This window comes from Mercenaria mercenaria, chromosome 1, assembly GCF_021730395.1.
Source record: "Mercenaria mercenaria strain notata chromosome 1, MADL_Memer_1, whole genome shotgun sequence".
NCBI classification, from domain to species: Eukaryota; Metazoa; Mollusca; class Bivalvia; order Venerida; family Veneridae; genus Mercenaria; species Mercenaria mercenaria.
In genome coordinates this window covers 10,678,057-10,785,362 of record NC_069361.1, presented here as the reverse complement: position 1 = coordinate 10,785,362, position 107,306 = coordinate 10,678,057, and the positions used below count along the sequence as shown (strand labels likewise).

Here is a 107,306-nt window from a genome sequence, read left to right as displayed (position 1 = left end):
ATTTCTACCCGTTAAATAAGCAATCAAATGAAAACGATGGGTGCACCTGGAGCGCAAATGTATCTATGTTTTAGCACATGTGTCTATTTAGCTGAGATTTGTGCCGTTTATTCAAACACTTCTGTACAGTCCGACGGGGGAAGGAGATTTTTGACAATTTTTGAAAATATCGCCTCAAATATAGTGTTTATTGGGAGCAAGTAACTTTTTAAAACACTTTTTATGTAAAGGGCTATCTCTTAAAACAAAGCGTGTGTATTTTCAAAAGAATTATTCAGGGTTGTTTCTGAACAATCGGCCGAAAACCTAATGCAACGCCGTTTCGAGTGGGTCGCCATGCAACGAAATCAAGTGGAATACCGTTCTGTGTCTTACTTGATTAGTCTCGTCCGTCTTAAAAACAGTCATTAAAGCCTAACAATGAATAAATTTAGAGAGTTTTTTATCATTATAATGATCCCGCCATTTCTAATATCTTGTACTAAATATATATAATACATTTTATGCTCGCTTAACATTTAACATATTTTTGCGGACATTGTCAAACAAACATCAACACAAAAACATAAAGCAAGGACGACATCGAACAATAACATTAAGTAAATAATAGTAATAATTCGTAAAAACAAAAACCCAGTTCAAGGATATTTATCTCCTCCACGAATGGTACTGAACAGCATGCCAAAAGCGGGTTGACTCTTTAAATCAGTATAGTTACAGCGGGTTATTTTTTAGTCCCTTAAAACCAATACATTGCGATTTTATTACTGATTTGTTGTGCATTTAAGCTGTTCATACAAAATAAATAAAGTTTGGTTCATGATAAAAGTATTGATCAGTTGTTTGTACATATTTTCATTCATATTCCCGGTTGTAGCGTTCATTTATTTTCAGAGAGATAAATCACAGAGAACGTTAAAACTGGCCAGTGAAAAGACAAGATTTTATTTGTCCTCCATAAACAGAAACAACGTAATAAACCTCTATGGTCGCCTTTCAAAAACAAAAATACAAATTTAAATACAGACACCAATGAAAGGAGATAAACGGACTTGCAGTACTAAGAGGAGACGTGGCTTCATGGAGCGGAATTCAATATAAGTTTTAAGTAGCTGGTTTTCCAAACCATTCGATTAAAAATTCCTTTGTTTGTTTGTACTATCTTGATTGATGTATGTCTTTTTATCAAATTTTGTTAATTTAAATATAGTACTCATGTTTGTATATATAATTTGTGGAAATAGATATAGTTTAAACTTAGAGAGACGTGTTACAGTTGTACTATTTAACTGTCTCCAACAAAACGTTTTTTTTTTTCATTGATGTCTGTATTTCATTTGTATTTTCATTTTTAAACGGCGACCATAGAATTTTATTACATCGTTTCTGTTTTATGGAGGACAAATAAAATCATGCTTTTCCCTACCCAATTTTAACGGTCTCTGCGATTTATCTCTCTGAAAATAAATGGACGTTTCACAAGAAACATGAATGAAAATATATACAAACAACTGATCAATACTTTTATCATGGACCAAAATTTTATTTATTTTGTATGAACAGCTTAAATGCACAACAAATCTGTAATGAAATCGCAATGTATTGGTTTTAAGGGACTAAAAGTAACCAACTATAACTATCTGATTTAAAGAGTCAACCCGCTTTTTGGGATGCTGTTCAGTACCACTCGTGGGGGAGATTTAAAAATCCGTGAACTGGTTCTTGTTTTAACGAACTAATACTATTATTACTTAATGATATTGTTCGATGTTCATCCTTGCTTTCTGTTTTTGTGTTGATGATTTTTGACAATGTCCGCAAAAATCTGTTAAATGTTAAGCGAGCATGAAAATGTAAAAGTACAATTTATTAGAAATGGCGGGATAATTATGGTGATATAAAACTCTCCAAATTAATTTATTCATTGTTAGGCTTTGAAAATAATGACTGTTTTTAAGACGGATAAGACTTCGCAAGTAAGCCACAGAACGGTATTCACTTGATTGCGTTGCATAGCGACCCACTCGAAACGGCGTTGCATTAGGTTTTCGGCCGATTGTTCGGAAACAACCCTGAATAATTCTATGAAAATACACACGCTTTGTTTTAAGAGATAGCCCTTTACATAAAAAGTGTTTTAACAGTTACTTGCTCCCAATAAACACTATATTTGAGGCGATATTTTCAAAAATTGTCAAAAATCTCCTTCCCCCGTCGGACTGTACAGAAGTGTTTGAATAAACAGCACAAATCTCAGCTAAATAGACACATGTGCTAAAACATAGATACATTTGCGCTCCAGGTGCACCCATCGTTTTCATTTGATTGCTTGTTTAACGGGTAGAAATTCTTTTAAATCATACTTACAATACCGGAAATTTGTAGTATCGGCCATATTTCTCCATCTGATCGGCGTAAAATTCACCGCTCAAACAACGTTGGAACCACTTGATCTGATAAAGCTATGGCCAGTGTGAGAGTGTTAACAAACTTTTCCTTTGATTTGACTGGGTGACCTAGTTTTTGACCCCACATGACCCAGTTTGGAACTTGGCATAGGAATCATCAAGATAACATTCTGATCAAGTTTTATGAAGGTAGGGTCATAAATGTGGCCTCTAGTGATAACAAGCTTTTCCTTTGATTTGACCTGGTGACCTAGTTTTTGACTCCACATGACCCATTTTCGATCTTGACCTACAGATCATCAATACAAACATTCTATGAAAGTTTGTGTCAAATAAAAGCAAAAATGAAACCTCTATATGGCTGAAGGGTCAAAATAGAAAAATTTGCTCCTTTCAGGGGCAGTAACTCTAGAACCCGTGATGAAATCTAGCCGGTTTTCGAAAGGAATCGGGATGTTATGCCGATACAAGTTGTGTGCAAGTTTAATTAAAATCGATAGCAAAATGTGGTCTCTATCGTGTTCACAATCCTCAATAGCAAATTTTGGCCTTTTAAGGGGCCATAACTCTGGAACCCATGATGGGATGTGGGCCAGTTACATTATGTGGCAAGACCTGACCAAAGCTTACGGCTCTGTCGACCACCAACAGATGCACAAGGTCATTAAACCTAGTGTCTAGTTAGGACCTACTTCAGCAATATCAGACTGCTTCACTTGTTATGGCAGAGGTTAGAAAAGGGTATGTACAGTGTCTGTCATACTGTTCATTACGGGTATGAACCTCATCATTAAGGCAAAGGCCCAAAAGCCTATTCCAACATCCAACTCTCGACCAACAGAGGCTTCATGGATGACCTCACGATCACAACAGAAACACGTATCAAAGCATGGTGGTGCTGTCTGCACTGGAAGAAATGGTCACCTAGACCATGATGAAGTTCAGGCCAAAGAAGTCACAAGTGCTAATCACGAAGAATTGTCAAGTTTGTAACCAGTTCAAGCTGTAGGTGCAATTACAGCAAAAATTATTTAATTGAACAGGTTTACAATAATATGCACACCCCTGAAATATTTAAGAGGCTTGAATCAAGGAGAAAGCAGCATACTAGAAAGTTGATAATATCTTTTATTACATGACTGTATTCTATTGTTTCTCTGATTGGCTGAAAACAGTTCGAAAAGTAACGAGTACATATCATATCAACTTATCTTGGATTATAAATAGTACGAAAATAAAAATAGATAGAAGTAGGTGCTTGGAAAACCAATATCAACCTGATTTGGTCTAAATTTATTCCTTATTTCTTTATTAAAGATACAATTGTAATAACAAGACTGACTATACATAAAACAATTATTGACTTTTTCATAGGTTGATAAATCCTGATATTAACCTATGAAAAAGTCGATAATTGTATAATAATATATAGTATCAATTAACATAAAGATTTCATTTCGGTCCTGAATAATGCGCGGTTTTCTTATTCACCGGCTTGCTATTGTGCTGCTAGACATGTAATGGCTTATTCTGATAAAAGTTTAGGAAAAACTTTGAGTCAGCTAAATTATTGCTGATGTCTTTTCCCGCGTCATTCTTTGTATTTTCGTTCGCGAGGGCAAACGGAGCCTGCTTACAAGTTGCATTTGTAGCAGCAGCTTCATTGTTATAACTTTAAGGTTTTCTTTTATCACATAAATCTGATAGTGCTGATTCAAAGTATTCAATGAAATTATCTATCAACAACACTAAGTCCAGCGGAGCAAATTGTTACAGTTTACCACACCAACTTATCATCTATCACTTATTCACAAGTAACTTGTGAACGAATGCAAGAAAGATGATCATGATATAATACTATTGCATTAAATGAGTGTACTAGAATGTTAGACTAAAGTAACATAATACACAATTAAATACGAACTTAAAATAGTAAAAAGACTTAGTGTATCACTTTGTCCCGGTAAAATTTGCAATGTTAAGATATTTTAGCTTTGAAGTTTAAACAGCGCCTGGGCTGCTAACGCCAACGTCCTCAGCTGGGAACCATCTGTCAACGCTTGTTTCGGCCGTTTCATTCCAGGACAGCTTGAGTACATTACTATATCCACAAGAATTAAAGACACACACAAACACAAATGTTGTGACCGTCTTTTTAAGAGGTTTGAGGTTCGTTAGTTTGCAGGGAGTTTTTCTTTTTCACAGTCGAAAATAGTACTCTGTAGACCTATATATAGCTATATTTCTTCAGATTTGTTTCACCTGTGCTGTACATGTGTCGTTATGGTATTTCAAAGCAACTCAACAGTTTTAAAAGGTTTTCACTTCAAATGAGATGAAGGTAACAGATCCAAATGTCATCACCTATGTCAGACAGCTTTTGTATTGTGTAACCTACCCTATAGCCTCTAGAACTACCCCAGATTTCAAACTGTATCCAGGATATATACCTTCACTTATGTTTAAGTGGTAGAGGCTCGAACTAGGTCGAAAACCTTCCAAATATGGTCAAAATAGTGAATTATTCTAAGTTTGAATACTTACCGGTCACCTTCTGTGATCTCTCCTCAAATCTAGATCTATCCAGGTACCAAGGCTTGGTCAGACTCATTACCACACGTTCATGTATAGTATGTCTATATTTCCTTGCCATATGGGCTCAAGCTAGGTAGAAAACCTTCCAGACTTAAACATAGTTTAAATAGTGATATTTTTATTCTTAATCATATGACCCTGTAGGGCTACCCGATGGATACACCAGGTACCAAATCTTGGCCAGGACCTAAACACCAAGGTAAACGATTGTAGTTTCGAGATACGTAACTCGAAATTTCGACTTAGTTACTCGAAATTTTAAGTTAATAAATAACATGTAACTGGCACTAATGCTCTTCCGTACATTTGCCTAAAATTGATGAAAAATGTACAATGGGGCAGGGTAGCTAATTTCAAATATCTATTAAAGTAGATAAGGTTTGGTTCTGATCTTTTTTCTGACTGATATATATATATAATGACAAGCATTTTTGTGTGTCATTGATTAAAGCGGCAAAATATTTTTAAAATCTTAACAGCAGCTAGAAAATATTTGTAGATTAAAACATGTTTTCCTTTGAAAAGAAGTGGGTAATGTAATTATGCCAACATGTAAAAATGAAAGAGTTTTGTTAGTAACATTTATGCTTTTACCTTGTAAAATCTGAAAACCCTATAACATTAAGTGGAATTTCTATGTTTTATAAAGTACATCATTTTTTTTTCAATTTTACTTAATTTAAGAAATGCTTAAACAGTGGGTGTAGAAACTTCCCTATAAAATAAAAATGAGTGCGGTGATCTGTGCTTTTTTCTGCCCTTATTTATCATAGAAACTAATGTTCTTCAAGCTCACAGAGTACGAAACAATTTTAACTGTAGGAAAAATTTGATCCTAGGCCAGAGTTTTTTTATCTTTCGTTTTACGGGAGCGCCGGTCCTAAATATTGCAAAAGTGGAATAAAATTAAAATTCATTTTCCCGAGTTTTATTTTATTTTTTCCGCCGGTCGGTTGTTTACAGCCCCAAAGAAAATAAAATTAGTGTATTTTCACCTGGACGTAATTTCACAGGAAGGGAGTTTAACGCGTGCAAAATATCGTGTTTTGCCGTACATTTATCGGTATTAACAGGGTGTAAAATTCCACTCGCCTGCTCGCATTAGCGCGTTAAGTCTGAGTAGGACGAGTGGACCTCGCTGTGTACTCGACCGATCGGGCGAGTGTTTTTTTTATTACGTCCTTACTAATAAACTTTGATAATGTGGCAGTTGACCTAAATACAATCGACACTGTTTATTTTCCAATACAGGTAAATCCAATAATTGCTTTACAATAAATCTGTGACGGATTATCTTTGAAAACCCCTGGACTTATTAGACTCAACTGCCACATTATCAAAGCTTATTAGTACTTTACCAAAATTCAGAAATTACATCTACAAAACGTCAACAAACTTTGAGATGGTTCAGTCGCTACCTGGATTGACTGGAAACAGATAAAGATATCAAAACGTCATGCCGGTAATTTTCCATTCCACAAGCACGTGTGACCTATCGTAACATCTAATTTACATCGACACGTACACAAAAACCGTGCGTAGTGCATTCATTTTTAATATTTTCGCTTCAAGTTTTCAACACCCTTGAGAAATAATACTTTTTGAATTCTATAATGATTTTAATAAGATATCGACAGAAATGTAGGCAAAAATTCTATAAAAACGGTCGAATTTTCATATATTCATTTGTAAAAATTCAAACAGCGCGATCTTAGTTACTTATTTCTTTCTAAAAGTAAATAAATGATGAATACTATGGGCTTTAAAATTCAGACTTTTGACCAGAAAGTACAAAAAAACAGAATAAAAAAATCTTAAATAATGAAAAAGCGGCTGCGATTACAATACATGGAGTAAGACGATTTTTGGCAAACAGATTTCTGTTAGTGCGGCAGAATAGGTTACGTGACCTCGTGAACGTAAGTAGAAATGCGATTTTAAAATAAAGCAATGTGATGTCACTGCGGTTTTTAATAAGTTTTAAATGAATCTTTGTACATGTATTTTTTGACCAACAATTTAAAAGTTTTTCTTGTCAAACAATAATGTAAATTCCTTGAGGGCAAATAGGTCACAGAGGTAGGATATCCACTATAGTAACTATCGTTTGAGACATTTACCTTTTATACGGGATATAGCACATTCGCTTTTGATAACAAATTAAAGAAGAAATTTTTTATTGATTTCTATTTCTCAGCAATTTTAAGAACCGATGCGGTACGATCAGACAGTGATGTGTCACTTGGCGCGAAAACATGACGTAATGCCATGACAATCTCGAGCAAAAATACCGCTTTGATCTCCGCTTCAGATGTCAAGATACTGACACACTTCTTTAGCTCTTAGAGGGGGTGTAAATTGATCATGAAAACAAGGTCAACATTACTTCGTTTATCACTGAATAATTACCGATAATCTTTAACGTTGTTTTTTCTCTCTTTCTACACGGATGGATGGACGATGATTGTGTCCAAATTTTTTAGACACTTTTCAAAATATATATTTTTCGAGAAATAATACTATTGTACATAATACTCCTTTCATAAAAGTGACAGTATTAAAAGTATTAAATTGTCTAAAGATTGTCTTACTCACATTTTGTTTTCAATAGATTCAACTTACAAGTTTGCCATAGAAAGGTAATACAATATCAAAGGTGCTTTGACATTAATTTTATTCAAAACATCAGTTGTTTGCAGAACAAATAAATGTTTGTAACAGCAGATTGTTTTTACATTTTTATTTCAATGGTGACCCCTCACACTTTACACAGGCTTGGAACTGTCTGGCATTAAGCAGCTGGTAGTGTTGGCAAAATCTCAGACAGATGGTCCATTTCTTTTGTAACTTCTATAGAATTCATAAGTGTATAAAGAATAATAAAGAATACTTTTTATTGGAGACAATATTTTGACAAAAAGTGATGCAACTTCAGTACTTGAACTTAGTGTAGTATAAAAAGGTGCAAATTACAGAAGCAACTTCAGTACTTCACTAAGTGTATTATAAAAAGGTGCAAATCACAGAGTTAAATGAGGTAAATTTTCAGATTACTTTTTGCTAGATTATCTTTCGTTTTTCATCACTGAAAAAAAAAATCTTGCCCTCTGCACTGTGACTGTTATTCAAAGTTATTAAATACTTTATTTTGCTGATAAAATTCAGTATATTATGAGCTGGCATAAACTGTAAAGTTAGCGCATTAAAGATGATATTGGTGAAAGATACAATAAGTAAATATTATGTATAAAAAGCAGAGGTTACACAGCAGAAGATGCAAGCAAACCAAACCACCAAAACTACTACACTACTAATTAAGCCACTTTATACCAGACGTGTTTAGTTTCTACTTGCTGTCACTGAAATTTACTGTGGCTGTTGTAACAGATAAAATAATTTTTGTCTTCCACTTAAATTAAGTAAAACAAGCTTTCTGAATTTTAAAGACTTGCCAGTGTGAGTTACAGTGCCTGAAGCAGTTTATTCACAAGCATGCATGAAAATTTTATTCAATGTTCATCCTGTATAAATGGCTTTTATAGTCTTAAAACATAACAATACATCACAATATTAAATATTGGACACAAACGCAAGTAAACAAAACTTGAAACGAAAGTTCATCAAAATAAAAAAAATCTTAAAAAATTCTATTTTATTTTTATTTTTTTCCGAGATGCTCACTTTCAAGCTTTTTATTTTTATTTTTATTCTCTCCTCCCCCTGCTCATTTTTCAAAAATCTCCCGTAAAACGAAAGATAAAAAAACTCTGGCCCTACATCCTTAAATCAACTTATGTTTACATCTTTTTCATCATCAGCTTTATTTTTTATCGTTCTTTTTTTTCTTTTTTTTTTTTTAAATATTTTGTCGGAAAATAGCTCATGAGCTATATATAATCTTGTATTGTATATTTGCACCGATTAAGAAAAGGAAATGCTTTCCAAAGCCAGCTCCATTTATGAACAAATATTTAAAGCAAGTTATATACAAGAAAATGATGTTATATAATAAATTTTAACAACACCGCACATCAAAAAAATGGGAAAAGTTTCGAAAACAGAGAAATCAGGTTACAGATATAAAGAGGAAGTCAATGAATAGATATTTTATCGAAAGATGTGTAGGTGGCTCAAAATCTAAAACTTTCTGGCCGACTATTAAACCCTTTTTGACAAATAAGGGTTCTTTTTTCCAAAAAGATGTCATCTTATGTGAGAATGAAGTACTTCTGAATGATCAACAGGAAATTTGTAATACTTTTAATGACTTTTTTGTAAACGTAGCCAAAAACATTGGCACAGACACTATCCCTGTAAATGGAGATCACCCAAGTATAACTAAAAATGTAGAAAACAAGTCTAACTTTTCAGAACTAGTCTTCCAGCCTGTAAATGAAACTTTTATATGTAAGCAAATTGACAAATTATGTGCAAAAAAAGCAACTGGCTATGATGGAATATCACCAAAACTTGTTAAGCTAGCAAAACCATCTATTGTAAAACCAGTTACTGATTTGATTAACCAATCCTTCACTACATGCCAGTTCCCAGACAATCTTAAAATAGCAGAAGTTGCACCAATTCACAAGAAAAACAGCACTTTAGAAAAAGGCAACTATCGCCCAGTAAGTATCCTTCCAGTTATGTAAAAACTTTTTGAAAGGGCAATCAACACTCAGCTATCAGAATTTTTTAACCACCATTTTGATTCCTATTTATCTGCTTTTAGACCAAACTATGGATGCCAGAGTGCACTTTTAAAAGTAATAGAAGATTGGAAAATGGCGTTAGATCAAAACATGTTGCTGCCATTCTTATGGACTAATCTAAAGCCTTCGACTGTTTGCCTCATGAATTGCTACTACTTAAATTGAAATATTATGGTCTGTCTGATTCTGCTCTGGATTTGATAAAATGTTATTTAAGTAACAGAAAACAATGTGTAAAATTAGGATCTTTTTCTAGTAGTTTCCTTGATATTATTAAAGGTGTTCCCCAGGGTTCTATTCTAGGCCCTGTTCTTTTTACTATTTTTATTAATGATATTTTTCATTTTGTGGAGGAAAGTAGTCTATGTAACTATGCTGATGATAACACTCTTTCAAAATCAGATCATGATATAAAAAATGTTGTAAAATCTCTTGAAAATGATAGCATCTCTCTAATTAAATGGTTCTCAGACAATCAAATGAAGGCAAATCCAGAGAAGTTCCAGGCAATAGCCATTGGGAAAAGGACTAAAAATATCGTGTACTTTAGGTATGAAGGTATTAAATGCCTCCGCTACTATTTTCTATATAAAATTAACAACGTATAACATATTTTTATCAAGATTTCTAGCCTTTCACTTCTTGCGAGACTACCCTTGTCTTGAAGGTCTGTCTTTAGGCAATCAAAATATACCCAAAAAATATGGCGTTGACCATAATGCAGTGAAACCATGGTCACGTGACTGAGACACGTGATGAAAACGCTAATATTGCGTAGGTAGACATCAGGAAATACCTACTTTCACTTTCATTTTACAAGGCAGCTTCCAATCAACTTTTGAAGCATATAACGTAGCTTAAAATCATCTGCGGACATTCCTTTTTACAATCAAGCATCAATAAAACTTATATCTGGCATGAAAATGGCCTTTACTAGGCGGGAAAATTGTACTATATATTGATATGGACTACATTTAATGGTATTCAGCCTAAATATTATTTCGTGGTGTTCAACCTATAATTCCATTCATTCGCCTGCTTCACCTCGATTGTAATAAACCTGATTGGTATCCAGTCTGAAACCGGAAATAGCATGGATGACTTGAAAGTTTGTTTACGTTTGTTTAGATTGTAAAATAATTGACTTTCGCTATGTCTGTTATAAGCAAAGGCCACTATGATCTAATCGTAGATGATTACAGAGACCAAGGGGCCAAAATTACAATGAAGAAAAAGAAAAGCTTTGTGCACATTGTTCCCGTTTTAGTTTTTATAATCTCTGGTTTTGCAGCTTTTGAAATTGAAGACCATAATACATTTTCTGGACAGGAGGTTAGTCTAAACAATTAGAAAAAAGTTGTAATTTGACTTGCAACATTCATTCTTAGATGGTTTGATATGATTGCCAGTTTAACAAAAAAAAAAGTCAAGCTCTGTATATTCTGCGATATTTTAACAATGGTTGACACGCGGACTGTTAAGAGAGCATTATGACGTCAAATTGCCATATGATGTCCGGTTATTTACTACTCAAATAAATGAAGCCCAGCATAATTTTTACCAAAAAATTAAATGACCGTGTAAGAATGAACAGTCAAGGCCTTCTTGTTGTGTCATCTAATTTACCACGGTTCATTGTTCAGATGCTTAGATATTAAACCACTCGAGCAAACGCCAGCGTGGTTCAGTTGCTGTGCCTCTGAACTCTGAACCATGATAAATTAGATGACAAACCACTCGAAGGTCTTGATTATGTGTTAAATATGTAGAGGATATTTTGTTTGTGTCAGTGAAATATCAATTTTATTTCACAAGTGAACATTAAAAACTGATATTTTCACGAGTGGCATAGCCACGAGTGAAGATGACTTTTTTTTTGGTGCTCACGAGTTATATAAAATTGATATTTCACTGACACAAACAAATTTTCTTTTTATTTCATGTGTAAAACTACTTTTGTTGCGTAATTTATAAAATGTCGAAAATCCCGGGAAAGGTCAGCAGAAAGCATAACACAAATGACGTCATCGTCGTTATGGTCCCCGGTATTCATAACGCTCGGTATACAACAGGGTTCGAATTTAAGCTCGCATACTCGCGAAATGCGAGTGCAAATTTCAAACTGTGAGGTGAGATTTCAGACACCAGCATTTTTTTACGAGTGAAAATTTTTGGCTGAATAATGTGCATTTCTAACTGTCGTCTCGATCTTACACTGTTTTTTCTTTAACAACTCGCTGTCATTGCAGCGCATTGTCATTTGCAGAACGAATTTCGGAGCACTCTTTCATCTTTCGTCGTAAACGGAAGTTCACACTCGATACATGTCCCGTGCGCATGTCTTTTCAACTGCTGACAAGTACCTGCGCTAATTTTGATGACGATTACCGCATCAGGTGGGTTTTTTGGTAATCTATAATAAGTTACTATTTACATAGCGCAGATATGATTGGCTTGACTCGTCCCATGGATGTTTGTGTTAATGTTGTAATAAAGTGACAAGTCGCGGAAAATGCAAGTTGTTTTTTCATTTAGCAAGTTAAAAAAAATACCACTTGCGAAAAAATGCAAGTAGAAAATCTGGCTAAATTCGAACCCTGTACAATTTGACTTCAGTCCTACGGAGGACCGGAACTAGTTTGGCAAAAACAGTGAAAAATAAAATGATAATCTACTTTTCAAAACTGTGGATTATCACTTTTATTTCACTGAGAAAACTCTATAATTCACTAGAAAACATAAAATAAACTGATATTTTACATCTTTACTATCGAAGCTTTTATTGACATCTAAACGGATACTATCAAAAAAGTGCACCATATATTTGACTTATCAAACATTATAAAGGCTGTTAACTTTGTACCTAGATGATAAGAAATACCTTTGCCAGTATTCTGCGAAGTTAAAATGGTTTACAATCCATAAGGCAAGCTTTTCTAGAGAACTCTTCACATAAGAATCCACATAAACATCACTGTTAACACTTGCATTCAAATTGGCTAGTTCATTCAAATGATTCTTTGTTACATTGTTTATTGTGTCTGCATTTTCATGGGCCACCCTGTTAAATCCTAAGCTGAAGACATCTCCTGGAGACACCATTACTGTGGTCTAGGATCTTCTGTTTTCTTTGTGTAGTTCCATCCCAGTTAAGTCCCCAGTTTTCGGCTTCAGACAGCTGTTCAGAAATGAATGTTTTGGCCAGATAGTGACCTTCATCAACAATGGTTTGTACTGTCGTGCTTGAAGGCAAGTCTGTTTTATGTAGCTCCTTACCAAAGAGATGTTTAGAAACTGTCTTGATAACACTCTGGACTTTCCAACCGCAGCCTCAAGTCCACTAAGTTCAATTATGCATATAACATAATTATTTGAATGGATGAATATTCACAAATTAATTGGCAAAAATTTCACCATAAGTAAAAGATGTGTCAGGTGCAAGAGTCATAGCTCAAACATCAAGGTCATAGAGATCAAAGATTTTCTGTCATTTTTTTTGGTCCAATCTGTAATATTCATAGAAGGATATTTAGAATAACTTTGTATAAACAGTCAGCATAACAAGACAGTGTGTCATGTACAAGACCCTGGTCATATTCAAAAGTAAAATTTGTAACAAGGCAACATGTCCCTTACCAGACTTAGACCCCATGCTCAAAGGTCATGGTCACAATAACAGTCCAGTTTAAATGTTCTGTCGTCAAGGTGCGATATTTACTCAGAAGACACGCAGTTCTGTGCCCTAACATCATTTAGCAGTGGTTTCTTTGTCTGTGGACATATTTCTAGTTTGTTTTTGAACTGGTTTTATTATTCCTGCTGGTATAACAACAGGATTTTTTGTTGTGGTGGACGGATAGCTTAGTGGTTTGCACACTGGCCTTCCAATCCTGAGGTCGGGGGTTCGATCCCCGGCAGCTACTCGGGAATTTTCAGAAACGCTTTTCAGTGTTTCCCACCCAACAAGGTCAGGAACCCAGGCAATCCTAAATTGAATCCTTGCGTGTATCAGTGCTATACACTGTGCACGTTAAAGAACCAGGCTGTCTATTCGCAACGAGCTAGGCTAAGTTAGCCGGACAAGCCTGTATCTGATTTCTGATCTCTCTGTCGTGGGAGCTTTGTCTCACTCTGTCCCTCTGGTCAGATCGCTCTGTGTCTGTACCAGTAGAGGATGAATTATGCGCCCTGTGTGGCTGCATTTGAACTATGTAAAGCGCCTTTGAACGTAAAATTGATCATGAAAAGGGCTCTATATAAATCTGGTATACTAATAATAATAAAAACCGAAGCTTTCAAATCCAAATTCCAATGAAGGTTTTTTTTATTCCTTGCCTTTCTGTGCCTTGCAAGTACATTGTCAAGTTGAGAACCAGCTAAACCCAAAGAGAGTCTTTCTGTATGAATGTTGTTTCCTTTTTGCATACATCATTCAGTCTCAGTTTTGTTGAACATTAGCATTTATAACAAACAGGCTGCTGACAGAAAGCTAGTCTTCTGGAAGAATTACAACAAAAAATCTACGTGCCAGTTTACTTAAGTATAAGTGCTGTAAGAATGTGTAATATATTTATTGTTCCTGTATTTCCTAAACATTTTCTGTTTCAGTTATATTTTGGCATTGCCTTGGCTGTTGCAGTTCTGCTGTTCATCTTTTACCATGTCATAAGTATACATTCAGGTATGTACTTAGTCATTGTCATTCAATTAAAGGCATAAAAACCAAAATTTTATACTGGAAGATGTGAATGGTTAGTTCATGTAAATTAACAAGGTTATGTGTCTAAACAGTGCTATGCATTAGGTTTGAAAAACAAATGTATAAAAAACTAAATGCAGCTAAAACCTATAAATGTACACTACCACCAAAATGTGGAAGTTTTTTTTAACACACTCAGCTGGTACTGCATGAAATTTAATTATGAACGTAGGTCTACACGTACAGTTAGTTTATATATTCAGTAAAGTTAAGAATATTTAATGAGGATTTTCTACATTTGAAGTAAATATCTCTTAAAGATAAAAATATTTCAGTGAATGATGAGCGCTGGATATCTGTAACTCTTACCTAAGTCTCTAAAATGGAGTATTCTATCTTTCAATTTGGACATTACCATGCATTTATAGTTTATAGGGGTATTCACTAAAGATTCACTGACTGAAGAGCGAACAGTGCAGATCATGATCAGGCTGCATGGATGTGCAGGCTGTTCTTGATCTGCACTGGTCACAAAGGCAGATACACATGCCACTAGTATGCAAAGAGTTAAATTAATGGGTACTTATTATCTTAAGCCAGTTTCACAAAAACGCTTAATGTTTATCTTTGCATCATTGTCTGCAAAGTTTTGATGTGTATTCACTTTTTCTCTGTTGTTACTAGATCAATTTGTTTCAAAGTTATTATATTTGTTCCTTTTTATCACCTACATAAAATGACTTAAGGGTCATAACTCCTGCACAAATATTTCATGAATTATGCCCCATTTTAACTTAAATTTTTAGGTTTAAGTTTTGATACACACTTCCACTGTATCTCATTATACAAAATGGATTTGATTCAGCTGTAAACTAATTGTTCGATATCATCATGCACATCGTATGATAAATTTTATCATAAAAGGTCAATGACTCTGGCTTCAGTATATCAGGAATTTTACCCAATTTTTACTCAGAAGTTCAGGTTAAAGTGTTGATGCACTTTCGTTCTGTCTCAGTTAAAATGTAGTTGTCATATATGATCACCAACATGAACATCACATGACACAAGGTCCATAATTCTGGCTCAGATTTTTCATGAATTATATCCACTAGCTTTTACCTAGAATTTTTAAGTTATAGTTTTGGCATACTTTCTCTATGTCTTGTGTAGATAGTACATGTACTTGAAACAATTGTTTCACATCATCACACATATCATATGTCACAAGGTATATTGCTCTTGCAGAAGTATTCCATGCATTTTGTCCCTTAATACTTGACTCAAACAGTTGTCAGAAGTTATCATCCACATCAGTGGTATTATCCATTCTAGTGATAACTGTCGTTTGCTCAGATATAAGCCTTATTTCACTGTCAAGAAACAAAATAATTGAGTGTGCTGCCTCCGTGGACAGCTCTTGTTTCTCCCATTCTACATGATGTTACTTCAAATGCCATTCCATTATTTTATGTATTTCAGAATCTCTGCTAATACTAGCTTCAATAGGTATAACTGTTCAGCAGTCCAGTCTGCTTGGGACAAGTTCAAGATGTTATGGTTTACAAGAAATCCAAGATGTTGTGATTATAGAAGCAGTAACTATGGTATGAAAGAGTTAACATATTTGGTTTTAGTTGCTTTTTAATTAGAGTGTCATCATGTCTCCCACCACACAGTGGTGTGGGAGACATATTGATTTACTCCTGTCTATGTCAGTGTGTGTCTGTCTGTCACAAAGCTTGTCCGCACTCTAAGTCGAACATTTCTCATCCGATCTTCACCAAACTTGAACAAAATGTGTTTGCCAATAACTCCTCAGCCAAGTTTGATAACTAGCCAAATCGGCTCAGGCCTTCGGAATTAGGGCCCTTGAAACTTGTTTTTGATAATCAAAACACTCAAAGTCTGATAAGGCAGTTGAGGTCTTGATGCATGATTGACTCATATACTAATATTCAGATGATTAGGCAGTTGTGGGAGACATGCCCTCATTCTAGTTCTAAATTAGCGGGTTACTGCTATACAAAAAATGTATGTGTGCTTTTTCTAAATCAGAAGTGCATTGTTTTTAAAGATTTCATTGTAAAAAAACATTGGAACATTTTGATGGGGAGCTTTGTCAGTTAACAATCAGTTACAAAATAAGGTTTGTGGTAATTATGTCTCCCACCACACAGTGGTGTGGTAGACATATTGATTTACTCCAGTCTGTGTGTGTGTCTGTCTACATGTGTCTGTCACAAAGCTTGTCCGCACTCTAAGTCGAACATTTCTCATCCTGTTTTCACCAAACTTGAACAAAATGTGTTTGACCATAAAACCTTGGCCAAGTTCGATAACTAGCCAAATCGGTTCAGGCATCTTGGAGTTATGGCCCTTGAATTACCAAAAATCGGTCTTTTTACTCTTGTCCGCACTCTAATTCAAATATTTCTCATCCAATCTTCACAAAACTTAAACAAAATGTGTTTGACCATTAGACCTTGGCCAAGTTCGATAAATAGCCAAATCGGTCCAGGCATTTTGGAGTTACGGCCCTTGAATTATCAAAAAATTGGCCTTTTTACTCTTGTCCGCACTCTTAATCAAACATTTCTCATCCGATCTTCACCAAACTTGAACAAAATGTGTTTGACCATGAGACCTCGGCCAAGTTCGATAAGTAGCCAAATCGGTCCAGGCATTTTGGAGTTACGGCCCTTGAATTATCGGAAAATCAGCCTTTTTACTCTTGTCCGCCCAGGCACTTTTGATTTATCGCCCTTGAATTACTGATTGGGTCCACTCATCCAGACCATCTAATTGGATCCACTCATCTAAAACATCTAGAGAAACTAACATTTTTCATGGGGGCAGTTGTGGGAGACATGCACTTTTCTCAAAAGCATCTCTAGTTTTATTTTAATGACTTACTGTAAAATCATTGATATTGGTGAGGAACTTATCTTTATGGATTTTATGGTTATACCAACCTGCCAAAAAATTCCAATAACAGATAAGTTTCCGTTCTGTTTCGTCTTCATGAAATCATATTTGCACATTTAACAAGAGATAAATATATGTCTGTCGAGTGTCTTCAGGCCACGATAAGTGAATATAATGGCCAGATGACCATTGTGAAACTAGCTGTTTTATTCTGGCCAGAAGACTCGTCTTAGCCATTTATTGACCTTTTCATTCCCCCCTTTAAACAGAATTATGGTGTATCGTTTTGTTCATTCTTGGTCTGTCCATAGGTATAGGTACTCTATTTGGTTTCCGATAGATATTTAAAGAATGCTTAGGCCTACAATGGTAAGTCTGTAGGATGATTGTCTGTGGTCATTAAATGTCCCATAATGTTTTATAGGTCAGTAGGTCAAAGTTTTGGTATCAGGAGATCAAGGTCAATAACCTTGAGAATGAAAACCATTTCTGCTTAATAACTAAAGAATGCATTGGCGTTCATTTATCAGACTTCATAAATTAATTACCTGTGATTTTTGGGTATCAGTAGCTCAGAGGTCAAGAGCACAGTGACCTTGAAAATGGGTTCTCATCAATACCTGGAGAATGCCTGGGCCGTTTGCCTTAATACTGGATGATTGCTATGTCAGAAGATGATACCATTTGTTTTCAAGGTCGTTAGGCTAAATGTCGTAGTTGCCTCCAACAGGGGGAGCAAATGTATTTTACAAAGAGCTCCTTGCTATGATGACATTGATGTCAGAATGCACAGACATTACTCTTGGATTGGAAGTTTGCCAGTATCCAGTGGTATTTGTGTATTATTAACTTACTGTAATAGATTTATTACCATTTAAAGTTTCCAGTAAGGTATATAGTATATACATTATATTAATAGGTTTAACTAATAAATATATACTTTTTTCAGAGCAAGATTATTTTCCAGCTTGTATTATTACCAAAACAGAAAGATCACACATGTTTAATACCAGAGTCAGCACCATCAGATAGTTCATCAAAACAAAGGTTATATCCACTCTTCAAAGTAAGAATTATAATCTCATTGATTTCATTGATTAACTTCTTTACAGATTTTGAATACAATGTATTTTATCACAGACTTTGTGACCGCTCAGTGTCCGTCGTCCGCCATATGTCCGTCAACATTTTCTAAAAAAATCTTTTTCTTGAAAACCATTGGGCAGAATTACACCAAACTTCACAGGAGTGATCCTTGGGTGGCCTCCTTTCAAAATTATTCAATGAATTGAATTCCATGCAGAACTCGGGTTGCCACAGCAACTGAAAGGAAAACTTTAAAAACCTTCTTGTCCAAAACCACAAGGTGTAGAGCCTTGATATTTGGCATGTGACATCATCTGATGGTCCTCTATGAAAATTGTTCAAATTGTGCCCCTTTGGTGAAAAGAGGCCTCGCTCCATGGGTCACAAGTTTTACATAGACTTATATAGGAAAAACTTTAAAAATCTTCTTGCCCAAAACTGCAAGGAATAAAGCCTCAATACTTAGCATGTGGCATCATCTAATAGTCCTCTATGAAGATTGTTCAGATTATGCCCCTGGGGTGAAAAAAGGCCTCGCCTCTGGGGTCACAAATTTTACATAGACTTATATAGGAAAAAACTTTAAAAAATCTTCTTGTCTGAAACCACAAAACCTAGGCTTTTGATATTTGGTATGTTGCATTGCCTAGTGGTCCTCTACCAAAATTGTTCAAAATATTTCACATGGGGTGAAAAGAGGCCCTGTCCTGGGGGGCCCAAGTTTTACATAGACTTTCATGGGAAAAAAACTAAAAATCTTCTTGTCTGAAAGTTTAAGGCCTAGGCTTTTGATATTTGGTATGTAGCATTACCTAGTGGATCACTAACAAGATTGTTCAAATTATGCCCCTGGGGTAAAAAGAGGTCCCACCCTGGAGGTCACTTGTTTTATGAGTTATATAGGAATAAATATTTCAAAAATTATCAGATCATATTTCCTAGACTGTTTAATTATAATTACCTGATGACCCAAAGCGATTAGGGGTCACTTGACTGTGACCTTGACCTTCTGACCTACTTTTGGGGTTTTTTTTAAGATACAGTCTTGAAATTTTGATGACATGATTGTACAGTTTTGCGCATTGATCTTAAAACTGACTTTCAGTGACCATGAATGTGTCCTACTGACCTACTTTCTAATATTGAGTCGGCTAAACGATGAAATCGTTTTGACGAGTCCTTGCTATCCAGCGATTCTCTAAGTCTAAATGGACCAAATAACACAGTGAAGGGATGTAGTTCCATTAGATTTCTCAAACTTCAAACAGTTCACTGCATGAATGAAGTTAAGTTGTGTCAATTCCTTTGCTATGACCAATATACGATGTAATCTGTCATATTTATGACTTGTAATTGTGCAATACTCGAATGTAACTCATTAAGCATAAATGTGCATTTTAAGAATTGCGCAGGCTTACAAAGCTTGGGTAACATCCAGCGAAAGACAAAAAATAGTTCCACAGGGCTCCAGATAAGATGCGTATTAGCGTAAATTACGTATAGAAATAATGCAAATACGCATGTCTAATAATTTCTAAGCGTATAAAAACGTATATAAAATTACAGAAACGCACACAATGCTTTTTTAAAAATAAAATCTGGATCGTCTGGATGCGTTAGGTAACATAGCCGATCAGCCTTAATTCTCCCACATAGAACGTAAACACGCATCGTATGATTTCTATAAACTTTGCGTGGGTTGAATATTGCAGTCAGTAAACGGATAAATTATCGGATGAAGAAGCTCTTACTGATTTTAATTCTTACTTTTCGAGAAATAAACAAATCGGCGAAACATTAAATTGTATTTTCTTGTAGTTTTTGAAATCGAAAGTAGATCGTCTATGTTTGGCTGCTTTCAGGAAACGAAACAACTTTTTTATGAAAAGATTTAAATAAGAGGTAATTTAACCGTAAACTTCAATGTCAGATACTGCCAATTGCTGCTAAATGTCTTCGTATCATCACAATTTGTAAAATATATTGTTAAAACTGGAGAAAAGTGTAATCGTATCCGGATATAATATTTTGGGTAAATATCGAGCTGTGTTATGAAATTTTAAGAAAAAAACTAAAAACAAACTGAAACTGGTAGACTATACTGTCAGTACATCAATCATTAGCCGACTCAGGCCATTCAGGCCTTTGATTTTAGCATCAGTTTGCCATTTTAAACACATGGCTCATATTACTCAGGTGAGCAATGCAGTATCATCATGACCCTCTTGTTTCAAGAATTTTCTTTGAATTATTTCACAGCCTAAACTGTAGCAAGTTTATGAAGCTCATAGTTCTGGAATTATTTAATTATGAAAAAATATGAACACTACTCCAAAGAAAAAGGCTGTCATGCCTACTAAGCAGCATTATAATTCTTACTTTTCAGTGTTTTAGACCAAAGTTAAAGGATTTACAGATGATATACAGACATATCCAGGAAAAATTAATCCTTCCAAGCCAAGTAAATAGATGATACAGTGTTTTTACCCCACTGTTTGATCCACCTTTTCAGTTACGTAACGTAAAAGAAAATAAGATTTTTTAATTTTTTATTTTTTTTTCAAAAGACCTTGATTACCAGTAATTATGATTTTATCATCAAAGTTATTTTGAATATTTTACATTATAAACAGCCAGTTTGGACACCATTTTGCAGTTATTGTTGGTTGATTGTAATAAAACATTCAGGTAATCTTTCTAACAAAAAACAACACCGTATTTTTAGCTCACCTGTCACATAGTGACAAGGTGAGCTTTTGTGATCACGCAGCGTCCGTCGTCCGTCCGTCCGTGCGTGCGTCCGCGCGTCTGTAAACTTTTGCTTGTGACCACTCTAGAGGTCATATTTTTTGTGGGATCTTTATGAAAGTTGGTCAGAATGTTCATCTTGATGATATCTAGGTCAAGTTCGAAACTGGGTCACGTGCCTTCAAAAACTAGGTCAGTAGGTCTAAAAATAGAAAAACCTTGTGACCTCTCTAGAGGCCATATATTTCACAAGATCTTCATGAAAATTGGTCAGAATGTTCACCTTGATGATATCTAGGTCAGGTTCGAAACTGGGTCACGTGCCGTCAAAAACTAGGTCAGTAGGTCTAAAAATAGAAAAACCTTGTGACCTCTCTAGAGGCCATATATTTCACAAGATCTTCATGAAAATTGGTCAGAACGTTCACCTTGATGATATCTAGGTCAAGTTCGAAACTGGGTCACGTGCCGTCAAAAACTAGGTCAGTAGGTCAAATAATAGAAAAACCTTGTGACCTCTCTAAAGGCCATATTTTTCATGGGATCTGTATGAAAGTTGGTCTGAATGTTCATCTTGATGATATCTAGGTCAAGTTTGAAACTGGGTCAAGTGCGGTCAAAAACTAGGTCAGTACATCTAAAAATAGAAAAACCTTGTGACCTCTCTAGAGGCCATATATTTCATGAGATCTTCATGAAAATTGGTCAGAATGTTCACCTTGATGATATCTAGGTCAAGTTCGAAAGTGGGTCACGTGCCGTCAAAAACTAGGTCAGTAGGTCAAATAATAGAAAAACCTTGTGACCTCTCTAGAGGCCATTTTTTTCATTGGATCTGTATGAAAGTTGGTCTGAATGTTCATCTTGATGATATCTAGGTCAAGTTCGAAAGTGGGTCACGTGCGGTCAAAAACTAGGTCAGTAGGTCAAATAATAGAAAAACCTTGTGACCTCTCTAAAGGCCATATTTTTCATGGGATCTGTATGAAAGTTGGTCTGAATGTTCATCTTGATGATATCTAGGTCAGGTTCGAAACAGGGTCATGTACGATCAAAAACTAGGTCAGTAGGTCTAAAAATAGAAAAACCTTGTGACCTCTCTAGAGGCAATACTTGTGAATGGATCTCCATAAAAATTGGTCAGAATTTTCATCTTGATGATATCTAGGTCAAGTTCAAAAGTGGGTCACGTGCCTTCAAAAAGTAGGTCAGTAGGTCAAATAATGAAAAAACGTTGTGACCTCTCTAGAGGCCATATTTTTCATGGGATCTGTATGAAAGTTGGTCTGAATGTTCAAGTTGATGATATATAGGTCAAGTTTGAAACTGGGTCAACTGCGATCAAAAACTAGGTCAGTAGGTCTTGAAATAGAAAAACCTTGTTACCTCTCTAGAGGCCATACCCTTGAATGGATCTTCATGAAAATTGGTCAGAATGTTCACCTTGATGATATCTAGGTCAATTTTGAAACAGGGTTACGTGCCATAAAAAACTAGGTCAGTAGGTCAAATAATAAAAAAAACCTTGTGACCTCTCTAGAGGCCATACTTTTCATGGGATCTGTATGAAAGTTGGTCTGAATGTTCATCTTGATGATATCTAGATCAAGTTTGAAACTGGGTAAACTGCGGTCAAAAACTAGGTCAGTAGGTCTAAAATTATTAAAATCTTTTGACCTCTCTAGAGGATATATTTTTTAAATGGATCTTCATGAAAATTGATCTGAATGTTCACCTTGATGATATCTAGGTCAGTTCCGAAACTGGGTCACGTGCGGTCAAAAACTAGGCCAGTAGATATAAAAATAGAAAAACCTTGTGACCTCTCTAGAGGCCATATTTTTCATGAGATCTTCATGAAAATTAGTGAGAATGTTCACCTTGATGATATCTGGGTAAAATTCAAAACAGGGTCACGTACCTTCGAAAACTAGGTCAATAGGTCAAATAATAGAAAAACCTTGTGACCTCTCTAGAGACCAGATTTTTCAATGGATCTTCATGAAAATTGGTCAGAATTTTTATCTTGATAATATCTTGGTCAGGTTCAAAACTGGGTCACATGAGCTCAAAAACTAGCTCACTATGTCAAATAATAGAAAAAATGACGTCATACTCAAAACTGGGTCATGTGGGAAGAGGTGAGCGATTCAGGACCATCATGGTCCTCTTGTTTAAAGTTGTGGTTGTGCCCAGTTTTTGCTAAAGGAAAAATACTTTTTGGGTCCTAAAAATTGACTATGAAAGACGAAAATGAAATTTTCGTAAGATATTTCTACCACCCTCACAGACTGTTAGAATGAGGATTCTCTCTGGATCTTGTAGAATAAGCTGCAATATGTGAAGGACTTTATTATAGGTTAGGTGGATCAGATTCAAAAATCAAAATGTTAATTTGTACTCCTAGGATATTTTTGTGATGACATGATATTTTTTTTTTCATTTTTCTGTTGTTACATTACATGTGTAATTTTTTTTTAAAGCTGCTTGACATAAAATGTATTCCTGAGATTTAGATGTAAAACTTGTGTTGGATTTTTGGGCAGTGTTCACTATTTCAGCAACAGCTCACACAACACACTGTTTGCTTTGTAATTTACAGGTTAGTATTACAAACTTAGTTTTAACAGATTTTGAGAGGATATCATTTTGCCAAAGAAGGTATAACAAGTAGCTTTAAATTTAAAGGCATTCTGAAAGAAACTTCATCTTTTTGCAGCTTTTTGTACATTTTATGTATTTTTTATGAATTTTGTTGTCATGATTTTTTCATTGTTAAAAATCTAAATATTTAAAATTTTATTTGCACAGACTCCACAGGAATATTTTTATCTCCACAGGAATATTTTTTGTTGGTATCTGTTTTTTTTAAAAAAAAAATTCATTATATCTTATTATTACAGGACTCCTTAAATAAATTGTTGGTCCATAATAGTAAATGCTATGGAATGATCTATAGTTAAAGTTTGATGAGGTAAAGTCAAAAGGTGATTTTTTTATTTATCAGTCGCTTCGTAAGTTACAAAAGATGGGTTGCATAGAAGGCATTATAGCAACCAGATATATATATATAGAAGGCATTACAAAAAACTGATATATACATAGAAGGCACCATAGAAACCTGATATGTACACAGAAGACATTGTAAAGAAGACGTGATAAAAACCTGATATGAACCAAGGAGGCATTATAAGAACCCGAGATATGTTTATAGAAAGCTAAGAAAAAATGCATCTTATTTCGTTTTGTCTGTTTGGGTGCTCACATGTCTGTCCATCGTCAACTTCAGTCACAAATGGCTGATCCTGCAATAACTTAAAAAACAAAAATACAAGAGATTTAGTCATGAAACCAGATTAATTGTATTGGGGGAACTTTTAAATTATGCAGGGCCTTTTAGTTTTTTTTGCAATATCAAAACAATGCAGTCAAGTTTCACATTTTTGCTATATTAGATTCAAATTTCATATTTAGATACATGAAAAATTTCTTCATACATTTTAACATAAAATTAACAAGTTTATGTGTATTAACAGAAATGTACATTAGGTTTAAATAGAAAACATTGAACACATGTATAGATAAACACAGTATAAAACTGGCTGTTTTTTTAACACTCAGTTGTAATTACATGACATTTTTATTTTGAATTTCTGTTTTTGAAGATTTAGCAAAGAAATTTGAGCCACATGTATAATTTTTCATAAAGATTTCAATACTTGTCTTGAATAATCTGGTTAGAATTACACCAAACATGGTCAGTAGCAACCTGGCATGGATGTTTATCAAGTTTCTTCAAATGGTTTTCACATTTATTTTGTAGAAACTTTTAACTGTTCAAGCAAGCCACTAAACTCAGGTGAGCGATGTTATTTTGTAAATGCTGTATTTATATTTCTTCAATGTAAATTAGAATCACACTTGCAATGGTAGACTGAGGGAAATTGCACATGCTTGCAACATTTAAATGCAAAGACATGTTATCTAAAGTTGTTTTTGGCCAAGGTTCCAAGGTCAAGGTCACACTTAAGAGGTCAAAGGTTACCAGGGTCTGTTTTGTGTCCGGTTCATAACTCTGCCATCCATGAAGGGATTTTGAAATATCTTGGCATTAATGCTTACCATAATGAGACGATGTGTCATGCACAAGACCAAGAACCCTAGTTCCAGTTCAGGTTCACACTTAGAAGTCAAAGGTTAACAGGTGTCAAGTTCATAACTCTGCCATTTATCAAGGGATTTTGAAATTACTTGGTATAAATGTTCCCCTTAACGAGACAATGCGTCATGCGCAAGATCCAGACCCCTAGCTCGAAGGTCAAGGTCACACTTAGAGGTTAAAGGTTAACATGGTCTGTTTCTTGTCCGGTTCATAACTCTGCCATCCATGAAGGAATTTTAAAATTACTCGGCATAAATGTTACCTATGATGAGATGACTTGTCATGCGCAAGACCCAGACCCCTATCTCCAACGTCAAGGTCACACTTAGAAGTCAAAGGATAACATGAACATTTTTCTTGTCTGGTCCATCACTCTGCCATTTGTCAAGGGATTTGAAAATAATTTGACACAAGTGTTAACCTCATTGAGAAGATGTGTTGCGCTTATGACCCGTTCTCTCAGGTCTAGGTCACAAAATGATTCATACCTAAACTATTCTGGCATATTTTGTGCAGACAACTGTAGCATTCTTGGGCATGTTTCAGGGGCATTTGTCACCAATAGTGACAGCTGTTGTTTTACTTAAATACTGCTTGAAATTTTAATCAAAGAAGTACCTCATGCCAGACAGTTATAGTAATTCAGGGAAACATACATCATTTGAAAAGTGATTATGCACCAACATACTGAAGACATGTAATGCATTTTGCTGTTGCTAACTTTGCCACTTACCATAACAGTGTGTCGGACATTTAGAACTTTCAAGATTTGGAGGCTGTAACATATTTCCACATTTCAGCAACATTCCATGTTTTGTTACATGCATAGTAACATTGAAAGCGTATCTCTTTGTGCCATCAATTACTATTTTGCACTTTTTTATGCGCCAGAAAGTGGGCATATTAAAATCGCACTGTCCGTCCGTGTGTGTGTCTGTGCGTCCATCCGTGTAAATTCTTGTCCGGGCTGTAACTCTGCCATCCATAAAGGGATTTTAAAATAACTTGGCATAAATGTTTACCATGAGACGACATGTCATGCACAAGACCCAGATTCCTAGCTCCAAGGTCAAGGTCACACTTAGAAGTCATAGGTTAACAGGGTCTGTTTCATGTTCGGCCCATAACTCAGCCATTGATGAAGGGATTTTGAAATTATTTGGCATAAATGTTTCCCATAATGAGATGACATGTCATGCGCAAGATCAAGACCTCTAGCTCTAAGGTCAAGGTCACACTTAGAGGTTAAAGGTTAACATGGTCTGTTTCTTGTCCGGTCCATAACTATGCCATTGATGAAGGAATTTTAAAATTACTTGGCATAAATGTTCCCTATATTGAGATGACTTGTCATGTACAAGACATAGACCCCTAGCTCCAAGGTCAAGGTCACACTTAGAAGTCGAAGGTGTTTCTTGTCTGGTCAATAACCATTTATCAAGGGATTTGAAAATAATTTGACACGAATTTAAACATATTGAAAAGGTGTGCCACACATATGACCCGGGTCTTTTGGGTCAAGGTCACAAAATGGTGGGGGTTTTTTTTGCGCAGACAACTGTAGCATTCTTGGGCATGCTTCGGGGGCACTTGTCAAAAATAGTGACAGCTCTTGTTTTCAGACTGTCTTTCAGCTGCATTTTCAATATTTTCATCTGTTTTAATCTCTGGTAATGTTTCATATTCTTTTAAATGTTAACTGCTTTTGTTCTTACTATTGTATTTTGTTTTGTATTTGTTTGTATTCTATTGTTAAAAATTAAAAGTATTATAAAATTTATGACAAGTTAATGTTTTTATACCTTCCCCCAAGCCTCCTTTGTCTATCTATTCTTAGTTATAAACCTTTTCATTTCCATATAGTAGTTGCTGTCAGTATCTGGACAAAACGTTTCTAAAAAGTGACTGCTTTTAGCTCGACTATTGCACTTGCCCTGGCATCTGCGTTGGTTAAAGTGTTTGATAAAGCCAGATATATCTGTTACTATCAAAGCTATTGATTTGAAACTTAAAACATTAATTAACTATCAAAGTCTACACCAGGAGAAATAATCCCCATAATTCTGATTGGAATTTTGACAGAGTAATGCCCCTTTTTAACTTAGAATTTTTTGGTTAATGTTTTTGATCAAGTCAAATTTCTCTGTTACTATCTAAGCTTTTGACTTGAAACTTAAAATAGTCATTTACTGTCAAAGTCTACACAAGGATAAACAATCCCCAGAACTGTGATTTGAATTTTGACAACAAACTTGGTAGAGGACCTCTCCACAATGCTACATGCCAAATATCTAAGCTTATGGCCTTAAGTTATAGACAGGAAGATTTTAAAGGTTTTATTACAGAAGTCTATGTTAAACAAGTGACCCCCACTGATGGGGTTAATTATGACCCTATGGCAATGATCTGAAAAAAAACTTGGTTAAGGACCCCTACACAACGCTACATGTCAAATATCTTGGCTCAAGGGCGTGAGATTTTAGATAAGATTTTTAAAGTATTTCCTATACAAGTCTGTAGAAATCAAGTGAACCCCATGGTGGGGCCAGTTTTAACCCTAGGCGCATGATTTGAACAAAATTGATAGAGGCAACTATACAATGCTATATGCGAAATATCTAAGCTCAGGGTATTACAGCTTATAGACATTAAGATTTGAAAAAAAAAAATCATTATATAAGTCTGTAAAACAAATGAACCCCAGGGTAGGGCAAATTTTGACCCCAGAGGCATGATTTGAACAATCTTGGTAGAAAACAACTACAGAATGCTATATGCCAAATATCTAAACTCAGGGTTTTACCATTTTAGCAAGAATATTTTAAGTTTTTCCAATATAATCTATCTGCAACAAGTGAACTCAAGGGTAGGCCCAAATTAGAACCAAGGGGCATGGTTTGAATTGTAGAGAACCCCTAGAAAATGCCTAAGCTCTTGCCCTTGCAGCTTCGGAGTAAAATATCTTTTTAAGCCTTTCCTTTTGGTTGCCAAGGCAACCTGAATTCTAAAAATTCTTTGAAAAACTTTGGTAGAGGATCATCCAGGCCAAGTTTCATCAACTTCCACCAAATGGTTTCAGAGATGTTTGGAGAAAAGTGTAGACAGACGAGTGATCACAATAGCTCAACCAAAGCATTTAGTGCCCAACTGAGCTAAAAATACAAAACACTGCTCTTTCTCATTGGTCTCTGTCAAATTTCATCCGAACTCGTGTCATGCACATCTCAAAATGTAGTTGCCCTAGAGTCATTAAACTTCATAGGATTGTTATTAAGCATGCTAAGCTGTACTACAGAGTTTTTATTTGTTTGGGACTGCACTTGCTAAGACCAGAGTTACAGCCCTCGACTTAAATAAAATAAGGACCTAAAAGTTTGTGCTATGCATATCTTGTAGTCAGGAAACCTTATACCAGTAATCAGCATGTTAATTTGTCCATCCATTGTTTGAAAGTTACATCCCAACACTATTTTTTGGTACCCCCTCCAACCCCCAATTTGAGTGTGTGTTTTGGGGGAAGGGGGGAGGAAGCACTAAGAGCTGCCCTTGTTTGTCTGTCTGTCCAAATTCGTGTCATTCTTATCTCAGAAAGTATTTAACCCAGAATCCTCACAGGATTGTTATTCAGCGCTAGTTGTGCATCTGGAGTTTTAATTGGGATATCACACAGCTAGACTAGTTATTGGCCTCAATTTAGTGAAAAATACACATGAAATGTTTAAACGTGTGCGTTACGTAGTGAAAAATATTTCATGAAACCATGTATAGTGACAGGAAGTGGTGGCACCAGTGTGGTATGAATACACATCTAGTTTACTCTCGGAGTTTCTTTTATATTGCACTCCAACCCAAAGAAACGGGAGCAAGTTGGGTACCAGTGTCCAATAAACACACATGCAGTTTTTAGTCATTTTCAAGGATAAGCATCAAGTTCTGTTGCTTGCATCTTGGTTTTCAATAGCACTACATGTCTATAATTCAAACTTCATTTAGGTATCTTCGGCATTCAAAGACCATGAAAATATGTAGCCGTATTTTAAGTCTCATGACAGCTGTTGAACACTAGGTTGATCTAGGATGAATTTGGCTTAAGTTGATTATACCAGGTCACAATTAGTCCTTGCATGCCTCATTTGATCCTGGCACACTAGCAAAACACAGCACTTGATATCGAACTACTGTTTAATTACCCTATTATACAATATGAGAAACATTCAACCTGGCCACAAAGGCACATCTGAGGAATATATAGCTAACACTGTTCGTTTGGGCACTTGCTCGGTTAAATAACGACAAACCAAGAAGCTATTGACTGAAGCTGTATTTTTCTCATGATTCTGTAGCAGAAATAGTGGAGCAGATAGTGACAATACGGCACAAACCCTGTACATCTGTACACAAAAAATTCATCTTAATTATAACGTCATTGTTACAGACTGGTTTTAGTGTTAAAAATCTGTTCAATAAAACTATATACAAAATATGACCATAAGGTTGAAAAAAAAAAAACATCAATGATATATCAGTATTTTTCTGTTTCTTAAAATATTAAACTTGAGATTTTATTATTCTTCTGAAAAAACACAAGGTCATGTTGTTTTTATCGTGTAAGTGACAAGGTATGACGAAAATAACTTTTATGATGAAGAATATATACCAGCAATGAATGATGACCCCTTGAAAAAATATGATCCCCATATTTAAAAAAAAACAACACAATAAGATCAATATGTACAAAATGTCTGACGGCAGTGGAAAATGCACATGATGTCCCTGATGTGTCTCTAGGTTAACAATGTTCACAGAAAGTCGACATCTTCCGGTGCATCAAGATCTCTGTACTCTATAATTCTCCTCGGATCTGAACCACGGCTGAAATACACACCAATAACCAGTAATACAACTTGTAAGTTACTTCTTTCCAGGTTAAAAACAAATAAATCAAGCCGTAATATAATTAACAAAATAATAAACCTTTCTTATTTAACCTTTAAAACTGAGGCTTCCTATTAATGATCAACATCAAAATTACAGATAGCAACTGTTGTTAGATATCCAAAATAATAAACCAGTATTGTTCAAATAGATATTTTAATGTGTATAAAACAAAATACAGCTAAATTCACTATATCATATATCAAACAAAACTTTTTGAGTTTTCTACATATCTTGACTGAAAGAGCACTATTAAAGATGAAAAATTCCTTAAACACACAGAATCCAGCCTCTTCTTATTTAACAAAAAGTGTGTAGTTTTAAATACAAAAGAAAACCTACCCTTCCAATAAATAATAACTAACAAACACAAATAATACCGACTATGTTAAAACAAAGTTTCAGTTTATGGCTTTGTTTGGATAAACATAAGCATGCTTTTGAAATGCACAGGACAAGCGCGCATAACTCTTTGAAGGACCCATAAATCCTTCATCCTTTAAACAAAGAACTGCACATCATGGCACTGGTACCCCCAACACAGCACCAAAATTGTGGTTAATAGAAACATTATTAAACTCAAATATTAATGTCAGAAAATGTTATAACCTGAAGGGTCTAGAATATGAGTTTTGTCTCCTCGGCTGTTCCTCTCTCTCCCTATTGTTATACTGTTCTCTTGGTTCCCTGCGTGAATACGGTTGCTGGTAATAGTGATTACCTGAAATGTCAAACAGTTCCAGAGATCTGTAACTTTGATATAATATATCAATTAAGAGAAAGTTTGCAAATTAAATCTATTAAAGAGAAATTGTCAGCTTGAATATTTCAAAAATATTGCTGAATTTAAAATGAACTGCTATGCTGTTACAAAAACAAGCAAGAGTAAAGAGGAAAGTGTAAGCCTTCTAAGACAGCTAAGAGGTCTAAAGTCCTACTGAAAACCATTTTATAAAATCAGTTTATATAAATTTAAAAGGTAAACTGGCAAAAAAAACCCACACTAATTTATTACAGCATTGCAATGAACCTTATAATTCAAGTGTCCATAACTTCTTACAACATTAATATATGGTAATAGTTTTTTCATATATTGTAGTCAATTAGTTATTCATTTCGCATTCTTGGGGGGAAAATTGTTCAGAATTTTTATTCTTTATCATTAAAAAAAAAACATTCAGCAAGACTTTGAATTTATGATAGACAAATTAGATTGATATACTGAAAATAAAGTGTGTTAAATTTAAAAGGTTTGATACTGTAGTATTACTCTCTGCATAGTTGTAAGAAAATTTGGTACTGCATTTCATCATTACAAGAGGTGACCTACCTCCGTAACCTCCTCTCATCATATGCGGCCCACCTCCACCCCTGTGGGAGTTATAGCCCATGTGAGGGGGACCTCCGTAACCACCAGGGTTAGGATACTGCTGACCCTGTGGCCCTGGCGGAGGACCGCCAGCTGTCTTGTTACCAGGGTGTTCAGGAAGTGAAGGTCGCTTTGGATCCACGAGGTAGTTGTTGAAAAAGGCTACCTGTAATACAATGAATATGCAAAATATAGAAACTACACATCTGAAAACAGACATACAAGCATTAACATGAAATACAAATAACTGAAGAAAAAGTTTCCCAGATTTGCCACATGCATATTTAAATAATCTGGGAAATTTTTAAGCACATTATAAACAAATAACTCCAATTAATGAATCCCTCCAGAGCTTCTGTTAAACAAACATGTTTCAATCTCTGCTAAGACATTCCTTTAGACAAGTTACACTATAACAGCAGTCTGCAAAAGTTAATAGCTTCCAATATGATTTATATAAAGTTGCAATGACAGTTACTCGAGACTTGTGCCTCTTGATAGTGGAGACATACCTCTTGTTTGACTTCCTCCACCTTTTCACCATGCTTGTTGAAGATGTGCTTCCTCACAAATTCTGGACCCTTAAATTTCTTCCCAGACAAGGGACACAACCATTTATCCTTTGCTAACTCCTGTGTGTTGGCTGTCACAAATTTCTCCACTTCAGTACAGTATGTTAAGGGGTAAAATACATGTTCATTTAAATAATTACTGTGATTATGTATGTAGAGTCCTCAAGAAACTGAATTTAAACAAAAGCTGTCAGAGGATAACAATATTCCACTATTTAAAAACCTCTTCAGTAAAAAAAAAAGTTAAAAAATAAAAACACAAACATGAACAAGTACAGCACAGCTGTTTTGTATAATTGAACTTTTTGTCATATGATGCTTAATAGAAGCAGTATTTCAACACTAAAGATAATCTTGTAGATGTATTGCCCTATAAAATAAACAGCATCAAATCTCGAAACTGATCAAATACATGCACACAGTCATTGCTTGCATTGTGCAATGCAACGATTTACATCCAATATAAAAGGATATGCCTCTGGGTCTTTCTTGCCCATCTTCTTGGCTTGTTCACCATCTAATTTATCTTGCAAATCAACAAATGGCTTCACTTTAGTCTCAAAATTTTTGATCCAGTCATCCACTGTAAATATATAATATAGGTTAGTGAAACACAAATTGGCTAATAATAAATCATATAACTATAAAGAACAATCCTGCCTTTTATTTCTAAACTTTCTCCTCTCCAACAATGCATGTATGGAATGATATTTCCAGGAAACTGACACTTGCACATAGCACATGTATCAGCTTAAACAACTGACTTGACACCTGGAGTAACTGTTCTGTTGTAAACACATATATTTGTGTGATGACTGCTCCTACCATGTTTTAACATAAAGAAGGAAATATGCACAAGTACAAACATGTTTTGTTTTCTACTTCACATTAAACATTTGTTTATAGTGTTTCTTATAAAGTAAACAGCTGTAAAAACTCACAATCTTTCTTTGTAGTTTTGGTACTAGGTGGAGCCCCTCTAGCATGCATGATACCACACCTATGTGGCATCTCGTCCTCATTAGGATATTCATTAGCACTGTAATAATCTATGGAATGTACAATTCTCAAATACAGGATCATCGTATCTAACACCTGAAATAAACAAATTTCATTTTTGTTATTTGTATAATCAATGCTATCTCTGTTAGGGTCTATACCAATATGAAATCAGTTGCTAACCATTTATCAAAGAATTTCTATTCCTTTCTAAGTTATGAAAAAACTATCTTAGTTTGCACACAAAATGTCTCATTAGTGATCGTGGAACAGTTGCACAAAACCATCTTGAGAGGATAAATGGTTTTGAACAGATTTGCGCAATTCTAACTAGATTTACGTTTAGAGACAGCAACTCAGTCCCAACTTCATTTACAGTTTTTCCAGCAACTTTGATGCAGTACAAGCATTACAACCAAATACAAACAACAGAATCCTGTAGCTATTTCGTACCTTGAGGAGAGTTTCATCTCTTTCTATCTGAATCTCTGGTTCAGTTTCTGTTTCTCCTTCTTCTGCAGACATACCTGTACAATGGATGTTAAAATGTTTACAATATGCTTTAGATTGTTTATTGTTCACTTTACAATACAATGTTTACAAAATGACTCACACTATTAACAGATTATTTTACAATGTTTAAAGAATGTCTAACACTGTTTACAGAATGACATACACTGTTTACAGAATGCCTTACATTGTTTGCAGAATGCCTCACATTGTTTACAGAATGCCTTACAATGTTTACAGAATGCCTTGAATGCCTTACATTGTTTACAAAATGCCTTACAATGTTTACATAAAGCCTAGAATGCCTTCCAATGTTTACAGAATGCCTTAACATTGCTTACAACATTTAAAGAAATCATTTTTCTACTTAATAATTTACCAGTACAGTCACAAAATGTGTTGCCTAAAAACTTAAGTTCCTGTCAGGCATTACTGTTATCAGGAAAGGTGACCATTCAATAGCTATGCATTCTGACAAAGCAATATTTACCAAGCAATTCTTCCTCTTCAAAACTACCTTCATCCACCAGGTAATCTGTGATGTTCTTTAATACAGGATTCTTTACTGTCAAGGTAAACTGCAACAAAATTGAAACTTTCACTTCTAATCCACTAAATTCAGTCACCATTATTCAAAGGCAACGAAACATCCAATAAATTGACATGTCCATTTGGCCCTTTTCCCATTCATCAACAAAGAAAATCATTGCATTGACTTTCATTTTGAAACTAAAAACAACAATGATTAACAAACCTCTTTCTCACTATCTTTCTTCTCAGAGTCAGGGTCGTCCCAGATTCTCCATTTATCGTCAAAGTTCTGAATAATTTTGGCAGCCAGTTTGATATCTTGTTTCACTGGAATTTTATGGGCTGTAATTCCACTTACAGGCCTCACTCTCTGTTTCAGTTCACGGTTCAATGTAGCTCCTAAATCACAGTCTCGTAACTGTAATAGCAAAGTTACAAATTCAATTACATGTATATATACCGCTTTTAATTAATTAGTGATTTGACTCTTATTTTCAATTATGCCTGCACAAATTCTCAAACTATACAAGATATCGACCTTTTTTACACATTTAACCTTTTTTGCACTTAATAAGGCTAAAAATGTAAAATTCCTTATTTTTATCTACTTGTATAATAGAAATTTAAGGATAAAACAAGGAAAATCAAGCATTCAAAGAAGTAGGTTATTTCCTTGCTCCTGATATCATGACATTCAAATTACTTGCATGGCTTTTTAATGAACACATGCATATGTATAGCTTCAAATCTCTCTGTTTTACATAAAGGCTTCCAAAATTATCTATGTATTACAAGTTATACTATACCCGAATATTATTTAAGTTCCAACAAATCTCTTTTATGTTGACGTTTTTATCAAAAGTAACCCAGCCACGTCTCAAAAATCTTCTCTCTGGTTGTGGATCTTGTAACGCAACACGTATGAAACCTGGGTAGCGCTTACACACCTGCAGAACAAACACATCATCATGCTATAATACTAATAGCACTAAATATTGTATTAATGATTTTTTATCCTTTTAAACTGACATGAACTATTGCTGCTTTTAATCTGTACTGCAATGTTTATAAACTTCCACCTTCAAGTTAAACTACAGTGGAACAACCGGGCTGACTGCATGAGGTCACTATCTGGTTTCTTTGTACCTCCTGTGTTTGGATCGCTCAAAACCTTAAACATCAGCATTTAGCACTATGAACAATGTATTATTTTACTCTACATCAGTTTGATTAATAAGGTAGTTCTGCACATTTTTAAAAGCTGGAAGTGATGATGTATCATCAATTATCAAAACATAGAAATAAGCCCAGAAGTGGCATACAGAAATGAAACAAGAGGACCATGATGGTCCTGAATCGCTCACCTATCCCCACATGACCCAGTGTTAAACCGAGTATGACGTCGTTATTTCTATTATTTGACATAGTGACCTAGTTTTTGAGCACATGTGACCTAGATATCATCAAGATAAAAAATTCTGACCAATTTTCATGAAGATCCATTGAAAAATATGGCCTCTAGAGAGGTCACAAGGTTTTTCTATTATTTGACCTACTGACGTAGTTTTTGAAGGCACGTGACCCACTTTTAAACTTGACCTAGATATCATCAAGGTCAACATTCTCACCAATTTTCATGAAGATCTCGTGATAAATATGGCCTCTAGAGAGGTCACAAGGTTTTTTATTTTTCGACCTACTGACCTATTTTTTGACCGCACGTGACCCAGTTACGAACCTGACCTAGATATCATCAAGCTGAACATTCTCACCAATTTTCATGAAGATCCATTGAGAAATATGGCCTCTAGAGAGGTCACAAGGTTTTTCTATTTTTAGACCTACTGACCTAGTTTTTGACCCCACCTGACCCAGTTTCAAACTTGACCTAGATATCATCAAGGTGAACATTTTGACCAATATTCATGAAGATCTCATTAAAAATATGGCCTCTAGTGAGGTCACAAGGTTTTTCTATTTTTAGATCTTCTGACCTAGTTTTTAACCCCACGTGATCCAGTTTCGAACTTGACTTAGATATCATCAAGGTAAACATTCTGACTAATTTTCATGAAGATGCATTGAAAAATATGGCCTCTAGAGAGGTCACAAGGTTTTTCTATTTTTAGACCTACTGACCTAGTTTTTGACCGCACGTGACCCAGTTTCGAACTTTACCTAGATATCATCAAGGTGAACATTCTGACCAATTTTCATGAAGATCCATTGAGAAATATGGCCTCTATAGAGGTTCACAAGGTTTTTCTATTTTTAGACCTACTGACCTAGTTTTTGACCCCACATGACCCAGTTTCAAACTTAACCTAGATATCATCAAAAGGGGAAAAATTCTGACCAATATTCATGAAGATCTCATAAAAATATGGCCTCTAGAGAGGTCACAAGGTTTTCTATTTTTAGATCTATGACCTAGTTTTTTAAACCCCCCGTGACCCAGTTTCAAACTTGACCTAGATTCATCAAGGTGAACATTCTGACCAATTTTTATGAAAATCCATTGAGAAATATGGCCTCTAGAGAGGTCACAAGGTTTTCTATTTTTAGACCTAATGACCTAGTTTTTGACCCCATGTGACCCAGTTTCGAACTTGACCTAGATATCATCAAGGTGAACATTCTGGGCCAATTTTTCATGAAGATCCATTGAAAATTATGGCCTCTAGAGAGGTCACAAGGTTTTTTTATTTTAGACCTAATGACCTAGTTTTGACCGCACGTGACCCAGTTTCGAACTTGACCTAGATATCATCAAGGTGAACATTCTGACCAATTTTCATGAAGATCCATTGAAATTATGGCCTCTAGAGATGTCACAAGGGTTTTTTTATTTTTAGACCTACTGACCTAGTTTTTGACGGCACGTGACCCAGTTTCGAACTTGACCTAGAAATTTTCCAAGATGAACATTCTGACCCATTTTCATAAAGATCCCATGAAAAATGTGACCTCTAGAGATGTCACATGGAAAAGTTTACGGACGCACGCACGGAGGCACGGACGACGGACACCGCGCGATCACAAAAGCTCACCTTGTCACTTTGTGACAGGTGAGCTAAAAATCAAAACATAAATAGCAACCTTTGTGCTAAAGTTATACAACTGGCAATAACATATCAGGTGTGATTATCAACTTTGTGGGATTTCGCTACACAACTTCTGACAGAGCAGTATAAATATTCATAGCTTACATGTCTTTAAACACAAGCTGAAGAGCTAAAATAATCCCTATATGAACTTTAAAATATACCACATTATCATTAAAACATAGTACTTACAGCTTCAACCTCTTGTTTAGTGATAGATGGTGCTAGATTTCTGAGAAATATAGAACAAGTTTTATGTAACATTCTCCTCCTATGTTCTCTTGGTGGAGATTCACGATCTCTTTCTTCATCCTTCTTTCTTTCCTTAGTATCTTCATCCTTCTCTTCATCTGGAATGAACAAGTTCTCAATACAGACTTTTTCTGTAAGGTTTTCTCACCATTTTTTTTAAAAGTTTATGTTATAAGGTATATCTGGTAAGAATGTACATAAAAGTATATATTTTTATTATTGTTGTTACAAATACCTTTTAACTTCCTACCATTTTTTCTCTTAGTTTCTTCTTTCTTGTCAGATTCCTTTTCTTCATCTATACCAGGAGGTGGGGGCTCATCCTCCATTCCTGTAAGATAGTTCAGAACAATTTACAATGACACTGGCAGTATCAAGGAAATTCATAAAATCCAATTAAATATTGAGTGCGTGTTTGGTTTTAGCACCTTTTTCAACCATTCTTCAGTCATATGAACAGCTGTGTCTATTTGTATGACTGAAAAATTATTGAAACATTTACAGTTCTTTCATTCAATAAACAGTTAATCATTCTGCATCAACTGTACAAAGTATAATAAGAGTTATTACTGAACATGTTTAAATCCTATCTATAGTGACTTCAACCATGACCTCTGCATGTATACATTCCTTGTAAGTTACCTGGAGGTGCAGGTTCGGGCTCGCTGTCAGAACTACTGCCAGAACTACTTTCAGACTCTGATCCACTCTCGTAGCTGTACTCCTGCTTGTCCCTGTGCCTTTTCTTCTTTTTAGGTTTCTGCTCCTCTTTAGGCTGTAATCAGACACATTTGTGACAAATTCCTTACAATGAATCAGTCCTATGACAAACTTTCACATGTAGATAATACTGGCAAGTACATTATCTGAATGACTTGTACAATTTTTCTTGTGTTGTCAAGGGCTATTACAGTTTAGAAATACTCTAGAATGTAAATCAGGCAAATGAAAAAGCTTATCTCTTTCTCACGGTCATTATGAAAGCGTATGTATAGCTGCATTATTAGTTTGTATTTAATGGTCTTTTATTAAACAAATATTTCGTAACAGAGCCAAAAAATCTGTTAGATGTTTAGCTGAGGATTCTCTCATTTTAGTACAAGACTGGAAACGACAACAAATCACCACAATTTAAAAGCAAACACAATTCCCTCAAAAACACCTTAGAAAACTAGTTTGAGTTAAAATATTTAGTTATAGATGTTAACAAAATGCTTCAGGTAAATTTTGCAGTTCTTCAAAAAAGAAAATTGACCAAACAAAAACAGAAAGTAATTTCTACCACAAAACAGAATATCATTAAAAAGTGGCTGCCAGAACAAAGAAGAAATGTACCTCATCTTCACTGCCATTCTGAGCCTCTTGTTGCTTCTTGGAAAATTCTTGAGCTTTCTTAGCAAGTTCTTTTTGTTCAGCGCTGATGGTGATTTCTAATGGTTTCTGTAAACAAATTTTCTTAAAATACTTGTTTTTTCCCTAAATACTGTTAACAACCTAGAGCTTTCACTAAATGTAATAAATACAGATACTGCTTTGAAAGTAAACTAATATGATCATGACCTTTGACCTTCAAGTTTGACCATAGCCATAAACCTAGTGACCTGGGTTGTGCACTCTGCTGGTCACCTTTATGATATCAACAACTGCTACAAGGATTATGATATCCTTCCAGTGGTTAAGATGGTATGGAGATGACAAAATTTTAAGCTAATCGTGATACTGACCTTGGACTTATTGACCTGGGTTGTGCACTTGGCCTGTCATTTTGGGGGTTTACAAATGATGCTAATATTATGAAATTCATTCTAGTGGTTTAGAAGACATGCAGTGGACGTGAATATAAGCTATTTGATCTTTAACCTTAGTCTGACCCCCACTTTGAACTTCATACCCAGGCCATATGTTCTGCACATGGTCTTGATGTGGTATGAAGTTGATGCTAGTTTTAGGAAAATCTTTCAAGTGGGTTAGATGACCATTAGCAAACCTGACATTACGCTGACATTTGACCTCCATAAGTCACCTTGACATTGGATCTAGTGCTGTTGATATGTTCTGCTTATCACCTGATGAGGTAAGTTAGTGCTGCTAGTTTAGTAAAAAGCATCCCATTATTTAAAAAATATGGAAAAGGCATGAATTTAAGCTTTTTGACATCTGATCTGTGTGGCCTTCACCTTGGACCTAGTAACCTAGATTTTACGCTCTGCATGTTACTTGATGAGGCACAAAACTGATCCTAGTCTTATGAAAATCTTCCCAGTGGTGTAGACAACTGAAGTAAAGTTGTGCTTCACATGTGACCTCAGTGTGACCCTGACCTTGGACCTAATGATCTGGTTGTGCCTCCTGCACATCGTCTTATAAGGTTAACAGTTGATGCTGGTTTTAAGGAAATCTTACCAACATTTATGAAGATACGGACTCATAATAGAGCAGACACATTCATTTGACTGCCAACCTCCGAAGTGACCTTGGGCTTGGACCTCTTGCCTTTGGTTTGGCCCTCTGCATGTAGCCTTGCCAAGGTTAATAATGTCAATTTCATAAAAGGCTTCTAAGCTGTTTTGAGCATATTGAGCAGACACAAAAATCAACTGTTTGCCCTTTGATATAAAGTGTGCCCTTGATCTTAGACCATATCAGCCTCACCTGACAAAACTGATACTAAAAGACAGTAAATCTGTTGTTCTCTATATCTCATACTATGCTTTTAATTTAAATTTAATTTAATTTAAATACTAGACTTGCTATTTTTTGGTGTGGTGCTAAGCCATATACAAAAATTTTAGAGACCTATGAAACAACTTTACTTACATCAGGCGGTGTCTCTTTGCCATCCTTAGAAGACTCTTTCTTCTTCTCTGGACTAGACCTGAAATACAGCAATATGTAAATAAGTCTGTTTTTGCTAATAGTAAGTCTCCCAACATTGTTAGAGGATAACACTTCAGGAATGTGTAACTACAATTAGTTCCGATTCTTCCTATAAAATTAAAACTCCAATCAAAATCTTCAGAAGTCTGCATAAACTGTTGTAACTGACCAAGAGAAAGCGTTGGTAACAAGCAATTAGTTACAATCATGCTAATTATGATAAATATTTTCTCATTAAAATCTACTAAAGCTGCTTCTAAGTATACACAAGAGGGCCATGATGGCCCTATATCGCTCACCTGTTATCATTGCACTTGAGGACAAGAAGGTCCTCAGAAAAAATATCTAATTCCAAAGGACAGGAACAACAAAGCAAAGAAAAATTTTACCAAAAGAAAAAAAATTTCTTACAAGGTATAGATATGGGCAAAATACACCTAAAAATTGGAGGTACCATCCATGTTGTTTCCACAGAAAAGTGGTCTCAGTTTTTCCCTACGGCCAATAAAAAAAAAAGTTACTAAAAATAAGCTATTTATATAACGTAAAAAGGGAAGTAATTAAAACAAGGCTGTCTGATGACAGCGCGCTCGACTATTCAAAGAGTTGATTGAAGAATGGGGTCAAAATATTTCCACAGATATTCAGACAAAAGAAATAAATAGATTAGACAAACAATGTTCTTGTATTTCTTTGATTTCGATAAGTCTTGCACTAAATGGCAATATTATGAACCAATTTCAAAGTCAAAAAAGCGCCATAATTCAGTCAAATAGTTATGTACTCTTGCCTACAGATGGAAATCATAATGATAAACAAGTGGTCAAAGTTTAAAAAGCCATATGTCCCAAAAAGTTTGACAAAGGTGGACTTGTATGAAAACAGAACCAATTTCGAAGTCCAGAAAGGGCCATAATTCAGCCAAAATAGATGACAGAGTTATGTACTCTTTCCTACAGATAGAGACTATTATACTAAACAAGTGATAAAAGTTTTCAAAGCCATATGTCAAACACTTTACAAAAAATATGAACTGGTACGGAAAACTTAACCAAGATTTCTAAGTCAAAAGGGGCCATAATTCAGCCAAAATCCTTGATGGAGTTATGTACTCTTGCGTATAACTGGATATGGGATGGTAAAAAAGGTGTTGAAAGTTTCAAAGCTTTATCTCAAAAGACTTTGTCAAAACATGAACTGGTACGAAATATAACCCAGATTTCAAAGTCAAAAAGGGCCATAATTCAGCCAAAATCCTTGATGGAGTTATGTACCCTTGCCTATAACTGGATATGGTGATGGTAAACAGGTGTTGAAAGTTTCAAAGCTTTATCTCAAAAGACTTTGTCAAAACATGAATGGTACGAAATATTAACCAGATTTCAAGTCAAAAAGGGCCATAATTCCGCAAAATCCTTGATGGAGTTATGTGCTCTTGCCTATAACTGGACATGGTGTTTGGGAAACAAGTGTTGAAAGTTTCAAGCTTTTATCTCAAAAGACTTTGTCAAAATATGAACTGGTACGAAAAACTTAACCAAGATTTCCAAGTCGAAAGGGCCATAAATTTAGCCAAACTACTTGATGGAGTTAGTTTCTCTTTTCCTATAACTGGCCATGGTGATGGTAAACAAGTGTTGAAAGTTTCAAAGCTTTATCTTAAAAGACTTTGTCAAAATATGAACTGGTACGAAAAACTTAACCATGATTTCTAAGTCAAAAGGGGCCATAATTTAGCCAAAATCCTTTATGGAGTTTTTGTACTCTTGCCTATAACTGGCCATGGGGATGGTAAATAAGTGTTGAAAGTTTCAAAGCTTTATCTCAAAAGACTTGTCAAAATGGGACTGGTACGAAAAAACTTAACCAGGTGTGACGCCGACGCCGACGCCGACACCGACGCCGACGCCGTGGTGAGTAGGATAGCTCTACTTATTCTTCGAATAGTCGAGCTAAAAATAAAAATTGTAAGTGAACAAAAGAAGGATCGCCAAAAAAAATCTGTTGACATAAATGAAATTTCAGATCAGTATCTTCATTAGTTATGGAGATATACCCATTTTAATTTGAAATAAAGGGGGGTAATTTGACATAAAATCAGTTCACAGTCATCTACCCTGATTGTCTCAGTCCAAATAATAACAATAATGAGATTTCAAATAGTCCTTAGGTACTAACTGATATAAATCCATTTTCATTACAATCAGGGAGGTAATCAAGATTATAAAAAAACTCTGGAACCTATGATTGGATCTGATTTGTCACGGAATCCAAGACTTATTGTTGTTGAAGATATTTCAAAAATTTGTATCAAATAAACCATAAATGAAGTCTCTATATGGCTGCAAAAGCCAAAATAGCCAATTTGGACCTTTCAGGGGCCAAAAACTCTGGAACCCATGATAGAATCTGGCCAGTTTAAAAAAAGGAAGCAAGATCTTGTGGTGTACAAATTGTGTGCAACTTTGGTTAAATCAATCATAAACAAAGCGCTATTGTGCAGACAAGGTCAAAATAGCTAATTTTGGCCCTTTTAGGGCATAACTCTGGAACCCATTATGAGATCTGGCCGGGTTCAAGAAAACAACCGAGATCTTATGGTGACACAAGTTTTTTTGCAAGTTTGGGTTAAATTCAAATCATAAATGAAGCTGCTATTGTGCAGACAAGGTCAAAAAAAGCTAATTCTGGCCTTTCAGGGGCCATAACTCTAGAACACATAACGGAATCTGGCCAGTTCAAAAAGGAACCAAGATCTTATGGTGATACAAGTTGTGTGCCAGTTTGGTAAAAATCAAATCATAAATAAAGCTGCTATTGTGCAGACAAGGTCAAAATAGCTAATTTTGGCCCTTTCAGGGGCCATAACTCTGGAACCCATGATGGGATCTGGCCAGTTCAAGAAAGGAACCGTGATCTTATGGTGATACAAGTTGTGTGCAAGTTTGGTTAAAATAAAATCATAAATGAAACCACTATCGTGCAGACAAGAAATTGTTGAACGGACGGACGGACGCACGGACGGACTGACGACGGACGACGGACGAAGGGTGATCACAAAAGCTCACCTTGTCACTATGTGACAGGTGAGCTAAAAAACAAAGATTTACCAATACAGAACCTACCAATATGTAAGAAAGTTCTATAGTTATCTAACACAGACATAACTTACGTTTTATCAACACTCTCTGAGTTGTTGCGGCTCCTGCTGGCGTCCATTTCATCATCAGATTCTTCCAGAACCTTCATGTCTTCTTCATCTCCTCCTTCCATCAGTATCACAGCTGTAAGAATATGTACACTGTATCTTTATGTCAAACACTTATTCCTCAATTAACCTTTCAATGAAGATTCTCCCTTTGCAAAGCATCCAAGAGCAATGTGCGCAACTATTTGAGATTTATCCACAAAATAACAGCACATATACAGGAGCATTAACAAAAATTGCAAAGCTGAAAAAGGGGCATAACTTTGTTAACTATTGGTCTGAGGTGTGAAACCTGATTCAGAAGCGTCATATTATGATGCCAAATTCTTGTGATGTGTTTGAAAAAATTTAGTAATTTCAGAATCATTAGGTTAATAAAAAGTGACATAAATTTGACAAAAAAAGCTAGTGTTACTTAATTTGTGCTGTGAGGTCACCTCATGATGCATAAGACAATGTAAAGTATGAAAGCATATGGCCTAGTAGTTTTCTAGGAAGAAGTATTGTGATGTGGAAAAATATCCCTATGAAAGGTTGACAACAGAAGCTTGGTTATTTGGAAATATTCAAATACTAGGGCCAAAAACTGATTAAACCAGTTTAAAGGCATTATTATTTTTCTAATTACTTTTGTCCTTTAAAACGAATTTATATCTGAAATGGTCTTACAAAATTCAAGCTTCCTCGTATAACAGTTACAGAATTATTCTAAGAAGTACTGTCCCCTTACTTGCTCAAGAAAGTCAGTACCATACCTGCATCTAGCAGTTTTACAATAACATCATGATTCTCAGTATCGCATGTAACACAATCCATGTAGCCTTTCTTCATCAACTCAAAGAACACGTCACACCTTCGCTTCAATGCATGTCGTACCTCATCTTGCCTTCTCTCAAACTCTTCAGGGTGATATTTAGACTTGAACCTGGAGTATCATCAAGTTACAGTAAAGTTAAAATTACTGATTCTGGGTGAAATCAATAAAATTTGAAGGAAATAATAAGACAGAAACACACTTAAAAATGCACTTAAAACTTCTTTTCTAAAATACTCGAGTAAACATTTGTTTGGGTTTAGTTCAGTTTTCCAACAGCATTTCAGTGATGAAATGCCATTTAAGCTAACCAGTGTTCCTGGATTTTCTACCAGTACTAACCTGTTCTCTGCAAGTAACTGACAACTTCTCCATTTGAATAAATGTTGAATGACAAATGATTTTAGACACAATGTCTTTATCAAATCACCATAAAGAAAATGTTTCTCGTCCAATGAACAAACTCTCAACAGCATGTTCCTTAGACCTGTGCTCTACCTTCTGAGCTAAGTGGCCAGACTTTTAGTAAACACAGCAACAACCATAGCCTACATACTGATGGAATTATCACATATTTTGTTTTTCAATCACAAACATATTTATCAAGACTGAAATTTCATTTTTTCAATAATCATTCAACATGTTAATGCACTAAAAAGAGGTAGTGAAATTACAGCTATGAATTATCTGGCTGCTGAACTTCACTTTAAACTCCACACAGAAAACAAAGTCTTCTATTTACTGTCAGACTTGAAACGTAAATATGTAACTAACATTTCAATCAAAAAGAATTCAACAGAAAACAACCTGAACCTGTTACCTGTTTCTAACCTCGTTGTTTTTATCCTGCATTTATTTCTCCTCTGATCGCGATATTAATTTTTATTATGACCTAACATGAACCTAAACTTCTATAATGTATAAAACTGCATTGTGCGCAGTTTGCCTTAAATGATAAAACGCGATAAATTCCTGGTGCGACGAGAGATATCCAGTCATAGAGAAGATCTCCCACTTCTGTGGTGTCTCTACAGGGGGAAAACAATTAATCATATCAACAACAAATCGAGTCTATTTTGGCATTTAAAAATATATCATAAAACAGATAAAAAGAAAGAAAACACCCCATAAAGTGAGCTGCTAACATTTTCAGACAGGTTCAAATTAATGCCCTTTCCATATTTCATTTTCAGGCACTTGAAATTTCAGAATAATTAAGTTTTTCTTGTGTTAAAAAGTTGCCAAAATAGACTTGCAAAATCACATTTTAAACACAAAGTAACATTCATTTATACCAAGCGCCTATCTATAGAAAGCAAACAATATTCTCAAACTCTTTTCTTCCGGACAAAATTCTACTGTGTTTGTGAAGTAGCTGCTGTGTGACCACAGCTACATGTATGTCATTTTATCCATTTAATTGTCCATCTAACTTCTTTGCTCAGAATTAAACCTAACCACTGATAAACAGAAATATATGAATACCATTTTCCAAAGCACACGGTTGAAGTGGGTATTTCAAAGTCTTTGAGCAAAATCTGTTCAATAACAATTTAGTAACTGTTGTCCAAATTTTGTTCCAGGTCAAACAGTGTGTGGTCCTAACGGACAATCCTATATTAACAATGTTCCATAAATTGTGAAACCCTCAAATATGTATTAAAAAAACCAACAGAAATAGTTATATACCATTCTTCATCCTTGTGTTGTAGAAAGAACTCATTGATTTGTTTTATTCTAAATTCTTCCTTATATTCATTGTATTTCTTCACCGCATCTTGGTCACTGATTGTATCATCTTGTTGTCCCAGGAACATCTTAAACGACATCATTGGAGGCTGTGTCGGATAATCTGGGTCAGGCCTGTAAGCGTAAATTTAATGGTTACTATTTGAACAGACTATATTTTTGTATAATAGTATACTTGTACTGGGTCAATCTCAGGCTAAAGAACTGCTGAACTAAACCAAGAAATATGTTTAAATTCATTGTGACATTTTATTGATTTTACATCAGAAAATAAGAAAACTATTTCTTAACTTACATAGGAATGGTTAAGATTCTGATGCAGGACATGATAAACAAGAGCTGTCCGTAAGACAGTGCGCTCAACTTTTCTCGGTGCTTGACTCTGAATTAGAGCTTTGCCAGTAAAAAAAAAATCCAAGTTAAAAAGGGACATAACTCTGTCAAAATTCAAATCAGAGTTACGGGACTTGTGTGTCCTGGTGTAGACTTTAATAGTAAATAACTATTCTGAGTTTCAAGTAAAAAGCTTTAATAGTAACACAGATATTTGACTTTATCAAAAATTTTAACAAAAATTCTAAGTTAAAAAGGGACATAATTCTGTCAAAATTCAAATCAGAGTTATGGGGATTGTTTCTCCTGGTGTAGACTTTGATGGTAAAAAAATATTTTAAGTTTCAAGTCAATAGCTTTGATAGTAACAGAGATATTTGACTTTATCAAAAACTTTAACCAAAAATTCTAAGTTAAAAAGCGGCATAATTCTGTCAAAATTCAAATCAGAGTTATGGAGATTGTTTCTCCTCATGTAGATTTTGATATTTTTAGTTTCAGGTCAAAAGCTTTAATAGTAACAGAGATATTTGACTTTATAAAAAATTTTAACAAAAAATTCTAAGTTAAAAAGGGGCATAATTCTGTCAAAATTCAAATCAGAGTTATGGGGATTAATTCTCCTGGTGCAGACTTTGATGGTAAATAAGTATTTTAAGTTTCAAGTCAATAGCTTTGATAGTAACAGAGATTTTTGACTTTATAAAAAACTTTAACCAAAAATTCTAAGTTAACAAGAGCTGTCTCCATAGGATGACATATGCCCCCGATGGCACTTTGAATGAGTAGTTATAGCCGATGTTAGAGTTTAGGACCTTTGACCTACGGAGCTGGGTCTTGCGCGTGACACATCGTCTTACTGTGCCACACATTCATGCGTAGTTATTTTAAAATCCATGCATGAATGACAAAGATATGGACTGGACACGCCCATCAATGCACTATCATGAAAAATGACCTTTAACGTCTAAGTGTGACCTTGACCTTTGAGCTACAGACCTGGGTCTTGCGCGCGACATGTCGTCTTACTGTGGTACACATTCATGCCAAGTTATTTGAAAATCCACCCATCGATGACAAAGATATGGACCGGACACGAAAATTGCTGACAGACTGACAGACCGACAGACGGTTCAAAAACTATATGCCTCCCTTCGGGGGCATAAAAAGGGGCATAATTCTGTCAAAATTCAAATCAGAGTTATGGGGATTGTTTCTCCTCGTGTAGACTTTGATAGTAAATAACTGTTTTAAGTTTCAAGTCAATAGCTTTGATAGTAACAGAGATATTTGACTTTATCAAAAACTTTAACCAATGGCGACGTCGACGCCGGGGCGAGTACAATAGCTCTATTTTTTTCTTCGAAAAGTCGAGTTAAAAAAGATTTTGAACCAACAGAGTATAAAGATTTCTAGCAAATTATCGGAAAGTTCTAACAACTTGAACAAATTTAAGAAACTTTTAAAATTAGTATGAGGCTTCAGCACAGATTTATTCTTTACAGCAAATAAAAGAAGTTAGAATGAAGACACTTATATTCAAACTGTCACTGCGACCTATATAGGCAGCTACATTTAGCACTGATACAAAGTTAACAGTTTTTCCTTACACTGTCTGCCCAGGGCCTCCAAACCCTACATCCTGTGGGGGGCCCATATTTGGGCCTGGTCCCCAGTTTGGTGGTGGACCTCTACCGTGCATCATACCTCCTCCATAATGAGGCATATCATAATGTGGCTCCTCCCTGCAAAAATTTAGATAGTAAAATGTCACTTCCATTCAAAAGAAATTTAAATGATTCCAAACTAATGTGTTCTAAAAATTCCTATAATCATTCTATACCACTGTTATTTACATATATATTTTTATATAAAAAAAAAGCTGTCCATGAGACAGTGTGCTTGACTCTTTAACAATGTTTTAAGACAAATAATTACTGTAACTTTCATTATAGTCAGGCAAGACTTGTGTTATCAAGATACTAAATCAAAACTAAAATTGAAACAAATTTTCTAAGTCATAAAAACTTTTTTAAAGGCCAATATTTCCTATTAAAATCAATCAAGAGTCATCTACTTTGGTTATATAAGAAGAATTTATACTAGAAATCATTGTGTGATGCTTCAATGCAATACATATACAAATGTTACAGTGATAAAGCTCAATAGTTACTTGCATGCATAACTTTAACACAGATTGAAAAAGGGCAATAACTTTGTGAAATTTAAACTTAATACATACACTGATAGTATCATACCGAGATACAGCATAAAAGTTGCACGCAAAAATTGAACTAGTGGAAAACTTTACCGAAAAAGGGTCATAATTTAAAATAAATTCAACCATGAGTTATCTAACTTGAACACTTAGTAGGTTTGAAAACTAGCAAGCATTGTGTCCAATACATACAACTGTTACTGAGACATGACTATGCTAACAAAACTTTAAGTCTTTAACCAATGTGTTACATCAATACCAATGCTCAGGTGAACAGAATAGCTCTCACTGTTTTACATGTTTCAAAAGTTATTTTAAACTCTACTGACAATACAAAATTCTTGGACATAAAATGGTGTGAGCTTGTAAGACTAATCACATAATTATGTAATTTCATTTCTAAAAGAACACTAGCAGAAATGTTTGTTAATTAAATTACCAATCTCTCCTCATGCGTTTATGTGGTGGACTGAATTCCCTGCGTGGTGGACTGCTGTATCTCTCTCTGCGACCGCGATCATACTCCCTACCATACATGTCACGTCTACCTGTACTACTTTCTCTACCGCGCCAGCTGCTACGAGAATCATAACGCTCTGACCCTCTGAAATTACAAAATAAATCACAATTAATTTCTTGAACTTTTCTTTTAAATTTGTTAATATGTAATTTTATCTTTCTTTATAAATATAATACACTAATTGCAAAACTACCCTTCTACACTGTTTACCTTTCAGAATCAGTTTAAAGGCAGTTCCTACATGTATTATGCATTATGCAGTACTCTTTAAAATAAAATACTATAAAATCTGTTAATCTCTTAGAATGCATGTTTAGTTTGATGACACTGTATACAATTACATTCTGCTTGATATAATCATATCTTAATAGACCAGTATAACAAGAGCTATCACAAAAGGTGATCGACTCCCCCACTAAATTTTTTTTTTTTAAGTTTGTTATGTAATAAATTTAACTCACTGTACCCTGTAAAATACTACTCTGACACTGTACTTTTTTATGGGTTTCAGAGTGCAGAACACAGGAAGAAAAAATGATTCCTTAGTATAGCCCCCAGACCATATACGAAGTTGGCAGGGGTATTATCAAGCAGCCTGTGCCATAAATAGTTTGAGAATATCTATACAAAGAAATAGACACTAAAAATGTAAATAGCATGATGTCTTTCACGGCTTCAACTAGGCTTTAATCAACATCCTTTGCAGATTTTTTCTAATTTGGTCTTTCTATCTAGATTTAAATGTGCTAAAGTAAATTTTCACCTGTCATGATCCCAATCCCTGCGTCTGTCATCTCGTCTGTGATCATAATCATTTCTTTCTCTTCTGAACTTGTCTCTAGCCTTCCTTCTCTCATATTCATCATCACTGTCAGCCATGATTATCTGTTTCCTATAAAGTATTAAAAACTTACATGATTGAAAATGGCAGCAAGAAGGTGGTCAGTCATGGAAGAAGCTAAAACAATCAGCTTCAGAGATGTTTATGTACTGTTATGAATGTCACAGCTGAAAAAAATCCTGTATTGTACTATGAATCATGCCAGAAATCTGTCATGCTACAATTTTATCAATTCAATTGCTTCAGACTCACCTTTTTCTTTAACATATCCATTTGTCTTTTCATCTGATCCAATACGATCTGAAGACCAGTTATACACACAAGTTTCAAATTGGTATGTGTATAACAACAAGCATGCAAGATAGAACAAATACTTATTGATCAAGCCTATGCTTACCTTGCACACCTTCAACAAATGTTATTTTTTTGTTTCAAATCTTGTTCACTTTTGTTTTACCAATCGCCATCACATTCCAGTTACTCCCCTCAGAATTTTGAACCAAGACAACAAAACATTCCGATTTAATCACAAAACAAAGCAAACTGAACAATATTTATAACAAAGTCAAATTAGTAATTACGTTCGCAAGGCAGATGTCAGGTAAGAGTCTTTAGTAAATCGTAAGTATCTGTTGATCACTTACATGCAAGTGGTTGTATTTTATTGTACAAGCTTTTGAATGGCTGTTTAGTCGTAACTTTTGAATTTTACAATCGACTCATCTGTCAAGTTTTGTCAAAGCTTAAAAATTTAATTCTCTGAAATGAACAATATCATATAAATATTTACAAGAGAACTGAAAGATTCATGCGATAGGTGTTATTAACATGTGGATATTTAGCCACATTTTTTTTGCAGTCACCAGAGGTCCGGTAACTGGACCTCTAGACCTGGAGTCTAGGGGTCTGGCTACCGTACCTCTTAGTCTAGACAACCTGTAAAGGGCTGTCTAGAGGTCCGGTAATCAATACGAATATTGAATATGGTATTTTTACGAGAGGAGATTAGAGGAGGCTATAATTTATCTATAAAAAAAAACAGGAGATATAATAAAACAAGAGGGCCAAGATGGCCCTAGGTCGCTCACCTAAGAAACACTCCGTAACAGTGTAAAACATGTTTGACCTAGTGATTTCATGGAAAAAAATATTCTGACCAATTTTCATTAAGATTGGACCAAAAAATTAGTCTCTTGCGATAAAACAAGCATTTTCTTAGATATGACCTAGTTTTTGACCCTAGATGACCCATGTTCAAACTCGACCTAGATTTTATCAAGGCAATCATTCTGACCAAAATTCATGAAGATCAACTGAAAAATACAGTCTCTATCACATACATGAGTTTTTTCTTTGATTTGACCAAGTGACCTAGTTTTTGACCTCAGATGACCCATATTCAAATTCGACCTAGATTTCATTAAGGCAATCAACCTGACTGAATTTCATAAAAATCAATTGAAAAAAACAGTCTCTATCGCATACACAAGATTTTTCTTTAATTTGACCTAGTGACCTAGTTTTTGACCTCAGATAACCCACATTCAAAATCGACCTAGATTTCATCAACGCAATCACTCTGACCAAATTTCATGAAGATCAATTGAAAAATACATCCTCTATTGCATACACAATGTTTTTCTTCGATTTGACCTAGTGACCTAGTTTTTGACCCTAGATGATCCATTTTCGAACTCGGACTAGATTTTATCAAGGTAATCATTCTGGCTAAATTTAATGAAGATCAGTTGAAAAATACCGCCTCTATTGCATACACAAAGTTTTTCTTTGATTTGACCTAGTGACCTAGTTTTTGACCCCAGATGACCCATTTTCGAACTTGGTCTAAATTTCATCAAGGGTATCATTCTGACCAAAATTCTTGAAGATAAATTGAAAAATACCGCCTCTATCGCATACACAAGGTATTTCTTTGATTTGACCTAGTGACCTAGTTTTTGACCCCAGATGACCCATTTTCGAACTCGGCCTAGATTTCATCAAGGCAATCATTCTGACCAAAATTCATGAAGATCAATTGAAAAATACAGCCTCTATCGCATACACAAGGTTTTTCTTTGATTTGACCTAGTCCACTGCTATGGATAGTGAAAGGGTAAACCTTTGATTTTAGCTGTGACCTTGACCTTGAACTGACATGGCTGACTCATGAATTCTGCACAACGTCTTGATGAGGTGATCATTTGACCCATGTTTCATGAAAATCCTTCAAGGGGTTTAGGAGATACAGAGCTGAAACCTTTGACCTTCAGTTATGACCTTGACCTTGAGTTGACATGGCTGACTCATGAGTTCTTGATGAGGTGATCATTTGACCTAAGTTTGATGAAAATCCTTCAAGGGGTTTAGGAGATACAGAGTGGACACAAAATGGAAAGCTCAAACCTTCGACCCTTAGTTGTGACCTTGACCTTGAGCTGGCATGGTTGACTCATAATTTCTGCACATCGTTCTGATGAGGTAATCATTTTACCCAAGTTTTATAAAATTCCTTCAAGGGGTTTAGGAGATATAGAGCGGACACGAAATGGAGGGCTCAAACCTTTGACCCTAAGCTGTGACCTTGACCTTGAGCCGGCATGACTGACTCATGGGTTCTGCATATCGTCTAGATGAGGTGATCATTTGACCCAAGTTTGATAAAATTCCTTCAAGGGGTTTAGGAGATATAGAGCGGACAGAAAATGGAAGGCTCAAACCTTTGACCTTGAGTTGTGACCTTGACCTTGAGCCGACAAGGCTGACCCATGGGTTCTGCACATCGTCTTGATGAGGTGATCATTTGACCCAAGTTTCATGAAAATCCTTAAAGGAGTTTAGAAGATATAGAGCGGACACAAAATGGAAGGCTCATAACCTTTGACCCTAAGTTGTGACCTTGACCTTGAGCTGGCATGGCTGACTCATGGGTTCTGCACATCGTCTTGATGAGGTGATCATTTGACACAAATTTTATAAAATTCCTTCAAGGGGTTTATGAGATATAGAGCGGACACAAAATGGCAGGCTCAAACCTTTGACCTTGAGTTGTGACCTTGACCTTGAACCGACAAGGCTGACTCATGGGTTCTGCACATCGTCTTGATGAGGTGATCATTTGACCCAAGTTTCATGAAAATCCTTCAAGGAGTTTAGAAGATATAGAGCGGACACAAAATGGAAGGCTCAAAAATTTGACCCTAAGTTGTGACCTTGACCTTGAACCGACAAGGCTGACTCATGGGTTCTGCACATCATCTTGATGAGGTGATCATTTGACCCAAGTTTCATGAAAATCCTTCAAGGGGTTTAGGAGATATGGACCGGACACGATTTTGTTACGGACGGAAGGACGGACGGACGGAAGGACGGAAAGACGCAGACCATTCCTATAATCCCTCCGCCACGGCGGGAGATTAATTAAAACTCTCTTTTTAGAATGCGCAAATTTATTTCAACTTTCTTTTATCAAATTTTCAAAATCAAAATTATTTGGGAATTATAATGCTTAAGCTAACTTCTACGACAATGTGTTTCTTGTAAAGCTTACTTGAAATAACAAATTGTTTCAATGAATAAATAATGCGACTGTAATGAAATGATTGTTTTAATAATGATTTCATGTTTTTTCAACACTTAAGCTAAATAGTCTTTCAATCGAAAGACATTTTGTCTTTCAAAGGCAAACGAGAGACAGTATTTAGATCGAGAGACTGTCTCTCAATCCACGGGAAGTCTCCGACCTGATTATATATATTGATTACTGGACCTCTAGACTTAGGTGGTTGCTGGCTTCAAATCACTTGCCCCTCACCGATGTGGGTTCAAGCCACACTTAAGGTTTTGAATTCTTCATGTGAGGAAGCCATCCACTGATCCAGCTGGCTTACGGAAGGTCAGTGGTTCTACCCAGGTACCCACTCATGATGAAATAATGTAAGGAGGGGCATCTGGGGTGAATCTTGGACATTTCAACCCCAAGACATTTCAACCCCAAAATTCAATTTTCTTGGACAATTCGACCCTCAGAAATAGTTGTACGTTTTCATTTTATATTTCTTCCATTTTGCATATTTTGCAAAATATGAATATATATAGATCTATATAAATCGCTTGAAGTTATTAAAATCATACTTTAAATCACGTGTATTTGCTAAACTATTTAATATAGAAAAATGTTGACCCATGTTTATAAATATCCGATGTCACCACAATCGCTTAATTGATTGTTAATTGCAATGCGCACTGCAGATACACATGCTGTTTGTCAACAAACAATTAATCAAGGTGTGATAATCCAATCAAAAGTGGTATGTTGTTTGTAGTAGCAATTAAAGGGATCTATTGAGAGAAACAATATTATTTCAAAGAAACATAAATTGTTATTTTTATACGATATAAACTATTTTTCTATGTAGTTTACTAAAATTACCCCAAAAGAAGTAATTCTTATTCCCATTAATTGAAATGCGTAACCTGCATCTCTCTGCATATAGCGGTCACACATTAAACCGGAATCCACCTGAAAACTGGAATACACCGGAATACACTTTCCATAACCGGAATACACCTGTATTTTTTAAGATAAAGGTATTTTTGAAGTTTTTTTTTATATAATTCAATCATATATATCGTAAATAATTCACATACGAAAGGAAAATAAAATACGTTCACGCAAAATGATTTTATACGAGATTGAAGTTTGGCGACCGCGCGGGAAATTTCCATAACCGAAATACACCCGTATTTTATTAATAAATGGTATTTTTGTAGGGTTTATTGCAGAAATCATTCGTGTATAATATAAATAATAAGTTACCAAAAGGAAAATAAAATACTTTAACGCAAAACGATTTTATACGAGATTTGAATTCGGCGACCGCACGGGAAGTTTCCATAACATAAATGCACTCGTCCTTTTTTAAAAAATAAGTAGTATTCTCTTAAACACTTTTTATCATTTTTTGTAAGTTGTAGAACCATGTTAAATCAGATTTAACATGAATGAATATTTGAGAGATCTTTATTAAAAGTTAATTATGTATACGAGATTATACCTTTACGATCTTTCTACGAAATTCTATAAAAACGGTCGAATTTTCACATAATTATTTGTAAAACTTCAAACAGGGCGATCTTAATTACTTATTTCTTTCTAAAAGTAAATAAATGATACATACTATGGGCATAAAATTCAGACTTTTGACCATAAAATACAAAAAAAAAAAACAGAATAAAAAAATCTTAAATAATGAAAAAGTGACAGCAATTTAAATAATTGGAGTAAAACGAATTTTGACAAACAGATTTCTGTTAGTGCGGCATAATAGGTTACGTTTACCTGTCAGTTTATGCACATTCGCTTTTAATAACAAATTAAAGAAGCTGATATGGTTACACTATATTTCATAAAGGAATATTATATTATAGCATAAAAAGACTATTTTGAAATAATTTGAACCAAAAAATCGAAACTTGAAAGAAATTTACCTACCTAAAATTATGGCGATTGCGGTCGCCGAATTTTAATCTCTTATAAAATCGTTTTGCGTGAACTTATTGTATTTTCCTTTCGTATGTTGATTATTTATGATATATATGATTGAATTATATCAAAAAACATTCAAAAATACCTTTAATTAGAAAAATACAGGTGTATTCCGGTTATAGAAAGTGTATTCCGGTGTTTTCCGGTTTTTAGGTGGATTCCGGTTTAATGTGTGACCCTGCATATAGATCTATATCACGTTTTTCTGATTATGATTTTAAATATCAATATAATGAAGATGGTGACATCTTTAACTTCTATGAATGACATTATAATTATTTATATTTGGTTGAATCCCATCGAAATGAGATGCATGTATCGTTCACAAAAAAAAAGAGTTAATATAAATAAATAAATAAATAAGAGGTATCAAAGATGCGACTTTATTAAAGTTATTTTCGTAATTAAAATCAGCGAAATCGGCACATGATTTAAAAAATCTTCTTTTTTTTTAATATAGCCATGTACTAAAATAGATTTGAAAAAATAAATAAACACCAGGAAGGTCTAATACGGTAAGTAGACACTCCGTATAAATCAATACATTTATCTGTATTATGCTGTCGTCCATACCTGTAAATATCGACCAGTTGTTCCAGATAAACACCAAGTATGAAAATATGTTATATGAAGGTTATTTTAAGATTGATAATCAGAATGATTTGTTCATAGATTATTAACATAATAAACGCGGCTGATACATAAATCCCGTTATTTTCGTTAATAAAAGAATAATTTATAAATGATGATTATTTTGTTATTGTGAGATAAAAATCAATCATTTTTTCATATGAAGGCATGTACCAATATAGTCTTTAAGAAAGTAAAAAAAGAATTTTAGAAAATAAAGAAATTTAGACAAATATGGCTCATTTTTGTAAAAAATCTTATTTTCCTGAAAATAACCTGATTTTCAAATTTTAACTGGTAATTAAGCATTATTACATTTTGAAATTGCTCAATTATCTATAGATTAAAGATTTGTAAACATGCCTAAGTCACCCTTAATAAGATGAAAGAACAATATAATTTTGTTTTCATAATTTCCTAACATGGAAATAAATCCCATCATCATTAATAATAATTACCAAAATGCGATTAATGTTAGTACCGCTCTTCGAATAAATCAACTTCTTTTAATTGTCTTATTCATTTAAATTACACTTTTTAATCTTCTTCTTCTTCTTCCTGGTAATACACAGGGCTCACTCTGGAGCATCGTCGCGTATGAAAAGACTATGTACAAGGTCATTGTGAGATGAGCAACAGTGCAGGATAAACAAGAGCTGTCCATAAGACAGCCAAGCTCGACTATTCGAAATATTGTCACAGAAGCTGGAAATTATTACCCAAAATGTTAAATATCAAAAGAGTTTTAAGTTCAAAAGGGGACATATCAGAGTTATGGGACTTGATGCTATCAACTAGTTTTATAACCCCGAAGAAACATGTTAAGTTTCAATTCAATATCTGCATTAGTTTTGGGGATAGTAACTTGCATGTAAAACTTTAACCAGAATTTTCTAAGTCCAAAAGGGGGCATAATTTGCTCAAAATACATGTTAAGAGTTATGGAACTTGACCCAGTGAGGTAGGTAATTGATCTAGAAAAAGAATAAATAAGTTCCAAATCTATATGCCTTTTAGTAATAGCTGTATGTACTTGCACGCAAAACTTTAACCAGAATTTTCTAAGTCCAAAAGGGGGCATAATTTGGCCAAAATACATGCCAGAGTTATGGGACTTGACCCAGTGAGGTAGGTAATTGATCTAGAAAAAGAAAAAATAAGTTTCAAATCTATATGCCTTTTAGTAATAGCTGTATGTACTTGCACGCAAAACTTTAACCAGAATTTTCTAAGTCCAAAAGGGGGCATAATTTGGCCAAAATACATGCCAGAGTTATGGGACTTGACCCAGTGAGGTAGGTAATTGATCTAGAAAAAGAAAAAATAAGTTTCAAATCTATATGCCTTTTAGTAATAGCTGTATGTACTTGCACGCAAAACTTTAACCAGAATTTTCTAAGTCCAAAAGGGGGCATAATTTGGCCAAAATGAAGGTCAGAGTTATGGGACTTGGTGCTATCAACTAGTTTTATAACCCCGAAGACACATGTGAAGTTTCAATTCAATATCTGCATTAGTTTTGGAGATAGTAACTTGCATGTAAAACTTTAACCAGAATTTTCTAAGTCCAAAAGGGGGCATAATTTGCTCAAAATACATGTTAGAGTTATGGAACTTGACCCAGTGAGGTCGGTAATTGACCTAGAAAAAGAATAAATAAGTTTCAAAGCTATATGCCTTTAAATGATAGCTGTATGTACTTGCATGCAAAAAACTTAACCAAGGTGTGACGCCGACGCCGACGCCAGGGTGAGTAGAATAGCTAGACTATTCTTCGAATAGTCGAGCTAAAAAGGTAAAAGCAGTTAAAATCCCTGTACATAGAGCTAGCGGCGACAACTGGCAAGCCCTGCCTTGAAAGTGTCCAAGGTCTGGGCTGCGACGACGTGCTCTGGCAGCTGGTTCCACAATCGGATGCCGGCTGGAAAGAAGGAGTGTCTGTAAGTGTCAGTCCTACAGAAAGGCAGTGCATATCTCAAGGTGTGACCACGTGTGGAGAGTGCTGTTGTGTGGAGGAACAAGTCTTTATGGATGTCTACTAGGCCGTGTGTAATGCGGTACATCATCACCAGTCTACTGTCTGATCTTCTTTGTTGTAAAGAATCCCAGCCAAGGTTCGATATCATCTGGCTGGTGCTGCTGGTGGTCTTGTAATCCCCCATCACAAACCTGGCTGCTCTGCGCTGGACCGCTTCCAGTTGCTGGATGTTTCTGCTGGTATGAGGGTCCCAGGCGGCTGAAGCATATTCAATTACCGGCTTTACCAGGCTGTTGTAACATTGGGCTTTGACTCCCTGTGGGCATCTTGAGAGGTTGCGTCGAAGGAAGCCAAGCGTGTTGTTTGCTTTCTTGGTCTTGTTGTCCACATGAGCATTCCAGGAAAGGTTCTCAGTTAATGTCACACAAAGATACTTGCCGGAAGTGACTACTGATAAGTCATGGCCATGGATGGTATAAGTGGCTTTGATAGGGTTTCTCCTTTTGGTTATTCTAACAACCTCACACTTGGATGGGTTGAAATCCATCTGCCAGTCCTTTTCCCACTGTTGCAGCTGGTCCAGGTCCTTCTGTAGTGCTATCGTGTCCTGCTGTGACCGTATCTTCCTATAAAGGAGACTATCATCTGCGAACAGGCGAGATGTTGATGTCGCTTTCTGTGGCAGGTCATTAATGTACAAAAGGAAGAGAAGAGGGCCAAGAACGGTGCCTTGTGGTACTCCGGAGGTGACAGGCGCAGCTGTTGATGAATGTCCTTCGACAAGAACCTGTTGACTACGGTTGGAGAGGAAACTGTGGATCCATTTGATGGTGTTGCCGCCGATCCCATAATGATCCAGTTTCAGGAGGAGTCGCTGGTGCGGAACCTTATCGAAGGCTTTGGAGAAGTCAAAAAGGATCGCGTCGATTTGTTCCCCTTCGTCAAGCGCTGCAGCAAGGTGCTGTATGGTGAGGAAAAGTTGGCTGTCACACGACCTTTTCTTCCGGAATCCATGCTGGTTGTCAGAAAGGATGTTATGTTTGTCTAGGTGCTGCACGACCTGGCTGTGGATGATATGTTCCATCACTTTGCAGCAGATGGAGGTAAGGGAGATGGGCCTGTAGTTCGAGGCTAAGCTTTTGTCGCCTTTTTTGAAGACAGGAGTAACCAAAGCCTGTTTCCAGTCGTCAGGAACTCGACCTTGTTGTAGTGAGGCTTGAAGCACCAATGTTAGGGCTGGGGCTATTTCTGCTGCGCATTCCTTCAAGAATCTTGATGGTATGGCATCTGGTCCCTGGGCCTTGTGTGGATTCAGGTCGTTCAAAAATTTCTGGACACCCTTGTAGTGGATGGTAATTGGTTGCATCCTCAGAGAGGGGCTGCCAGACATAGAGGGCATATTACAAGTGTCTTCATCCGTGAATAATCAGCTTGATAGTAATAATGGCCGCAATCCTTTAACCTTTAATCTGTAATTGTTTTATTCAATCAGCTTAATTATAATAATGACGGCATTCTAAGATGTTTTCAGACCTATCATTGAATGGGGTCAAAATGTCCAAGGAGTTGGGGTTGAAATGTCTTGGGGTCGAATTTGTTTCTTGGGGTTGAAATGTCTTGGGGTCGAAATGTCTTGCTAGCTCTGGGGTCTTCCTCCACCAAAGCTGGAAAGATGCAGCACTGCCAACTTATTCACCTTTAATTAACTAATATATATAGTAAATGATTTCTGGGACTGTGCTGCCGACTGAATTTTTCAGGAAAAATAGCCACGATATTTATTGCCCATGGCCAAATCTCGACATGCACGAGTTCACATGATGTTAAACACCTAAATATTCACAAGACTTATTCACTGTTTATTCCTCAAACATTAATCGAAAAGATTACCTGTTACTTCTCAATGAAAGACTTAAAAATCAACAAACAAATTGTGATACAAACAAATTGTGATCAATTTCGCACGCCGTTACTTCGCCCTCTACCGGTGTTTACAAATTCATTGCTGGTTCTTTCTTTGATCTGCGTATGTACGTAATATTTTGAATGAATAGAAGGAACCAATAACTCTTTTTTTCCCGTTTTTGATTAGTCAGTATTAACCAATCATTTTTCGCGTAACAAGTCGTACTTCACCGCTGCGGGAAAATCAAAACAAATTTTGTCATAAACGTAAAATGCTAGCTGAAAAGGCTCTTGAATTGATACGTGAGCTACAAAGGTCAACAGATGGAACGTTGTCCCCATTCAATGTAAATAATTCCAACATATTGGATTAATTCCGTTTGTTCTTTAGATTTTTATTTAGTTTTCGCGATGGCCGTCATATAGTCTTTATCAGGTTAAAGGTCAGTAATTCAAATCCTTCTTTGTTTCATATAAAAAACGACAACTTCATGTCGTCTTTACATATCTTTAGAGAACATCACTTTTTCCTACACCAATTTTTCATGAAAGTTCTATCACAAGTTAACGCAAAAATGAAAAGAAAATAGGGGTTGAATAGTTCCTAGTGAAATGCAGTCAGTTGTGGTCTGCTACCCTAAAAATGGCGCATATTTGCTCTCCTCCGCGCAATAAACACTCTACTTCCGGTTTCGATCTGCAAAACTTGCCATGTGGTTGTTGAACATGAAAACCGTCTCATTTCATGCAGAATGTATTCTAGTAGCGAAAAGTGTGATTAAAAGCACTCGTTCTACACGAATTTGCGTAGAAAATGGGGGAAATTAGGATCTATTTATTATGGACTTCTTTCGACTACACCACGGAAGCACATTTTCGACCGATTACTGACCTTATTCCTGTAAGATAATGTTTCTTATCAATTTCACACCATTTTCATATCTATTTCCAAGAAAGATGTAATACCAAACATATTGCCAAGTTTCATTGTGAAATTTCGAGATTTTAGAGAAATACAGACATTTAATAGAGCCACCCCCTACCATTTACAAGGCTAAATTTTTGGCCCTATGGTCCTTTTATTGCATATTTTGGTAAAAGTTTCACTTTTTGGCATCATTTTTCACTGGGATTCTGAAATATCATTCATTCCGTCATGAATAAGACCCAGAAGGATGCTTTTGTGCATTTTCTGACATTCTGGAGACAAAGTATTGGCTTTTTAATCCAGAAATCGCTGCTGGAATAGGCGCATCTACATAAAATAAGGTCAAAATTCAAAATTTTCAAATTTCATTATCATTTCGCATTGGAAACACTCTTTTATATCATATACAACCGATTTATGGCTATAAGACTAATTGCGATGTGTTTCGAGAATAGTCTTATTTCAGCTCTTATAGGTTAAAGGTCAGTAATTCAATCTTCTTTGTTTCATATAAAAACGACAAACTTCATGTCGTCTTTACATATCTTTAGAGAACATCACTTTTTCCTACACAATTTTTCATGAAAGTTCTATCACAAGTTAACGCAAAAATGAAAAAAAAAATAGGGGGTTGAATAGTTCCTAGTGTAAATGCCAGTCAGTTGTGTCTGCTACCCTAAAAATGGCGCATATTTGCTCTCCTCCGCACAATAAACCCTACTTCCGGTTTCGATCTGCAAACTTGCCATGTGGGTTGTATGAACATGAAAACCGTCTCATTTCATGCAGAATGTATTCTAGTAGCGAAAAAGTGTGATTAAAGCACTCATTCTACACGAATTTGTGTAGAAAATGGGAAAATTAGGATCTATTTATTATGGACTTCTTTCGACTACACCACGGAAGCACATTTTCGACCGAATTACTGACCTTATTCCTATCAGGTCTAGGAAAGTGGAGTATAATTTTACAGATTATCTGTAAATTTACAGATAATCTATAAATTTACAGATTTTTCAATCTGTAAATTTACAGATCAAGTGTTTGAAAACTGCTAAAATTATATTTAGATACAAAATCACAGCTTGAAATTAATTGATTTACTTATGGTATGTATAAATAAAGGTCAGTTGTAACTTTCAGTCATTTCTGTTGACTTTGATTTTTCTGAAAATGCCAAAAAATCAAAGTCAACAAAAATGGCTGAAACCCACAAATGACCTTAATTTATGCATGCTGTAAATAAACCAATTAATTCCAAGCTGCGGTTTTGAGGATAAAATGAAATGAAATGAATGGAAACTGGCTGTGTCCCGCCAGATTGGAGAAGTGCAGTTGTTGCCCCTGTTTATAAGAAAGGCCCGAAATCCAAGGCCAGTAACTACAGGCCAATATCTCTCACCTGCATAGCTTCCAAATTATTGGAACACATTCTAGTCTCCAACATCATGACACATTTTGACAATAATGACCTCTTAAGCCAGTACCAGCATGGCTTCAGATCTAAGCATAGCTGTGAATCACAACTGATCAGCTTTACACAAGAAGTTTACGACAACCTTGAGCAAGGTCAACAAACGATGTAATAGTAATGGATTTTAGTAAAGCATTCGACAAGGTTGATCACAATAATTGATATTTAACTTAATGAGCTGGGTGTCCACCCTCTGGTATCACAGTGGATAAAGTCATTTCTGAAGGGTCGAACCAAAGAGTAGTTGTAGACGGCTGCACTTCTGACACCCTGCCTGTCCTGTCCGGTGTCCCTCAGGGATCACGTCTAGGGCCCTGTCTCTTTCTGGCTTACATTAATGACCTACCGATTCTATTAGAAGTAAGGCAAGACTGTTTGCAGATGATACCATAGTATACCTTACAGTCATAGTTCCTCATCTGATGCCCAAACACTACAAAAAGATTTGTACGCCTGAAAAGTGGGAACTGGACTGGTCAATGGAATTCAATCCAGACAGTGTGAGGTGCTGAGAATTACTCGCAAACGAAACCCTGTCAGTTTCCTTACACCTGCTGACAGGAACTGAAATCTACGATACCGCTAAATACTTAGGTGTTACACTAACTAAAGACTTAAAATGGTCTGAACATATTAATACTATTTCCTCTAAAGCAAACAACTCTCTTAAATTCATCAAAGAAATGTTCAGACAACAAACAAAAGGTCAAGAGAAGCCTATAACACCTATGTCCGTCCACAACTCGAGTATTGCTCATCCATCTGGCACCCTGGCCAAAAGTCCCTCTCATACAAGTCGAAAAAAGTGCAAGATCAGCTGCACGGTTTATCTTTAACGACTATAACTATACAAGCAGTGTAACCCAGATGATTAACACCCTAAACTGGCAAACTTTAGAACAACGGCGCATACAATCTTCTCTATCTATTTTTACAAAATCCGAACAAATCATGTATGCGTCGACCATAACCATCTAACTCCGACCAGAAACCTGAACTACCTAATTCCACAGTCACGTACTCAATACCACATGAATTCCTTCTTCCCCCGTACAATCAGACTATGGAATGGCCTTCCCCAATATGTACAGTCCAGCCCCAGCCTCAACATATTTGCTGAGCAGCTGGCCACTGTACATCTGCAGTAACTTCCTTCACTATGTTTTTTAACTTAGCACCTGTAGTAATTTTTATTCTTTGCACCTAATGAGTTTTCTCATTTTTAACACTGCCCAGACAAGCGCCTTCCAGTCATAATCGTTAATGATTGTTGGAAGTATCATGTAGATGTAGAGATGTAGATGTAGATAAATGTTATTTCATCAGTTTTCAAACACTTGATCTGTAAATTTACAGATTGAAAAATCTGTAAATTTATAGATTATCTGTAAATTTACAGATAATCTGTAAATACTCCACTTTCCTAGACCTGTTTATGCCAATTTTATGGTCATATATCGGTCATATGGTACTAACTCAATTTCCATAGGTTTCCGGTCATGGGCCTTTCCCACATTTAAATTTTTGATGCCACCTACTCAGGATGAATGAACTATCCAAGAACTATCGAAAAACTGCAAGAAATATACATGCTGACATCACTTTTGAGCTCATGGGTGTACCATAGTTATAACACAGGTGACAGTAACTACCTAGAATACAGTATGGGTCTGTGAGCCATATGCATTTAAATTTACTACAATTATAATGTTTTCTTAGGAAAAAAATGACAAAAAGCCATTTCGAAAAAAATGTTGCTCCTGTGACAATGAGCCATGAGAAAGGTGATCAAGAACAGTTTGACATGTGCATTGCTTCCAGGTCCGTATTTTTTTTTTCAAAACAATATTTCCTTATCAATGGTTGGCCGCCTTTTCGGCAATTAAGATTAATCTTCAGAAAAACCTTTCTTCAAAACCCAGTTCAAAACGTTTACGAAATCATGAGCGAGCAATCGGCGTACGAAACGATGTGATTTCTCACCCGAATAAATCCCACACATTTTTCGCACCGAAGTCTCCCCCCTAAAACAAATCAAGTACACCATGTCAGTTAAAAGTAGCACTACAAGCAGTCAGAATAGGCTTAATGTAAACTAAGAAGACTAAAAATAAGGTTCAATTCTACTTAATTACTTACCAGTTGTTATTTATTTGAATTTGGTAAATAATCCTCGTGAGCCATCGCTGCTTGTTTATATTCAGGTACTCTTTGGATTTTATCGCTACGTTTGAAATACGTAAACTGTCTCTGCCAATGAAAACGTTCTTTACAACCACCGTCTTGTCAACGGTAATCATGGCAGGCGAAGGTAATTTCCAAAAGCGAAAATGTTAAATAGAGAATTTGTAAGTAACAAAGTAGGATTGAACCTAGTTTTTGGTCTTGTTAGTTTGTGTTTAGTCTGTTATGAATGGTTATAACGTTATTTTAAACTCTCACTGTGTGCTTGATGTGTTTTAGAGGGGAGACTTTGATGCGAAAAATGTGTGGGATTTATACGGGTGGAGAAATCACTATCGTTTCGTATGCCGTTGCTCGCTCGTGATGCGTAAACGGTTTGGAACTGGGTTTTGAAGTAAGGTTTTTCTGAAAGATTAATCTTTTGCCGAAAAGGCGGCCAACCATTGATAAGGAAACATTGTTTTGAAAAAAAAATACAGACCTGGAACATTGTTTTGAAAAAAAAATACAGACCTGGAAGCAATGCACATGTCAAACTGTTCTTGATCACCTTTCTCATGGCTCATTGTCACAGGAGCAACATTTTTTTCGAAATGGCTTTTTGTCATTTTTTTCCTAAGAAAACATTATAATTGTAGTAAATTTAAATGCATATGGCTCATGGACCCATACTGTATCCTAGGTATGTTACTGCCACCTGTGAGTTATAATTGTATATATATAGTCAAAAAAGTATAAAATACGCAGAACGGCAACTGGCTGTAATCTCGCGTGATCTTGTGTCAGACCGTGAATCGGCATTATCTTAGTAAAAGCAAACATTGGCAAGCAAACCTTTCGTATCGGACTGTGAAAACTTTCGCAACGCTATACTTACTCGTCAACTTAGTTCCCTCAGTCACGCAGATGCACTCAAAAGGTTGAAATTACATTCCGATTTCAAAAAAGTGTAAAACATATAATTTGTAGATGCGTACATGTATTTCATTTTGTTCTAAACAGTGCATCGCAAGTTTACTTACAAAAACACAGTACTTTCTATTGATTTTTTATGTAGATTTCAATACCATTTTATTCCTTTTTTGTAACTTAGAAAAAATGACCCCTTGAAATTGAAAATGACCCCCAAAGTCAAACATGAAGGGGTCATAATGACCCCCTATCAAAATTTCCAAGGGAAAACCCTGTGCATCCGTCCAATTTTGTCTGGACCATAACTTTGACATGCGTGGACCAATCTTGTTTATATTTGGCATGAATGTTTACCTCAATGAAAAGGCATGTCCCTATCTCAAAGGTCAAGGTCACAGTTGGAAGTCAAAGGTCAAATTGAAGTTTGTCCGGAGCATTTCTTTTTCTTGCATGGTGGGATTTTGACGTAACTTGGCATGAAATTTCACCATTACGAGACGAAGTCATTGTCATGCACAAGAACTAGGTCTAAGGTCAAGGTCACAAGGAGCTGGTGGGCTCGACATTTTGCCCATGGGCATACTTGTTTTTTAGGCCTTACCATTCTTGTTTCATATTTCATCAATGCTTGTTCCATTGTTCCATGTTTCATCAAAATACCACTTGTCATGCCTGTCTCATATTTCACACAAATACGGCTTGTTTCATGTTTCAGGAAGACAGAGTCAGACAGGTTTTAGAGGAAATGAAAGCTCTTTTTGATCAGAACCAAAAAGATGTGTAAGTTTTATTACTAGATACTGCTAAAAATATGTTCACATAAATAGTTATGGCTCGTGTTCAAAAAATATTGCTTAAACTATGGAAGGACAGTTTAAAAGCTTTATAGCTGCTGACAGAACAATGTAACAGGACTTATATGAACATCAGATAATTGAAAATTATTATTTTATTAAAAGTATTTTAAGTTTAATGGATAAAGAATGTATGGTCATGAAAACCTGTTTTATCATACAGGAGTGCTACTGTGGCTGGTGAAAGTGGGCTATTTTCAGGAGTTCAGCTAAGACATGCTGCTTTAGAAAGAAATAAAAGATGTCTTCTTGCATACTTGTAAGTCTTTAGTTTATACTAATTTATTTTAGCTCGATTGTGATGAAAGTTTTAAGCTTATCTGAACCACTCTGGAGTCCCCTTCCAGGAAAACCCACTACTTGTGTCATATGAGAACTCCTGGTCATGACCCCAGTGGGGCTCGAACCCACGACCCCTGAATTGAGCAGCTGACACTATAACTACTAGACCACCGCTCCCCTACTTGTAAGTCTTTGCCACCAGACAATAGGAGTGTCTTCTTTTTTGTAATGTTTGTAATTAAAAAATATTATATTCTATGATAACAGAATAAACTGTTAAATAGTAAGTATTTTATGTTTAAAAAAATATGTTTAAGTTTAAACCAGATTTTTCTAGAAGTAGAAACTGTAAATTTAAGTCTTCTTCTCTTACCAATAGTTGAAATATTTCTGTTTTAGGATGTTGCTGTGGAGTTAGATAATGTAATTTCTTTCAGGTACAACAGAATACTAAAGATCCGGAACATGAGGTGGGAGTTTGGCAGTGTTTTACCACAAGACATCAAATATAACCTCTCTGAACAAGAAGTAGGTCATTTCTTTCATGGTGTTGTGAAAGATAATTAGTTAAATATATTTTGTCCACTCTGTACCTTTATGCATTCCATAAATATTACCTCGCTGTTCAGAGCTGCAGATAACAGCAGTATTTCCATAATTTATACAAATTATTTTAAACAAATATAAGAACTTTTTAGCTCACCTGAGCAATGCTCAGGTGAGTTTTTCTGATCGCTCGATATCCGTCGTCTGTCGTTTGTCAACATTTAGCTTGTGTATGCGATAGAGGCTGTATTTTTCAATTAATCTTCATGAATGTTGGTCAGAATGATAACCTTGATGAAATCTAGGCCAAGTTCGAAAATGGGTCATCTCGGATCAAAAACTAGGTCACTAGGTCAAATCAAAGAAAAACCTTGTGTATGCGATAGAGGCTGTATTTTTCAATTGATCTTCATGAATATTGGTCAAAATGATTGTCCTGATGAAATCTAAACAGAGTTCGAAAATGTTTCATCTCGGGTCAAAAACTAGGTCACTAGGTCAAATCAAAGAAAAACCTTGTGTATGTGATAGAGGCTGTATTTTTCAATTATTCTTCATGAATATTGGTCAGAATGATAACCTTGATGAAATCTAGGTCGAGTTTGAAAATGGGTCATCTCTGGTCAAAAACTAGGTCACTAAGTCAAATCAAAGAAAAACCTTGTGTATGCGATAGAGGCGGTATTTTTCAATTGATCTTCATGAATTTTTGTCAGAATGATTACCTTGATGAAATCTAGGCCGAGTTCGAAAATGGGTCATCTGGGGTCAAAAACTAGGTAGCTAGGTCAAATCAAAGAAAAACCTTGTGTATGCGATAGAGGCTGTATTTTTCAATTGATCTTCATGAATTTTGGTCAGAATGATGACCTTGATGAAATTTAGACCAAGTTTGAAAATGGGTCATCTGGGGTCAAAAACTAGGTCACTAAGTCAAATCAAAGAAAAACCTTGTGTATGCAATAGAGGCTGTATTTTTCAACTGATCTTCATGAAATTTAGCCAGAATGATTACCTTGATAAAATCTAGGCCTTGTTTGAAAATGGGTCATCTGGGGTCAAAACCTAGGTCACTAGGTCAAATCAAAGAAAAACATTGTGTATGCAATAGAGGATGTATTTTTCAATTGATCTTCATGAAATTTGGTCAGAGTGATTGCCTTGATGAAATCTAGGTCGAGTTTGAATGTGGGTTATATGAGGTCAAAAACTAGGTCACTAGGTCAAATTAAAGAAAAATCTTGTGTATGCGATAGAGACTGTTTTTTTTTTTTCAATTGATTTTTATGAAATTTGGTCAGGATGATTGCCTTAATGAAATCTAGGTCGAATTTGAATATGGGTCATCTGAGGCCAAAAACTAGGTCACTTGGTCAAATCAAAGAAAAAACTTGTGTATGTGATAGAGGCTGTATTTTTCAGTTGGTCTTCATGAATTTTGGTCAGAATGATTGCCTTGATAAAATCTAGGTCGAGTTTGAACATGGATCATCTAGGGTCAAAAACTAGGTCATATCTAAGAAAATGCTTGTTTTATCGCAAGAGACCAATTTTTTGTATTTGTTTCCATGAAGTCACTAGGTCAAACATGTTTTACACTGTTATGGTGTGTTTCTTAGGTGAGCGACCTAGGGCCATCCCGGCCCTCTTGTTTAAAAATCATACCATAACATAACAACATAAAAGAACTACTAGTTAAACAATAATATTTTATTTATATTTTCTGCTAGCTAAAATAGCCTACCAGCTAATTTGTGAAGCCTACCAGTTAACCTCAGGTTGCTGCAATAATGCAAGCTATTCTGATTTCTCATTATGTTACTTGTAATCATTCTTATGTGTACGTCATGCATTAGTTTTGTTCAAAAACAAAAAGAATCCTTTATAAAAATGAACAATAATGTTCCTTTCATGAAAAAAAAATGTTTTGAAGAGAATTGCTTGGTATATATATATATTTTAGACAAGCTAAAACTAGCTAGTAACGGTACATTCCAAGACCACTAGCTATTATAAAATTCCACTAGCATTTAGCTTGTATGCTTGTCAAAATTTGAATCATGTTTACAGTCATATTTTGCAGGTACAGTGGTTTAACAAATACAACAAATGTTTAGCTAACTATATGAGATCAATAGGAGGGACTGGAGGCCTTGACCTTACACAAGACATGAAACCTCCAAAGACATTGTATGTAGAGGTAAGGGTAGTATTAATAATAAAATCTGTAAAAAGATCCTTTTGAAGCATAGAATGCAACAAAACAGAATAATAGCAGACTCGATTTGATTGAGTCTGTTGATAAGAGGTAATGAAATGTGCAACACCTCTCTTGCCTTCTAGCACCTGCTTATGCGGAACTCTGTCACACATATATTAAATGGACTCCATGATCCCAAAGGACCAGAAAATATAACAACACTGAATCCAAGTACTGGGAGACTTTTTACAGACGCCACTGTAAGTTAATCTTAAAACTTCTTCATTGAGAGGGGTATCAGCCTTCTTACAAACAGGTTGGGTTGCACTAGAATTATACTCTGCATGGTCCTTAATTGACAAGTTGAGTGCTGTCAGACAACTAGCAAGCAGTCATTGAGCATCGTTAACGTAATGATGTGAACCATTAAATTGTTTCTACAGTCAATGTTAAAGAAATGAATTTGTTCTTTACTTAATCTTTATACTGATAAAATTGTTAAGCTGTCAACAATTAAATAGACTAAGTATTTGGTTCTTATTAAGAATATCAAGTATGAACCGTTACAGATACTGAGTTTTTGTGTACATCCGTCGTTCCTTTTTAGTTCACCTGAGCCAAAGGCTCGGTGTGAGCTATTCTGATCACTCACTGTCCGGCGTCCGTGAACTTTTACTTTAAACAGCATCTCCTCATAAACCGCTAGGCCAATTTCATCCAAACTTAACTTGGTCCGAGAGCTCACAGACTTTTATTGCAACAATTGAGGCCAAAAGAAGTTTATACATTTTTGGAAACAATATTTCATATCCTCCATGAAAACCCATTTCTTAAGTGTCAAAGCCGTGCCTATCTATATTTTGTTCACTTATGTTTGTGATAGGGGTGGTAAAACTCACTTGTAAAAATTTAGGGGGTAGGGTAAAGTTTACGTCTAACAGTTTTTTCACTGTTTAATTACAGTAGCTATATGATTGTCATTTAATGTATATATGTCAACCAATGTCAGCAAAAAGAAATTCATCAAAAAGGAATGAAGGGCAAACTTGATATTTAAGGTCAAAGGTCAAACTTATGTATAAATCACATAAATTGGCATATTTGAAATTTATTTTTATTCTTAAAAATTAGTTTGTTATCATAAATCACTCAGCTTTATATATGTAATGTGTATATATCGGTCAAAGTCAGAAATACAAATCTTATTGCAAAACGCCAAGGTCAACTCTGATAATTAAAGGTCAAATTTCATTTTCATGCAAAAATATGAAAAATGGTACATTTACTTTTCTAACGTTTTTAATTTGTATTCACATTGTTAGTCACTGAAGTTAATTCGTTTTAATGTCTGTATATCAGGTAAAGTCAGCAGTGCAAAGGTAACCCCAAAACTGCCAAGGGTAAAGCTTATATCAAAGGTCAAAGGTCAAATTTTTGTGAAAAATTGCATGAATAGTTTCCTTTTTGAATTATAACAGCTATTTCTGATCATTATTTGTAATTGCTCGTAATTTATTTTAATGTATATTTGTCCGACAATATCAGTAATAAAGATATCGTCTAAAATCAGACAAGTTTAAATGTGATATTAAGGGTCAAAGGCCATTTTCAAGTAAAAGAATGAAAAAATAGCCCTTTAACTTTTCTACTTGTTTATGATATTTTGTCGATATTAATCAACAATATCAGTTCATTTTCATGTATAAAAAGTAGGCGATATCTGGTATGCACATATTATTTCAAAACGTTCAAGGTCAACCATAATTTCAAAGGTCAAAGGTCAAAAAAGTGAATAAAATGTGCAATAATATCACCTGTTTGAAAAGTTTTTATTGTTAAAAAGTATTTGTTTTGTCATTTTAGTAACTGATCGTCTTTTTCATTTTACTGTATATATGTCAGACGATGTCATGGAAGAAAAAGTAAGTTAAGGTCGAACCTGGTATTAAAGGTCAGGGGTCATTTTTGTGTAAAAGATCGAATTGTAGCATACTTATTCATTACTTTGTTCAAAAGTAATAGCTCTTGTTAGAATTTTCTGTTAGCAATTTATTTTAATGTATACATGTCAAGCTAGGTCAAGAATGTAGGTTTTATCCAAATAAGGCAAAGCCAAACCGATTATCAAAGGTCAAAGTTCAAATCTGCGTGAAAATTAGCCAAATATCTAGTATTTTTGCAATGATGTTTCATTATTTTTTTGAGGGTATTTAAAAACTATTACCCAATTATTATTCATTTTAAAGTATATATAACAGATGATATCATTCTTGAAATAATAATGAAAAATTAGTCAAGGTCAAATCTGACATTAAAGGTCAAAGGATAGGGCCTTCAAAAAAAGCTCGATATTATGAAAACAAAACTGGCTGGAACAAGTTGTGGAGTAAATGCAAAGATCCTCTGCAAGTCTACACAGGCAACGTACGGTACATAGCAGAGTATGCATCAACCTCATTGGTACCTGCTTCTAAAACCAGTAAAGATAAACTAGGCAAGGTTAAATTTCAGGTCTGAGGATAATCCCGGGACAATGAAAACAACTCAAATAAACTAAATCGAAAAGAGAGCCAATCCTGAACCATAAGAGATAAGACGAGAGTACAAAGCTTTTGTCCATGCAGAGAAGGCAAGGAGACTACCATCCCACCCACTCCACTCACAATTCGAGAGCAGAACCAAGAACAGACTGAAAAGACAGAGTCTTAACCACATCGTCAAAAAAACTGCAAAAAAGGGAAAGCAGCAGCACTGGACACAGAGGCAGAGCTGCTGAGCCCAAAGAATGGGTTCCCAGACAATGTGCTCCCAAAATCAGATTGGAGGTGATAGGAGTAGAAGAAAAGGGAAAGCAACATCAGGCTTACCAACAGTCTCGTACGCTAGAAATGATCAATAACCGCTATCCAGCACACTGTTGGATCCAAGAATATACCAATGGATCAGTGGAAAAGGCAGTTCAGAAAGCTTGGGGAGGTGCCTACATCAAATTTTCAGACAGCTCCTCCTTCATACTCTCTCATACAGTCGGCAAGAGATGCTCCAACTACAGATCCAGATGCAAGCCCTCACATCGGCAACACTCGAACAGTATGAGCGAGGAGAAAAGGGACAATATATTCTTAACAGACCCCAAATCAGCTCTTCAGGCTCTCTCAGCAGGTCCATCAGACAACTTAATCAGACAGCTGTTGAAAAACATCAATCTCCTGCCTGAGAACAACAATGTAGCATTTCGATAGATTCCTGCACATGTTGGTGGGCATAGCAGGAAATGAAGCTGCGCACAAACTTGCAAAGACAGCAACCAGGCAAATACAGCCCCAACCTCCAACTTCATACAGAGAAGCTCAGACTCTGCGGAAGAACAGCTTTGTGTCAGATTGGAAAAACATAAATGGAGGTTACCTGCCAAATCAGGACTGTCTACACAAGCTAAACAGCCAATTAACTGTCTTCTGTCTATGCACTTAAGACTGTGGCCTGAGAAAACATATGAAGAAGCTGGAAGTTGCAGAGAAAGCTAAATGTCAGTGCGGATCAGAGAAACAAACACAGTTTCACATTCTTCAGAGCTGTTCCTATCTGGAAGAAGCACGCCAGGAAGTTTGGCCAACAGACATCCCATTTGAGACCAAGCCGTGGAGAGATATCAGCGACCTGCAGAATACGGTGCAGTTCATTGCCGCATCTAATCATTAAATATAAAACGGCCATAAGAAGATGGAAGGCAGTAAGGAAGTAAGAAATTAAAGGCTAACATTAAAATAAATTAACAGCAAGTTACAACAAGATATGTTTGAACAAAAAAAAAATAAAATAACAGTGATATCTTTTGAATTTATTACCCGAAAATGAATTTTAAACTTTAACATCAGGGCTGATCTAGACCCATGTCTTATGATATCTCCATTGTTGATTTTGATCCATATATATACATGTATGAAACCTCAAGGAATAACCATAAGATATTAATAATGACAAAATACCTTTAAACAGTGAAGAGTATTGCAAAAATGCTATTTTTTGCGGTCTTTCACGCAAATTTCACCTTTTACCTTTGACATAAGCTTTACCAATTATTTTTTTAAAATTAGATCTGCATTGCTGACATTGATTTTCAAATAAACATAAGACAGAATTATTTTCAATGAACAAAATGGCAAGATAATTTGTAACGAAGAAAAAATAAAAAATGCTGTACTTTGAATTTTTACATGAAAATGACATTTGACCTTTAATGTCAGGTTTGACCTTGACTTATTTTCCATTATTATTTCAACAGTGATATTGTCAGTTGTATATATTTTAAAATGAATACTAATCAGTTTTACTAGTAGTGACAGAAATAACCTACACAATAAGAATCAAAGCCTTGAAATGCCTGATGGTTGCGGGTTTTTGGTAGATTTAGTTTCTGTTTAAATGCCAATCTATGAATGTACATGAATGAGAAACAAATACAAATTTAATGTTCCTCATATCTAAGATGAACTCTGTCACACCCAGATTGTGATGTAACCATGGGCTGGAATACCTTATCATTAATAGATCTTATGTAATCTAAATGGTCAGTGTGAGTGTATACAGGTTGAATAAGAACTGCTTGTTCATTGATAATTCATCCGCACTGTTCATGAATGGGACTATTTTGTGCAGCACATGAACATCTTTTGGACGTGATTCGGAATAAAATAAAGATGCTTTGGTTGTCAGAAATACACTTTAACTTTTGTAGCGGGATAAACCCGCAACCAAAATCAGTGCAAATTTCTTGTTATTTTGCGAATTCTTACACAAATTTGACCTTTGACCTTTGATAATAGGTTTGCTTTTCACTTATAATGATAAGACCTACATTGCTGACCTTGCTTAACATGTATACATTAAAGTAAATTGCTACAGTGAATTATAACAACAAGCTATCTTTGATCAAAGTAATGAGTAAGTATGGAAAAGGTTGTAATTTTTTATACAAAAGTGACCCCTGACCTCCAATACCAGGTTTGACCTTGACTTATTTTCTCTTTCATGACATCGTCTGACATATATGCAGTAAAATGAACAACGATCAGTTACTAAAAATGACAAAACAAATACTTTAAAACAATAACAATTATTACAAACTGGTGATATTTTTGCAAAATTTTACTCACTTTTTTTACCTTTGACCTTTGAAATTACGGTTGACCTTGAAATTTTTGAAATAATATGTACATACCAAATACCGCCTACTTTTTATACATTAAAATGAACTGATATTGTTGATTAATATCGACAAAATATCATAAACAAGAAGAAAAGTTAAAGGGCTATTTTTTTCATTCATTTACTTGAAAATGACCTTTGACCCTTAATATCACATTTGAACTTGTCTGATTTTAGACGATATCTTTAGTACTGATATTGTCGGACAAATATACATTAAAATAAATTACGAGCAATTACAAATAATGATCAGAAATAGCTGTTATAATTCAAAAAGGAAACTATTCATGCAATTTTTCACAAAAATTTGACCTTTGACCTTTGATATAAGCTTTACCCTTGGCAGTTTTGGGGTTACCTTTGCACTGCTGACTTTACCTGATATACAGACATTAAAACGAATTAACTTCATTGACTAACAATGTGAATGCAAATTAAAAACGTTAGAAAAGTAAATGTACCATTTTTCATATTTTTGCATGAAAATGAAATTTGACCTTTAATTATCAGAGTTGACCTTGGCGTTTTGCAATAAGATTTGTATTTCTGACTTTGACCGATATATACACATTACATATATAAAGCTGAGTGATTTATGATAACAAACTAATTTTTAAGAATAAAAATAAATTTCAAATATGCCAATTTATGTGATTTATACATAAGTTTGACATTTGACCTTAAATATCAAGTTTGCCCTTCATTCCTTTTTGATGAATTTCTTTTTGCTGACATTGGTTGACATATATTCATTAAATGACAATCATATAGCTACTGTAATTAAACAGTGAAAAAACTGTTAGACGTAAACTTTACCCTACCCCCTAAATTTTTACAAGTGAGTTTTACCACCCCTATCACAAACATAAGTGAACAAAATATAGATAGGCACGGCTTTGACACTTAAGAAATGGGTTTTCATGGAGAATATGAAATATTGTTTCCAAAAATGTATAAACTTCTTTTGGCCTCAATTGTTGCAATAAAAGTCCGTGAGCTCTCGGACCAACAGGAATGTTCCTTGGGTGAAGCTCTACAAAATTTTTTCAAAGAATTGAATTCTATGCTGAACTCTGGTTGCCATGGCAACCAAAAGGAAAAACTTTAAAAATCTTCTTCTCAAAAACCAGAAGACCTAGAGCTTAGATATTTGGTGTGAAGCATTGCCTAGTGGACCTCTACCAAGTTTGTTCAAATCATGACCCCAGGATCGCTTGATTTTACATAGGAAAATCTTAAAAAATCTTCTTCTCAAAAACCAGAAGCCCTAGAGCTTAGATATTTGACATGTAGCATTGCCTAGTAGACCTCTACTAAAGTTGTTCAAATCATGATCCCAGGGTCAAAATTGACCCCGCCCCAGGGGTCACTTGATTTTACATAGATTTCTATAGGAAAATCTTCAAAAAAATTTAAAAAATAAACCAGAAGGCCTAGAGCTTAGATATTTCACATGTAGCATTGCCTAGTGGACCTCTACAAAATTTGTTCAAATTGTGACCCCCGGTGTCAAAATTGACCCCGACCCAGGGGTCACTTGATTTTACATAGGAAAATCTTCAAAAATTTTCTAAAAATAAACCAGAAGGCCTAGATCTTAGATATTTGACATGTAGCATTGCCTAGTAGACTTCTACAAAGTTTGTTCAAATCATGACCCCCAGCATCAAATTGACCCCGCCCCATGGGGTTACTTGATTGTACATAGAAAAATCTTCAAAATTTTCTAAAAATAAACTAGAAGGCCTAGATCTTAGATATTTGACATGTAGCATTGCCTAGTGGACCTCTACAAAATTTGTTCAAATCTTGACCCAGCCCCAGGGATTACTTGATTGTACATAGGGAAATCTTCATAAATTTGCTAAAAATAAACCAGAAGGCCTTGATCTTAGATATTTGATATATAACATTGCCTAGTAGCTTAGATATTTGACATGTAGCATTGCCTAGTGGACCTCTACAAAATTTGTTCAAATCTTGACCCAGCCCCAGGGATTACTTGATTGTACATAGGGAAATCTTCATAAATTTGCTAAAAATAAACCAGAAGGCCTAGATCTTAGATATTTGATATATAACATTGCCTAGTAGACTTCTACAAACTTTGTTCAAATCATGATCCCCGGGGTAAAATTGGCCCCGCCCCATGGGTTACTTGATTGTACATCGGAAAATCTTCCAAAAAATTTCTAAAAATCATCAATTTGACATTTGAAACATGTAGCTCATATTACTCAGGTGAGCTATCCAGGGTCATCATGACCCTCTTGTTAGATCATCTGAGCACAAAGTGCTCTTTGCAAGTTTATAGCATCCTTGTATGTCCATTGTCTATCCATTTATCATAATAATAATAATATAAAAACAGAGTCAGTTTCAGCCAAGCTTCACAGGAATGTTCCTTTGTTGTTCCAATTTAGATTTCTTCAAGTATATGTCATCCATGAAGAATTGTGGTTGCCATTCTTACCAAAAGGAAAAACATAAAAAAATTCCTTGGTTAACCTTCTACCAAAATTTAACCAAATTCCGTCAAATCATTCTGTTTTGTTTAAAAACACAGCTGCAGGAGGTGGTGCTAGTTTTCCCTACATGGCATTGTACAGGTTTCATAACCCTGTTTTGCCTTTTTACAAAATTATGCGCCTTTTTTAGTAGCGGTGTAACGATACATCGAACTATCGATGCATTGCGATACTAAGTGTCCCGATAGCATGCATCGATAGAAAAGTCATGATCCAGTAACAATCGTCGATAGTTTCTTCAACAATCGATAGTTTCGATAGTTTTGAAATTTTAGTAAATACAGAAATTATTTATAATTTATAAACCAAGAAACAGAGCCAGCTTTCATTTACGCCTCGGAAAATGTTTACGTCTCCATTACAATAATTACCCTCACGGAATTTAACTACCATAAAGGACTGAGAAGTCTGGGAGATAATTAATAAATTTAGTTTCTTAGAAACTGTGTTTAAATATATTTAAATAACCTGTTAATCTTAGATGAGAAAATGTACTATGGACAATGAGAAAGAAGGCTACTTGTATTATACAGCAAACTGTTCGGTAGGGCCCTTCATTTAGTGCTGGTACACCTTAATCCGATCCGTTAATTTTCGTCTTTTTCGATGCTTTGAGTTATTAGACATGTTGACATTCGCAACAAAATGGCCGATTCGTTTGAGTATACCTTGCATAGGTTTATTGTTTTACTTATTGGTCCAAAGTTAAGGAAGGCAAGAAATATTTAATGTTAAAATTATTTCTGTCCATTTCATTGATACAAACATCTCAATGTGTGTTAACAGCAATTATAAACAGTGCCGTCTCTTACACTGTGTAACAATGCCAGTTGGTAGCTTTACTGTATAAAATATGATGGCCGATAACTATTGCAATAGTACCGCAATAGTAACCTGCAATAGAATAGTATCGCAATAGTTTTTAAGCAATATCAATAGTATTGCAATAGTCAAAATTGGCCTCAATAGTCACCCCTATTTTTTAGCTCACCTGAGCCAAAGGCTTATGGTGAGCTTTTGTGATCGCTCAATGCCCGGCGGCGTCCGGCCATCAACATTTTCTAAAAAAAATCTTGAAAACCACTGGGCAGAATTACACCAAACTTCACTGGAATGATCCTTGGGTGGCCCCCTTCCAAAATTGTTCAAAGAATTGAATTCCATGCAGAACTCTGGTTGCCATGGCAACCAAAAGGAAAAACTTTACAAATCAATTTATCTAAAACTGCATGGCATAGAGCCTTACTATTTGGCATGTGACATCATCTAATGGTCCTCTATGAAAATCGTTCAAACTGTGTCCCTGGGTTGAAAAGAGGCCCCGCCCCGGGGGTCACAAGTTTTACATAGACATATAGGAAAAAACTTTAAAAAAATTCTTGTCTGAAACTGCAAGGCTTAGACTTTTGATATTTGGAATGTTGCATGGCCTTGTGGTCCTCTACCAAAATTGTTCAAATTATAACCCTGGGGTGAAAAGAGGCCCTGCCCTGGGGGTCCCAAATTTAACATGGACTTATATAGGGAAAAAAATCTTTTTGTCTGAAAGTTCAAGGCCTAGGCTTTTGATATTTGGTTTGTAGCGTTGCCTAGTGGATCTCTAACAAGATTGTTCAAATTATGCCCCAGGGGTGAAAAGAGGCCCCGCCTTGGGGTCACTTGTTATATGAGTCATATCGGAATAAATACTTCAAAAATTATCAGGTCATATTTCCTAGACTGTTTAATTATAATTACCTGATGACCCCGAGCTATAAGGGTTCACGTGAAGTTGACCTACTGACCTACTTTCTTGTTTTTTAAGATACAGCCTTGAAATTTGGATGACATGTACAGTTTTACACACCGATCTTAAAACTGACCTTCAGTGACCATGAATGTGACCTACTGACCTACTTCCTAATTATTTAGCATCGGTTTGCCATTTTAAACATGTGGCTCATATTACTCAGGTGAGCGATTCAGGGTCATCATGACCCTCTTGTTGACTTTCATATTCATTCGACAAGGCTGTTGAATAGTTACGTGATGCTGTCCTCTGACAGCTCTTATAACTTTTAGTTGATTAAGATTCTTGGTAGTGTCTCTTTGTATCATATCATCCCCCACCCCCCACATCCACCCCACTGTCCCCATATATATGTGTGTATGAATAATCTTACTATTTACTAATCCTTGGTTTCTTAGTATCCAATTTCTACCCCAACCACCCACCACCACCCCTCTCTACCTATTTTCTTACTTAACCTGCCCACATTTAGTGGAAACTTTTGAAAATCTTTTTGTCCTATTTCAAAATAATGTCAGATATTTTCCTTGTGAGTTCCTTCAACAAATGTGTTCAAGCAAGGTTAACTGCCCTCTGTTGCATAACTGAAAACAGTTGAAGAATGGGACTGGAACCTAAACAGACAGCTTCTTTATTCCAGTTTCCTCAGATAATACCTTTTTTCACTGCCCAGCAAGGAAAATGCAGAGCACACCATCTCATCTGTGTTTAGAAGACTACACGTTTATATTTCTTACTTCAGGTGCGATGTTTAGTGGACCATGGCGAGTTTGAAACACAGGATGGAAATATCATTGTTTTAAAGAAAAATAGTCAGGTAATCTTTACTTCAAATTTATCCATTTTAAAGTGCTTTGTTTAATTTGGAAAATGATATGCTAGGGCATGCAGATACTACCATGTCAGTCTGACTGTAGGTCCAGATTTGTTCAAATAAGTATATTTTTATGTCTCCCCCAGGAGACATATTGTTTTTGCCCTGTCCGTCCGTCCTTCCGTCCGTCCGTCCGTCCGTACGTACGTACGTCACACTTCATTTCCGAGCAATAACTGGAGAACCATTTCACCTAGAACCTTCAATCTTCATAGGGTTGTAGGGCTGCTGGAGTAGACGACCCCTATTGTTTTTGGGGTCACTCTGTCAAAGGTCAAGGTCACAGGGGCCTGAACATTGAAAACCATTTCCGATCAATAACTAGAGAACCACTTGACCCAGAATGTTGAAACTTCATAGGATGATTGATCATGAAGAGTAGATGACCCCTATTGATTTTGGGGTCACTCCTTCAAAGGTCAAGGTCACAGGGGCCTGAGTATTGAAAACTATTTCCGATCAATAACTAGAGAACCACTTGACCCAGAATGTTGAAACTTCATAGGATGATTGGTCATGAAGAGAAGATGATCCTTATTCATTTTGGGGTCACTCTGTCAAAGGTCAAGGTCACAGGGGCCTGAACATTGAAAACCATTTCCGATCAATAACTAGAGAACCACTTGACCCAGAATGTTGAAACTTCATAGGATGATTGAATATGCGAAGTAGATGACCCCTATCGATTTTGGGGTCACTTCATTAAAGGTCAAGGTCACAGGGGCCTGAACATTGAAAACCATTTCCGGTCAGTAACTTGAGAACCACTTGACCCAGAATGTTGAAACTTAATAGGATGATTGGTCATGCAGAGTAGATGACCCCTGTCGATTTTGGGGTTACTCTGTGAAAGGTCAAGGTCACAGGGGCCCAAACATTGAAAACCATTTCCAGTCAGTAACTTGAGAACCACTTGACCCAGAATGATGAAACTTCATAGGATGATTGGTCATGCAGAGTAGATGACCCCTAACGATTTTAGGGTCACTCTGTTAAAGGTCAAGGCCACAGGGGCCTGAACATGGAAAACCATTTCCAACCAATAACTTGAGAACCTCTCGACCCAGAATGTTGAAACTTCATAGGATGATTGAACATGCAGAGTAGATGACCCCTATTGATTATGGGGTCAGTCTATTAAAGGTCAAGGTCACAGTGGCCTGTTCATGTAAAATAATTTTTTGGAAATAACTTGAGAACCACTTGACCTACAATGTTGAAACTTAATAGGATGATTGGACATGCAGAGTATATTACCCCTATTTATTTTGAGGTCACTTCATCAAAGGTCAAGGTCACAGGAGCCCGAACAGTGACTTGAGAACCACTAGGCCAAGAGTGTTGAAATTTAGCGGGATGACTGGACATGCCAAGTAGATGATCCCTATTGCAGCCAACCATCAGTGTCTCTTTGACTTTCGCTCCTGACCCCTATTGACTTCTTGCCTATAGGACTTTGCATTGGGGGAGACATGCGCTTTTTTACAAAAGCATTTTCTAGTTTTCTTAGGATTTCACCCAGACTTACACATATTATCAGGACTTTTATGCATTATGCCATGTTAAGGAGTTATGTCCCCTTTGAAATATTGTAGTCATTATGAATGCTTGTAAGGATAACTTTTTCAACAGTATACAATAGATCTGACTCGATCATACAAAAATACGCTTTCATGTTTTCAGAACAGATATGTATGTACTTAACTTGAGATAGGAGTTTTGGACCTTTGAAATTTTACTAAAAGCTGCATGTTTCTGTTTATTATGCCCCCACACAGGTCCCTAGTTTAGGAATTATTTCCCTTTGTTGTTACTATAAATAGCTTATATTGTAACTATTATTATTAGCCGTACCACTTTTCTCTGGTACAACATTCATATTGTACCCAATTTTTAGGTGTATTTTGACCTATCGTTTTTATATGCCTGTCTGAAAGACAGGACGTATAATGGGAACGCCCCTGGTGGATGGGCGGGCAGCATCCACAAACTTTGTCTGGAGCATTTCTTTTTCAAGCATGGAGAGATTTTGATGTAACTTGGCAAAAATGTTCACCACCATGAGACGGTCATGCGCAAGAACCAGGTCCCTAGGGCTAAAGTCAAGGTCACAGAGGCCAAAGGTCAGATACAAGAATGACTGTCCAGAGCATTCCTTATTATACCCCCACCAAACATGTTTGAGGGGGGTATATAGGAGTCAGTCCCGTCGCGTCCCATCGCGTCCCGTCCCGTCGCGTCCCGAAATCTATTATCTCAGTTATTACCAAATGGATTTGATTCAAACTTAAAATACATGTTCCACCTTATCACCCACATCATGTGACACAAGGTGCATAACTCTTGACACCAAGTTTTCATGAATTATGTCCCCTTTTACTTAGAATTTAGGGTTAATTTTGCTGTATTTTCACTCTATCTCAGTTATTACTAAATGGATTTGATTCAAACTTAAAATAGATGTTCCACCTCATCACCCACATCATGTGACACAAGGTGCATAACTCTGACACCAATTTTTTTTATGAATTATGCCCCTTTTTACTTAGAATTTAAGGTTGATTTTGATGTATTTTCACTATATCTCAGTTTCTACTGAATGGATTTGATTCAAACTTAAAATAGATGTTCCACCTCATCACCCACATCATGTGCCCACATCATGTGACACAAGGTGCATAACTCTGACACCAAGTTTTCATGAATTATGTCCCCTTTTACTTTAAATTTAAGGTTGATTTTGATGTATTTTCACTATATCTCAGTTATTGTACCCCCCGACAACAAAGTTGTAAGGGGGGGTATACTGGTTTCAGGTTGTCTGTCTGTCTGTCTGTCTGTCCGTCTGGTCGTCTGTCCGTAGACGCAATCTTGTGCGCACCATCTCTCCTTATCCCCTTGATAGAATTTAATGAAACTTCACACAAATGATCAGTACCAACAGTAGTTGTGCATGGGGCATGTTAGGTTCTTTTAGAAAAAAAAATTGCAGAGTTATGGGACTTTGTTTTTTTGTTACTATACTATATACATAGACACAATCTTGTGCGCACCATCTCCTCATCCCCTTGACACAATTTAATGAAACTTCACACAAGTGATCAGTACCAACAGTAGTTGTGCATGGGGCATGTTAGGTTCTTTTAGAAAAAAAATTGGCAGAGTTATGGGACTTTGTTTTTTTGTTACTATACTATATACATAGACACAATCTTGTGCGCACCATCTCTCCTCATCCCCTTGACACAATTTAATGAAACTTCACACAAGTGATCAGTAACAACAGTAGTTGTGCATGGGGCATGTTAGGTTTTTTTCAGAAAAAAAATTTACAGAGTTATGGGACTTTGTTTTTTTGTTACTATACTGTATACATAGACACAATCTTGTACGCACCATCTCTCCTCATCCCCTTGACACAATTTAATGAAACTTCACACAAGTGATCAGTACCAACAGTAGTTGTGCATGGGGCATGTTAGGTTCTTTCAGCGACAAAAATTGCAGAGTTATGGGACTTTGTTTCTTGTTAACATACTATGTACATACAGTCTGCATATGCAATCTTGTGCGTGCCTGATCTACCAAACCCTTACACACAATTTAATGAAACTTCACACAAGTGATCAGTACCAACCCTAGTTGTGCATGGTGCATGTTACATTCTTTTAGATAAATATTCTGCATAGTTATGGGACTTTGTTTTTTGTTACTATACTGTATACATACAGTCTATATACATACAGTCCACATAATTATGCAATCTTGTGTGCGTCAAATTGCAATGTACTGTGTCAGTGCATGCGGGAGGTACATTCATCACCTTTAGTGATAGCTCTAGTTACAAAATGGATTTGATTCAAACTTAAAATAGATGTTCCACCTCATCACCCACATCATGTGACACAAGGTGCATAACTCTGACACCAATTTTTCATGAATTATGCCCCTTTTTACTTAGAATTTAAGGTTAATTTTTATGTATTTTCACTATATCTAAGTTACTACTGAATGGATTTGATTCAGACTTAAAATAGATGTTCCACCTCATCACCCACATCATGTGACACAAGGTGCATAACTCTGACACTAATTTTTCTTGAATTGTGTCCCCTTTTACCTAGAATTTAAGGTTAATTTTGATGTATTTTCACTATATCTCATTCTGATTGGCTTAGAGCCAAAGGGAAGTAACCTTTTTTTTAACTTTTGTATGCAGTTTCTTCCCCTTAAATTCCAGGAATTAGTCTATTTTAGAAATCCTATTTTTAGATTTTCAATATTTTAGGTATTTTTCTAACTTTTTTATTATAAGTCCTATGTAAAAAGTAAATACATTTTTCTGTGGTAACATGGGTCGGTTTAAAATTGCACATAATAAAAAAAAAAACTTGGAAGGTTTTTAATGTTTTGGGATCATACCCCAAAACAAAGGCCCCCCTTTCCCACCACCTAAACCCTTTATTGTCTTTCGGTTCAGTTTCTTTATACTACATCTTAGTATCCCTCATCCACATCCTGCCATTCACCCTCAAATACCACTACGACTTCCACCATTCGTTTCTTAACTTTCAACTTAGTTTCTTGGTACTACATCTTAGTATCCCTCATCCATATAACCCGCCCAAACCACCTCTCCCCGCCCTTGTATTTTTCTACTTTCAGATCAGCTTCTGGATATTTTACCTTAATATCCCCTAATCATCCGTCATATCCACATACTGAACCCAACTCTCTCCACATCCAAACATTCTCCCGACACGCAACGTTCCTACATTTTTTTATTTTCACTCGTTTCTTAATACAGTGTCTTATTACCCACATCATGCTACCACTACACATTTCCCCTTCTCTCCTCTCCACCCCAGTAAATTATACTTTTTGTACTTCCCTGTATCAGTCTGTTTTCGAACGGGCATATTATGACCTGTTAGGTGAAGCTTTTGTTCCTATATTTTATAGACGTTATACATTTATTTTTGTACATGTATTTTAAGGTATATAAGTTTTCCAACTTAAAAATGTATTATATAGACTTACATAATGTAAGTAGAGAATGTACTAATCACATACCTTGCACGGTCTTATAAAAGAATTTGTCACATCTTCCTATTCCAACGCACTCAGATACTCCTTTATTGTTTTTGCAGAGTTCCTGGAAGCAGAAAATAGTTATTTCAGGTACCCATGATAATTCATGCATAAAAACTACTTTTTCCACTGGATCCGCCAATGTATTAACGGGGCAAACAAGGCAATTCACGTGCTGTTAATTTAATACATTAAATGCTGTCCTAGGGACGTATATGTATTTCTGCACAGATTGACATCTGGTATCTGCGTCTTGTTTCTTTCATAATAACATCTTTTAGCATAAAAGATGAAATCTAACCAATATAATGTTTTGCTATATCAATTATTACCAACGCCAAATGCACTGCCTACTTGCTTCTCCCCCTGTTTACTCCCCATTTAGAAGTCGATTCAGTTTTTGATAGGTAACCGTGAGTGTTTAAGAATTACGTGTAACTTGTGTGATTGTTTGTTTTTAGATCTATATAATCAAACAATCACGGATATACCGCACTATGGTCAACTTAGATCTATATGATCAATTATTACAGATAAACCGCACAATGGTTAACATAATTTTATAGTATCAAATAATTACAGATACACCCCACAGAGGTCAAGTTAAATCTATTTAATCAAATAATTACAGATACAGCGAAGAACTGTACATTTTTATCTATATAATATCATCTAGTGTTTTTCGAAATTAAATTTAAACTCTTTGAAGACATACCGGCAGCACAAAAATGGGCAAAACTGTAAAATTAGAAGAGTATAAAAAATCAAGTGAGATCCTCCTTCTAAACCTTGCCACATTTAAGGAGGTAGGTTACCTTGTTACAAGGGTAAATTCAAATTAGTTGAACCGCAGCATCTTTTTGTATTTCGTGTAATATGAAGTTTTAACTGCTAAAATCTCAGTTTCGTTTGTCTCTGTCCCTTCAAGTTCAATTTTTATCCAGGTTTGAAGAACATGACCATCCAAAAGTATTTCATATTGAAAGAAGAAGGAAAATACGGATATTTAACACTTTTCGGTGTATTTTAGTTTCACTGATATCCGTAGAAGTCAACATAATCTATAATTTTACTAGTATGCACGTTAGCTTTCTAAGATAAGCTTAAAATGTATATGTCGCGGGGCTCGTGTTTCCATGGTAACGCATTTTCTCTCAGTTTTAAAACAACTATGTATAAAAATAGGGGTTTTCGACGGCTTCATTGCCATTCTGTTAATGACCAACATGGATATTGGGTAATATTATTATTAGCAAAATACCAAGCACTATACATGGTACCCTATTTTTCTTAAAGTTTAAAGTAACCATGGCAACAGAGATGTTTAAATGGCTTATATCTTGCTTTTTGTCGTAATTCTTATAAAATAATATTGAATAAGATTATCTTTCTAGTTGATGTAGCTTTAAAACATATTATTTCTAACGTAAGTTATATTTTCGTGTTATCTGCATTTATTCAAACAAATTTCTAAGCTTAGAATACTTACAGCAGTACCCTCGTCTGGCATTTTTCATGGAAAAATCGTTCAGCATGCTACTATTATTCATCAGGATATTGTTGAAATGAAAATAAAAAGCCGAAGCTGTGTTTCTTAAATAGACTAGTGTCAACGCTTTTGAATTTACATTTAGATACATAGGTCACGGGCTTCGTTTCCATGATAACAATTCAATTCAATTCAAGAAACCACAATTTTTCACTGAAATTTGAACAATTTTAGATCTTAGTTTTAGTATATAAGTAACAAATTATCAACGGAACCTGTAAAATAGGTATTACAAATCAAACTGCTAGATTTTTTATTTGAAAATGGCCGTAACAAGTAACCTCTCACCAACTATATTCCAAATAACATTGGTTACCATCATCCATTTTCTTACATTCCGCATAACATTTCAATATAATAACATAAAAAGAAGCAAAATATTGATTATTATTCAGAGCAAAAAGACTCATAAAAAATATATTCAGCAAATAATGGTTATTGAAAATAGTTTGAATAAAGAAAATGCACAGCATTACGTACTTTCAAGATAAAAGCTGTTAATTTTGCGCGGTAACTGACACGTAACGTCATGACGTCAATGACGTCATTTTAAGGCAACATTGTTTTGAAGCGTTTCTGCGGCAATTTATTCATTATTTCTGCATTATTAAACCATAAAGCGTCAGATCGAAGACAGGTCTATGATTTGTTTTCAGAAGAATGAATATACAAAGACATTTAGTTTGTCGTAAACGTCGTCGTAAATCGTCACGCAAGCTTCCGGCTGGACATGCGCACATACAAATATAAAGGTAACCTACCTCCTTAAAACGAGAAAGGGTGCCTGTATTACATGACTGTTGTTATTTTCGTAGTGCTAAGGAAATAAATGCATACAGGAAAGGAAAACAAAACAACATGGCTGATTCCTATTCACTTGTTTATTTTAAATCCGTCACGTTTCTGTTACGTGTGACTTTTGCCAAGGAAGATAATTCTAATTTCACAGTATGGCACCCTACATGATATAGCGTTTCCTGTGAACGTGTAAAAATATCGGACCATCACAAAATGGTTTAGTAACATCACGAGTAGGAAGTTCACAATCATTACAATATAAATTTAATTAAGACAGTGACACTGTAATTTCATCAAATATTTTGGCGCCATGTAACCTAATACCAATTTTATTCGACGTCAAAAGGTCGGGAAAAGTTATATTCTACCTTACGTTCTCCAAACTCCAACGCTGTGATTTCCCTTGCCGCTTCGCTCATTGATCACTGCCAACACAATGTTTTTATCTAAAATTCAGCTAACTGGACTTCTTTTAATTTTATGATTATTTAGTTGTTGTTTTTTCCCCAATGTTTTCGAAGTTTACAATATTTTTACACAGGCTAATGTTCCATAATAAAAAATAACGATTATGAATGAAAATGGGTATTTATTTACAAGACCGCTATTAAAGTATCCTGAAACGAAACTTAAAGTAAACGAACGAGTATGTCGGCGCCGTTCACGATAACCATAGTATGCTGCCATTGACCCCAAGCCGAAACAGATAGAGGCTTTCGAATATTTTCCTGCTGGCCAACATATGTTATTGTCAAAAGTTTGGTAGATTTCTATATTACCGGTATATCAATATATAAGTTTATTTTGAAACCGATCATCACGTGATGAACAATGGTCACGTGAATGTTGTGTTGGCAGTGACCTATGAGAGAAGCGGCGAGGGAGATCACTGCGTTGTAGTTTGTACGTTCTCAGCCTCCAAAGAAGGTTAAATAGCGCTGCACGTTACTATTTTTACAAAAATAAAATACCACGTAACCGGATGTAACGCGAAGCTAACGGGCAAGAAGTATAAAGTCATGTAGTTGTGATTTTACTTTTCTGAAAATATTCAGTACTAAAAGGAAATAATTCGGGTATCAGAAAAAAAACGTAGTAAAAGTTATTGTACCGAACGCTACGCTGTATATTAAAATTTTCTTTAAATCATCTTCGATGGTTGTAACACTTAGAAAAATGATTTGAGAAATCAAGTATCAGGTACAAACAGAAAGTTCATTAAACAAATTATTAAAACTTAAGTTATGGTACTTGTTCATATCCACTTCTCACCATGAAATTACTTTTAAAACTTCCTTAAAAATGGATATAATTATGTTGAATACGCACTGTAATTACATTTATTGCTAAAGTCATAATGGAAAGTAATTTAAAACTCCCTTTGTTATTTTTCAATATGGAAAACAAACCATAACACAAGATCGATAGTTCGGACACTATTTGAGATAACGTAATGAATTCTAACTTTCCATCAAAATCAAATTTCATTTATTTTTTTTGCGAAGTTTTAGACTAACCGTTAAGGAAAACAGTGGAACAGACAAAAGCACTGTTAAGATTCGGGGATAATTCAAGTGTTTAAAATATGATGACCGGGGATCAGTTATTATATATTTCAGCGTCTTCTAATATATCTGATTCACGTTCTGCCATGACTTAAGTATACAAATCAATTACGCCTGGAATTTCAAAAATAGATGCAATAATTTCATGAAATGGAAACCTGATGATCTGGGCATTTATTTCCATCCTCTGCTTTTTTATACCTTGTCTCATTTCCTACAGAATAAAAGAAGGCATGTTAACAGATCTACAAAGTTTGACTTTAACTGCAGTCTAAAAATAAGGTTTGTGCTTTTCCCATTTCGACGACAAATGCCTGAAAACATAATTGAACAGAGAGAAAGTATAATTTTATTCAAGTTCAAACTTAAAGCTGCACGCTCCCAGAATTATGTTGTTGTTGTTTTTTTTTTTGTTTTTTTTTTTATTTAGAATAGACTATATTAGACATTTGCGAATTAATACGAACCTAGGACGCTCGATATTACAACATCGACAGGGGGACAATCTCAACATAATCTTAATATACTATATACGTTAGGAAAATATGCCCATAATGGCGATAAGGTCTTGCTTATTATGCCACCATTTTGCGGTGGGGGTATGGATTTGGCTTTGTACATCCGTCTGTCAAGGTAGGCTAGTGCGCTCGCCCTGTGTCTGTCGTCCGTCGTCGTTGTCCGGCGTAAACATTTTTTTTTATTTATTCTAGTGTAATGCATTCTTTTCTGACGGATAGACGTAACGCACGAACAGACAAAGCCAGATGTATATATTCCCATTGCATGGTGTGACATAGTAAGACAGACCGGTATACACATGTTTAATATAAATTGATTATATTTATAAAAAAGCCCCCTCCCACCCCCTGCTCCTGAAAAATCAATCGTCATCGTCCTAGGTGCTTACACTCTCCACTTCATCTTTATCGCAAATGTCTAGAAGACGTTTGTCTATTGCAGTATGGGCGACTTCATTCTTAGAACGTAGCCTTTCTCGACAGACTCTTGTCCTTGTTTCTTTCTTAGTTTGTAATTGCAATAGTAAGCAAGTTTAAAGCGTGTCCATGTTTTACCTGTGTAATAAAGCGTGTTAATAAAACGCGCGGAAACCCTCAGTCACACAATAACCTGACAATAACAACACAAAACAGAAGGAATATAGCTCTACGTTGTGAGATACACTTAAGAATTTAAGATTTGAAAGTCAAATTTCAAAGGGTCTCCGCCTGAATCCTCTCGATTGAGTTCGACTACAAAACCTGCCAATTTTGCCACTCTGATTCGGAGTGATCTCCCATAAACGTTTAGTCGACTCGTTCCCTAGTCAGCTCATCCCCCACTCAACTTGTTCCCATTCTGGTCATTTCATATCCCTTGACGATTTCAAAGTGGTAATTTCTTCCCCACTTTTCGGTCCCTCATTTTTAGTCTTATTTTTTTGTCAAAGTTTCCTAGATTATGATTAATAATTATAATTATGATGTAAAATATGTGTTCTGTAAATGTTCTACATAAAATCATGAAAATTTTACTTTAAAAACTACATTTTGTTTTGCTTTATAAATGCCCGACCGTATGTAAAAGTGCCGAGTACATGCACGTTTCGCAACTCAAAGTGTGCATTGACTAATGCGGCGTGTTTCTTTTCTAGCTCATCTAAGCACAAAGTGCTCAAGGTGAGCTTAAGTGATTGCCCTGTGTCCGTCGTCCGTCGTCGTCCGTCGTCCGTCGTCGTCAACAATTTGACTGTTATCACTCTTGAGGTCACAATTTTGGCCCAATCTTAATGAAACTTGGTCAGAAAGTAACACTCAATAAAATCTTTGATGAGATTGATATTAGGTAATCTGAGGTCAAAAACTAGGTCACCAGGTCAAATCAAAGGAAAAGCTTGTTAACACTGTAGAGGCAACATGTATGACTGTATCTTCATGAAACTTGGTCAGAATGCTAATCATAATTATTTCAAGGTTCAGTTTGAATCTGGTATAATAGGATCAAAAACTAGGTCACCAGCTCAAATCAAAGGAAACGCTTGTTAACACAGTAAAGGCCACATTTATGACTATATCTTAATGAAACTTGGTCAGAATGTTAATCGTGATAATTTATAGTTCTGGTTCAAATCTGGGTTAGGTGGAGTCAAAGACTGGGGTCACCAGGTCAAATTAAAGGAAAAACTTGTTAACACTCTAGATGCCACACTTATAACTGTATCTTCATGAAACTTAGTCAGAATGTTGATCTTGATTATTTTTAGGTTACCGGGTCAAATCAAAGGTAAAGCTAGTGAACACTTTAGAGACCTTATTTATGACCATATCTTAATGAAACTTGGTCAAAATGTTAATCTTGATGATCTTTAGGTCAGTAGGTCAGGTAAGCGATACAGGGCCTTCATGGCCCTCTTGTTTCAAGATTTTTTTGTCTTTCTTTCCGACAGTCAAAGGAGACTTGAGAGGCTTGCGAGATGATGAAGTCGAGGACCTGTCTGTCGTTTGTGAATGTTTCAGGAAAATACCATTGGAAAATTAAAAATAAATATTTTGCACTCCTATAACATGACTGCAATAAAGCAACAGTTTACCCGTAGCTGTGTTACGTGTAAACTGTCTTAGAAATAGAGGATAATACACGAGTGCCTTTTCATATTGAATATATTAAACGAGTTGAATAAAATAATAAAATGCGAGGCTCTGTCGAGCATTTTATCAATTTTATTCAATAGGTTTAGTAAATTCAATTTGGAAAATCACAAAAGTAATATTATTTTATCACATGTTAGCTTTTCCAGTCAAAACATCAAAAAAAGTATACTTTCTTTAATTATTATAAACATGTCAATTTGACCAACGTTTCCTATATTGTAAATGACGTCGACGTCAAAGCTTTATAACACTAGTGTATTATCATTTTTATGTAATGGCTTTATTACACTTATTACACTCTCTTGTTCGGTTGATTTGAACGTAACTTCATAGAAATAATAAGTACTTAGCTAGACTGCGAATATTCTATGGCTTTTTAGCTCACCTGATCCAGAGGCTCAGGGTAAGCTTTTGTGATCGCTCAGCGTCCGGCGTCCGTCCGTCCGTCCGTCCGTCCGTCCACACTACCCTTTAAACAACATCTCCTCCTAAACCACAAGTTCATTTTTGATGAAACTTTACAGGAATGATTCATTGATGCCTCCCTTTCAAAATTGTTCAAAGAATTGAATTCCACACAGAACTCTGGTTGCCATGTCAACGGAAAGGAAATTTTTTAAAAATATTCTTGTCCAAAACCACAGGGCCTAGGGCTTTGATATTTGGTATGTAGCATCAAATAGTGGTCCTCTACCAAGACTGTTCAAATTATCCCCCAAAAGTCAAATATGGCCCCGCCCTGGGGGACACGTGGTTTATATAGACTTATATAGGAAAAAAACTTTAAAAATCTTCTTGTCTGAAACCATCATAATTAGACCTTTAATATTTGGTATGTAGCATTGCCTTATAGGTTTCTACTAAAATTGTTCAAATTATGCCCTTAGGGTGAAATGGGGCCCCGCCCTAGGGGTACCAACTTTTACATAGACTTATATAGGAAAAAATTTAAAAATCTTCTTTTCTGAAACCATCATACCTAGGCCTTTGATATTTGGTATGTGTAGCATTGCCTTTTGGTTTTCTACTAAAATTATTCATATTATGCCCTTAGGGTGAAATGATGCCCCGCCCCAGGGGTACCAACTTTTACATAGTTTTATATAGGAAAAAAACTTTAAAAATCTTTTTGTCTGAAACTGCAAGGCCTAGGCTTTTGATATTTGGTGCGTAGCATTGCCTATTTCTTTATAAAACTTATTCAAATTATGCCCCTGAGGTAAAAAGAGACTCCACTCTGGGGGTCTCAAGTTTTACATAGACTTATATAGGAAAAAAAACTTTAAAAATCTTCTTGCCTGAAACTGCAAGGCCTAGGCTTTTGATATTTGGTATGTTGCATTGCCTAGTGGTCCTCTACCATATGTTTTCAAACTATGCCTCTGGGGTGAAAAGAGGCCCTGTCCCGGTAAGTTTTACATAGACTTACATAGGAAAAAGAAATAAAAATCTTCTAGTCTGAAAGTTCAAGGCTTTGGTTCTCTATCAAGATTGTTCAATTTATGCTCCTGCGGTGAAAAGAGGTCCCGCCACGGGGATCACTTGTATATGAGTTGTAATGGAAAAAAATACTTGAAGAATTATCTGATCATATTTCCTATACTTTTTAATCAGTATTACCTGATGAACCCAAGTAATTAGGGGTCACTTGACTAAGACCTTGACCTACTGACCTACATTTTTGCTTTTTAAGATACAGCCTTAAAATTTGGATGACATATAATGTTTTGAACACCGATCTTAACAGCATAGAAATTTGGACCAGGTCAGTAACTTTCGATAAAGATTTCAATACTCATCTTTAATGTTCTTAGCCCTGACCTACCGACCTACTTTCTTATTTTTGAAGCTACAGCAAAAAGATTTGGACCGCATATATAATGTTTGATAAAGATCTCAGTACTCATCTTGAATACTAGTAGTCTTAATCATGACCTGCTGACATACTTTTTCGTTTTTGAAGTTACAGTATAGAAATTGGACCACATATCTATTTTTAATACTCATCTAGAATAGTCTTAAATTTAACCTTCTGAGATAATTTCTTGTTTTTGAAGATACAACAAAGGACCACTTGTAGAACTTTTGATACAGATTTCAATTCTCATCTTAACTTTTATTAACCCTGACCTACTAACCTACTTTCTTGTTTTTGAAGCTACAGCAAAAAGATTTGGACCCCTATATAATTTAAAACAGATTTCAGTACTTATCTTGAAGAATCTTTACCATGATCTTCTCACCTAGTTCTTTTTTGTTTTTGAAGCTTTAGCAAAGAAATTTGTTGAAGCAAGTAATTAAACTCAGGTGAGCGATATAGGGCCATCATGGCCCTCTGTATGGTTTAATTATTTCTCACTGAGTTATGGTCCTTTGCTTTTTTTGTATGCAACGTCCTCAAAGAGGTTCGTTTTAGGCACTTTACCAAACACCAAGTTGGATTTTGATAAATTTCAGAGCAGTAATAGAGAGTTTATTGTACACGTCATTGCTTTGTTCTTTTTCAATCATTTTGAAAAACGTGCCTTTGATGTTTTAAACACCGTTTACACCCAAAGGGATATTGAATGTTTAAAGACTTTAGTTTTCACTCTATTAATTTTGTAAATGTTTCGGTACCATGGCCTTTATCAAAATCAAATCAACTCTTTTGTCGGATTCAAAGGTCTATTCCGTGACATTTTAGCGCTTCGATAAAGGCCATGAGGCCGAAACGTAAACATATAGATAATATCTTAATTCGGGCCAAACTTTAAAACACCGCTCACCTTTGCTACTATTTCATGTAATAATAGTTTTCAACAAAACACATCTTACCAAGCCGAAATGCAATAGGAGACATGCGTTTTTAAGTACACCTTTCTAGTATGTCAATGTTAGGTAACATGCGAAGCAGTAACTTTAGACATACATGTAAGGGTGCCCTCTAAGTTGAGCGGTGGTCTAGTGGTAACATGCTTGACTGTCAATCCAGATGTCCGGGGTTCGAATCCCGGTCCAGGCACTGAAAATTTCTGAGATGCTCTTGTGTCTCCCATCTAACTTAGAGGCCGGTACTGTCTGCTCACGGCCTCGCGTGTATCGGTGCCATACACCGGTAACGTTAAAGAACCAGACTGTCTATTCGCAAAGAGCTGGGCTAAGTTAGCCGGACAAGTCTGTATCTAAAAATGATTTCTCTTTATCAGTTCTGGGGATATAGGCGTTATCGTACTCTGTCCCTCTGGTCAGATCGTTTTGTGTCTGTACTAGTATTGGATGAATTTCGCGCTGTGTGGCTGCGTTTGCTATATTTAAAGCGCCTTTGAACGTTTTTATCACGAAAAGGGCGCTATATAAATCTGGTATAATAATAATAATGATAACAATAATTGTGTACATCAGTTAGAAAGTTTTACAAAATGTCGTTAGAAAACGATAATGTCTATTGAACAATCGTATCAATGCCGAAGGGCAGTATGAAATTCCGAATGATGTACATGTTAACTGACTAAACGTCTATCTATCTGTAATTGTTAACTAGTCGAGCCAACAGGAGTTAAAATCCATGTGACTTAATATTTTTAAGTTTTGTGAAATAAACAGAACAAGATCAAGTCACCGTTATTCAAAAAAATATATTTACAAACCTGTCCATTCTTCTTCACTTGAGTTAAATGTCTGCGGGTACAGGTAAGCATTGGTTCCGAAGAAGTTGATGGAATCGCAGGAGCTGCATTCGGCCATTGTGCTCACACCAGTCCGCTGCTTGCAATCCTCGTTACAAGGTGCGTTAACAAATGTCTCGAGATTCATCAGCAATGTAGGAATGTTGTTTTGCATTATTGGTGGTAAGGACAACTCAACTAAAACAGTTGCTGTCGTATCTAACAATAAACTTTGTCACTTAGTATCATACAGAGAGTAAAGCTGTTGTAAAATAGAAAAAAATATCGCTGACTGTTCACTTAAAAACAATGAAAAGAAACAAAATTAAAAGAGACTTAAATCACTGATCAGAATTCCTTTACATTGGAGTGAAACTGTCGCACTAAATACTTAAGAAAAATGTTTGTGTTTTTTATTATAATCTGGTAAGGGCTGAAACAGCTTAAATGTGGATTTTTCTAAAATTTTACCAAAAATAGAAAATTGTCTAAATATTGTGTGATGTGGCCTGTGTAATATTGTTTTCGAAAAAATATTACTAAGCTTAACAATTAATGTTACTCTTATATATGTATGGAAAACAGAAATACTTTTTGCCTTTGTCCTTATTTAATCATTTTGCAGAAACGTGTGTGTTCAAATGCTATGTGTTGATGAGAAGTATATGCAAGAGGGAATGATGGTCTTCAGCAAAAAGTCTATTAAATTGAGTAGATAGATGATCCGAGACAGTTGAACAGATTTTCCTTTGAACTGATAAATGTTAAATGTCTTTGTTATTAGAAAAACAATATCTTTTACACTAAATCAAGCTGCTGAATACCCTTTTTTGAGATTTTGCCGTAAATATGTCTGTATGAAATTGAACGAAAATGTATGTCAAGCTGGCGAATACGCACAATATTTTATATATTCTAATTCAACCCGATTTGTTTCCCTATTTAACAAAGAAGTCTATTATTCATCATTTTAACACGACCCGATTTGTTTACCTATTAAACAAAAGCTTAAAACTGTGTGTTATCATTCAACAATTCATTTTTCTGACAGACGTCATAATTATTACGTCATAGCGTTAGGCGGTATAGCGACGCGCTGAAAAAGAAATCAACAGAAACCAGGCAAATATTTGATTGATATCGTCAAGGACTTAGATAATTATCCTTGAAAACGTGTTAGAATCGAAATAACATAACTCAAACAGTGATTTGCTCGTGAATAAAATCATTGTTTTTCGTTTAGATGCATATTATTATATCACTCGGGCTGCGCCCTCGTGATATAGATAAAATTCCTTCGCATCTAAACTCAAAACGATGATTTTATTGAACGACAAGTCACTGTTTGGGATATATTATTTCGTAAATTATTTTTTCTGACGTCACAATTATTACGTCATAGCGTTAGACGGCATAGCGGCGCGATGGAAAAGAAATCAACAGAAATCAGGCAAATAGTTGATTGATATCGTCACGGATATACATAATTATCCTTGACAACGTGTTACAATCGAAATAATATATCGCAAATAGTGATTTGCTCACTATCATTCATTACTATATCACTCGCCTTGTCTCGGGCTACATCCTCGTGATATAATTCCTCCTAAACTCCAAACGATGATTTTATTGAATGACAAATCACTGTTTGGGATATATTTAAGAAATGAAATCTTCTTTTTCGGTGTTCATGCGAAACGAACGACAGAAAAGGATCGGCAAATCCATGAATCGCGCTAGATTGAATCATAAGTTGAATACATTTTGTTGCATTTCACAATAAAATCAGCTTCCCTGCCATTCTGTTCACCATACGGAACAACTGTGACGTCATCTTAATTGTATAATAAGCTTTAAAACAGATAAAAGGAAAATCTTGACTAAATGATCCCATCACTGTAAAATGATAACAAGGGCTGAAATATTGTCGCACAAGACTTTAAACATTAAATATACCATACATATCTAAAATAATAAAAACGAAAAAAACTGTAAAAATAAAAACATTATGTTTGGCAATTTATCACAAATTCAAATTTTATTGTTTTTGTATGATGTATAAACAGAAGTCTATAGATGAAAATAAGAATTTAAATAAATAATTTAGTAAAACAAAAAAATTAAATACTTCAAAAAAATGACCTATATATCAGGTAGAAAAAAAACACTGTAGATCTAAAGTGTTTAACATTTTTTCCGACGTCTTATTTTCATTGGTAAGGCACTAGCCTTTCCTCACGCCATGTACCCGGATAATCCTAACTTAGTTCAGCGACCCTAACTCAGTGCCAACATGGCTGACAGAAAGACGATGTATGTAGTTAATTTCCTTGTCTTTTTTTGTTTTTTTATGCGAGTATGCAATTTTTAGCGTAAAACTTTGATAGTCATAATATCCTGTATTGATAACATGTTTTGTGTACAAAATATTTCAATCGAATGTCACATTATGTGGCTGGAATTCATTTAAAATGTACTCAAAAAAGTCTTCAAATAAAACATGTTTTATGTTTTAACTGTTTTAAAGTACCAGAAATTGCAAGTAAGTACCCTTACTTATGAAATTGTATTAGTTCCATAAATATCTTTTGGGCAATTTTTAAACAGTATCAAAGTTTGAAATCGATTTTTTAAGCTTAAAAATTGTATTGATTATGAGGGGGGTTTTAAAATTTGGGGGATAATTCCTAACTGGTATAGGAAACAGTGCTGGATAAATACGAACTTAGAATGAATAAACACCAAAACCAAACGAAAACGGCTGTTCGTCTGTGTTTTTTATGGAGGGTTTGATGCTCGAAGTTCTTTGATCTACCAACCCTGCAGGGATGTGGGATTCCTATGTCCAACTTATCCGACTCGTGATTTTTTGCCGGCGGAAAAAGTGCATTTTTCATTCTGTGTGTCCGCGGACAAGCATACTTTTTCAGGTATAAAATGGAAAATATAAATTTAAAAATTCATTTAGACTGTGTGTTGCTTCAAGTGTTTTGGAGGTGATAAAGATTATGGGTTTCTTTGACTACGTCTCGCGCCCACTGTACTCGGTGACTCGGTGATAAAATATCAGAGAAGATTTAGATACAAGCAGATTTTTTAACGTCGGAAAAGTATAAACATATAGCACTAGCTTAAAGCTATTTTCCGGGCAAACACATGTAAATAAGTCAACATAAGTAAAACAGCTGTAAAAAAATTTGCATATATGTTAAAGACACTAAAGCAAATAAAGCATCTGGCTCTAAGTAGATAAGAAACAAATCACAAATTATCACATATATTTTACAGCGCATTAAAACAAAATAGCACATAGGTACTAGCAAATAAAAGGAAAAAAGTAATTTACCACATTACACATTTAGCACATTTAAAGCAACATAAAAATTTAGCTGACACTACACAAAAATAAGAAGAGTCACATTTTACAACACCCTTTTAAAAAAAAACATTAAAAGAAGAAATCATATACATGTTAAAGGGAACATAAGAACTACTTAAAGTAGCTGAAGAAAATATTTCATCATCAGCATATATATTCTGTAACTAAAACAAAAAAGGAAAACAAGGGTTACACACAGAGAACTAAAAGGACATTTAAAGACACCAGAAACGTAAACAACTTAAAAAAAAAGTATTATGACAAGTTTGTAAGTAGAATTCCAACTGCTGAGACAATAAGTCCTGTAAAAGGAAATATTTGACCAGTAGTCAGCCAAATTAAAATCAAAAGCCACAGAGATCGCAAGTATGACTAAAAGAAGTCGGAAAAGTTTTAGAGTCTTTCTCTGAAATTTACTGGCTTTGCACCATTGCGTTTGGGGCAGTGTTTCGGGCTTGACCTCAAAAGATCCCGAACAATGTTTACGCGATTTCAGTCTTTTATAAACGTTAAAAGGCAAATATTTCAAAAAGGGTTTTTTTTACCACAGTTACTGTGATATGCTTTTCTTTCATTGTCCTAAAAAAAAGAAATCGATTTCCAGTCTAATTGCGCTTTCATGAAGGTTTAATATTACAAATCAGAGCAAGTGAAATTTGACTATGGACAATTGGTTTTTTAAGTGTCCGTGGACAAGTGAAATATGTAAGGATACCCAAACCCCTGTCCCGTCAGTCCATGCATCACTCCCCGACCCCTCCACCCCACCACACCACACACACACACTTTTCTTCCCTATTTATCGTCTAAAAAATATCATATTTAATGATTAATCATAAATCTAATCCCATTTAAACAATATCAAAAATATTCCATTAACACCTCTATAAAAATCTCTTACATTACGATATACAAAATTTGAAACAAACCCCAATTCTTTTGAAACAGTGAGGTGTGGGGGGGGGGGGGGGGGGGGGGGGGGGGGGACTACAGAACTTCGAAAATCGGTGGTATTTAATAACTTCTTTTAAATATGATCATTTTGACTTTTTACTGAGTTAAATTTTTTAGGGTTTATCCAGATTTTCCAAACATTGCTATTTGCATAATATTAAAATTTTTGAAAAAATATTTGACTTAGTTGGCAAACAATAAACATTTGTAAAATTAATGACAAAGTTTGAAGACAAGCTTATGAAGTAATGTTTACAATAATCAGACCATGTACATGTCACTCATTCATTTCTATAGAATACTAGTCAGTTAGGTGTTTATCCCACACGCAATTTCGTGTAAGTTAGGTTTTTATCCTTCCTCATGTTAAACTGAGTTCGGTTTTTATCAAATCAAAGCTAGGTTTTTATCCTTTTCTCCCCTGTCAGTACATTTGAACATGTATTGTGTCAACATGGTAGTGGTTAACAACATAGTGTAAAGGGGGCCTATAAAGCAGTATATCTTTTGCTTTCAACAACAAAATAGTCGAGGCATCAAAAGCATTTGAAGTATTTTTTTTTAAAAATTTTTTTATAAAGTTTTCATTGAAAAAAATTGGGCCTTGTTCGTCGTTTTTCCTCCTGAAAACACAAAGGGTTGATATATTTAAACATGATACATTTTGAAATAAATTACACTTGATCAATGGAAAATAGATATAACAACAGAAAACATTCCTTTATACATCGTATTTACACAGAAAACAATGTTGTATCGGCTTTACATCCGCCATGTTGGCACTGAGTTAGGGTCGCTGAACAGAGTTAAGATTATCCGGGTACATGGCGTGTTCCTACCTCTTGCAACATTTGTCAAGTTCAAGTCATACATATCGCGCAGACTGATCATAAACATGTCGCGTAGAAATGCAGCGACTGTATCTGTAGCCTCTAATATTCCTTTGGTTTCCAGCAGGTTGTATCCAATTGAAATCTCAAAGCGTACAAGAGTTTTAATGCCTACAAATATGTACTAGATTTGAACATGTAATGTTTTATTAAAAATAAGGCAAAATTCCAAAGAAAACTAATACACCCACAAGACGCCACCGACACACAACATTTGCTATTTTAATAATAACCTTAGAGAACACAAAAATGTCAATGTGATAACATTATACGGTATACATTTTGTTTCACCAATCAATATATCCTTCTTCGGAAGCATTTATAGCATATCAAACAGCTCAAGCGTCAATGATTTTTATTAAGTTCAAGGTCAGTGTTATACTCCGAGGACACACATCAAGAATCCAATGTTTTATGTCCGTCAGATTTTACAGTGATCAAATGTATTTTTCTCTTATATCTTAGTATTTCATCCGAAAGCATATATTAAAATAGAAAGTACGAATACAAAATTCCAAAACATTACAACAAAACTAGGGTTGTACTAAGGCTTGTACGGATATGTGTATAAAAACTGGTGCACCTTATCTGTAGATGTTTTTTCATTTCAAATAGACAGTCTGAACAAAATGTGAGCAACATGTGCAGAGAAACGAATTACTTTTCTTGTATTTTCCTAGACTGACATGGGTGGTCATTTTTTTCCTACTTTCGTGTTTATCCCCTTTTCCGTTATCAGTCGGAAAATCTCGGGATCACGTGATTTTAAAATTTTTTCAACGAAATCCGTTTAAAGACCCACCACGCCTAGTGACCTGCTTTTCTCGCCCACAAAAAACTTCATGAAAATAATTCTTATAATACAGGTAATATACAGCTATACTACAAGTTTTCATGTGGACAATTTAGGCCCTTGCTAAATAAGTGTTTTTCACAACTTTATCTGCAAGCTTATTCAGTCAATCTCTTTTCAGCACAGTATAAGAATATGTTTAATAACTGTCTTACACTGTAGAAACAAAATGTGATTGAAATTTAACTAAATGCCTGATTTTATGTACATAATTTCTACATAAATTCAATAAAATCTTAAGACAATAAACACATTGTCTTTCACTGTCAATTTGAAACTAAATTCTTGTATAATCTCATATTTCTCATGCCAATCATGTATAATTACCATCAAAGGAAAAAACGAAAGAATTTGTGGTGCCTCTTTGAAGAGCCAATGTGGAAGTTTACATCTTTTCAACAAATGACATCCATACAAGTTTTTTTAACATATCATTTGTTCTTGTTTGGAACGTTTTATTTTAAAAGTATTCTTGCAGCTCTACCTTGAATTTTCGTTATTTTCTTTAAAGAACTCTTGTTTCCTTGACGCCATACAGTACAACTAATCAAATACTAACATTTTATATGCATTATAGAATAAGGTTTTTTATTTCATCTGTCAAATAGTACGATATACGTCTCAACAATGCTATTTTTGACTTAAGTTTAGTGCAAACTGTTTCAATTTGAACATTCTACGACAAATGTGTTTGTCCCATATAAATTCCTAATATTGTTTAACATTTACATTTTCTATTATTTTTGCTTTTGGAAAAACTTAAAAATAGTTTCTTTACAATTGTTACTTTTTTGTTTAGTACACAAAACCCATGCATTTTGTTTTATTTGGATTAAATGACATATTGTTTAAAATGCATCCATTGTTGCACAACATCTAAATTCTACTGAGTTTGCACTTTATCTAAATCATAATCTTATTCATACATAGTAGAGTCGCCAGCATAGAGGTCTATATTGCCACTCTTTGAAGCTAAAGCAATATCATTGATATATAATACGTATAAAAGAGGGCCAAGAATAGAACCTTGAGGAACTCCAGAGGTTACAGATTTGATGTTTCCCACTTTTATCATTTGGGTTCTGTTTGATAGATATGATTTAAAAAATTTAAACATTTATCTGAAAAATGATAAGGTTTCAATTTAATGGGATAAAATGTTATGATCAACAAGATCAAAAGCTTTTCGTAATCTAAAATACAGTTCCGACATATTTACCAGAATCATATCTGAAAGCCATATGCTTCTATTATCTGTTCTGCTGTTTTACATAATGATACTGCCACGTTTACATTCTGTCAGATTTGTTAATGATACCAAGACATATCGCACAAAAAAGCCATTGTCTCTGGAATTCATCACTCGCAAAGTAAGCCAATAAAATAAAAATATGATAAGGTTGAAGTTCGCTTGCTCGTGCATTTCGCACCCGCAGCAAGCCGACCTTGTGGCGTATTCTATGTTATCTACCACAGTTTGTGCATAGTGAACCTTTAATGAAAACTTTAGCATGCGCACTGTCCTGCGTTGTCTGATCTCGAAATTCTTTCCGGCATCCATTTTTTTAGTCTACTTTACTTTGTCTACGCTCCCTACAGCTGACGAAGTGTACACTTGTCCTTATAACAAAATCGTTATCAGTTATATATAATTAATTAATTGATCAAGATAAGCAGTGGCCAAAAACACCTGATCCCTTTCAATACACCTTTTCTGCCCTCAGCAAATGAGATTAAATCTCCCGATTGTGCAATTAACACCCGCATGATGCAATCTCCCCCCAAGCATCTAATTATCTAATTAATTAATTAATTGATTACGCAATCGGCTCCTGCTCCGCTCCTGCTCTGCTCCGGCTCCTGAGATTGCGGATCTCTCACAAACACACTACTTACAAGAGCATTTTTGTGTTTTACTTTTTGCTTCCATTACGTGTGTTAGAGATTCACCTGGCGAGGATTACTTTTATTTACACTGTCCCGTATCTTTGGAACATGGTTGGGGCAAGAGTGAGGTTGGGTGCGCACCATAAACCGGTTTAAGCTCCCCAGTGGTGTTTTTGCCACTGACCGTTCCAAGGTGGTGCCCCTCTGTGTTCCTTTGTTTGTTCGTTTTGTCCTGTGTACGAGTGTGTGTGTGTGTGTTTGTGTGTGTGTGTGTGTGTTTGTGAGTGATGTGCGCGTCTGCGTGCTGTGGGTTTCATTTTGTGGATGCTGCGTTTTTGGTACGTGGTATTCTCTGTTTGATATTTGTCTTTGTTTTTCATTACATAAAATGCCCTCTGTTGCTATTGCGTATGTTAGGGTTTCACCTGGCGAGGATAACTTTCATTTACACTGCCCTGTGACTTTGGAAAATAGTGGGGGTAAGAACGAGGTTAGGTGAACCATAAATCTGCAAAGTCACCGAGTACATATGTTAACGGTTCCATGGGTTTTGATTAATACGTCTTTACATTAACACATTTCGTGTTTTACAATGTGTTCTTGGGAATACTGATCAAACATCATGTCTGTACAGAATTCACTTGACGGGGAGTAATTTATTTACACTGTCTTATATTATAGGAACATGGTATTGTGAAAGAGTGAGGTTTGGCGCCATTTAACTAGTTGATGCATTATATCATGTTAATGTCCACATTACAGGGATCGAGATGTTCCAACATTTCCTGAGAATATCCTCTCTTTGGTAATATAAGGTCATGGACTCATTGTTTCCGGGTCAAATACTGATCTAATAACCTAACATGGAAGGCTTAGTACTCAAAAGGTTCCACACCAACGCCTTCTGTATAAGCTACATCACTATATCTATACAGGCGGATTCGGACAACACCTGACATCAAAGATTAGAACAGTGGTAGAAAGACTGGATATGGAAAAAAACCCCCACCAAGTGCAATAAACATACTTCATTTTAGGGGCCACAGGGAGTTTGGCTCCAAGGGAAATATCTGGGTGTAAAAAGAAAAAACGTCCTGTAACAATAAATTTGACATTTTACTAAGAAGGCAAAAAACGGCTACCCTTTTCTCCACCCCAACATCAGAATGTTCAACACCATAAATGCCCAGTGCACCGACCAGTGAGCCCGCCTTAAGAGTATGCCTCACTAAACGGGCCCCCCCTACCATAAAACATCCAAAACGGAAGCGCCAGTTAAGCATCCAGATTTGATTTGGTAAAACAGAAAAAAAACTAGCAAAGGAAAAGCTCTCTAAATTTTCATTTGCAAAATGTGAATTTTCATGGTATTTTTTTTTACTTCAGTTTACATCACCCCATTTTCTTTCCCACGGAGGGTTTGGGCAGCATACCCTGTTGATGATTTTTTTTTTTTTAGTTTCCTTATGACCCTTATTTTTTTTGCCTTTTTTTTTCAGTATCGCAGCAGTTTTTTTTTTCATTTTATCTCTTTTCTTTTATGCTAAGGGATGTACTCATGAGCTGCTGTTTTTTTATTTTTTTTCCTTTTGAACTATTTTGGCTTTTCCTAATTTTTTCTGCGTGTAGTAGTTCGTTCTTCCCCTCATTTTTTGATCCTGAGATATAATCCCTTTTACTTTTTTTTAAATTTCTTTTTGTGTTTTTTTTTGCTGGCTCAGTTTTTACTTTTCTTTTTTTGGGGCAGATTTAGGTACGACCTAAACACAGAATAAAATTTTTGTTTTTTTAAATTTTATCAGTATTACATACATCAATTTGTTGTTGCCAGTCATCTATTTTCTATCATGGTAGTAATGTTTTTGGGTTTGTAAATTTTTTAGCTTCATGTTTTTAAATATGTCCTGTTTTTTTTTTTTTTTTTTTTTTTTTTTTTACCTTGTGTTGAAGCCGCCTTCTGATGAAACTCGTTTTGGCCCCCAATTTAAATCATACTTCACAAAAAAATTTTTTACACAGTACACACACATTGGGGAGGGTAAATTTTTTCATATCTCCTAAGGGGTGAACTTATTTTTTTATTTTTCCCATTCTGTTTTTAGTGCACTTTTAAAGCATTCATTTTCTGCACTACTGTATGTTGGGGGCAATTTTTCCAATTTTTAGACCTTTTTAAAAAACCCTTTTGACTCACTAATGTTTACTGATTTTTGATAGTTTTAACATGACCCTTTAACGTAGTGTTGAAAACTTTATGTTGGGAAAAAGGCTTTGTCATTCATGCATTATCTTAAAAAGTTGTTAATATCCTCGTTAAAATCGATAATACAATGTGGGCATGTTTAAATTTTTTTAAGTCCTTTCATATTAAAACCCTTTCATTCCGCTACAAGTTTTGTAGCACGCCTGACATTTTCAATTGAAATAAGTCTTTTTAAATTTGGGGGTCCACACTACACTTGCGTATTAAAATGGGGTCTGCAAAACTCTTGTACGGGGAAGAAAAATTAAGCATCCAATGAAGTAAAGGTTTACGGATCACCCCCAAAAGATTGTGTTCTATTTTGTGCTAGAAAATTTTGGTTTAAACATAAAAAATAGACTTTTTAGTGAACAATTTTTTTTAAGGCCTAATAACAAAAGGGAACCACGGGGGAGCCACTGTCTTCGCGTAAGGGTTTCCCGGGGTTTTAAACCTAATTTTTCACTGGCAGGGCAAAAAGGGGTCAAAATTTGAGGCTAGTTTTGTTTAAATTTTCATTGTGGATGTATTTTTGACTTTTTGGGTGGGGAAAAAGGGGAAGCAGGTTTTTGGGAAGTAAAGCTCAATTTTATTTTAAATAGTATTTCCAGGCACGCAGGGATTTTGTTCTTTTACAGTAAGTAAATTGCCCAAAGAAATCCTCTTAAAATACAGCCCCCTATTTTTTCCTTCATTTTATTTCAGTTTTTATAACTCTTTAAAATGGGGTGGGGATTTGTTCTCTGAAAGGGGTCTACTTTTTTTTTTAACTCTTTAAAAAGGTCAGTTTTATATAGAATATGGGGAAAACTATTTAGGCATTGGCCCTTTAAATCAGTCTTTAAAAAAAAATCCCGAAAAATATAATAGGGCCCAAAAAGAAGGGGGACATTTTAAACATTTCAAGGCGTTTATTTTTAGATATTTCCCGGGCAGCCATTTTGGCGGGGTTTTGCGGAGTATTCCCCGAATTTGTTTTCCGTTTCCCAAATTGTAAAAAATTTTTTTGTAAAAAAGCAAAGGTGAAAAACGTGAACAATAATTTTTACATTTTTTTAAAACTAAATCATAAACATTTACTTGTTTTTTGTGCACGAAAATTTATACCCCACCCATCTGTTTCAATTCTGTGTTCAATGTCAAATTAGCCTACACACCGGCGACAGATCAGAAAAACTAAGTGGTACATGTCTTGCCTACCAATTTTAAATGTAGAAAGGGGACATGAACATATAAATTTTCTACCCTTTTTTCCCCCCCAAAAACTTTCGAGCAATGGCAGTGCAGACGTGTACCCTTCGGCTGGACAATACAGCGGTCATTTTGATTACCGCCGTGATTTGACCGTTATTTCCATACTTGAATTCTTTCTTTATTGTTCCCAAATAACCCACACTTTTTTTAATGCTTTTAAAATTCCAGAAGGGCCCAATTTTAAAAAAAAAAAAAAAAGGACATTTGTTTTTTTTTTTTCAACCAAGGGAAGTAGTTAGCCCGTTTGGGCATAAAAATCCCTGCTCAGGCGGGAATTTTTCCTTTTCCCCGTTTTGGGGATTTTTTGTTTTCTTTCCCAAGAAAAACTATCTCTTTCGCCCCCAAAATAAAACAGAAAGTATAAATGGCATATTGGGAAAATTTTATTACTTACAATGATGTTTTTTTTTTTTTTCTGTGCGGATTTCACCCTCGTTGGACTTTTTATTACGTGGAATATGAAATCTGTGCATGAAACACGTCACATTTACATGAAGGGGAACACTGCAAAGTTAATTTAATCAATACCAAACTTAATTAAA

General features: G+C 35.3%; 3 protein-coding genes across 6 annotated transcripts; 2 read left to right on the top strand and 1 right to left on the bottom strand.

Moving 5' to 3' along the window:
* The first annotated feature begins 10,736 nt into the window (after window positions 1–10,736).
* Window positions 10,737–27,115, top strand: LOC123545794 (uncharacterized). The gene is made up of 5 exons (XM_045332099.2): window positions 10,737–11,044; window positions 14,321–14,393; window positions 15,894–16,018; window positions 18,289–18,405; window positions 20,812–27,115. Exons 1-5 carry the CDS (start codon window positions 10,865–10,867, stop codon window positions 20,896–20,898), a joined length of 582 nt encoding a protein of 193 aa, XP_045188034.2. The 5' UTR covers window positions 10,737–10,864; the 3' UTR covers window positions 20,899–27,115.
* A 2,525-nt stretch (window positions 27,116–29,640) lies between these two features.
* LOC123544999 (serrate RNA effector molecule homolog) lies at window positions 29,641–60,341 on the bottom strand. Of its 4 annotated transcripts, none has more exons than XM_053539577.1 (22): window positions 60,214–60,341; window positions 50,090–50,218; window positions 49,246–49,410; window positions 48,199–48,333; window positions 46,196–46,369; window positions 44,448–44,617; window positions 43,657–43,768; window positions 40,425–40,482; window positions 38,943–39,047; window positions 38,250–38,382; window positions 37,843–37,938; window positions 37,548–37,705; window positions 35,058–35,198; window positions 34,475–34,669; window positions 34,211–34,298; window positions 33,664–33,737; window positions 33,153–33,306; window positions 32,687–32,794; window positions 32,152–32,306; window positions 31,601–31,805; window positions 30,880–30,991; window positions 29,641–30,207 (listed from the first exon to the last, which is right to left on the bottom strand). In XM_053539577.1, exons 2-22 carry the CDS (start codon window positions 50,203–50,205, stop codon window positions 30,135–30,137), a joined length of 2,727 nt encoding a protein of 908 aa, XP_053395552.1. In that variant the 5' UTR covers window positions 50,206–50,218; window positions 60,214–60,341; the 3' UTR covers window positions 29,641–30,134. The 4 variants fall into 4 exon arrangements, with proteins under 4 accessions (XP_053395552.1, XP_053395545.1, XP_053395547.1 ...); XM_053539570.1 differs by lacking the exon at window positions 60,214–60,341 and adding an exon at window positions 50,812–50,834; XM_053539572.1 differs by lacking the exon at window positions 60,214–60,341 and adding an exon at window positions 50,812–50,834 and having other exon boundaries at window positions 37,858–37,938.
* A 77-nt stretch (window positions 60,342–60,418) lies between these two features.
* Window positions 60,419–83,323, top strand: LOC123545000 (DNA replication complex GINS protein PSF1-like). The gene is made up of 6 exons (XM_053539591.1): window positions 60,419–60,575; window positions 66,442–66,506; window positions 66,744–66,839; window positions 67,300–67,390; window positions 69,492–69,608; window positions 79,876–83,323. Exons 1-6 carry the CDS (start codon window positions 60,501–60,503, stop codon window positions 79,993–79,995), a joined length of 564 nt encoding a protein of 187 aa, XP_053395566.1. The 5' UTR covers window positions 60,419–60,500; the 3' UTR covers window positions 79,996–83,323.
* The last annotated feature ends 23,983 nt before the right edge of the window (window positions 83,324–107,306 follow it).

Bases quoted from the DNA above. Each gene is read 5' to 3' on its own strand.
- LOC123545794 (XM_045332099.2), top strand. From the start codon at position 10,865: ATGTCTGTTATAAGCAAAGGCCACTATGATCTAATCGTAGATGATTAC. The intron at 14,394-15,893 runs GTATGTACTTAG...TATGTATTTCAG, and splicing joins TGTCATAAGTATACATTCAG to AATCTCTGCTAATACTAGCT. The intron at 16,019-18,288 runs GTATGAAAGAGT...TACTTTTTTCAG, and splicing joins TTATAGAAGCAGTAACTATG to AGCAAGATTATTTTCCAGCT.
- LOC123544999 (XM_053539570.1), bottom strand. The intron at 43,769-44,447 runs GTATGGTACTGA...ATATTCTTACAG, and splicing joins TGTAAAACTGCTAGATGCAG to CTGTGATACTGATGGAAGGA. The intron at 30,992-31,600 runs GTAGGTCACCTC...TTGACATTTCAG, and splicing joins GATGAGAGGAGGTTACGGAG to GTAATCACTATTACCAGCAA.
- LOC123545000 (XM_053539591.1), top strand. From the start codon at position 60,501: ATGCTAGCTGAAAAGGCTCTTGAATTGATACGTGAGCTACAAAGGTCA. The intron at 66,507-66,743 runs GTAAGTTTTATT...TTTATCATACAG, and splicing joins GATCAGAACCAAAAAGATGT to GAGTGCTACTGTGGCTGGTG. The intron at 69,609-79,875 runs GTAAGGGTAGTA...TTCTTACTTCAG, and splicing joins CAAAGACATTGTATGTAGAG to GTGCGATGTTTAGTGGACCA.